This window comes from Engystomops pustulosus, chromosome 8 (genome assembly GCF_040894005.1).
Source record: "Engystomops pustulosus chromosome 8, aEngPut4.maternal, whole genome shotgun sequence".
In the NCBI taxonomy this organism is placed as follows: domain Eukaryota; kingdom Metazoa; phylum Chordata; class Amphibia; order Anura; family Leptodactylidae; genus Engystomops; species Engystomops pustulosus.
This window is the reverse complement of record NC_092418.1, coordinates 19,046,325-19,186,249: the sequence shown is the minus strand read 5'-3', so window position 1 is coordinate 19,186,249 and position 139,925 is coordinate 19,046,325. Positions and strand designations below refer to the sequence as shown.

Here is a 139,925-nt window from a genome sequence, read left to right as displayed (position 1 = left end):
AGTGTATACTATATCCCCCCGGTTCAGTATATACTAAATCCCCCTTAGTCCAGTATATACTATATCCCCCCAGTCCAGTATATTCTATAGCCCCCCTTAGTCCAGTATATACTATATCCCCCCAGTACAGTATATACTATATCCCCCATTACAGTATATACTATATCCTCCCGTCCAGTATATACTATATTCCCCCCAGTCCAGTATATACTATATCCCCAGTCCAGTATATACTGTATCCTCCCGTCCAGTATATACTATATCCTCCCGTCCAGTATATACTATATTCCCCCTTAGTCCAGTATATACTATATCCCCCCAGTCCAGTATATACTATATCCCCCAGTTCAGTATATACTATATCCTCCCGTCCAATATATACTATATCCTCCCGTCCAGTATATACTATATTCCCCCTTAGTCCAGTATATACTATATCCCCCCAGTCCAGTGTATACTATATCCTCCCGTCCAGTATACACTATATCCCCCCATCCAGTATATACTATATCCCCCATGTGCAGTATATACTATATCCACCCGTCCAGTATATACTATATCCTCCCGTCCAGTATATACTATATCCTCCCGTCCAGTATATACTATATCCCCCCGTCCAGTATATACTATATCCTCCCGTCCAGTATATACTATATCCTCCCGTCCAGTATATACTATATCCCCGTCCAGTATATACTATATCCTCCCGTCCAGTATATACTATATCCCCCCGTCCAGTATATACTATATCCTCCCGTCCAGTATATACTATATCCCCCGTCCAGTATATACTATATCCCCCCTGTCCAGTATATACTATATCCCCCGTCCAGTATATACTATATCCCCCCAGTCCAGTATATACTACATCCCCCCAGTCCAGTATATACTATATCCTTCCGTCCAGTATATACTATATCCTTCCGTCCAGTATATACTATATCCTTCCGTCCAGTATATACTATATCCTCCCGTCCAGTTTATTCTATATCCTCCCGTCCAGTTTATACTATATCCCCCCGTCCAGTATATACTATATCCCCCCAGTCCAGTATATACTATATCTGGTACCTGGTGATGCGTCTCCTTCTCCACGTTGACCCCGTTGACTTCCAGCACCCTGTCCCCCGCCTTGAGGCCGGCCACCTCTGCCGGGGAGCCGGGCTCTACCTTGCGGATGTACTGGCCGACCTTGTTCTTCTCGCCGTGCAGGTGGAAGCCGTAGCCCTGCTCGCCCTTCTGGATGTGGCAGAGCCGGGGCTGCAGGCGCTCCTGAGCCATGCTGATGAGGGAGATCCGGCACTGGATGCTCGGGCACTCACTGGGGCATAGTGACGAGGGAGAGCTGAGCTGCCGGTGCAGTGTGACGAGGGAGAGCTGAGCTGCCGGTGCAGTGTGACGAGGGAGAGCTGAGCTGCCGGTGCAGTGTGCGCTCCTCCTCCCGCTGTGCTCTGTGCAGCCTCTGGCTTGTGTTTCACTTGCAAACAAGGAAAAGCCACAAAGATGCTGCTCTGGCACCTCCCTCCGCCCCAACCTGGAAACTTCCAGACACCAGGGGGCACCATGCCAGCCATCATCGGGGCACGGACACCTACATCAGGGGGCACCATGCCAGCCATCATCGGGGCACACACACCTACATCAGGAGGCACCATGCCAGCCATCATCGGGGGCACACTCAGGGGGCACCATGCCAGCCATCAACGGGGGCACACACATCTACATCAGGGGGCACCATGCCAGCCATCATCGGGGCACACACACCTACATCAGGAGGCACCATGCCAGCCATCATCGGGGGCACACACACCTACATCAGGGGGCACCATGCCAGCCATCATCGGGGCACACACACCTACATCAGGGGGCACCATGCCAGCCATCATCGGGGCACGGACACCTACATCAGGGGGCACCATGCCAGCCATCATCGGGGCACACACACCTACATAAGGAGGCACCATGCCAGCCATCATCAGGGGCACACACACCTACATCAGGGGGCACCATGCCAGCCATCATCGGGGCACACACACCTACATCAGGGGGCACCATGCCAGCCATCATCGGGGGCATACACCTACATCAGGGGGCACCATGCCAGCCATCATCGGGGCACACACACCTACATCAGGGGGCACCATGCCAGCCATCATCGGGGCACACACACCTACATCAGGGGGCACCATGCCAGCCATCATCAGTGGCACACACACCTACATCAGGGGGCACCATGCCAGCCATCATCGGGGCACACACACCTACATCAGGGGGCACCATGCCAGCCATCATCGGGGCACACACACCTACATCAGGGGGCACCATGCCAGCCATCATCGGGGCACACACACCTACATCAGGGGGCACCATGCCAGCCATCATCGGGGCACACACACCTACTTCAGGGGGCACCATGCCAGCCATCATCGGGGGCATACACCTACATCAGGGGGCACCATGCCAGCCATCATCGGGGCACACACACCTACATCAGGGGGCACCATGCCAGCCATCATCGGGGCACACACATCTACATGAGGGGGCACCATGCCATCCATCATCAGTGGCACACACACCTACATCAGGGGGCACCATGCCAGCCATCATCGGGGCACACACACCTACTTCAGGGGGCACCATGCCAGCCATCATCGGGGGCATACACCTACATCAGGGGGCACCATGCCAGCCATCATCGGGGCACACACACCTACATCAGGGGGCACCATGCCAGCCATCATCGGGGCACACACACCTACATCAGGGGGCACCATGCCAGCCATCATCAGTGGCACACACACCTACATCAGGGGGCACCATGCCAGCCATCATCGGGGCACACACACCTACATCAGGGGGCACCATGCCAGCCATCATCGGGGCACACACACCTACATCAGGGGGCACCATGCCAGCCATCATCGGGGCACACACACCTACATCAGGGGGCACCATGCCAGCCATCATCGGGGCACACACACCTACTTCAGGGGGCACCATGCCAGCCATCATCGGGGGCATACACCTACATCAGGGGGCACCATGCCAGCCATCATCGGGGCACACACACCTACATCAGGGGGCACCATGCCAGCCATCATCGGGGCACACACATCTACATGAGGGGGCACCATGCCATCCATCATCAGTGGCACACACACCTACATCAGGGGGCACCATGCCAGCCATCATCGGGGCACACACACCTACTTCAGGGGGCACCATGCCAGCCATCATCGGGGGCATACACCTACATCAGGGGGCACCATGCCAGCCATCATCGGGGCACACACACCTACATCAGGGGGCACCATGCCAGCCATCATCGGGGCACACACATCTACATCAGGGGGCACCATGCCATCCATCATCAGTGGCACACACACCTACATCAGGGGGCACCATGCCAGCCATCATCAGTGGCACACACACCTACATCAGGGGGCACCATGCCAGCCATCATCGGGGGCATACACCTACATCAGGGGGCACCATGCCAGCCATCATCGGGGCACACACATCTACATCAGGGGGCACCATGCCATCCATCATCAGTGGCACACACACCTACATCAGGGGGCACCATGCCAGCCATCATCGGGGCACAGACACCTACATCAGGGGGCACCATGCCAGCCATCATCAGTGGCACACACACCTACATCAGGGGGCACCATGCTAGCCATCATTGGGGGCACACACACCTACATCAGGGGGCACCATGCCAGCCATCGAGGGCACACACACACCTACATCAGGGGGCACCATGCCAGCCATCATCAGGGGCACACACACCTACATCAGGGGGCACCATGCCAGCCATCATCGGGGGCATACACCTACATCAGGGGGCACCATGCCAGCCATCATCGGGGCACACACATCTACATCAGGGGGCACCATGCCAGCCATCATCAGTGGCACACACACCTACATCAGGGGGCACCATGCCAGCCATCATCGGGGGCACACACACCTACATCAGGGGGCACCATGCCAGCCATCATCGGGGCACACACTCCTACATCAGGGGGCACCATGCCAGCCATCATCAGGGGCACACACACCTACATCAGGGGGCACCATGCCAGCCATCATCGGGGCACACACTCCTACATCAGGGGGCACCATTCCAGCCATCATCGGGGGCATACACTTACATCAGGGGGCACCATGCCAGCCATCATCAGTGGCACACACACCTACATCAGGGGGCACCATGCCAGCCATCATCGGGGGCACACACACCTACATCAGGGGGCACCATGCCAGCCATCGAGGGCACACACCTACATCAGGGGGCACCATGCCAGCCATCATCAGGGGCACACACACCTACATCAGGGGGCACCATGCCAGCCATAAACGGGGGCACACACACCTACATTAGGTGGCACCATGCCAGCCATCATCGGGGCACAGACACCTACATCAGGGGCCACCATCCACCATGCCAGACATTATCAGGGGGCACGGACACCTACATCAGGGGACACCGTGCTAGCCATCATCGGGGCACAGACACCTACATCAAGGGGCACCATGCCAGCCATCAATGGGGGCACACAGATCTACATCAGGGGGCACCATGCCAGCCATCAACGGGGCACACACACCTATAGAAGGGGGCATCATGCCAGCCATCACACATACACTTACACTAGGGGACACCATGCCAGCCATCAACGGGGTCACACAAACGGTAGGGGGCATCATGCCAGCCATCAAGGGGGTCACACACATACACTTACACCAGGGGACACTGTAGCAGCCATCACCTGGGGGCACTCACACACCAGGGGGCACCATGTCAGCCATCATTGAGGGCACACACACCTACATCAGGGGGCACCATGCCAGCCATCAACGGGGGCACCCACACCTACATCAGGTGGCACCATGCCAGCCATCACCGGAGCACAGACACCTACATCAGGGGACACCATGCTAGCCATCATTGGGGCACAGACACCTACATCAGGGGGCACCATGCCAGCCATCAACGGGGGCACACAGACCTACATCAGGGGGCACCATGCCAGCCATCAACGGGGGCACACACATCTACATCAGGGGGCACCATGCAAGCCATCACACATACACTTACACCAGGGGACACCATGCCAGCCATCAACAGGGTCACACACACGGTAGGGGGCATCATGCCAGCCATCAAGGGGGACACACACATACACTTACACCAGGGGACACTGTAGCAGCCATCACCTGGGGGCACTCACACACACACCAGGGGACATCATTCCAGCCATCACCAGGGTGCACACACCTACACAAAGGGGCAGCATGCCAGCCAGCATTGCAGGCACACTCCATCACCAGGGAGCACACCTACATCAGGGGGCACCATGCCAGCCATCACCCGAGTTTATTATTTGCTATTTATTAACCCCTTAGAATTTTTTTTTGTTCAATAGGTTTTGTTTTTTAAAACTATCAAGATATAATAAAACCTATATAAATTTGGTTTCCCTGTGACCATACCGAACCAGGGAATTAGTTCAATGTGTCATTTGGAGCGCAGTGAAAGATTAAAAAAAACAAAGCCCACAAGAATGTGTTATATATATATATATACATTGGTATATATTGGTAGATGCTTTTTCTACTTTTATTAAGCTTAAGTGGGCAAATTTGAGGGCTAAATGAACGTATTCATAACAAAATTAGAAAATTACAAATAAAAACTTCATTTTGTTTTAATTTCTGTAAAATACATAAATGGTTAACAAGCTTGCTATGTGCTGTATTATTAGAATTGGGTGATTGTGAGGGTTTCTATTAATACGACTACAAAAACCCCTATAGAAATAATATGGTCCCTAAAATAATCAATTCTAAAATTTGAAAAAATGCTCCAATCTGTGAACTTTCTAGCATCGTAATAAAACATAAGGACACTTATAAAGTGATGCCAACACAAAGCTGAGGTATAGTAAATGTTATTTAGTAACTAATCTGGGTAGTAAGACTATCAGTTTGAAAACCAGAATATTTAGAATTTTGAAAATAGATATTTTTTTCTACATTTTTGGCAAATTCACCTTTATTAATAAATCAATTCAAAATATATCAGCCAAAATTTCCCACTAACTTGATGTACAACATGTCATGAAGAAACAATCTCAAAATCACCTGGTTAATTAAAGCTTTCTAAAGATATTTCCGGATAAAGTGACACATGGCAGTTTTGAAAAAATTGAGCTTGGTCATAATGGCACAAATGAACTAAGTCACTAAGGGGATAAGGGGTCTCCTGCAGATATGTCATTATTAAAGGGACCTCTGGGACATTCAATTAAGGGGGCCTCTGCAGACAAGTCATCAAGGGGGCCTCTGCAGACAAGTCATCAAGGGGGCCTCTGCAGACAAGTCATCAAGGGGGCTTCTGCAGGCAAGTCATCAAGGGGGCCTCTGCAGACAAGTCATCAAGGGGGCCTCTGCAGACAAGTCATCAAGGGGGCCTCTGCAGACAAGTCATCAAGGGGGCCTCTGCAGGCAAGTCATCAAGGGGGCCTCTGCAGACAAGTGATCAAGGGGGCCTCTGCAGACAAGTCATTAAAGGGGTTGTCCGAGTTTTTGAAAAAAAGCTAAAAGTGGCCGGGACAGGGCTGCTTAAATAAAATAAAGATGTACTTACCTCCCAGTGCCCTCCCGTATTCAGCGCTGCTGTCACTCCGGTCCGGGCGCCATGTAAACAAACGTGGCCGCCGGAGCAGCGCTGGACTCAGTTCCGGCCGGACCCGACAACCTTCCGGCCCCCATACACAATGCTGTGTATAGGGACGGATAGGCGTGCCCGGCCACGGCCGGCCGGAAGCTGAATCCAGCGCTGCTCCGGCGGCCATGTTTGTTTACATGGCGCCCGGACCGGAGTGACAGCAGCGCTGGATACGGGAGGGCACCGGGAGGTAAGTACATCTTTATTTTTTTTAAGCAGCCCTGTCCCGGCCACTTTTAGCTTTTTTTCAAAAGCTCGGACAACCCCTTTAAGGGGGGCCTCTGCAGACAAGTCATTAAGGGGACCTCTGCAGACAAGTCATTAAGGGGGCCACTGCTAATAGTTCATTAAGGGTGTTTTTGTGGATACTTTATTAGGGGGGCCTCTGTGGATTTTTCAATAAGGGGGCCACTGTGGGCAAAACTGGATTTACTCTCAATTCCAGTATTGTAGAAGCCGCAGGTCCACTAAGGGAATGTCCTAAGCTCTCTGCCTCAAACTGCTGAGTAAATACTGTAACAAGCTTCTGGTTGGATATTACAACAGACACTTTGAGATGAGGGGTAGAGTTGGTGAAAAGTTAAGGGGGCCTCTGCAGACAAGTCATTAAGGGGGCCTCTGCTAATAGTTCATTAAGGGTGCTTTTGTGGATACTTTATTAGGGTGGCCTCTGTGGATTTTTCAATAAGGGGGCCACTGTGGGCAAAACTGGATTTACTATCAATTCCATGATTGTAGAAGCAACAGGTCTGCCTCAAACTGCTGAGTAAATGCTGTAACAAGCTTCTGTTTGGATATTACAGCAGACACTTTGAGATGAGGGGTGGAGTTGGTGAAAAGTTAAATGCAGAGACAGGATTGTAGCCAATGGCATCAAGGGTTTATCCTCACACTGCTGTCTTCTTGGATCTCAAATTGTGCCCTCTAAGTAAAAGCTGCTGCAGGCTTCAGGTTGGATACTACAGCAGTCATTCAGAGCAGGGTAGGGATGTGAAGGGCCCCAGAAGCAACAAAAATGGAATATAAATCCATATTTCCCAGTTGTGATGCTACTAGAAAAAGATACACAAGGGTATAAGTAAATTTAGGGAGGGAAGGGGGTGTATAAATGGGAAATTACCCCAGTATACAGAATATGCACCAGGTGTGGGCAGAGTGGCAGGTGTCCGCTAATGAAGGAATGCAGAGTATTCCCCATGATGAAGGATGGCACATTGTATATACAAAGAACATCTGTGCAACTGAGGACATTTCTGTCCCCGCAGGCCTGTGAACTGACAGCGGGTGCAGTGAAGTGTCGCGTCAGCTCTGTACCCACCTGTAATAATATATAATCCTCCGCGCTGCACAGGCTTGTCCCACATGACAGCCTCCAGGCCAGAGGGATCCTGTGATCAGGATATCACCAGGGAGGAGAGGCACGAGGGAGGGATCTCACAAGTTCTTTAATTGGACTTTTAAGGAGTTTACAGCAATCTTCCCTGACTCAGCACTACGCTATAATAACTTCTGCCTCCATGGAAGACTACTGTGCTGCAACATGGACCGCAGAGATATTATACTTCACCGACATAGTCCACAGAGATATTATATATCACCAACATGGCCCACAGAGATATTATACATCACCAACATGGCCCACAGAGATATTATACATCACCAACATGGCCCACAGAGATATTATACATCACCAACATGGCCCACAGAGATATTATACATCACCAACATGGCCCACAGAGATATTATACATCACCAACATGGCCCACAGAGATATTATACATCACTAACATGGCCCACAGAGATATTATACATCACTAACATGGCCCACAGAGATATTATACATCACTAACATGGCCCACAGAGATATTATACATCATTAACATGGCCCACAGAGATATTATACATCACCAACATGGTCCACAGATATATTATACATCACCAACATGTCCAGCACAGATATTATATGACACCAACATGGCCCACAGAGATATTATACATCACTGACATGGTCCACAGAGATATTATACATCACCAACATGGCCCACAGAGATATTATACATCACTAACATGACCAGCACAGATATTATACATCACCAACATGGCCCACAGAGATATTATACATCACCAACATGGCCCACAGAGAGATTATACATCACCAACATGGTCCACAGAGATATTATACATCACCAACATGGTCCACAGAGATATTATACATCACCGACAGGGTCCACAGAGATATTATACATCACTGACATGGTCCACAGAGATATTATACATCACCTACATGGTCCACAGAGATATTATACATCACCAACATAGTCCACAGAGATATTATACATCACTGACATGGTCCACAGAGATATTATACATCACCGACATGGTCCACAGAGATATTATACATCACCTACATGGTCCACAGAGATATTATACATCACCAACATGGTCCACAGAGATATTATACATCACTGACATGGTCCACAGAGATATTATACATCACCGACATGGTCCACAGAGATATTATACATCACTGACATGGTCCACAGAGATATTATACATCACCAACATGGTCCACAGAGATATTATACATCACTGACATGGTCCACAGATATTATACATCACCGGCATGGTCCACAGAGATATTATACATCACCAACATGGTCCACAGAGATATTATACATCACCCAACATAGCCCACAGAGATATTATACAGTACATCAGCAACACGGCCCACAGAGATATTATGCATCAGCAACATGGTCCACGGAGATATTATACATCACCGACATGGTCCACAGAGATATTATACATCACCGACATGGTCCACAGAGATATTATACATCACTGACATGGTCCACAGAGATATTATACATCACCGACATGGTCCACAGAGATATTATACATCACCGACATGGTCCACAGAGATATTATACATCACCGACATGGTCCACAGAGATATTATACATCACTGACATGGTCCACAGAGATATTATACATCACCAACATGGCCCACAGAGATATTATACATCACCAACATGGTCCACAGATATTATACATCACCGACATGGTTCACAGAGATATTATACATCACCGACAGGGTCCACAGAGATATTATACATCACTGACATGGTCCACAGAGATATTATACATCACCTACATGGTCCACAGAGATATTATACATCACCGACATGGTCCACAGAGATATTATACATCACTGACATGGTCCACAGAGATATTATACATCACCGACATGGTCCACAGAGATATTATACATCACCGACATGGTCCACAGAGATATTATACATCACTGACATGGTCCACAGAGATATTATACATCACCAACATGGTCCACAGAGATATTATACATCACTGACATGGTCCACAGAGATATTATACATCACCGACATGGTCCACAGAGATATTATACATCACTGACATGGTCCACAGAGATATTATACATCACCAACATGGTCCACAGAGATATTATACATCACTGACATGGTCCACAGATATTATACATCACCGGCATGGTCCACAGAGATATTATACATCACCAACATGGTCCACAGAGATATTATACATCACCCAACATAGCCCACAGAGATATTATACAGTACATCAGCAACACGGCCCACAGAGATATTATGCATCAGCAACATGGTCCACGGAGATATTATACATCACCGACATGGTCCACAGAGATATTATACATCACCGACATGGTCCACAGAGATATTATACATCACTGACATGGTCCACAGAGATATTATACATCACCGACATGGTCCACAGAGATATTATACATCACCGACATGGTCCACAGAGATATTATACATCACCGACATGGTCCACAGAGATATTATACATCACTGACATGGTCCACAGAGATATTATACATCACCAACATGGCCCACAGAGATATTATACATCACCAACATGGTCCACAGATATTATACATCACCGACATGGTTCACAGAGATATTATACATCACTGACATGGTCCACAGATATTATACATCACCGGCATGGTCCACAGAGATATTATACATCACCAACATGGTCCACAGAGATATTATACATCACCCAACATAGCCCACAGAGATATTATACAGTACATCAGCAACACGGCCCACAGAGATATTATGCATCAGCAACATGGTCCACAGAGATATTATACATCACCGACATGGTCCACAGAGATATTATACATCACCAACATGACCAGCACAGATATTATACATCACCAACATGGCCCACAGAGATATTATATGTCACCAATATGACCCACAGAGATATTATATGTCACCAATATGGCCCACAGAGATATTATACATCACCAACATGGCCCATAGAGATATTCTACATCACCAACATGGTCCACAGAGATATTATACATCACCAACATGGTCCACAGAGATATTATACATCACCGACATGGTCCACAGAGATATTATACATCACTGACATGGCTCACAGAGATATTATACATCACCAACATGGTCCACAGAGATATTGTACATCACCAACATGGCCCATAGAGATATTATACATCACCAACATGGTCCACAGAGATATTATACATCACCAACATGGTCCAGAGAGATATTATACATCACCGACATGGTCCACAGAGATATTATACATCACCGACATGGTCCACAGAGATATTATACATCACCGACATGGTCCACAGAGATATTATACATCACCAACATGACCAGCACAGATATTATACATCACCAACATGGCCCACAGAGATATTATATGTCACCAACATGGCCCGCAGAGATATTATACATCACCGACATGGTCCACAGAGATATTATACATCACCGACATGGTCCACAGAGATATTATACATCACCGACATGGTCCACAGAGATATTATACATCACCAACATGACCAGCACAGATATTATACATCACCAACATGGCCCACAGAGATATTATATGTCACCAATATGGCCCACAGAGATATTATACATCACCAACATGGCCCACAGAAATATTATACATCACCAACATGGCCCGCAGAGATATTATATATCACTGACATGGCCCACAGAGATATTATACATTACCAACATGGTCCACAGATATATTATATATCACCAACATGGCCCGCAGAGATATTATATATCACTGACATGGCCCACAGAGATATTATACATCACCAACATGGTCCACAGAGATATTATACATCACCAACATGTCCAGCACAGATATTATACATCACCAACATGGCCCACAGAGATATTATATATCACTGACATGGCCCACAGACAGGGCCGGCTCCAGGTTTCAGTGGGCCTTTGGGCGACAGAGCCTCAGTGGGCCCCTTTGCAGTAAACTGGCGTAGCGGCATGGATTCATTGTATACAGCCTCCTCACCCCCATGGATTAATTATATACAGCCCAGGCCCCCCTCACCGCCCATAGTTTAATTAAATGCAGCCCCTCTCCCCCCATGGATTATATGCATCCCCTTCACCGCCCATTATATGCAGCCCCCTGCACGCACCCCCGATTCATTATATACAGCCCCTCCTCATCCCCCATTCATTATATACAGCCCCTCCTCATCTCCCCATTCATTATATACAGCCCCTCCTCATCTCCCCGTTCATTATATACAGCCCCTCCTCATCCCCCCCCATTCTTTCTATACAGCCCTCTCCTCATCCCCCCCATTCATTCTATACAGCCCCCTCCTCATCCCCCCCATTCATTCTATACAGCCCCCTCCTCATCCCCCCCATTCATTCTAAACAGCCCCCTCCTCATCCCCCCCATTCATTCTAAAAAGCCCCCTCCTCATCCCCCCCATTCATTCTATACAGCCCTCTCCTCATCCCCCCCCCATTCATTCTATACAGCCCTCTCCTCATCCCAACCATTCATTCTATACAGCCCCCTCCTCATCCCAACCATTCATTCTATACAGCCCCCTCCTCATCCCCCCATTCATTCTATACAGCCCCCTCCTCATCCCCCCCATTCATTCTATACAGCCCCCTCCTCATCCCCCCCATTCATTCAATACAGCCCCCTCCTCATCACCCCCATTCATTCTATACAGCCCTCTCCTCATCACCCCCATTCATTCTATACAGCCCTCTCCTCATCCCCCCCATTCATTCTATACAGCCCTCTCCTCATCCCCCCATTCATTCTATACAGCCCCCTCGTCATCCCCCCCATTCATTCTATACAGCCCCTCCTCATCCCCCCCATTCATTCTATACAGCCCCCTCCTCACCCCCCCCCCATTCATTCTATACAGCCCTCTCCTCATCACCCCCATTCATTCTATACAGCCCCCTCCTCATCCCCCCCCATTCATTCTATACAGCCCTCTCCTCATCACCCCCATTCATTCTATACAGCCCTCTCCTCATCCCCCCCCATTCATTCTATACAGCCCTCTCCTCATCCCTCCCATTCATTCTATACAGCCCCCTCGTCATCCCCCCCATTCATTCTATACAGCTGCCTCCTCACCCCTCATGCACTAGTAAATGTGACCGTTAAAAATAAAGAGAATACTACTCACCTCAGTCTTCTGGTCAGGTCCGGAGCTTCCCCTTCGCCGTCCTCCTCCTCCTGCCGGCGGCCTCAGCGCAGCATCCTGCAGCAGACAGAGCGCCACTTTATGGTGCTAGAACCCGGCACGGCACTACTGCTTCGGACGGGGGTTTTGCTGCACGGCAGGGTCTTGCGGTAAACGGAGCGCTGCTTTACGGTGCCAGCACCCGGCACGGCCCGGCTGCTGGGGGATGAGATCTGGCCACGAGTGGGCCCTCCCAGCAGCTGTGGGCCCCGGCACTTGCCCAGGTTTGCCGGGTGCTGGCGCCGGCCCTGCCCACAGAGATATTATATATCACCGACATGGTCCACAGAGATATTGTACATCACTGACATGGCCCACAGAGATATTATACATCACCGACATGTCCCACAGAGATATTATACATCACTGACATGGTCCACAGAGATATTGTACATCACTGACATGGCCCACAGAGATATTATACATCACCGACATGTCCCACAGAGATATTATATATCACCGACATGGTCCACAGAGATATTGTACATCACTGACATGGCCCACAGAGATATTATACATCACCAACATGGTCCACAGAGATATTATACATCACCAACATGGCCAGCACAGATATTATATGACACCAACATGGCCCGCAGAGATATTATACATCACTGACATGGCTCACAGAGATATTATACATCACTGACATGGCTCACAGAGATATTATACATCACTGACATGGCCCACAGAGATATTATACATCACCAACATGGCCAGCACAGAGATATTATATGTCACCAACATGGCCAGCACAGATATTACAGTATATGTCACCAACATGACCAGCACAGATATTATACATCACCAACATGGCCCACAGAGATATTATACATCACCAACATGGCCCACAGAGATATTATACATCACCAACATGGCCCACAGAGATATTATTCATCACCAGCATAGCCCACAGAGATATTATAGATCACCAACATGACCAGCACAGATATTATACATCACCAACATGGCCCACAGAGATATTATACATTACCAACATGGTCCACAGAGATATTATATATCACCAACATGGCCCGCAGAGATATTATATATCACTGACATGGCCCACAGAGATATTATACATCACCAACATGGTCCACAGAGATATTATACATCACCGACATGGTCAGCACAGATATTATACATCACCAACATGACCAGCACAGAGATATTATATGTCACCAACATGGCCAGCACAGATATTACAGTATATGTCACCAACATGACCAGCACAGATATTATACATCACCAACATGGCCCACAGAGATATTATACATCACCAACATGTCCAGCACAGATATTATACATCACCAACATGGCCCACAGAGATATTATACATCACCAACATGGCCCACAGAGATATTATACATCACCAACATGTCCAGCACAGATATTATACATCACCAACATGGCCCACAGAGATATTATACATCACCAACATGGCCCACAGAGATATTATATGTCACCAAAATGACCAGCACAGATATTATACGTCACCAATTTCCATTCCCACCCTCTGTTTTTACTTTCCATGGTGCTCTCCTTTTTCAGGAAAGACCAGGTGCAGGTGTGAACGTAGCCTAAGTGACGTGGGCACTTTTACATATTGGCCTTCACTGTTTTCCAGGACATGAGAGGCACATAATGTACCCATCTCCTATAAAATTAATAAAACAAGTGGTAGAGGTGGGAGCATGTTATCAGGTCCGGGAAGTCTCCCCATTGTTTAGGAGCCTACTCATGGAAAGTTGTCAGGTACAGGCATATAAACACATCTCTATCTATACGTCAGATGACTCAGATATATGTCTCTTTCATTATAGTAATTGATCGATGATTCACAGAGTTTTAATGTAAATTTCTTAATCGAAATGTATTTTTAGAGGAGTCTGATAAGTAGTACAGGGTGTAGAGTGACATGGAGCGGCTCCCTTCCCTGTCAGCAGTACAGCGCTAGTCTGCCATTAAGCTGAAAGCCGGAGCCTGTCTAGTTGCTTGGCACGCATTATTTTGGCTCCCCATGTAAACCAATAAGAAAGCAGCTTTCATTTTAAAACATTAGTTTAAAACATTAAAGCTGAGTTCTTATTGGTTGCTAAGGGTTAAGTTTTAGAGAAGAATCCTAGCAACAAGTCTGCCCTAGATAACTCTTTTCTTTAGGCCCAAGCCAAACATTTACTTCCATCAATAGTCCCTTTGAGTTACAAAGGAAATTGTGATTACTCAGGACTTTCTCCAGCGGATATCGGGATAGGAGTGACACATAATGGAGACATCTCTTATTTTCCCTTTAATCCGTGTTTATTTGACACTGAAAAATGACAAATTATATTTAGCCTCTTAAGACGTTGTTTGCTAACAAACTGAGGTCAGCGCGGCGAACAAAGGTCAGGTCTACCGTATGTTTACATACTGCCCCCACCACTTACCGTGCAGTATAAATAGACACACGTGTGCACTGCACTAATTATACAGAATTTACCCATAAACAACTATTAACAACAAACATAGTAAATCCTCAAGAAATAGAACACCTGTCCTCATATAAAGGGTATATTCACTTCATGTATAAATATATTTTCCATCAAAATGACATTACTTATCCTGCACTGATCCTGAGTTACATCCTGTATTATACCCCAGAGCTGCACTCACTATTCTGCTGCTGGTGCAGTCACTGTGTACATACATGACATTACTTATCCTGTACTGATCCTGAGTTACATCCTGTATCATACTCCAGAGCTGCACTCACTATTCTGCTGCTGGAGCAGTCACTGTGTACATACATGACATTACTTATCCTGTACTGATCCTGAGTTACATCCTGTATTATACCCCAGAGCTGCACTCACTATTCTGCTGCTGGTGCAGTCACTGTGTACATACATGACACTACTTATCCTGTACTGATCCTGAGTTACATCTTGTGTTATACTCCAGAGCTGCACTCACTATTCTGTTGTTGGTGCAGTCACTGTGTACATACATGACATTACTTATCCTGTACTGATCCTGAGTTACATCCTGTATTATACTCCAGAGCTGCACTCACTATTCTGTTGTTGGTGGTGCAGTCACTGTGGACATACATGACATTATTTTTTCTGTACTGATCATGAGTTACATCCCTTATTATACTCCAGAGCTGCACCCCCCGCTGTTGTGCCCCATTCTGCAATGCATCTTGGTCCTTAATTCCATAGTGTTTGCATATAATGCACAAATGCAGACTGTCTCTGTGTATATTTCGGCCCTTGCTGTGGATATTTGTGTGTTGATGTGTTCCTGGTACAATGGATTGGGTGCACTCGGAATGATCTGGAATGTCATACATTTCCTGTGCGGGCCTCACAGCATGGACTATTAAATGCTTATTAGTCATATGACTTCCCTCGGCAGATTATAGTCGGAGCGCTCTGCTTTCACATTCCCAATGATCCTTACATGGAGAGCGCAGTCACTTTATTACATAAAAAATTCTAAGTATTTTGCATTTGACCCTTGGAGGTCACAGTGACATTAGCCAGATGTGAAGCTCTGTAACCTGCAAATGATCTTATTCACGTGTCTGCCACATTTTTGCCAGAAGGGTGTTGCAATACTTAGGAGAGTTAGTTAGGGTGGCCTTTAACCCTTGCAGTGCCATGTTACCTTAATATAAGCGTGCAAGATTTAATACAGCGTCTCAAAATAGAAATACAGACATAATACCACCATATTGTGCTAATGAGCTCAGTAAACTGCAATGTTACCGAAATATTGTCATCTCCTTAAAGGGGCTTTCCATAGGTTTTATTAGTGACAATTAAGGTTTGTGTTATTTGGTGCCTCCTTGTAACCACCAAGCATGTTGAATGAACACCACATGTATACCAGCCATGAAGTGGCATAAGGAAGAAACATTTGCCTGGATCATGCACATTTGAAAATAAGCAGAAAAGAGTAATTTTTTTATCTAATATGTGTCAAGCTTAGAGGCTGCAGGGGCATGGTCACTTCAGATAGGATTCTATAGGTCCTGTAAATCTGGTGCCAAATTGAATAAGAACTTCATATTTAAGATGACATTAGGGCAGCACGATGGCTTAGTAGTTAGCATTACAGCCTTGCAGCGCTGGGGACCTCGGTTCAAGTCCCAGGGTAAACATCTGCAAAGAGTTTGTATGTTCTCTCCATGTCTGCTTTCCTCCCAGACTCCAAAACATACTGGTAGATTGTTTAGATTATGAGCCCCATAGGGACAGGGTCCGATTTGGCAAGCTCTGTGTGCATTATATAAATAAAGGAATTATTATCAGTCTTGTGACTGAAGGGCCATCTGAAGTGACTCTACCCTGACAGCCTCTAAACTTGACTCATCTGATTCTTTGTTGCTAATTGTGACATGACTTTGGAGGAGATTTTTTATGGGTAAACGGGTGAGATTTCACATAAAAATGGGAATTCTAGAAAGGACATTTCATAGGGGGACCAGTAGTTGAATGGGGTAACATTTAGCAACTGAATCCCCCACTATGTTTGACCTTTGAAAAATGCGTCAGACATTCACTGGTGACTGTGCTGCGTATTGCAGCTTTATCCCATTAAGTTTTGCTGATCTGAACATCCCCTTTAGAACACATCCTAAACAAACCAAGCATGAAGTTCTCAGGTCCTGCACCAATAGCCCATGGTAGCATTTATTTCTGGAGTGTCCCTTTAAATCATAGTTGCCAAATTAGAAGGTGTTGTCCAGGGGATTGAGGGTAGGACATGCCGCAGAATTTTCCTTTTTTTGCCCATAAAACACTGCTTTTTGGACACTGCACCCTCCTTTTCCAGGCCTGATACCAGGTGGTGTGCCCCTTAATGGTGTATTGTCCCAGCGCCATGCTCACTAAACATTGGTGTTGTGTGCCACTCTCTGAGTTTCCAGGAGGCTTCTGCCAACCTTTTGGAAGACTGAGAGGACTCTTTGTTTTTCGGGAGCCTCCCTGATGTTCCAGGAGAGGTGTCAGGTATGCTTTTTATATAGTGTACAAGGCTGTATGTAGCACATAGGGGGCGGTACTGAAGCTTTGGAAGTAAGCAATATACAGGATGTGGATACATACTTATACACTCTCCAAATTATAGAGCAGGTAGTCTATTGTTCTATGCTCTGCCCTAGCTTTACATTGTATTGGCATCCTGTGGATTGTATTGGCAACCCTTTTGCCACCTCCGGGTGGGCCTAACGGATCTTTGGGCCCCCCCAAGCAAAAATATAGGTTGGGTTATGGTAAACTGACCCCTGCTAAGTTGACCACGACAAGGTGCTATTGTGTTGGGGGCGGCACGGTGGCTGAGTGAGTAGCACATCTGCCTTGCAGCACTGGGGTCCTGGGTTCGAATCCCACCCAGGTCAACATCTGCAAAGAGTTTGTATGTTCTCTCCGTGTTTGCGTGGGTTTCCTCCGGGTACTCCGGTTTCCTCCCACACTTCAAAACATACTGTTAGGTTGTTTAGATTGTGAGCCCCATTGGGGACAGGGACCAATTTGACATGCTTGTGCAGCGCTGCGTAACCTGTGTGCGCTATATAAATAAAGAATTATTATTATTATTTATTACATCAGACCATGTTGCCCATGCTATACCTACAGCTGCATCCCTGTACAATGCTACAGCCATTGCATGCTGCATTCATACATGATATGTATGCCGCAGTAAGGGAAGTATCAGAAATATGAGCGACGCACAGTATTAAATCTTTGAAGAATGGCCCACAAATCACTTCATGTACACAAATGATCATTCAATCCTCTGCTGATCATATGAGATGGCTCCATCTCGTCTTATGTGATTGCTCCCAGCACAGATGTTTAACCTCTGCACCTCCAGCTGCATCGCCTCCTCCAGTGTTTATAGAAACCCCAAACATCTGGCTACGAAAAGGAAGACGTAAGCAATACCTGCTGCCAGCTCCTTAAAATATAGTAAATCAAGTGATGTGAATAGTAGTCTATGCAAGCAGTAGCCGTCTTCATATAAATAAACTGCGTCTAATATCACATAACACAGATGACATCAACATTTTCACTTAATAGCTGCGGAAATCCAAGTATTTGGAAGTGGGAAAAACTTTCCCTCCTCCATAGTCCTGAGTCGCTTCTTGGCTTCGGCTGAGATCTACTGCACATCGCCACCTGCTGCTGGACTATCATCACTGCAGCCAGACCAGACATTGCTAATATTAGCCTAGTATCTCATTCACAAGTGATAGATATTCTGCAGGGTTTCTCTCAGGTGTTAGAGTTATGTACTCTATCCACAGTCCTCCTTATTTATTTCCCACTTGTCCCATTTTTATGCATTTAATTGGTATTTTTTATCTAACATTTAGGATTTTAATGTGATAGCTTAAGATGAAGGTAGAGGGTCAGTGTTTTCTTAATGGGGTGTTTTTCCTTGTGACCCCTTGTGGTTAGCAGGACCAGGAGTCCCAGCAATAAGATGTTTAAGAATGATATTCATTCACCTTTATCACTCTATTGCACTCCATATATAAATGCCACATCCATCCCAGAAACATCCCCAGAATCCACCCATCTCTTACAATTGAAAATTGAAACTAAAATGCTAATTCTTACTCTGATTCACTCACGTCTAGACTACTGTAACTCTCTATGAATTGGTCTTCCACTTCCTAATCTCTCTCCTCTCCTATCTTCTACACCAAAAGCGACACAGATGCCTCCAGTTTGTGCCAGTCACTGCTCTGGTTGCCCGTCCCCCTCCGAATGAATTTTAAAAATTCACCCTCATCCATATAGCTCTGCATTATGCCGCTCCTCACTACCTCTCGTCTCTGATCACAGTATATTGATCAACCCGTGCTTTTCGATCTGCCAGTGATGTTAGATTAATCTTTACATTAATTTGAACCTCCCAGGCACAACTCCAGGACTTCTCCCAGGCTGCACCAATTCTTGGGAATGCCTCTCCCTGGACTATCAGACATACTCAACCTCCAAAGCTTCAAAGGTTCTGTAAGCTCTTGTGTCACCCCCTCATCCTCATAGACTGTAAGCTCTTGTGTCCCCCCTCATCCTCATAGACTGTAAGCTCTTGTGTCACCCCCTCATCCTCATAGACTGTAAGCTATTGTGTCACCCCCTCATCCTCATAGACTGTAAGCTCTTGATTCACCCCCTCATCCTCATAGACTGTAAGCTTTTGTGTCACCACCTTCATCCTCATAGACTGTAAGTTCTTGTGTCACCCCCTCATCCTCATAGACTGTAAACTCTTGTGTCACCCCCTTATCCTCATAGACTGTAAGCTCTTGTGTCACCCCTCATCCTCATAGACTGTAAGCTCTTGTGTCTCCCCCTCATCCTTATAGACTGTAAGCTCTTGTGTCACCCCCTTATCCTCATAGACTGTAAACTCTTGTGTCACCCACTCATCCTCATAGACTGTAAGCTCTTGTGTCACCCCCTCATCCTCATAGACTGTAAGCTCTTGTGTCACCCCTCATCCTCATAGACTGTAAGCTCTTGTGTCCCCCCTCATCCTCATAGACTGTAAGCTCTTGTGTCACCCCCTCATCCTCATAGACTGTAAGCTCGTGTCACCCCCTCATCCTCATAGACTGTAAGCTCTTGTGTAACCCCCTCATCCTCATAGACTGTAAGCTCTTGAGTCACCCCTCATCCTCATACACTGTAAGCTCTTGTGTCCCCCCTCATCCTCATAGACTGTAAGCTCTTGTGTCACCCCCTCATCCCCATAGACTGTAAGCTATTGTGTCACCCCCTCATCCTCATAGACTGTAAGCTCTTGATTCACCCCCTCATCCTCATAGACTGTAAGCTCTTGATTCACCCCCTCATCCTCATAGACTGTAAGCTCTTGTGTCACCACCTTCATCCTCATAGACTGTAAGCTCTTGTGTCCCCCCTCATCCTCATAGACTGTAAGCTCTTGTGTCACCCCCTCATCCCCATAGACTGTAAGCTCTTGATTCACCCCCTCATCCTCATAGACTGTAAGCTCTTGATTCACCCCCTCATCCTCATAGACTGTAAGCTCTTGTGTCACCACCTTCATCCTCATAGACTGTAAGCTCTTGTGTCACCCCCTCATCCTCATAGACTGTAAGCTCTTGTGTCACCCCTCATCCTTATAGACTGTAAGCTTTTGTGTCACCCCTCATCCTCATAGACTGTAAGCTCTTATGTCACCCCTCATCCTCATAGACTGTAAGCTCTTGTGTCACCCCCTCATCCTCATAGACTGTAAACTCTTGTGTCTCCCCCTCATCCTTATAGACTGTAAGCTCTTGTGTCACCCCCTCATCCTCATAGACTGTAAACTCTTGTGTCTCCCCCTCATCCTCATAGACTGTAAGCTCTTGTGTCACCCCCTCATCCTTATAGGCTGTAAGCTCTTGTGTCACCCCTCATCCTCATAGACTGTAAGCTCTTGTGTCCCCCCTCATCCTCATAGACTGTAAGCTCTTGTGTCACCCCCTCATCCTCATAGACTGTAAGCTCGTGTCACCCCCTCATCCTCATAGACTGTAAGCTCTTGTGTCACCCCTCATCCTCATAGACTGTAAGCTCTTGTGTCACCCCTCATCCTCATAGACTGTAAGCTCTTGTGTCCCCCCTCATCCTCATAGACTGTACGCTCTTGTGTCACCCCCTCATCATCATAGACTGTAAGCTCGTGTCACCCCCTCATCCTCATAGACTGTAAGCTCTTGTGTAACCCCCTCATCCTCATAGACTGTAAGCTCTTGAGTCACCCCTCATCCTCATACACTGTAAGCTCTTGTGTCCCCCCTCATCCTCATAGACTGTAAGCTCTTGTGTCACCCCCTCATCCTCATAGACTGTAAGCTATTGTGTCACCCCCTCATCCTCATAGACTGTAAGCTCTTGATTCACCCCCTCATCCTCATAGACTGTAAGCTCTTGTGTCACCACCTTCATCCTCATAGACTGTAAGCTCTTGTCACCCCTCATCCTCATAGACTGTAAGCTCTTGTGTGCCCCCTTATTCTTATAGACTGTAAGCTTTTGTGTCACCTCCTCATCCTCATAGACTGTAAGCTCTTGTGTCACCACCTTCATCCTCATAGACTGTAAGCTCTTGTCACCCCTCATCCTCATAGACTGTAAGCTCTTGTGTGCCCCCTTATTCTAATAGACTGTAAGCTTTTGTGTCACCCCCTCATCCTCATAGACTAAGCTCTTGTGTCACCCCCTCATCCTCATAGACTGTAAGCTCTTATGTCACCCCTCATCTTCATAGACTGTAAGCTCTTGTGTCACCCCCTCATCCTCATAGGCTGTAAGCTCTTGTGTCACCCACTCATCCTCATAGACTGTAAGCTCTTGTGTCACCCCCTCATCCTCATAGACTGTAAGCTCTTGTGTCACCCCTCATCCTCATAGACTGTAAGCTCTTGTGTCCCCCCTCATCCTCATAGACTGTAAGCTCTTGTGTCACCCCCTCATCCTCATAGACTGTAAGCTCGTGTCACCCCCTCATCCTCATAGACTGTAAGCTCTTGTGTCACCCCCTCATCCTCATAGACTGTAAGCTCTTGAGTCACCCCTCATCCTCATACACTGTAAGCTCTTGTGTCCCCCCTCATCCTCATAGACTGTAAGCTCTTGTGTCACCCCCTCATCCTCATAGACTGTAAGCTCTTGTGTCACCCCCTCATCCTCATAGACTGTAAGCTCTTGTGTCACCCCCTCATCCTCATAGACTGTAAACTCTTGTGTCTCCCCCTCATCCTCATAGACTGTAAGCTCTTGTGTCTCCCCCTCATCCTTATAGACTCTAAGCTCTTGTGTCCCCCCCTCATCCTCATAGACTGTAAGCTCTTGTGTCTCCCCCTCATCCTCATAGACTGTAAGCTCTTGTGTCACCCCCTCATCCTCATAGACTGTAAGCTCTTGTGCCCCCCCTCATCCTCATAGACTGTAAGCTCTTGTGTCACCCCTCATCCTCATAGACTGTAAGCTCTTGTGTCACCCCCTCATCCTCATAGACTGTAAGCTCTTGTGTCACTCCCTCACCCTCATAGACTGTAAGCTCTTGTGTCACCTCCTCATCCTCATAGACTGTAAGCTCTTGTGTCACCCCCTCATCCTCATAGACTGTAAGCTCTTGTGTCACCTCCTCATCCTCATAGACTGTAAGCTCTTGTGTCACCCCCTCATCCTCATAGACTGTAAGCTCTTGTGTCCCCTCTCATCCTGTTAGACTGTAAGCTCTTGTGTCACCTCCTCATCCTCATAGACTGTAAGCTCTTGTGTCACCCCCTCATCCTCATAGACTGTAAGCTCTTGTGTCACCCCCTCATCCTCATAGACTGTAAGCTCTTGTGTCACCCCCTCATCCTCATAGACTGTAAACTCTTGTGTCTCCCCCTCATCCTCATAGACTGTAAGCTCTTGTGTCTCCCCCTCATCCTTATAGACTCTAAGCTCTTGTGTCCCCCCCTCATCCTCATAGACTGTAAGCTCTTGTGTCTCCCCCTCATCCTCATAGACTGTAAGCTCTTGTGTCACCCCCTCATCCTCATAGACTGTAAGCTCTTGTGTCCCCTCTCATCCTGTTAGACTGTAAGCTCTTGTGTCCCCCCTCATCCTCATAGACTGTAAGCTCTTGTGTCACCCCCTCATCCTCATAGACTGTAAGCTCTTGTGTCACCCCCTCATCCTCATAGACTGTAAGCTCTTGTGTCACCCCCTCATCCTCATAGACTGTAAACTCTTGTGTCTCCCCCTCATCCTCATAGACTGTAAGCTCTTGTGTCTCCCCCTCATCCTTATAGACTCTAAGCTCTTGTGTCCCCCCCTCATCCTCATAGACTGTAAGCTCTTGTGTCTCCCCCTCATCCTCATAGACTGTAAGCTCTTGTGTCACCCCCTCATCCTCATAGACTGTAAGCTCTTGTGCCCCCCCTCATCCTCATAGACTGTAAGCTCTTGTGTCACCCCTCATCCTCATAGACTGTAAGCTCTTGTGTCACCCCCTCATCCTCATAGACTGTAAGCTCTTGTGTCACTCCCTCACCCTCATAGACTGTAAGCTCTTGTGTCACCCCTCATCCTCATAGACTGTAAGCTCTTGTGTCACCCCCTCATCCTCATAGACTGTAAGCTCTTGTGTCACCTCCTCATCCTCATAGACTGTAAGCTCTTGTGTCACCCCCTCATCCTCATAGACTGTAAGCTCTTGTGTCACCTCCTCATCCTCATAGACTGTAAGCTCTTGTGTCACCCCCTCATCCTCATAGACTGTAAGCTCTTGTGTCCCCTCTCATCCTGTTAGACTGTAAGCTCTTGTGAGCAGGGCGCCCTCGCTCCTATTGTTTCATATGTCCCCTATGATTTGTAAAGCGCCATAGAATATGATGGCGCTATATAGATAAAGATTATTATTATGATCATCTGTGAGGCTCCTCTTCCCCTCACTTCACTTCCCCTCACTTCAGTATGAAGTGGAAGTAGTCTTGATTTTGTGGCTGATCACTGGCCTAAATGATCAAGAGCAGTGATATATTAGCGCAGTATTTGCTTATGAGGCCAGTGTTAGCCGCAGTAGTCACTGAATCACTTCCATTCAAACCTGAACTGAAGACAGAGTAAACAGGGGCCAATACGGTGGAATTGGGCATCAGAGTAAGGGTGATGGCGCACGTATGCATTTTCAATCCGTTTTCAATGCGTTTTTAAGCAAAACAGGCCAAAAATGGATTGAAAACGCATACGTGTGACATCACCCTTAGGCTACATTCACACACATGTATGGGGGACGTATATACGGCCGATATACGTCCCCCATACACTTCTATGGGCTCGCGGCCCTGTACGGGAGCGGTACGGTGCAGCACACGTGCGGCACCGTACCGCTCCGTAGCCCGGGAAAAGATTGGACATGTCCTATCTTTTCCCGTGATACGGCGCCGTGCGCCATTACTTCCTATGGAGAGGGGCAGGGTGAGCAGCGCTCATTCCCTGCTCTTCTCCGCAGCGCCGATGTATCCTCGCCGTACTACGGTACGGCGGGCATACATCATGTGAATGTAGTCTTAGGCTGCGGTCACACATGCCGTTTTGAACCCTTCTTTGGCCCGTTTTTTAAACAGTCCATTAAAAAACGGGCCAAAAACGGATACAAAACGCCACGTGTGACCGCAGCCTTACCCTTATGTATTATTTAATTTTTCCCCCTTATCAGAAAGGGTCTCTGGTTAGCCCCCTGAAACTTCTCTAAGCTTCCATAGACATCAGATGACCGATTACATGAAAGATCGATGGCCATGGCAAACGCAGAGCCTGTCATTCCTGGTTATCTGGAAGCCGCCATCTGTCTATGCAGGAAAGATATTTCATCAAGTCATTAAATGCTCTAATTATGGAGCGACATTGCTGCCTGGGTGTTTTATACTTAATTACTTCGATACTGAAATAAATGAGTCTGGGTTTAATTCATGCCGGGGCCGATGGGTTGTGCTGCCTGATTACTCAACGGCCTCATCAAGGGAGTGTGCGCAGCTGGTTTATCCCTCTCTATAACTCACATTAATTCCATTAAATCAACGGGATCTGATCTGCAATAACCTTGTCTGACCACTATACAGAGCACGGCGCTGTCTACTTCCTGTTCCAGTCTGTGTTTATCGGCTGCTGAGAACAGATTATCTATGGTGGTGACCTGTGCTATGTATACGGTCTCAGTATTAGTAGTGGAATTAGTTAATTATCGCTATTTTCCTGCCTTTGGATGGGGGTGCACTAGCCCAATTTAGGAGGTGTTGCTTTAGCAGGACTGGCTGTGATCATCAGTGACGGACGGGATGACAGTGATCACAGCCCATTAGAGTCACTCCAATTCAAACGCAGCGTGTGAACACGGCCTAAGGGCGATGGCACACGTGGCGTTTTGAACGCGTTTTGAGATGTTCTTAAGCAGTCCGTCAGAAAACGTGTGCGTTTTTGACCAGTTTCAATTAAGATAATTGGTCAAACTTGTCAAAAAACGGATGCGGTTTTTGATGGACTGCTTAAAAACGGGCCAAAAAAAGTGTTCAAAACACCACGTGTGCCATCACCCTAAGTGAAGGGAACTGTCTGCAATTAATTGTAACTGATGAAGAGGTGGCGATCACTACGTGTCACTCAGTCTCTGACATATTATACAGCCAGGAAGAAGGAGTCAATATTCTAGACAGGACGACTCTGCTCTCGCACTAGGGGTCCGTACTGCGTTCACTCTTTCCTTTTTATATTCCTCCTCCCTGCACAGAAGACAATGGGGCACATTTACTTACCCGGCCCATTCGCGATCCAGCGGCGCGTTCTCTGCACAGGATTCGGGTCCGGCTGGGATTTAAGATGGTAGTTCCTCCGCCGTCCACCAGGTGGCGCTGCAGCGCCGAAAATAATCTTAACGCCCCGGAATGCACCATCCCATAGAAGGTGAAGGTGAGCGCTCCCCAAGCGACACATTTTCGGTTTTTAAATGCGGCGGTTTTTCCGAATACGTCGGGTTTTCGTTCGGCCACGCCCCCCCGATTTCTGTCGCGCGCATGCCGGCCCCGATGCGCCACAATCCGATCGCGTGCGCCAAAAACCCGGGGCAATTCATGTACAAGCGGCGCAAATCGGAAATATTCGGGTAACACGTCGGGAAAACGCGAATCGGGCCCTTAGTAAATGACCCCCAATAGGTTTCCTTAAAGACTGCCGATGCGGCACCACTCCTTCTTCCTGCTCTCCTTTCCTATAATACACGGGGACATCTGACGCTGAGCTCTAGCCTCTCACTGACCCACCCAAGGGAGAGTCATGTCACCCAGGGTACCCAGGCTAACCTATCTCTATTGTCTACAGATGGACATTATCAGGAAACTACAGACCCTGAGACACCAGCAGGGGGCAGCACTGGGGGACAAGAGTTTACTCCATAAATTTTCATTTACTAAACTTTACATTGTGACATGCAGAAACACAAGAGTGGCTGTATGGCTATAAACTACCCAGCTTCTGAGTACTACAACTCTCAGCATGTCATAGTAATGTATAATGGGAGCTCAACTAGCGATTATGTAATAATAGCTTATAAATGTGTGATTACAAAATCACATACAGATTCCAGGATGAAACGAGTGCAAGAGACCTTACAAGGTGATAGGGCGCCCCCTTCTTCTCTGGTTATATCTGATACTTCCACGCTTTATATCTCACAGACAGAGTGTGTATTGGGTGCTATGATTCTAATTGCAATCTTGTGCTGCCACCTGGTGCCCAAATTACATTACTGTCTAAAACTGTCCAAACTAATATTGTCTATTACCTACGAAGCAGACACTGACATTTACTCTGTAGTGGCCAGACTGCAGATCAGTTCCCATACACTTGCCATGACATTGTTCAACCACTATGCTGAGAACTATCTGCTTCCTGTCTCATTCATTTTGTGTAAGCTTAACACAGCTGATCTGCGGATATGCTGGGTGTTGCACCCAGGGCCGGTGCCAGCACTGGGCATACCTGGGCAGGTGCCAGTGCCCAGATCTGATGGGGGGCCCACATAAGGCTGTATATAAAGAATCCATAGGGGTGGGTGGGGGGGCTGTATAAAAAATAACCATGAGAGGGTTCTTTGGAAACTAGAGAATATTTTAGTTTAATTTTAATGCTGCCACGTGAGTTCACTGAAAAAGGGCCCACTGAGGCTCTGTCGCCCAAGGGCCTACTGAAACCTGGAGCCGACCTACAGACTTACATACATAGTAAGACACAATGGGGCAGATTTACTTACCCGGTCCATTCACGATCCAGCGGCGCGTTCTCTGCGGTGGATTCGGGTCTTCCGGCGATTCACTAAGGCAGTTCCTCCGACGTCCACCAGGTGTCGCTGCTGCGCTGAAGTCCGCCGACGTTCACGATCCATTGCTGGGTGAAGGTAAGCGCGTGTCCAGCGACACTTTTTTTTTTTTAAATGCGGCGTTTTTTCCGAATCCGTCGGGTTTTCGTTCGGCCACGCCCCCCCGATTTCCGTCGCGTGCATGCCGGCGCCGATGTGCCACAATCAGATCGCGTGCGCCAAAAACCTGGGGCAATACAGGGAAAATCGACCCAAAACGGAAAAATTTGGGTAACCCGTCGTAAAACCGCGATTTGGGCCCTTAGTAAATGACCCCCATTATTTGGATGAGTGTGCATCCAAAACGGATGGATCTAAAACAGAATAACAATATAACAACGGCATTTTATTAAATATATCAAAATACCACAACAAGTGCAAAAGGACAATCCTTGATACTGGTGTAGTAGTCATCCCCCATGACATACAGTGGGTAAGGAAAGCAATCAGACAGGTAAGATTAAAAAAAGTTTTTTTTTTGCTCATTAATGTGCACTCTGCCCCCATCTTTACAGAAAAAGATCTAAAATTCTGTCTGTTTCTAATTTATTAAACAAGAATAACTGAAATATCAGCAGGTTACTAGTGCGGCTGTGCAGGTAAGGAGTTCTCACGCATGCGACGGATTTGCAGACGTCACCAGCTGTCTGCAAAAAGCTGGCGGGACAGAGGGGTGAATATTGAGCACTGGGGGATGTGCATAATTAGTGAAACTATGAGGTGCTCGGATGACGTGAGCCAGAGCCCCTCAGGCTCATTTACATATATTTATAAAGTCCTTTTCTCCGGGATTCTGCAGTCCTGGAACTAGCCAAAAACAATTCCATTATTCCCTAAAGGTGATAAGCAGGCTCGTAAGGACAGTCTACCATCACTATTCTTGTGGTAGATGTCCTTTAGATTGTGCTATTAAATACTACTTTTCCTCCCAAAAAACAAGACCCCATACAGATATAGTGACAGACAAAGAAAAAAGTTATAGCTTGTAGAAGGCATTGATGAAAATACTGGCCTGGGCATAGACACATGGAAAACAGGTGCTACAGAGACTGGTGTAGCACTCATGGCCTGCCCTCCTATAGACAGTACATGTATCTATACACGTGGGGGCTGCTTAGGTCAACAGGTGACATGACCCTTGTGCCTGTTTTTACCAGTCTTATATGTTTTACATTATATGCAATGTCACTACTTACCTACATATTGCTTCTTTTTGTGCTTTACTTCTGCAATTGACTGTACAGGCATTCCCCTACTTAAGAACACCCGACTTACAGACAACCCCTAGTTACAAACGGACCTCTGGATGTTGGTAATTTCTTGTACTTTAGTCCTAGGCTACAAAAATCAGCTATAGCAGTTATCACAGGTGTCTGCAATGCAGCTGTATTGTTAATCCTGGTTCTTATGACAACCCAATGTTTTTAAAATCCAATTGTCACAGAGACCAAAAAAACTTTGACTGGGGTTACAATGATAAGGTATACAGTTCCGACTTACATACAAATTCAAGTTAAGAACAAACCTACAGACCCTATCTTGTATGTAACCTGGGGACTACCTGTATAATTAACTACCGTATATACTCTTCAGATCAAAATTAGAGAACACTTTCCTACCTGCACGTTACTGGTGTTATTTAACAATTTTTTTTCTTTTTTATTTTTCACTCCCCACCTCCAAAAATCTATAACTTTTATATTTTTTCCATGTAAAGAGCTGTGTGACGGCTTGTTTTCTGCATAACAAATGGCACTTCATAGTGATGGTATTTAATATTCCATGCCATGTACTGGGAAGCGGGAAAAAAATTCCAAATGCAGTGAAATTGGTGAAAAAGAATTTGCGCCATTTTCTTGTGGGATTGGATTTCACAGCTTTCACTGTGTGCCCCGAATTACAAGTCTCCTTTATTCTTTCGGTCGGTGCAATCACGGGGATACCAAATTTCTATAGGTTTTATAATGTTTTCATACATTTACAAAAATTAAAACCCGTACAACAAAAAAAATTCTTCATTTTTGTCATCTTTTGGCACCTTTTTGCAAGACGATGTGTTTTCAATGCTCCCATTTTAAGGATTGTTCTGCCTTTTGATCGTTTTTCATAAATTTTTTTTTTCTATTTTGCAAAATGACTAAAACGTGTCAATTTCGAATTTCGGTTACAGGGTTAAACACCGGGAACAACCGTAATTATATTTTTATAGATCTGACATTTTGGAACACAGAGATACCTAACATGTTAATGATTTTTACTGGTCAACTCTTTATTTATATTCATATCACCTCTAGGGAAAAGGGGGTGATTTAATTTTTATTTATTTTTTTTTATAATTTTTAAAACTTTTAAAATGTTTTTACTATTTTTCAGACCCCCTAGGGTACTTTAGCCGCAATCGGTGCTAGCAGTGATTGTGGGCGTTACCGGTGGGTGTTTGCTGCAATATGCAGCAAACGTTTACTGGCTTTGGAGAGGGCTCAGCCTGTGACCCCCTCTCTAAGCACCTGCAGCCGATTTTTGACGTACTACTACATCACACATTGCTAAGAGATTAATTCATCTGCTATATATATATATATATTTCTTCAACTGTATGTTATTAAAAAATGTATAATCTACCATTAATGCAACCAAAAGGTTGCTTTGAAACAAGATAGCTGTCATTGGATACGAACATCACACTTTTCCAGCAGTGGCCAGACATGCGCTATGGCGCCCGACCATCTGGATTTAGAAGTCTATACCCACAGGACAGTTGTTGGAGATGCAGTAACTCTTGGTTAATGCCATTTTGTTAATGACATGCAATGGAAGAAATGTTTGTATATGGCACATCAATTAAATGTTTATGCGCAGATGAAAATACCCCTTCAATTATTTGACAAACCCAATGTAACTGGCACCTTACTTTCTAGTTTTTTTTACTGACTTTGCAAAAATGCTGTGCCTGTCCAAAGTGACTGAAACCCTCCAATAGATGTTTGTCCAGATGAAGGCCAATACAGCCATTACAAGAGAAGTTAGTCTTTGTAAATCTATGATGTCTACAATATTGCATGTTTACAACATCACAAACTTATTCATGTCCACCAAAAATGCTGGTCATCCTCGAAAGACAAATGCAAGAGAGGACAGGATTATGCAGAGAATCTCCATGGGTAATTGTTTCAACGCTGCAGCTGGAATTGCTCGCCAGTCTAGCACTGAACAAGGTATGGATCTGTATCGTGATATATTGTCACAACATTTGAGAGCATTTGGACCAAAGAGCAACATGGATCACGGTGTCTAAGCACGTGCGAAGGGAATATGCAAAAGCAGGGTGCCGATGGTGTCTCATGGCAGGCCTGTGCCTGTGTTAAGTATCTATTGTTGGCTGCCTGAGTTCAGTATCTCAGAGGCCTGGCCCAATAGATGCCTGTTATTAAAAATATAATACATAACAAAAAAATTAAAAGAAATAAGGAAAAAGCTCATACAAATTGACATTTTGCTGCATTCATTTCTAAATGGGCTGCAGTACCTGACACTGCCCACTAGGTGTCTCCGTGTACCTGAATGCCACACTCCATGCTTGCTTCATGTTACCACAGCGTTTCCCTCTGATATTCCATCATGATTTGGAATGTGTGGAATATGGAGCCAAATTTTCAGTGTACAATATATTGTACCACAGCCCTGCTAGCCCTCTGAAAGAAGGACTTTATTCACCAGTATGTGTCCTGCTGCTTCCATCAATGGCCTCCCACTGACCATCTGCTGGGGATTTGTCACCTACATTGGGAGTGCCCCAGGGGGAAACCTTCATTGTCACACAGCCTCCCCCAGTTCTTGCTTCACCTTCATGTCACTGTATGCACCTATAGACTATAATGCTTGAGGAAGGGGGAGATTCCCCAAAATTATTGTGGTGCACTATTCAACAAGAGCATAAAGCTAAGACATGCTGACGATTCAGTGTGCCATATTCATACATAATACCAGCTATATGACCACTTAATATAACATTTTCCATAAGATTATCCATGTGCTACTTCACATCAAACCAGTCATGTACCCTTTTCACATTAGCCTAGCCATGTGCCTTCTCACATTATGCCAGTCAAATGCCCTCTCTGATTATACTAGTAATGTATGCCCTCTTATTTTACCAGCCATGTACCACCCTCGTCAGGATCAGAGGTAGTGGATCCTCAGCACCACCGCAAAGCAGGTTGGACTTGTAGCGCGTTGTACCACCGGGTCATTCCACAGGATCGACTTTGTCCGCAGTGGCGGCCAAGGCACAGTGCAGAATCGTAAGGCAAACTCGTGGTCAGGGACAGGCAGCGCGGGATCGGAGTCAGGAACGGAATCAAGGTCACAACGGGAAAGTAGGATAATCACAGAGTACTTGGAATACAGCTTTCTCTTAGGCATAGAAGCATAAAGATCCTGCAGGGGTCACAGGAAGAGGTTGCGGATTTATAGGTTGTTAGGTGGCCAGTGCCAATTAGAGGTGCGCTGGCTCTTTAAATTTCAGGTGGCCGGCGCAGGCATGACCTAGGAGGCGGGGATCTGTGCCCTGAAGCGAGGAGACCATCGCTGGAGCGCAGCTAGGTACGTGAGGATGCCGGCGAGAGGGGGCACACAGAGGCACATGGGTGCGCCTGCAACCCGAAACATGGGTCCCAGGAACACTCGTGACAACCCTCACATTGTACCAGTCATGTACCACCCTCACATTATACTAGCCATGTACCACCCTCACATTATACCAGCCATTTACCACCCTTATATTATACTAGCCATGTACCACCTTCATATTATACTAGCCATGTACCACTCTCATATTATACCAGCCATGTACCACCTTCATATTATACTAGTCATGTACCACCCTCACATTATACCAGCCATGTACCATCCTCACATTATACCAGCCATGTACCACCCTCACATTATACCAGCCATGTACCACCATCACATTATACTAGCCATGTACCACGCTCACATTATACTAGCCATGTACCACCCTCACATTATACCAGCCATGTACCATCCTCACATTATACTAGCCATGTACCACCCTCACATTATACCAGCCATGTACCACCATCACATTATACTAGCCATGTACCACCCTCACATTATACCAGCCATGTACCACCATCACATTATACTAGCCATGTACCACCATCACATTATACTAGCCATGTACCACCCTCACATTATACCAGCCATGTACCACCATCACATTATACCAGCCATGTACCACCATTATATAATACCAGCCATGTACCACCCTCACATTATACTAGCCATGTACCACCATCACATTATACTAGCCATGTACCACCCTCACATTATACCAGCCATGTACCACCATCACATTATACTAGCCATGTACCACCCTCACATTATACCAGCCATGTACCACCATTATATAATACCAGCCATGTACCACCCTCACATTATACCAGCCATGTACCACCCTCACATTATACCAGCCATGTACCATCCTCACATTATACTAGCCATGTACCACCCTCACATTATACCAGCCATGTAACACCCTCACATTATACTAGCCATGTACCACCCTCACATTATACCAGCCATGTACCATCCTCACATTATACTAGCCATGTACCACCCTCACATTATACCAGCCATGTACCACCATCACATTATACTAGCCATGTACCACCCTCACATTATACCAGCCATGTACCACCCTCACATTATACCAGCCATGTACCATCCTCACATTATACCAGCCATGTACCACCCTCACATTATACCAGCCATGTACCATCCTCACATTATACCAGCCATGTACCACCATCACATTATACTAGCCATGTACCACCCTCACATTATACCAGCCATGTACCACCATTATATAATACCAGCCATGTACCACCCTCACATTATACCAGCCATGTACCACCATTATATAATACCAGCCATGTACCACCCTCACATTATACCAGCCATGTACCACCATTATATAATACCAGCCATATACCACCCTCACATTATACCAGCCATGTACCACCCTCACATTATACCAGCCATGTACCATCCTCACATTATACCAGCTATGTACCACCATCACATTATACCAGCCATGTACCACCCTCATATTATACTAGCCATGTACCACCCTCACATTATACCAGCCATGTACCACCCTCACATTATACTAGCCATGTACCACCCTCATATTATACCAGCCATGTACCACCCTCACATTATACCAGCCATGTACCACCATCACATTATACTAGCCATGTACCACCCTCACATTATACCAGCCATGTACCACCCTCACATTATACCAGCCATGTACCACCCTCACATTATACCAGCCATGTACCACCCTCACATTATACTAGCCATGTACCACCCTCACATTATACCAGCCATGTACCACCCTCACATTATACCAGCCATGTACCATCCTCACATTATACTAGCCATGTACCAGCCTCACATTATACCAGCCATGTACCATCCTCACATTATACTAGCCATGTACCACGCTCACATTATACCAGCCATGTACCACCCTCACATTATACCAGCCATGTACCACCCTCACTTTATACTAGCCATGTACCACCATCACATTATACTAGCCATGTACCACCCTCACATTATACCAGCCATGTACCACCCTCACATTATACCAGCCATGTACCACCATCACATTATACTAGCCATGTACCACCCTCACATTATACCAGCCATGTACCACCCTCACATTATACCAGCCATGTACCACCCTCACATTATACTAGCCATGTACCATCCTCACATTATACCAGCCATGTACCACCCTCACATTATACTAGCCATGTACCACCATTATATAATACCAGCCATGTACCACCCTCACATTATACTAGCCATGTACCACCCTCACATTATACCAGCCATGTACCACCCTCACATTATACCAACCATGAACCACCCTAATATTACATATACCAGCCATGTGCCACCCTCACATTATACTAGCCATGTACCACCATTATATAATACCAGCCATGTACCACCCTCACATTATACTAGCCATGTACCACCATCACATTATACCAGCCATGTACCACCATTATCTTATACCAGATACATGCCCCCTCACATTATACCAACCATGAACCACCCTAATATTACATATACCAGCCATGTGCCACCCTCACATTATACTAGCCATGTACCACCCTCATATTATACCAGCCATGTACTACTATTATATTGTACCAGCCATGTACCACCATTATATTCTAACAGTCATGTACCACCATCACATTATACCAGCCATGTACCACCATTATATTCTAACAGTCATGAACCACCATCACATTATACCAACCATGAACCACCATCACATTATACCAGCCATGTACCACCATTATATTATATCAGATACATGCCCCCTCACATTATACCAACCACCCTAATATTACGTATACCAGCCATGTACCACTCTCACATTATTCTAGTCATGACTCATGTACCATTCTTATATTATACCAGTTACATGCCCCCTAACATTAAACCAACCATAAACCACCCATATATTATAAGAGCCATATTCCCCCTCACATTATACCAGCCATCATGCCTCTATATACTAGCCATCTTGCTAAACTAGGCTCGTGCCCCCTAAATCTATAATAGTGGCACTACAAGTCCCATGTCTGCACGAGAAGCGTATCATCCGACACTTCTATCCACCAGATAAACACTTCTGTACACGTGTCTTATTACAGAGGACAATTACCTTTATAAGAAGACACAGGCATTGAGCTGTCACTTCAGCCAGTCATCCACTATATTTAGTCTATTCATTAGATGAATTAATTCATTCTGGAGTATTTATAAGTGTGAAAGATAAAAAGATGTCCTCATGAATGTTATATCCGCTTCTAACAAAGTTGGAGAACAACATTTCTGTCATAGAACACAAAGTTTGGACTAGTGCGGACAAAATGGCCGTGTTCCTCAACCAATGTATCAGTGTTCAAAGGGACAAAACTGAGAAAAATACTTGCATGCTCGGCCAATCTGAGTTTGTATGTGTATTAGAGGAGTTCAAAAAACATAGTTGTATCTAAAAGTGTATGGTCAGCTTCACATAGTTTTCCTATTCTACTCATTGTTATCTGCTCTCCACATTGACCCTCTGTAATTACCTGATAGATGTGTATGTGAGAATGTGCAACCACCCTGAGGTAAATGGAATAACGCCTACTATATACATGAGATATGTATCAACCAACAGGTCCCTGACAGCTATCTAGTGTGTGTCCTCCCCACATTGCTGCTCTGCAGCTCACAATCATGAGAACATGGTGGACCAGTCCTACAAGATCAGTGGCTTTGGCCTCCCAGTTCTCATCTGATATGAACCCAGTAACTGTGTTCCACATATAGCGATGGGAGTACAATAATATTTAGCAGTGGTGTGTGAGTGGTGGCCTGTATGAGGGTACGCACCAATAATGAATGGTCATATGTACGCGTATGTCTTGTGATGACTCTAGGAAGTACCCAAGGACAAGCATGGACCAGTATACAGTATCATATATGGTAGAATATATATTGTCACCCATATATAACCCATAATGTCATACGACAGGGCACATCTCTTCCCATGGATAAGGAATTGGGGATCCAAGCTTTACCTCCTCGGAACATCAAGGAAAGAGGGCAGCGACTAAGGCCGGAGGTCCGGTATTCTCTTGGCCTGGTCCTTTGCAGTTATGCTCCCTATTAAACACCAGTATACTGAACCCCTATGCCAACATTTATTGTAATTATTGGAATCCTAGAATAACAGCTGTCAAACAATAAAAATCGTCAACCTATGACAGGTCATTAGAAATTCATCTTACTATTAACCAAATAAATGCCCCATCTCTTTTGACAAGTGTGCTGTGTCTTCTATGTTGCTGGATGTTGTCACTATAAATTGTGTTGAATAACTGGGAAGACTGGTAAAATCCCATTGTAGCGTGACCATAAAATCCCTCAGGTGCCTCCAGCTATAATAGGTTATAGAAACCTGTCTGATCATGGGCAGCCTTTCATCAGTGCCAGGGGCATCGCTACAGGCTGGTGAACTCTTAGGTGACCCATCTACAGTGATTTACTGTATTTGAACATCTAAGACATGATTATGATACATTGATGTTTTTTTTGGTTTACTGTTATTTGTAAATTTTAATTTAAATTTTTTTTTGGTATTTGTTATTGCAGGTTACTAGGGTTTTGAACCTGTGGTTATTGAATCCCATCAGGGTCATAACTACAAGGGTAGAGGCCATAGTACCTGCTATGAGACCAGCAGTGTCAGGGAAGCCCAGCATTTGCAGTATTGGTTATGAATATGCTGTATGTGTGTGGTGTGTTTATATTGTATGTGTGTGGTGGGTATACATTGTATGTATGGGTGTATATGCTGTATATGATATTGTATGTATGTGTGTATATGATATTGTATGTATGTGTGTATATGCTGTATGTCTGTGTATATGATGCATGGATGTATATGGTACTGTATGCATCCACAGGTTCAGTTTTTCAGATGCAGTTTTTGGAGCCAAAAGCAGGTGTGGATGATAATGACAAACCAAACGTGTGGTCGCACCCTCAGGGAAGCTGTTACCACTCTTTGATGAAATTTGGGCTATGATAAGTTCCCATAGAGCCCTTATGCCACAGGGGCACCGTTGTTTGATAAAATATATTTTGATTCCTGGTATCCAGGCAGGGAATTTAGCGAGTCAAACTGGGTGTGTCCTCTACAGGGGAGTCAAGGCACTCCTCCTGTTCTTCTCATTTTCCCAAACCTCTCCTCCTACGCCATCCAGCCGGCCAAATTCTCGCGCATGATCGTTAGCTTCTCATGCGCAGTGAGCATCGGAGCAGGTCCGCATCCTCCGCCCGCTCACTACTCATGCTTGTTTCTTGCTTAGCATGTGCAATGCTCACTACCGAGTTTGCGTATCACTCACCGGCGCCTCACAGTCTAGACTTAGCAACGCTAAGCAAGAAGCCGTGCATGCCCAGTGAGCAGGCAGAGGACAAGAGCCCTCTCCGACGCTCACTGTGCGAGACTGCACGTGCGAGAATTCTGCCGGCCAGATGGAGTAGGAGAGGAGGATTAGCAGTTCAACTCCTCTCTCGACTCACTAGCCCTCATAGCCCAAGTTTTGTCTAAAGGTACCTGGATATCAGAAGGCCCCAAATGGATGTAATTAGGTTCCAATCACGAACTGATCTATTGTTTGGCAAACATAAACTACCTTAAAGGGCTATCATAATTCCCACAATTTACTATGTCTCCTTTCCTATGGTCCTTTTTTTTTTCCAACTTATATTTTATTGTAACGAATAAAAACATTGAGTACATACAATATAATCGTTACATTCGCGTAAAAGGTTAATGCATTGTGGTACAAAGATAGTCGACACCAGCCACTACCATCAATTAGAGTTCAGGCATAGGAGTTTTGCATTTCTGGTGGATCCTCTGCGTTAAGAAGCATTTATAATATTAAATCTAAGAGTATGCGCTGCTGTACAGATATGTATCAATTAACCAAAAACAATCAAAAACTATCCACCCATGGGTCAGGAAAAGAAAAAAGCAATATACATATATAAAAAGTATCAGTAAAAAGGTTGCATATTTAAGAATGAAAGAGTATTACTATAGTGACAATGAAAGACTATCTCCGATGTCGTCCCAACTAGACCATACTTTCTTGAAGTGTTCTGTTCTGGAATGAATTGAATCTGCCATAGACTCCATCATTCTCATATGTCGAATACGGGAGTGTATGTGCTGTGATGGGGGAGCTGGGCGTTTCCAAAAAAGAGAAATCAAGGTTTTGGCTGCTGTAACTAAGTGAAGGAATAGCTTAGACTTAGCTTTTCCAAGGCCCTGTGGGGGGAGTCCTAAGAGAAATGTCATGGGGTCAACGACTATGCTAACCTCCAATACTGCTTCGAAAGTTTGACTAACCATTAACCAATATGGTTGTATGACTGTGCATTCCAGAATATGTGGTATAGGGAGGCTCCGGAAACTTTGCATCTCCAGCAGGTATCGGGGATGGCCGGATTTAATTTGTGCAGCAATGTTGGGGTATGATACCAATTCATTAAAATTTTGTATTGATTCTCCTTGTATATGGCTGATGTGGAGCCCTTAGGAACCTTATGCCATATCATCTTCCATATGGGCATTGGAATCGGTCGCCCAATCCAGCCTTCCCACTGATGTAGGTATGGTTAAGTGGTTCTGAATACGACTGTGTTAGTAATAAATTATAGTGGTCTGAGATGAGTCGCTTTGAGGCTGAGCCCCTCAAGCAAATGCGCTCAAAGTCAGTAAGAGTCGGAACCTGTGTGGACCCCAACACCCGCGAGCAATGTTGATATATTAAGGGGTATGTTGTAGTGACTGGCGCAAACCGGTCAGAGGCTGTAAGTAAGTCTGTCAAGGTGAGAAGGCTTTTCGTTGTGGGGTGAGCTAGGTCTTTCACTTGAAACACTTTCGTTTGTTTCCAGAATTCCACAAAATCAATAGTTAGGCTTTCAGGTAAATGTATACAGAAAGGGAGTCAGGGGGGATCTATGTGTAGCTGAATTAAATCTCATACGCAAATGCCATTGGTGCCAGTAGTGATGTGGTGGATACTTCCGCCGCTGGTGCCAATATGAGTACGCTTGGGTGTATTGGAGCTAGCCAGAGCTTTTCAATCTCCGTCCACTTATTATAAGCCGGCAAGGAAGTCCAAGAGACTATGGGGGTCATTTACTAAGGGCCTGATTCGCGTTTTCCCGACGTGTTACCCGAATATTTCCGTCGCCGATTTTCCCTGAATTAACCCGTGGCGCATCGGCCCTGGCATGCATGCAACGGAAATTGGGGGGTGTGGCCGAACGAGAACCCGATGGATTCAGAAAAACTGGGACTCGCGCTTACCTTCACCAGGTATAGGCTCGTGCATTCCGGCGGACCTCGGGGAACTTCAGCGCAGCAGCGACATCTGGTGGACGGCGGAGGAACTACCTTAGTGAATCGCTGGAAGACCCAAATCCACCACACAGATCGCGCCGCTGGATCGCGAATGAGCCGGGTAAGTAAATCTGCCCCTATGTGTCTTAAGTGAGCAGCATAATAGTAAAGAGCGATATCGGGTAGTCCCAGGCCACCTCTGGATTTAGGTGCTATTAATACTGATTTTGAAATCCTATGCCTCCTTGAATTCCACAGGAAGTCAAGAAACATTGACTGTATTTGCCGTAATGCCTTCACTGGGACCCTAATCGGGAGGGTCTCAAATAGATAGAGGAACCTGGGGAGGACCGACATTTTAATCGCGGCTATCTTCCCTAAAAAAACGATAAATGCATATTATGCCAACCTTGTAACTGCTTTCTCATGTCTTGAATTAATGAAGGGTAGCTTGCCCTATATAGATGTCTTACAAGTAAGTTGTATCCCCAGGTACTTCAAAGAAGTCTTATTCTATTTATAATGGAATCTGTCCTGTAAACGCTCTAGCAGAGTTGGATCGAGTCTAATGGGCAAGGCTTCTGATTTAGTATGGTTGATCTCGTATCCTGACAGACTACTATAAGTATTTATTGCCGTGTGGAGGTTAGGTAGGGAGATAAGAGGATCAGAGAGTGTAAGCAGCACGTCATCGGCAAACAAGGAAATTTTAAATTGCTTTCCACCCACCTCGATCTCTTTAATGTCCGAATTATTTCGTATCTGGGCTGCTAGGGGCTCTATACTCAGAATATAAAGTAAGGGCGAGAGGAAGCAGCCTTGGCGTCTATGGTCCTTTTCTGACAGACTCCTCTTCTATGGTCCTCTTCTGATGGTCTCCTCTTTTATGGTCCTCTTCTGATGGTCTCCTCTTCTATGGTCCTCTTCTGACGGCCTCCTCTTCTATGGTCCTCTACACTGATGGTCTCCTCTACTATGGTCATCGTCTGATGGTCTCCTCTTCTATGGTCCTCTTCTGATGGTCTCCTCTACTATGGTCATCGTCTGATGGTCTCCTCTTCTATGGTCCTCTTCTGATGGTCTCCTCTACTATGGTCATCATCTGATGGTCTCCTCTTCTATGGTCCTCTTCTGATGGTCTCCTCTTCTATGGTCCTTTTCTGACAGACTCCTCTTCTATGGTCCTCTTCTGATGGTCTCCTCTTTTATGGTCCTCTTCTGATGGCCTCCTCTTCTATGGTCCTCTTCTGATGGTCTCCTCTACTATGGTCCTCTACTGATGGTCTCCTCTACTATGGTCATCGTCTGATGGTCTCCTCTTCTATGGTCCTCTTCTGATGGTCTCCTCTACTATGGTCATCGTCTGATGGTCTACTCTTCTATGATCCTCTTCTGATGGTCTCCTCTACTATGGTCATCGTCTGATGGTCTCCTCTTCTATGGTCCTCTTCTGATGGTCTCCTCTTCTATGGTCCTCTTCTGATGGTCTCCTCTTCTATGGTCCTTTTCTGACAGACTCCTCTTCTATGGTCCTCTTCTGATGGTCTCCTCTTTTATGGTCCTCTTCTGATGGTCTCCTCTTCTATGGTCCTCTTCTGATGGCCTCCTCTTCTATGGTCCTCTTCTGATGGTCTCCTCTACTATAGTCATCGTCTGATGGTCTCCTCTTCTATGGTCCTCGTCTAATGGTCTCCTCTACTACGGTCATCGTCTGATGGTCTCCTCTTCTATGGTCCTCTTCTGATGGTCTCCTCTTTTATGGTCCTCTTCTGATGGTCTCCTCTTCTATGGTCCTCTTCTGATGGTCTCCTCTACTATGGTCATCGTCTGATGGTCTCCTCTTCTATGGTCCTCGTCTAATGGTCTCCTCTACTACGGTCATCGTCTGATGGTCTCCTCTTCTATGGTCCTCTTCTGATGGTCTCCTCTTCTATGGTCCTTTTCTGACAGACTCTTCTTCTATGGTCCTCTTCTGATGGTCTCCTCTTCTATGGTCCTCTTCTGATGGCCTCCTCTTCTATGGTCCTCTTCTGATGGTCTCCTCTACTATGGTCATCGTCTGATGGTCTCCTCTTCTATGGTCCTCGTCTAATGGTCTCCTCTACTACGGTCATCGTCTGATGGTCTCCTCTTCTATGGTCATATATCCTTACTGGATGGAAGAGTGTCAGTAATGTGTGTGTTTTGACATTCATATATTTGGGGATAACGCTCCACATGGTCTTCATGACCACATTGTGGTCAATAGAATCTCCTTGTAGTACAGCCTCAGCAGGCTTTTGGCATGTAACACTAAGCAACCATATCTCAGTAAAAGTAACAAATCAGTTTTCATGTTTTTAATGCTCATTAGCGGGGACCTGTCATCAGGTTTTGACACATCATCCCAATGACAGGTTTTTGTAGCACAGATGTTCTACTCTGGGCCTCCACATTTGGTTTTCTTCTGCAAGAACCTTTAGACCTGGGCTTACCAGAGGATATCCTGATTCTTTGTAGGGTCAGTCTAACCCTGTCCTCCAACTATTGAAGGATCTGTTTCCAACACCTTCTTCCAATAGTAGACCGGTATCTCGTGGTGGTGTATTTCCCCCTCACTATGGAGAACACATGCAAGCTCAACTCTAAGGAGACCAATCGTTTTTGGATTATTGAAATTAGCCTGATATAAGGATGCTCAACATTACTTTTGGGGCTTTCCAAGAAAATGACATGAGCTTTACACATTCCACCTTCACAATGAGAACTTCCTTGAAAGTCCTGCATAAAAATCCTGGGAAGCAGGTTATTCTGAATGAAAAGACACATTACAATGGACAAGTGATGAATGGATGGAGATTGCAATGTAGTTGGACAAACCCACCTGTAGATATGTCTATTTAAAAGATAAAGAGCATATAACAATTACCAAGGACAACAAAAGAAATGTGATTCCTCCATTGTCATTCAAGTTACTGTAGATACTGAGCATCAGTAGGAGGCATGAGCGCGCTCAGGGGGTATGAGAGGTATATAAGGGGTAGGATAAGGCCAAGAGATAATGTGGTTCTACATTAGTAGTGTAGTCGTCTCAGGAGCTTCCCAATCATCATCCACGCAATGAGATGTGTACTGCTGGCTTCTTTATTCTGCCTGTGCTTAGCCCTCCCCACCCCGGTAAGTACCTGAGGATAGGTATATTTGATGGGTATATCTTTATCTGTACTGGACCAATGTAGTTTAATCATGAAACTGAGACTTTTCTTGGTGGGTTCCACTAAATATAATGGAATTTAGCAACATTTTTATTGATGACGATGGATTGTCTCATGGTACTAACATTGTTTACAGGCTCATTATTTTACCTATTCTGTCTTTTGTGTTCCTGAGATAAGCAGCATTCAGTATACCTGGCTTTATTATTCCATGAAAATGACCTGGCGGATAATCTATAGGGACCCCCAGGGGATTGGAGAGGTATTTCTACCTACCCATTGTGGGATGAGGGGCATCGGACATGTCTATCAGCTGCTTATCCCTGTCATAGCAATAACATTTCTATTCGTAGCAATGTTATGTCTATAGTCTTCTTAAAGGGTTTGTATCACCAATGTCACTAGTCCCCTATCCAGTAGATACTGTAAGTGTCTAATCAATGGGGGCCCACAGGTGTGTATACTAAACCAGCACTCCAGCCATTGCTAAGCCACTCCAGAAGCAGCTGTCACATATCAGTCAGATTATACTGTATTATGTGTCAGCTCCTTTAAGGGTGCGTTCACACCGGGCGCTTTTTGGATGCGCTATTAAAGGCATCCCAGAAACGACAAACGCCTGGTAACACACAAAAATGCATGCGTTTCGCATGCATCTAAAATGCGCTTAAAAACACATAAAAAATGCATTGGATATAATCAACTAATAAATCGTTTTTTTTTTTGTTCATTAACAGAAATTGCTCCAAAGGAAGAATATAGTCGCAGAGGTTGTGCCAACTAAAGGTACAGAGATGATGGATTCCTTTAGTAATTTAGTTGACCCCGATCTTATAGATATCAGTGCTGCAGTGTAAAGCATGGGGCGTAGCAGAGTATCCACATTCATTGTCTATTATCTACACATCTACAGGTTTCCAGATCAGTTCAGGAGAAGAATCCAGAGGTGACGGTAAGTGATGTAATGAACCTATAAATTATTCTATACATGTCCAGACCTATAGCAGCGATGTCAGTATAACGGGTGATGTCATCAGGTAGCATATCTTAACACATTTCCGCTTATTGTGATTTAGTCCACAAATTATTATTTTTTATTTTTAGTCTAAATTATGACTTTTTTATTTTTATGTCCTTCCGTGGCTCTATTGCATAAAAAAAAAAACTTTTTAAAGGGTTTTTCTGGGATGAAGATATTGATGGCCTGTAATTAGGACGGGTCATCAATGGTCTGATCCTGGCCCTTTAAGCAGCTGCTGTATTACACCTGATAATGCGCAGGCCCCCACAGTACATGAAGCGTCAGATGTGATACAATGAGGGATCTGTCAGGTGATATCTTACATCTGGTGTATATTTAGTGATAATTGATTGCGGGATAATGATCGGATTATATAAAATGTTAATGAGACGCTTATAATTATCCACTCATACAATAGTGGATTGTTCTGCCTGTATTAACCCTTTCTGTGACTTATACAAGATTATTGCCGACTACTTGCCGACTCTTAATAATCAACTTTGTATATAATATCCAATTATAAATATAAATACCAAATAGTGGGAGCAGGGTGCCCTCACATACAAGGCCAGCAGGGTGCCCCCACAAATACAGCCAGGTAGGGTGCCCCCACAAATACTGCCAGTAGGGTGCCCTCACATACATGGCCAGCAGGGTGCCCTCGCGTACAAGGCCAGCAGGGTGCCCTGACAAATAGTGACAGCAAGGTGCCCTCACAAATACAGCCAGGTAGGGTGCCCCCAGAAATACATCCAGTGAGGTATAGGTAGGGAGCCCTCACATACAAGGCCATCAGGGTGCCCCCACAAATAGTGCCAGCAGAGTGCCCTCAGATACAAGGTCAACAGGGTGTTCCCACAAATACAGCCAGCAGGTTGCCTCCACACACAAGGCCTGCAGGGTGCCCCCGCACATAAGGCCAGCAGGGTGTCCTAACCCCCTCAAACACAGCTAGAAGGGTGTGCTCACAAAAGGTGCAAAAATATGATATTTTTTTCTGTTGCAGGCGATGGGAAACATCCGGTTTGGTTTGACAAAGTTCATGAAGTCAACAAGAGTAAGGCTATGTGTGTCACGTGACGTGTTATATTACAGATATGCCCCCGCCATCGTAATATTTATATGTTATTTCAGCCCCAGATAACTTCCTGTACAGGAGATGTGTAATAGAAGATATGGACATTGCCAATAGAAGAGCAAGACGTTCATCTTCATCATGTCCGCACGGTATCTGCTTGTGGCCTATTGCTGAGGATGGATATGTGTATGTCCCATACAACTTTTCCAGTGATTTCAGTAAGTAATAGTGTCATTATGGAGGTCATACCAGGCCGATAACTATCAAGGGTCCCTGCTGCTAATCTGAAGCCTATGTCCATATTGTATGTTCAGTGGAGAAGTTTATATTCAGGTTCCAAAATCTCTAACAATGATCCGCCCCTGCTTCTGACAAGATTTGTCTAGCCCCTCCCACGCTTAAGGAAGATCACACTTTTTCTATGTAAATTAGTATTAATATATAAATTAGAATTTACAGGCATGGTCATGAAGTTCAGGACACCCTTTATTGTCCTTTATTTTCACCACCCAGAACTTCCTAATTAATTAGTCATAATAAACAATGCCCTTCCTGGGCAAGGGAGGGTACACTGGACATCCGGATCACTCCATTGGTGCCCCAAAATACTAATTAATATGTGTTAAATGCTCGGTACTTAACCTAAAATGAAATGTGTGACCCATTGGCAGACATTTGTGTCTATTTCAAGGAAAAGTGTGATCTTTCTTAAGCCTAGGAGGAGCTTAACCTAAGCAGGGGAGGATCATTGTTAAAACAAATTCCAGGACCTGAAAGGACACACACATCAAATAGCTATCAATTTCCTCCTTAGTAATAATAATGATTTCTGAGGATTTGTGAATTCAGGCCTTAGATTTCATGATGCAGGCCACTTTACCTACAAGGAAGTATGATTATTTACCTTCAACCCAGGAGGTAACAGAATCCGTTTAACAAATAGTGTTGTCTTGCTTAGGTATGGGTTGGTCTTGGGCTAAGCAGGGGCGGATCCTCTGTATATCGCATCACTCGATATAACATCTTGTGCTAAGGCTGCCCAATATTATCTACAATCCGCCGTCACTCAACGTATTTTGTAATTACTCTCTTCCCCTCAGGTCCTTATGATAGAATCGTAATTACTGCCTCCATGTTAGAGATTGAGGAAGACACCTGCATACGCTTCAGAAAACGGACGTCAGAGACTGACTACATCAACTTTGTGTCTAATAGAGGGTAATTGAAGATATGAGTCGGTCATGCCAGTCATAGGTCGTACAGGTGGTATGTCCCGAGCCAATAACCCAATATACAGTGTTTACAATCTGTCGTAAACAAGACGAGTCACTTTTATCATTAATATGATGATGTATTTTTAGCTTCCTGACAATAAGGTCTTCCGGTAGAGACTTGCTGTTAGGCACTCTGGGTTGATGATCCTCTATCGGACAGATCTCTTTAAGCTATACACCTGTGATGAATATGAGAACAGGTTTCTAATTGCTTCGAAAACTGGAGGAGGACTCGCCCAATAAGAGAATATGACTTGTCGATGGGTTGGCAATTGGTGGTTAGGGTTGAGATTGTCATCAGGCCTTTAGACGCACGATGGATACCCGCGATGTAGTGAACCACCAATGTCCTGGAAACCATATCCATGACCTTGGGTGGTCCATGTAACACATCTGGTTGTCTTCTCACTTTGGTCTTGCAGATGTTCGGCGGCATTAGGTAAGAAAGGTGGTGCTCAGACCCTCTCCCTGGAGAGACCCAATTGTATTTGGTCAGGAGTTGCCATCCACGAGCTTTTGCATGCCCTGGGTCTTCACCATGAACATGTCAGAGACGACAGAGATAAATACGTAACAGTTTATTGGGATCGCATCGTGCCAGGTATGTTTCATGAGTTAAAGTCTTCAAAATCCCCACAGGGAGCTGCGGTGAATCTTCTCCAAATTTTCTTTCCATATTGTCATGTTTTCATCCTTTAAAGGCACATGGATGCAGTTGTAAACCGAGCGCACTGACATGATGCTGTTTGCCTCCCGAGACTGAATTCATTGTTCTTTCATGCTTCTAACTACTTACTTTTTGAGAAAAACATCTTGGACGGTGATGCAAATGAGCCTCAGGGGCTTCTGTGTTTTTTACAGAAGCCCATAATGGCTTTGTTATCAGAGCCGGCTGCCGTCGCTGGCTCTCTGGCGGGGGAGGGCCGGGGCGGGCAGAACACCGAATGGAGGCATGAATAATAAGCAGACGACTAGGAGGGGCTCATGTGATATAAACAGGAGCCCCTGAGACTCATTTGCATAATTTTAAAAAACGATTTTCTCAAACATTAAGCTATTAGAAGCAAATAGAAGATCGGAACTGGTCTTGTTTTAGGAGGGACTACATCCATGTGATAGATTTCTGTTAATAGACGCCGCTCCGCTATTTTGCATATTTCGGAAGGCACTAAATTCAAGGTACTCATCTAAATTGATTTTGCCTAAAATGATATGCATTGGAGCTAAGCTTTGGCATCAGAAAACAGCAGATCTGTGATTGTCAACCACCAATCAGATATGGATGATCCATAGCTGCTATTTCCTGCTGACATCTCCTTAACAATCCCATAATCTTGATTTCTCAAAATGCCATAACTATTAGTATAACAGGAGCAGGTTTCCTCTCTCTATCACTGATTACATAGAGAAGTAACTACAGGACTGTATTGTAACCTAACAATCTTACTCCAGGTGCTAAAAGAAACTTTTACAAGACTGACACCTACAACCAAGACCTTACTGTGTATGACTATCACTCCATCATGCACTATTCAAAGTAAGTATATACATTTAATACAGGATAATACACACAGTGATGTCACAATACAGAGATAATACACACAGTGATGTCATAGTACAGAGATAATACACACAGTGATGTCACAGTACAGGGATAATACACAGTGATGTCACATTACAGGGATAATACACACAGTGATGTCACAGTACAGCATAATACACACAGTGATGTCACAGTACAGGGGTAATACACACAGTGATGTCACAGTACAGGGATAATACACACAGTGATGTCACAGTACAGAGATAATACACACAGTGATGTCACAGTACAGGATAATACACACAGTGATGTCACAGTACAGGGATAATACACACAGTGATGTCACAGTACAGGGATATTACACACAGTGATGTCACAGTACAGGGATAATACGCACAGTGATGTCACATTACAGGGATAATACACACAGTGATGTCACAGTACAGGATAATACACACAGTGATGTCACAGTACAGGGATAATACACACAGTGATGTCACAGTACTGCGATAATACACACAGTGATGTCACAGTACAGGTATAATAAACAGTGATGTCACGGTATAGAGATAACACACACAGTGATGTCACAGTACAGGGATAATACACAGTGATGTCACATTACAGGGATAATACACACAGTGATGTCACAGTACAGGATAATACACACAGTGATGTCACAGTACAGGGATAATACACACAGTGATGTCACAGTACAGAGATAATACACACAGTGATGTCACAGTACAGGGATAATACACACAGTGATGTCACAGTACAGGGATAATACACACAGTGATGTCACAGTACAGGGATAATACACACAGTGATGTCACAGTACAGGGATAATACACACAGTAATGTCACAGTACATGGATAATACAGACAGTGATGTCACAGTACAGAGATAATACACACAGTGATGTCACATTACAGGGATAATACACACAGTGATGTCACAGTACAGCATAATACACACAGTGATGTCACAGTACAGGGGTAATACACACAGTGATGTCACAGTACAGGGATAATACACACAGTGATGTCACAGTACAGGGATAATACACACAGTGATGTCACAGTACAGGATAATACACACAGTGATGTCACAGTACAGGGATAATACACACAGTGATGTCACAGTACAGGGATATTACACACAGTGATGTCACAGTACAGGGATAATACGCACAGTGATGTCACATTACAGGGATAATACACACAGTGATGTCACAGTACAGGATAATACACACAGTGATGTCACAGTACAGGGATAATACACACAGTGATGTCACAGTACTGCGATAATACACACAGTGATGTCACAGTACAGGTATAATAAACAGTGATGTCACGGTATAGAGATAACACACACAGTGATGTCACAGTACAGGGATAATACACAGTGATGTCACATTACAGGGATAATACACACAGTGATGTCACAGTACAGGATAATACACACAGTGATGTCACAGTACAGGGATAATACACACAGTGATGTCACAGTACAGAGATAATACACACAGTGATGTCACAGTACAGGGATAATACACACAGTGATGTCACAGTACAGGGATAATACACACAGTGATGTCACAGTACAGGGATAATACACACAGTGATGTCACAGTACAGGGATAATACACACAGTAATGTCACAGTACATGGATAATACAGACAGTGATGTCACAGTACAGCATAATACACACAGTGATGTCACAGTACAGGGGTAATACACACAGTGATGTCACAGTACAGGGATAATACACACAGTGATGTCACAGTACAGGGATAATACACACAGTGATGTCACAGTACAGGGATAATACACACAGTGATGTCACAGTACAGGGATAATACACACAGTAATGTCACATTACAGGGATAATACACACAGTGATGTCACAGTACAGCATAATACACACAGTGATGTCACAGTACAGGGGTAATACACACAGTGATGTCACAGTACAGGGATAATACACACAGTGATGTCACAGTACAGGGATAATACACACAGTGATGTCACAGTACAGGATAATACACACAGTGATGTCACAGTACAGGGATAATACACACAGTGATGTCACAGTACAGGGATATTACACACAGTGATGTCACAGTACAGGGATAATACGCACAGTGATGTCACATTACAGGGATAATACACACAGTGATGTCACAGTACAGGATAATACACACAGTGATGTCACAGTACAGGGATAATACACACAGTGATGTCACAGTACTGCGATAATACACACAGTGATGTCACAGTACAGGTATAATAAACAGTGATGTCACGGTATAGAGATAACACACACAGTGATGTCACAGTACAGGGATAATACACAGTGATGTCACATTACAGGGATAATACACACAGTGATGTCACAGTACAGGATAATACACACAGTGATGTCACAGTACAGGGATAATACACACAGTGATGTCACAGTACAGAGATAATACACACAGTGATGTCACAGTACAGGGATAATACACACAGTGATGTCACAGTACAGGGATAATACACACAGTGATGTCACAGTACAGGGATAATACACACAGTGATGTCACAGTACAGGGATAATACACACAGTAATGTCACAGTACATGGATAATACAGACAGTGATGTCACAGTACAGAGATAATACACACAGTGATGTCATAGTACAGGGATAATGCACACAGTGAGATAATACCTGTACACAGGATATCCTGCTTACTTTCATTTACTCTTCTCTCTCAGCACGGCATTCTCCATCAATAATAAGCCAACCCTTGTTGCTTCGAGTAACTCTTCTATGTATTTTGGAGATCAGTTTGTTATGACTGATCTGGATAAGATAAAAGTCAACACCCTGTACAAGTGCAGTAAGTATTCAATCATCTCTGTCATCTAAAAGGGGTTTCTGCTCTATGCTCAGGCACCCAGGGGGAACAGAAGTTTTGGAGGAGTCATGGAGGACATGAACTTTGTATAGTCCTGTATACTAGGAGAGTAGTTATGCCTATGCTAGTTCCAGGGCAGTCGGCCATAGAATATGGGAGGAACTAGACCCCCAGTGATCTTATATTCATTACCTGGGCTAAGGAATACATCTTTAACCCTATTCTTCCTTGTGTAGACATCTTTCATCAAGACATCTCTCATATATTGTCTCTCATAGAGCCATGAAAGCAGAAATATAACCTACCCGCTGATCTTTATTTATAGAACCCAAGGCCCAAGCCAAGGTTTTAAAACCACCACGTTCCAGGGTCAAAACTGAACCAAACCCCATTACTCTCACCACTGCATCTAACACTACAACCCCTACCACATCTACCACCAAGCAAACCACCACAACCACCACCAAGCCAACCACCACCAAGCCAACCACCACAACTACTACCAGACAACCAACCACAACAACAACCACCAAGCGCACTACCACCAGACCACCAGCCACCATTGCAAATGAGAAGCCTGACGATGGTAAGTACATTGTTCCTTTTATTCTGTATTAATTTATATTGTTTTGGATTCATATCATCTCTCAATATGTCCGTTAGGATCCTGAAAAAGTGTCCAAATATCTTCTGTTATCTGACTCATCCCAAAAGAGGAGAGTGACCAACAGGTGTGGTGCCTTCATCACAAAAGGGGGTGTGTCACACTAGGGAAAGGGGTGTGTCATGCTGTATGTGGGTGGGTTTTCAGAAGAGGGTGTGTGTATCCCTAAAAAACTACAATTCATGTAGGCGTAGCCCCCTCCCACTTGTCATACGTATGTTGATAAGACATTGTTCCATTCTTACAGGTTGTGGAGGAAACCTGACAGCATCAACTGGAATTATCACCTCTCCTAATTTTCCTGGAAATTACCCCAATAATGTGTACTGTCGCTGGAATATCACCACCAATGCAAAGGTATTGACACCTATTGGACGCCCACCAAAAACCACCGTTCCTGAACATTTGCTATTATTTTCAGCTCTTTACTGTCAAGTGGGTGGGGCCATTTTGTCTACTTCCACCAAGCACCACCTTTCTGACAGTCTTATAAACATATCGGGATCTGAAACTACCGTAAACTTTGCTATTTAGGCTTTCACTTATAAGATGGGTGAAGACAATGAGACTCCGCCCATTTGACAGTAGAGTGATGAAAAGTTTTCTATTGATTACTCTGGAATGGTGAGGGATACAGGAATTCTTCTAGCTGTGCTGGAATCTGTAGAGCATTGGGGGAATCTGAGGTTGTGTTGACCCAGACCTTTCGTACAAAGGTGGTATCAGTGGTCATAATTTAACTTTTTGAGTGTTTTCCCTTTTTTGCAGTTTAGAATCACCTTCACGGACATGGACATTGAGGGCCCTAGTTATAACTGTGTGTTTGACCGACTTAGAATCTATAATGGACGGGATTACACTGATGACATCTGCGGGGAGAACCTCCCATCCCCCATCACTTCCTATCAAACCGCTATGCAGATCATCTTTATTACTGACTCACTTGCTACGAGGAAAGGATTTCGGCTAGTCTATCACCCAGGTTGGTCTTAGGTCTTCCAGCAGCAGGCTGCGCAGTTCTTAAAGGGGTTGAACAGGACCACACCTGTTCAAAAGGGGGATTGCTGATCACCAATAAAATATCAATAACAAATTCATAATATAGACCCTTAATATCAGAATAGTGGGATCCTCCTGATACACAGAGAATGAAAAAGAAAGCAGACAGCCCCATTCTCTATGTAGTGGTCAGAACAGGTTACTGCAATCAAGTCATTCAAATGGGAGCTAATCTACAGTGACTCAGTTCAGCCACTACACAGAGTACGGCGCCATCTGTTTCCTGTGTATCAGCTGCTGATCTGTGGGAGTCCTGATTGTGTCAATCTGATAAAATATATCTTATTATCCCATTAAATTCAATCATTATTGAGATGCAGTACCACATCAGAACCCCTTACTTTTGGAAGATTTGTCCCCTTGGTGGAGTTACCCTTGAAGTAGATTCACGCTATGAACTTCTCATATCTTTTCTTGCAGTGTAATATAGAAGATCACAGAAGAAGATCCTGACCCCATCCGGAGAGACTGGCTCTGACTGTAATTTTATAACTTGTTGCTAATCGTTTATTGTGACATTTTTGTATTTTTTTTCCTTCTTGTTTTGTTTTTTTTGTATATAACCTGTTATAAAGTCCCCGCAGTACTCCTATTCTATGTCTTTCCTTTGACCTCAGAGCCTAGATGTGACTGATGTGGCCATAAAACACAGTCAGCTATGTAAAACCCAAACACTTTATGGATTAGCCCCACCCTCTACACCTAAGCTCTGCCCATTATCACACCCTCTTTTGCCGTTTTGGCACTGTACACACCAGTAGCGCTCCTTTTTCACATAATGTACCCAAATCTCATGTAAAATTTCTGAGATGCTGAGTTTGAGAGACTTTCCCACTCTTCCTTATTGGAGAATACTGGAAGTTGGGATGTAAGAACATGCCTATAAAGATGGAGAGAAGCGTACTAAGGTGTCAGACTACATGTAGTGTATGGAGAGGGGAGGGGGGCAAAGTGAGTTACTGCAGCTAGATCTCCACCCAGCAGCTCAGAGAGAACTGAAAACCCCTCTACTAGAAGTTATAAAGGGGAAAACTTCTAAAAACTACAGAAGTAGTGTGACTCCTCATCTACACACACTGGACTAGTGATTTCTACAAAGTCTGTCGAAAGGTGAGAAGACAATCCAATATCAAACACCACCAACGATCAGCAAAAATAAGGTCACCAGTATCAAGACCTTAAAACAACCCCTTTAAGATGCTAATTTTCTGGCATAAAATTAGTCCTGGATGTGACCTCTGACAACCCCATCCAAAGTGGAGAGACCCTTTTCAAATTTCTCCAATTTTTGGATCTAGAAAAACTAAATAAACATGGCCATTATTTTTCTTTAATATTTTTTTTTAGAAATTCAGTCTATAAATTCTGCAGAACGAACAACATGACACCTTTATTGTCTAAATAGGGAACATTAGTGAAAAAGAAAAGAAGCCAGAAGCAGTACACAATCTCCGAACCGCCGGTGACGGGATTCACCAAGGATCGGTTTGGGAATGTTGATGTACATATGGATCGCTGGGTGTGGAATATGATGTGGACGTCCAGGAGAGGCGCTATAGATGGGGTAGCTTCAGAGAGTCATCCTTGGTGTAGTCTAGTACAGGCGACTGATGTGCAGTCCACGTGAAATTCATGTCGGTCTAGTTCATAAATTAGCGGCGGGGTCTTCTGCCTCGTGTAGGGGTCTGCGGGGCCGCGGCTGTGAGCGGGACAGGGGTCGTAGTCTGCCTCTGCACAGGACTTTATTGGAGACCAGTCTGAAGTCTTCACAGCTGACCCATTCAGACATCTCCGACTTATAATATAAAGACTGCAGAGAAAGAAGAGACAGAAGCAGTCAAAAACTCTGCTTGCTGGAAATCAATGTGAACTTTCCCATGTAATGTATAATGCAGCACATTCAGGACAGAAGGGTGGTGGCTTGTTAAGACTGGATGTCATAACACCAAACCCTGTGCTGGCAGGAGCTTGAGGTTTCTATGGGGTTTCAGCTTCAAAACAAGTGCATTGCCTAGCCACCACTAGAGGGAGCTCACTGTATAGAGATCATTACAATTCCCAATAGTATCTGTAAACATACATAAGCAGTGGACTCCCACTAGTGGTGCAAAAGTGAGCACTTTTAGTGGTGGCAGCAGTGAGGAGGTATAAGTAAACAGCCCCCTTGCGGTGGCAGCAGTGAGCTCTCCCTAGCGGAGGCAGCACTATTTTCCCCTAGTGGTTGCAGCACTGAGCTCCCCCTAGTGGTGGCAGCACTGAGCTCCCCCCTAGTGGTGGCAGCACTGAGCTCCCCCCTAGTGGTAGCAGCACTGAGCTCCCCCCTAGTGGTAGCAGCATTGAGCTCCCCCCTAGTGGTAGCAGCATTGAGCTCTCCTTAGAGGTGGCAGCAATAGGCGCAACCTAGTGGTGACAGCACTGAACTCCCCCTAGTGGTGGCAGCACTGAGCTTGCCCCTAGTGGTGGCAGCACTGAGCTTGCCCCTAGTGGTGGCAGCACTGAGCTTGCCCCTAGTGGTGGCAACACTGAGCTTGCCCCTAGTGGTGGCAGCACTGAGCTTGCCCCTAGTGGTGGCAGCACTGAGCTCCAACTAGTGGTGGCAGCACTGAGCTCCTTCTAGCAGTGGTAGCTGTGCACTCTGCCTAGTGGTGGCAGTAGTGAGCTCTCCCTAGCGGTGGCAACAATGAGCGCCCCATAGTGGTGGCACTAGGGAGCTCCCCCTAGTGGTGGCAGCAGTGAGCCCTGCCTAGTGGTGGCACCAGTGAGTTCCCCCTAGGAGTGGCAGCAGCAAACTCCTCCTAATGGTATCACAAGAAAATTCCCCCTAGTGGTGGCAGCACTGAGCTTCTGTATAGGTTACGTCCGTGAGCTCCCCCTAGTGGTGCCAGCAGGCAGACATATGTCTATCAGTTACTGTGTAAAGGAAAGCAGTGAATTTGGAGCTATGGCCTATGTTTAAATGGGCCGATCAACATATGGCTCCAGTAAGAAAATATTTGTAATAATAAATAATAATAATAATCCTTTAACGTATAATCTGTAGTTCCCAGCATGCTCTGCTCTACTGTAATACACTCAGGCGTCACTGGAGACTGGTGATATGATGATTGCGGTGTGTAGAGATAAATGGTTTCCTGTAATACGACCCACTAATCTTTCCATCATCTCCCTGACAATTCTCCAGCGATCACTGCACACATTACAGTACACAGAGCCCCCATCAATGACTAGAAGTCAGGTACATCCAGAGCTCCCTGGTGCATCATCTATTCCTCTGCAGCTGCGGAGAAGCATTTTGTTTGAGGATTATTAAGAGAAGTCTATTAATCCAGACTGAAGATGAATTATCTGTGTTTTTATTGAGCGAAGCGCTTTATAAAGCAGGGGTTTTATAACGAGATTTGTCGCTTTCAATTCTCACTGCGCCAATTTCTCTGCTCTTCCACCCAGGACTACAATTATAGATATACTTCCCCACTGCAATACTTTTATGGGTGCTCTTCCCGACTGTACCGCAATATTTCAAACTTTAATTTACTATAATACTAGTATAAGTGGTCCTCCTCATTGTACTACTATTCTGGGTACCACAATGATAGCAACTCTTCCTCACTATTCTGCTATTATTTCAGCTCTTCCTCACTATACCACAATCACAGGAACATTCCCTTATTGAATCACCACTATAAGAACTCTTACTCACTGCACCAACATTGCTGCTCCTATTTTGTACTGAACCACTCTACTGCCTTGTGCCATCATTATAGGTCCATATTCTTACTGCATTCACATCACTACTTTTCAGTATGGTATCTATTTTATAAGGACCTTTCACACTACATATTTATTATAGGTGCTCTTCTTCACTGTACCACTATTCTAAGTGCTTTGAATAACTCCCTGCTCTATCTCATTGGACCAGACTTGTAGGAGCTTGTTCTCATTGTATTACTATTAACAGAGTTTTTCTTCATTATGTCTCTGTTTTAAGTAGACTTTCTAAATGACTATAATCACGATTTTAAGTGCTCTTGCTTACTGTTCCAGCATAATTGCTCTTTTTTCAGAAAATCCTCCTCACTGCATTTTTATTACAGTGCACATTTCACTTTACCACCATCTTTGCTCTCCCTCACTTTGTCTATTAGAGGTAATCTCCATCAATGTGCTATTATTATAAGTGTACATGCCCACTGTACCCACATATGACTGCTCTTACTCACTGTATCTCCATCATATAATATTATTATAAGTACCCATTCTTACTTTACAAATATCACTGTTGTTCCTCCCCACTAATATAGCCATTGTCAACTATTAAAGTATTACTTCCTCACTGTACTTTTATACATACTCTTCCTCACTGAGTCAATTTAGTTGTTCTTCAATCTACAAATATCACTGGCCTACTGTGCAGAATGTAATACTTTCCTTACTTACACTAGTGCACTGACTTTTTATAACTATTCCTTTCCAGCTGTTACAACTTTTGCTCACTGAGTCCTCATCATCTTTTATTCTATTCCTTAATGTTACCAATATTAAGTTTTTTTCATGTTACGGATACTAATGTTCTTTTTATGTACAACCACTGACCTATCCTCAATGTTACTAATATTTCTTTATGAAATTATCTGCACTGTTACAGCTGCATCTAGTTTTAGGAAATATCTTTAAAACTGTCCCAGTAAGGGAGTGGCTTGGTGGCTAAAGAACATGGCTTTCATGCATACTTTTGAGTTAAATGTTGTCATAAAGCAAGCAAACTTATTGGGGGTGTAAACTTTTAGATCCCTATGATGTATATTTACATCTCCGTACAGGAATACCATTGCTCTTTTTCACTGCACCAATTTAGTTTTTGTTCTTACTCACTGTGCCAATCTCAGTCTTGCTCATCAAAATTGTACAAACATCTATATTATATATTTTGAAATTTCATTAACTTTCATTTTGCTCACTGTACAAATATCATCCATAATCTTGCTCACTGGGCCAATGTGACAATTTCTCTTCCTAAGAAGGGAGTGACTGTAATATTTTATGAAACAGCGCCACCCTTGTCTAAAGGTTAAGCCTGGTATTACAGCTCAGCTATATATTTAAGTGTACAATGCAATACCAGACACAATCCCCCTGTGTATCAATCTATTCATTACCATCTTCAAACAGTTTCTGGAAAACTGCCGGGCGAAACAATTTTGATTACATAACTATAGAGATACAGTATCCAGAAGCCTCAGAGTCACCCACATATAAAAAATGGAACAAATGTTACCTGCTTGTCTTTGGCAGTCAGTGTCCTCCATGGCTGGGGATGTGACCTGTTCTCCTCCTGCAGGTGAAGGAACATGGACAGGAGGTCTTCTCCACTGGATCCTCTCTCTTTGGAGTTCCTCATACGTCCATCCTGGATCCTTGCCTTCCTCTGCACTTCGTCTAGGCTTCTCACAATTTCTTCGGGCTCCTGAGTGATCCAAGTTTCTTCTGGGCTTCTCTTTCCGTCTCCTGGCTCCATGGTAGACCACATGCTTTCTTCAAGACTTCTTCTGCCCTCTTCCCCTGAGTACCTGGTCATCTGGCTCTGGTCCTCTTTACCTTTGTCTTCTCCTAGGTCATTGTCCTGCCAAGATCCTTGCTCCAGGCTCTTCCCGTCTTGAACTTCGTTAAGGCTTCTTTCTTCCTCAAGGCTCCTCAGCAGCTTCTCTTGGATTAGATTCTTTAGTAAGTTCTTCTCTCCTGGATCAAGGGACAACTGAAGCTGTTCCCCAGCCAAGGGTGTTTGTAATAACCCCACATCCCTTTCTGCTCCCTGCTGGATTACTGGCCAGGGGTCTTCTCTAGCATCTCTTCTCCATAAGTAAGGTGAGCGGCGAACACCTATGAGGAGTCCTGAGGCTCTGCCAACAGTGTGGTACCTGGGACTGGCAGAGTGCTTGTACCAGGATGCTCCTGGATGGGGGGCAGCTAGAAGTAGGGTCCCTAGAAAACAAAAGCTAATGGGGCTGATCAGCAAACCCATAGTCTTCCTAGAAGAGGTGAATAAGTGGGGTCACTTCTGAGTGTCCTCCTGGTCTGGTCAAGATGGTGAGAGATGAGGAGAAGTATAGTCAGATATTTCCTCAGGTTCTCTATTGGAGTACACCCCTGTATTCAGCCTGGAGTCTGGTATCAGATCTGTAACTAACTCCCCTGCTCCTCTATATAAAGAGACATATGAGGAGGGGGGAGTCTGCACATCATCACTGAGATAACACTCACACTTCCAGGGGGGTTGCCCTCTGTGCTAGGATAATACAGACTGCTCAATCATCCCCTGCTCTTACTATTATCCCCAATATAACTCATGTCACCCCAATTCATGTAACTAGTGGGGGGAGGGGGGGGGGGGTCTGATCTATACCAGAGTCTGTGTCATATAGGATTTCATGGTCACAGCTTCTTAAGGAAAACCTCTGTGTGACCGATGGAGTGCACATCTATGTCCAGATCTCTTGTTACTGAACCCGGGGAAAGGCGGGAAGATTTTTGCAAGAAATAATGATAAATATATTTAACAGCAAAATCGAAAAATTATAAGGAAATAGCACCAGGTTTTGGTGGAATTAAGTTATAAATGACTATAATGCTACATGTAATATATAGAAAAGTATTACTGTCTTTCCCCTTAATTGTCAGGGCGTCACTGTCCTGTACCCCCAAGTGTCATTGTGTCCCTGTCCTGTCCCCCCAAGTGTCAGCCGGTCCCTGTCCTGTCCCCCAAGTGTCAGCGGGTCCCTGTCCTGTCCCCCCAAGTGTCAGCGTGTCCCTGTCCTGTCCCCCAAGTGTCAGCGTCTCCCTGTCCTGTCCCCCCAAGTGTCAGCGTGTCCCTGTCCTGTCCCCCAAGTGTCAGAGTGTCCCTGTCCTGTCCCCCAAGTGTCAGCGTATCCCTGTCCTGTCCCCCAAGTGTCAGCGTGTCCCTGTCCTATACCCCAAGTGTCAGCGTGTCCCTGTCCTGTCCCCCAAGTGTCAGCGTATCCCTGTCATGGTCCCCAAGTGTCAGCCGGTCCCTGTCCTGTCCCCCAAGTGTCAGAGTGTCCCTGTCCTGTCCCCCAAGTGTCAGCGTATCCCTGTCCTGTCCCCCAAGTGTCAACGTGTCTCTGTCATGGTCCCCAAGTGTCAGCGTGTCCCTGTCCTGCCCCCCCAAGTGTCAGTATGTCCCTGTCCTGTCCCCCCGCCCCCCGAATGTCAGCGTGCCCCTGTCATGTTCCCCTAGTGTCAGCGTGTCCCTGTCCTGTCCCCCAAGTGTCAGCGTGTCCCTGTCTTGCACTACAAGTGTCAGTGTGTCCTGTACCCCAAGTGTCAGCGTGTCCCTGTGCTGTCCCCCAAGTGTCATTCTGTCCTTGTCCTGTACCCCCCAAGTGTCAATGTGTCACTGTCCTGTCCCCCCAAGTGTCAATGTGTCACTGTCTTGCACTACAAGTGCCAGTGTGTCCTGTCCCCCAAGTGTCATTGAGTCCCTGTCCTGTCCCCCAAGTGTCATTCTTTCCTTGTCCTGTACCCCCAGTGTGTCACTGTCCTGTCCCCCAAGTGTCAGCGTGTCACTGTCCTGTCCCCCAAGTGTCGGCGTGTCCCTGTCCTGTCCCCCAAGTGTCAGCGTGTCCCTGTCCTGTCCCCCAAGTGTCAGCGTGTCCCTGTCCGGTCCCCCAAGTGTCAGCGTGTCCCTGTCCTGTCCCCCCAAGTGTCAGCGTATCCCTGTCCTGTCCCCCAAGTGTCAGCGTGTCCCTGTCCGGTCCCCCAAGTGTCAGCGTGTCCCTGTCCTGTCCCCCCAAGTGTCAGCGTATCCCTGTCCTGTCCCCCAAGTGTCAGCGTGTCCCTGTTCTGTCCCCCCCCCCCCCCAAGTGTCAGCGTGTCCCTGTCTTGCACTACAAGTGTCAGTGTGTCCTGTACCCCAAGTGTCAGTGTGTCCCTGTGCTGTCCCCCAAGTGTCATTCTGTCCTTGTTCTGTACCCCAAGTGTCAATGTGTCACTGTCCTGTCCCCCCCAAGTGTCAATGTGTCACTGTCTTGCACTACAAGTGCCAATGTCTCCTGTCCCCCAAGTGTCATTCTTTCCTTGTCCTGTACCCCCAGTGTGTCACTGTCCTGTCCCCCAAGTGGCAGCGTGTCCCTGTCCTGTCCAATATTTCTATCACATGCCCTCGGTGATCACAGACCCCTGTATAGGATTTCGCTGGTGGTATTGCAGACTCCCATACGATGTAGCAGAGGGCACAGTGCGCAGCTGATTGTTCCGCTAGACAATAGCTCAGGATAATGAGACGTCTGATTTGTAATTCCTTCTATTGTGGTGTCGTTGGTTCACAATCTGAACAACAAGTAGAAAACCTCATTATCCAGGAAACAAATAGGTCTGCGCATCGCTCTCCAAATAAAAGAAATTATCCGCGAATGTTAAACTTTACAGCAAGATAAAAGACGGCAAATATCGGCAATAAAACCCGTGTAATTACTCATGGTAATGGAGCTGGATTGTGCGAAATGTCAGCGGCATAATACAGGATCATTTACCATCCACCTCACAAACATCTGAGAGAAAGAAAACTATTATTGTGCCGAGATGTACAGGCGCAGCAGGGTCAGCTGCCAAACTTCTGCAACTTTCTAATAAACTTTGTGGTCAATCGACTACCAATGACTTATCATTAGTACTATAAGATTCTCAGAATATCAGGGAAAGGTCCCAACTGTAAAGTAATGCGCTAACAGGAGACTAAATCCCTTTAAGTAAAAGATGTATCAGAATTCTGCGGTGATCACACATTTGCTCTTCTAGTTATAATGCATCAAACTGGAGAACCCTCTGACAACTACTATGGGCAGGATGCAACCCAATGGCATCTCACTGCTCTAATACCCAAAAATCAGTTCTAAACTACACCAGAACATTGTAATCTTGTGTAAAATTCCTCTGCAGCGCCATCTCTGGAGATATGAAGTATTACACTGCTTTCATGGGCTGTCTATACATTGCAAGGACATGTCAAGTCCTCTAGACCCCGAGACACTGATCACCCTGTGCGCTTTCCTTCTCACTTCTCTAAAACAGATGAAATTTATTGTAACTATACGTTAGACATTTACATTGATATGGATGGTCCTTTTAAGTTCTCCACATGGAGGGGGGGTCTGGCTTACAGCTATGTTTTATATTACAATAAATGTAATTAATCTTAGGCCTCCGCAGAGAACAATTTTAATGGTAAATGAAAGAAAATATGACAAAGATGTAATTTTTAATTAATAAAAGCTAATATAGAGGCGGCTGTAATATTGGTCATTTCATGAGTAATTGGATGAAATATGGAAATGATTAGAAATTTCTTCATTTTCCGGAATTGTTTTCTAGGTTGCCTATAAATCATCATTTGTTCTACTGGGGTAAAAAGATCAGATTTTTTGCTGCTTTTTATCAATAAACACCATGAGGTAGGGAGTTTATGGCATAAAATATACGTTAAAAGTCACAGGTATTGGAAAATAATTGAAACTCCTCTTCATACCCTTAGGGTGATGCCACACATGGCGTTTTTAGTCCGTTTTTAAATATGCGTTATCAGTCCGTTTAAAAACGCGTGCGTTTTATGAAAATGGAACGGTTTTTGACTGTTTTCCCCAATTATCTTAATAAATAAACAGGTTGTAAGCAGCCAAATGCATGGTAATCGGCCAAAAAACGGATGAGTTTTTAAACGGACAGAAAACGCATATTTAAAAACTAACCAAAAACGCCATGTGTGGCATCACCCTTAGGGCGCAATCACACCAACAGCTGAGGAGAGGTGATTTGCCCAATCACATTACTGTTTACATTTGTTAACACATATGTTAACAAAATTAATGTGTTCAAATGTTAAGGGTGCAGTCACACGTCGCGTCTAAAACAACGCAAGACACCTGGGGGCATAGTTATGTGGGCCTCTGCGCCACGTCAGTTTATTGTCCACAATCCGCGATTATTTTCCACAATCCGCCACTTTCACCCCCTAGTTCTGGTTGCGTTTGCATAAAAACGCATACGTGATTGTGCCGCAGCCAGCCCCTTTACCCTACTGTTGCATTTGTAAACTAGCGGTACATGTGACCGCACCCTAAAAAAGGTCCAAGAACGGTCCAAGAATGCACTGTGTCACTATTAGGCCGGCGCCACACGTAGCGCTTTGTCTGCGCTTGCAAACGCAAACAAAGTCGCGCCCACCGGGGTGGGCCTCGGCGTTTACTTGGCGTGACTTTGTCTGCGTTTGCAAGCGCAGACAAAGCGCTATGTGTGGCGCCAGCCTTAGCGTCTAAGAGCAGACCTGTTCTAATTGCACATGGCGACCAATCAGAGCTCAGCTTTCATTTCCCCACAGCTGTTCTGAAAATTAAAGCTGAGCTCTGATTGGTTTTCATGGGAAACTAGAACAGTTTTACCTCCGACACTTCTGATAAATCTCCCAAAATATGTGGGTGTGTCAAGGGAAGACATTTCAGGAGGGGGCAGGACTTCTGCAGCAGGCGGTTTTATTATAATGTGCGTCACCTGAGGTAAGTTACAGTTTACCTGATTTCAGTTTATGACAGAGACCCGCCTAATGTTATTCACTATTGTATAGACCTACATATAGTATCCAAATAATATCACATGCCAAATAATCATTCAGTGCACAAATAAATCTGTAATACTGTCTAAACACAGTGGTGGAGATTTATCATCAAGTTTCTGAGGTAAAACTTCTAGTTACCAATGGAAACCAATCAGAGCTCAGCTTACCTTTTATAAATAGCTGTGGGAAAATGAAAGCTGAGCTCTGATTGGTTGCCATGGGTAACTAGAACAGTTCTGCTCTAAGAGACATGATAAATCTCCATAAATATCTGAATAATACCGCCACATGTCTAGTGTCACCATATGCAGATTCCCCGGGATCGGTTTGTGTATATCAGGTTGAGACCCGTCATGTAGCCGAGTTATTCTTGTATCAGGTGTAGTGCTCGGGTACGTGGGTAAGTGTTTGTTCACATGATAGTACACAATTGGGGTGAGTCAGACAATGTCAGATTGAGCTTCCAAGAATTCCATATATTTTTGGAGCAGTGGGAACCCTTTAGGTGCCGGACACATAGGGAGTTTATACCTCCTTCCATATGTTACGGCTCTCCCCGCTCCATCTAGGGGTTAATGTGATTATTCAATGTTCTTACTATTATGGTGAAGGTGATATGATGGCGGCTCCTGGTAAAGTGCACTCTCACAGCGTGACTCCTGCCATCCGCTGCATCCCAGCGATACGCCCCCACCTGATGGAGCCATTTCACACCCCATAATACGACAAGAGATCTGCAGAGAGGAGACAAGATGTAATACACAGAACTTATTTGTACATAGTGTCCTATCATCATCAAGACCCTCAACAATCAGTGCAGAGTGTCTAAAAGGAGGGTCTCACACTCTGGAGGACCCGGCGTATCCATGTCCTATGTAGATTCTGTAGTAAGAATGTAGTTCTTCATTCCACCTGTGGAGGTGCTGTAGGGAAATAAGACACCTGCTCCCACATCTTACGACATACTAAGGACAAATGCTGCGATAAGATAATTATCACAAGTAACTTCTCAGAAAAAAGGGTTTGTCCTAAGGGTGAAGACACACATGGCCTTTTTGCGCCGTTTTACTAAGTGCGTTTTCAGATCGTTAAAAACGCATGCGTTAAAAAACGCATGCGTTTTTTGAAAACGCATCAGTTTTTGTCGTTTTTTCCGAAATTGCGCAATGAAAAACGGGCAAAAACGCATGCGTTTTTAAAAAACGGATGCGTTTTTTAACACACGCATTTTTAACGATCTGAAAACGCACTTAGTACAAACGGCCCAAAAACGCCATGTGTGTCTTCACCCTAAGTGACAAAAAACCCTTAGGGTGGTGACACACGTGGCGTTTTGTACCCGTTTTTAAGCAGTCCGTTAAAAAACGCATGCATTTTAAAAACACATGCAATTTTGAAAACGCATGTATTTTTGAAAATGCATTTTTTTTAAAACGCCTCCGTTTTTGACCATTTTTCCCAATTGTCTTAATTAAGATAATTGGAAAACGGACAAAAACGATTAAAAAAACGGATGTTTTTAAAAACCACATGCGTTTTTTAACGGACTGTTTAGAAATGGCCTAAAAATGGGTTCAAAACGTTAACGTGCGCCACCACTCTCAGGGTGCGGTCACATGTAGCACACCATTTACAATCGCATGCGTTTCAATGGAAACGTTAATAAGACCGAGCCGGGGCACGCCCTCCTGCACTAGGAAAAAAAGCAATTCTTATTTAAGTAGTTGGAATAAAAAGTATTTTTCCTCATCTAAGGTATTTATGACATATCAATGAAATATACAGGGATAATACACACAGTAATGTCACAGTACAGGGATAATGCACACAGTAATGTCACAGTACAGGGGATAATGCACACAGTGATGTCACAGTACAGGGGATAATACACACAGTAATGTCACAGTACAGGGGATAATGCACACAGTGATGTCACAGTACAGGGATAATACACACAGTAATGTCACAGTACAGGGATAATGCACACAGTAATGTCACAGTACAGGGATAATGCACACAGTAATGTCACAGTACAGGGATAATACACACAGTAATGTCACAGTACAGGGATAATGCACACAGTGATGTCACAGTACAGGGATAATACACACAGTGATGTCACAGTGCAGGGATACTACACACAGTGATGTCACAGTACAGGGGTAATACACACAGTGATGTCACAGTACAGGGATAATACACACAAAGTGATGTCACAGTACAGAGATAATACACACACAGTGATGTCACAGTACAGAGATAATACACACACACAGTGATGTCACAGTACAGGGATAATACACACAGTGATGTCACAGTACAGGGGATATTACACACAGTGATGTCACAGTACAGGGGATAATACACACAGTGATGTCACAGTACAGGGATAATGCACACAGTGATGTCACAGTACAAGGATCATACACAAAGTGATGTCACAGTACAGAGATAATACACACAGTAATGTCACAGTACAGGGATAATACACACAGTTATGTCACAGTACAGGGGATAATACACACAGTGATGTCACAGTACAGGATAATACACACAGTGATGTCACAGTACAGGGATAATACACACAGTGATGTCACAGTACAGGGGATAATACACAGAGATAATACACACACAGTGATGTCACAGTACAGAGATAATACACACACAGTGATGTCACAGTACAGAGATAATACACACATAGTGATGTCACAGTACAGAGGATAATACACACAGTGATGTCACAGTACAGGGGATAATACACACAATGATGTCACAGTACAGTGATAATACACACAGTGATGTCACAGTACAGAGATAATACACACAGTGATGTCACAGTACAGGATAATACACACAGTGATGTCACAGTACAGGGATAATACACACAGTGATGTCACAGTACAGGATAATACACACAGTGATGTCACAGTACAGAGATAATACACACAGTGGTGTCACAGTACAGGGGATAATACACACAGTGATGTCACAGTACAGTGATAATACACACAGCGATGTCACAGTACAGAGAAAATACACACAGTGATGTCACAGTACAGGGATAATACACACAGTGATGTCACAGTACAGGGATAATACACACAGTGATGTCACAGTACAGGGGATAATACACACAAAGATGTCACAGTACAGTGATAATACACACAGTGATGTCACAGTACAGGATAATACACACAGTGATGTCACAGTACAGGGGATAATACACACAGTGATGTCACAGTACAGGGATAATGCACACAGTGATGTCACAGTACAGAGATAATACACACACACAGTGATGTCACAGTACAGGGATAATACACACAGTGATGTCACAGTACAGGGGATAATACACACAGTAATGTCACAGTACAGGGATAATACACACAGCGATGTCACAGTACAGGGGATAACACACACAGTGATGTCACAGTACAGGGATAATACACACAGTGATGTCACAGTACAGGGATAATACACACACAGTGATGTCACAGTACAGAGATAATACACACAGTGATGTCACAGTACAGGGATAATACACACACAGTGATGTCACAGTACAGAGATAATACACACCGTGATGTCACAGTACAGGGATAATACACACACAGTGATGTCACAGTACAGAGATAATACACACACAGTGATGTCACAGTACAGAGATAATACACACACAGTGATGTCACAGTACAGGAATAATACACAGTGATGTCACAGTACAGGGGATAATACACAGAGATAATACACACAGTGATGTCACAGTACAGGGGATATTGCACACAGTGATGTCACAGTACAGGGATAATACACGCAGTAATGTCACAGTACAGGGATAATACACACAGTGATGTCACAGTACAGGGATAATACACACAGTGATGTCACAGTACTGGAATAATACACACAGTGATATCACAGTACAGGATAATACACACAGTGATGTCACAGTACAGTGATAATACACACAGCGATGTCACAGTACAGAGAAAATACACACACAGTGATGTCACAGTACAGGGATAATACACACAAATATGTCACAGTACAGTGATAATACACACAGGGATGTCACAGTACAGGGATAATACACACAGTGATGTCACAGTACAGGATAATACACACAGTGATGTCACAGTACAGGGGATAATACACACAGTGATGTCACAGTACAGGGGATAATACACACAGGGATGTCACAGTACAGGGATAATACACACAGTGATGTCACAGTACAGGATAATACACACAGTGATGTCACAGTACAGGGGATAATACACACAGTGATGTCACAGTACAGGGATAATGCACACAGTGATGTCACAGTACAGGGGATAATACACACAGTGATGTCACAGTACAGGGATAATGCACACAGTGATGTCACAGTACAGAGATAATACACACACACAGTGATGTCACAGTACAGGGATAATACACACAGTGATGTCACATTACAGAGATAATACACACATTGATGTCACAGTACAGGGATAATACACACAGCGATGTCACAGTACAGGGATAATACACACAGTGCTGTCACAGTACAGGGATAATACACACAGTGATGTCACAGTACAGGGATAATACACACAGGGATGTCACAGTACAGGGATAATACACACAGTGATGTCACAGTGCAGAGATAATACACACAGTGATGTCACAGTACAGAGATAATACACACAGTGATGTCACAGTACAGGGATAATACACACAGTGATGTCACAGTACAGGGATAATACACACACAGTGATGTCACAGTACAAAGATAATACACACAGTGATGTCACAGTACAGGGATAATACACACACAGTGATGTCACAGTACAGGGATAATACACACAGTGATGTCACAGTACTGGAATAATACACACAGTGATATCACAGTACAGGATAATACACACAGTGATGTCACAGTACAGAGATAATACACACAGTGGTGTCACAGTACAGGGATAATACACACAGCAATGTCACAGTACAGGGATAATACACACAGTGATGTCACAGTACAGGGGATAATACACACAGTGATGTCACAGTACAGAGAAAATACACACACAGTGATGTCACAGTACAGGGATAATACACACAAATATGTCACAGTACAGTGATAATACACACAGTGATGTCACAGTACAGGATAATACACACAGTGATGTCACAGTACAGGGGATAATACACACAGTGATGTCACAGTACAGGGATAATACATTCAAATATGGTCACAAATGACATAATACAAGTAGGGTGTATGACTGCAGACCAATGCCCTATCACTTGTTTAGTGCACATTGGGGCTCATTTACTAAGGTTCGCGCGCTGCACTTTTGACAGACTGTGCACAGTTTTTGTGGTAAATACAGGTATGTAAGTGTGTGCGCTGGAATTTTGGCGCACACAAATTAGGGGGCGTGCCGTAGGACGATCCGAATGATTCGGAATGAGCGCCGAATTTAACTTTCAAATTGTGTCGCAAGATCAAGCACTTAGATGCAGCACTAAAAACATGGTGAACTCTGTCGGACCTGAGCGGGGAAGCGACACATGCCGGATATCGGGCCCACGGTCTCAGTGAATCGCGGCAGATGTGCGTTATACACGGACAGCAGACTTTCTTTGAACTCCAGCGGCCGGGTAAGTAAATGTGCCACATTGAATTACTCACAGATCCTGCCCCCTGGTGGAAAGGTTTAGTTTTTAATTTCTTGCTACAGTAACAATAATCTCCTTGTTGCATATGTAGCAGATATAATGTGTCTCTCTTTTGAGAAAATGTGAGCAATTTCTCCCAAGTATTTACCCCTTCAAGTGCTCTTCACATGTAAGTGTGTTAGTCAGCGGCGGTGGCATCTGTGGGGATAATGCGGTGGTCTAAGGAGGACCCTCCAGATCCAGATAATAGACTGGAGAAGATGTGTGGAGTGGAGCCCTCCATATATACATGATGTAAGACGTACATGTCATGGATAAACATAGAATTGTATGTGATATAAATAACCTCATGTGTCTGGGGGAAGCCGTGAGACTACAACTCCCAGCATGCCCTGACACTGTAGCTGGGTAGTCACAACCTAATGTGAACGGGACATTGGGCAACTTGTTGTGAACATTCCCATGAGAGCCAAAAGTTCTCGCATCTGAGTTTTTGTTACAATTTATTAAGCGTATTCACTCAAATACATCATAATAATTATTTCACATAAATGAAAGTGTAAAAAGGAGGCAACTGTAACAAAACCTCAGCAGTGAGATGTAATAGGGTAAAAAAAAAAATATCTGAGTGCCAAATGACTCAACATATGATGGAAAAGGCATAAACAAGTATAGAAAATGTCTCCACATACATCGTCATTGAGCGAAAGGGCAGAATATTTGATCATAGGGTAAGAAGATCTATTGCACCATTTTGAGGTGTCACTAATGATTACGCGGGAGGTATCGTCAGACATGTTCATAACTCTCCGGCTCTGTAATACTTCCGTCCATGGCAGCGATAATCTGTTCTCTTTTATCGAGTGATGAGTCCCCACATCATAGAATCTATAGGACGGGTGCCTAGAGCTCAGCGTCAAGAGGCTGCAGCAAAGCCATGACATGAATAGAACAAAAGTGTTGAACCTGCACGATCCAAGGGGTCGCGAATCTAATGACACTTGTTGGGAATTTGACTACTGGCACCCCCAGCATTAACAAAAACTGGGACACATTCCCGACCTGCGCTCCATTAACTTATAGTTGACCTCCAGGAGAATAGAGAAGTGAATGGAGCTCAGGTGCGGTATGTGCAGCCGTTTGCCCATTATCCATGGGGAGTCCCAGCAGTTTCCCCCTCAGTATTCAGAGGCTTTCCCTATGGGCTCCTCAAAGGTGAAATGCAAAAAAAATATTAGCTTCTTTTATGCACTCTCCCCAACCTCCAGCAGCTTTAGGGTTAAGGTCGTCTCATCATCGCCACCTGTGGGCCGGACATGGAGTCTCTTCATTCCACCTGTGTCATCTCATCCGCTACTTCACATCAGTCTCTGTAGGGGAAGAGTGCGTCAGCCGTGTCTTCCTGAACATTCTCTTAACCCCTTCATGGCTGGTCAGGATAGGTTTAGGGTGGTGGCACATGTGGCGTTTTGAACCCGTTTTTAAGCAGTCCATTTAAAAATGCATTTTAAAAACATTTTTTGAAAACGCATTCGTTTTTGGCCGTTTTTAATTTAGATAACTGGGAAACAGAACAAAAACGGATACATTAAAAAAAAACGCATGCGTTTGTAGTCTGCGTTTTGAAACACATGTGATTACGTGCACAAACAGCAGGGAGAGCAAGATCTGTGCGCGTTTACAAATACAAAGAGACACAGCTGAAATTAACGCACATCAAGAATTGCGGTTTTAAAAATGCAAGCAAAAATTTGAAAAACATATGCGTAAAAAAAACACACACATTTTCAATGCTTTCAAAAACGCCACGTGTGACTACTACTACTACTACTACCCTGAAATATAAATCCATATTTTACAGTCCTGCTTCTACTAACACTGATTTTAAACATTGCTATATAATGGTCATTTGCAAATTCAGCATCAAATTACTATATAACGCATCCGTTTTTTTTTACGGACCGCTTATAAACAGCCCAAAAACGGGTTCAAAACTCCACGTGTGCAGCCGGCCTTATGGTAATTTTGTGCTTTGTCGCCCTCAGAAGAAGTTGCATAATCTTCTTTTATTGTGCGAAATACGACAAATTATCAAAAGTCAAATTCTATTTCTGACTGTGTCGGCTCCATTGTCCCTAAATCTGCCTTTCGGGGGCCATTAATCCCCCGACTGAGTGTTCGTGCGCCATTAGTTCTGCCGGACCTCAGCTCATTTCATGGTAATTGCACTTTGTGATGGGCGATGCGCTAATTCTGACATGAAATCCCATTTTACATAAGTCTTCGTTCTAAGTAGGGGGAAGGGCGATGTGGTGAAGTAATTACCTACAGCATCCTTCGTCACTCCTGATTAATTTGTCCTCTCCGGTGTATTTTCCTGCACGCCTCCGCTCCATGCTACATAATTGTGTAACTCAGAGGACAAAACACATCACTCACTCTATGTAAAGCGCCATTATCACCCCCCCCCCCCCCCCGCAATCTATATAGCACTGCTGAAAATGGCTGCAGCTATCCATGTCTTTTCGGCATTGACACAATTTACGGTTAAGACAAAGAGATCACCCTTAATTCTCACAATGACCCCCCACAGTTATAAAAAAAAGTAATAAAGGGGATACTCTGTTAAGGACCCTGATGTATTGGACACACTGTTATGCTGCATTTTACCTGCAGGGGCAGTGTAGGGAAACAGAACACTTGAGCCCCTTCTACACTGGCGTTTTTCACGCGCGAGTTCTGCGCGTGCATTTGATGCGCAGAACTCGCATTGCACTCTGTCCCATTGTATTCAATGGGTCTTTCTCCATTAGCGTTGTTTTTAACGCGCGTGCTTGCGTTCGTTTACACGCGCGTCAAAATCGCAGCATGCTCTATTTTTGTGGGTCACGCGCGTTTTTCACGCCCCATTCAAGTCTATGGAGATGCATCAAGAACGCATTGCACTCGCAATCATTGCAAGTGCAATGCGAGTGCAATGCGTTTTAAACGTAAGGGTTGCTAGGTGACCAGAATAACATTATTTCCCCTGCTCGCGATCGAGCATTTAATTAAAAAAACACAATGAAGAACAGTGAAGAATAGAATAAAAACATTGTACACAGTGAACACAGGATCATTTAAGATAAAAACACAGTGCAGAACACAGTGCAGAATAGATTACAGATGTTCGGCACATCTGCTTACTTGTCGGGAGATACGCGCGGAACGGCGCGAACAAAATAGCATGTGAAGAACACTATATATGTGTGTGAAGAAGACATTGCAGATGTTTAAATACATCTGCAATGTGTTCTTCACACATATATATTGTTCTTCACATGCTATTTTGTTCGCACCGTTCCGCGCGTATCTCCCGACAAGTAAGCAGATGTGCCGAACATCTGTAATCTATTCTGCACTGTGTTCTGCACTGTGTTTTTATCTTAAATGATCCTGTGGTCACTATGTTCACTGTGTTCACTGTGTACAATGATTTTATTCTATTCTTCACTGTTCTTCACATCTGCTAACTTGTCGGGAGATAATATACGCGCGGAACAGTGAAGAATAGATCGCAGATGTTTGCAATTTATCAGAAGACATTATTTTTCAATTAAATAACACATTTTAATCCCAAACCATGGTCCCTTTGAAAAATGCTCGAGTCTCCCATTGAATCGCGCGTGAAAAATGCGCCGAAAACGCGAAAAAACACTAACAACACGCGCGTGAAAAACGCAAAAACGCTAATTACTCCAAGTTAGGCCCCTTTCACACTTGCGTTTTTCACGCGCGTTTTCTGCGCGTGCTTTTGACGCGCAGAACTTGCATTGCACTCTGACCCATTGTAACCAATGGGTCTTTTCAGACTTGCATTATTTTTCACGCACACACGCGCATTTTTTTTAACGCGCGTTTAAATCTCGACATGCTCTACTTTTGCAAGTCACGCGCGTGAAAAACGCACCATACAAGTCTATGGAGACGCATCAAAAACGCATTGCACTCTGAGACACTTGCAAGTGCAATGCAAGTGCAATGCGTTTTTCACGCATCAATTGCCATAGAAAAGATAGAGCTCAGTCCTGAGTCCATTTCACGCGCATTTTCTGCGCGTGAAAAACGCATTGAAATTGCATTGAAAACGCGCGTGAAAAACTGAGACACTGAACAAACTCTGACTGAAAACTGATTGCACTCTGATGCAAAATGTGCGTTTTTCACTGACCAAACCCTGATCGCACCCGGATCAAACTCTGACATGAAATGCAACGCGAGTGTGGAAGGGGCCTAAAAATGGAACAAAAATGCAGCCAAAAACGTCAGTTTTTCACGCATTGCACCCTGACGTGAAACGCAACGCTAGTGTGGAAGAGGCCTTGCTACTATCTTTTCCTCTAGGTCACAATCGGAGTTTCCACTTTCCATATTGAAGACAGATGAGTAGTATGGGTTAAAAATATTGATACAACAAACACATCTATAGAAAAAGTCCGTATATAAACTGGACGTGGTCCATCCCCGGGCCCCCCTACAAATAATAATAATAATCTTTATTTATATGTAGAGCCATCAAATTCCATAGCACTTTACAGATTCTTGGGAACATATACAAATAAAACGACATTACAGAGTAACAGTCATGTGAACTAATACAGTTGGAACAGAAAGGAGACAGCGCCATTCTCTGTGTTGTGGTCAGAGCAGGTTACTGCAGATCATTCTTTTAATTGGTAGCTAAGCTGCAGTGACGTGGTCTAGCCACTAAACAGAGAACGGTGCTGTTTTCCTCCGTTTTCATTCTATGTGTATCAGATGCCGAGAACAGCATTGGATCATCAATTATATAATATCTATGACCTATTCTTAGGACATCCTTAGAATGGAAACCCCCTTTAAGGATTATTCCAGTTCCTGAACAGTGGCCCACGTTTACTAAGGCAGCGCGCCAGTTTGTTGTCTGACTTAACCCCTTATCACCAACACTAGTTTTCAGCTCAATGACCAGACTCGATTTTTCAAATCTGACATGTCTCACGATAATTGGTTATAACTTCGGAACACTTTAACATATCCGGGTGATTTTGAGAATGTTTTCTCGTGATACATTGTACTTCGTGTTAGTTATAAAATTTAAGTGATACGTTTTGCGATTCGTTCTGAAAAAAAGTGAAAATTTGGCAAAAGTTTGTAAAAATTCTTCATTTTCCAAGTTTGAAATGTTCTGCTTTCCAGATAGGAAGTAAAACTACCCAAAAAGCTTGATAAAAGCTTTATGCTTCCGGTCATTTTTCTAGGATGTTATGAGGTGCAGAACTTTAGGTGCGATTTTTCTCATTTGCATGAAAATTGCCAAAACTCACATTTGAGGGAAAACTCAGCTTCCAAGTGACTTTGTAAGGCCTAAATAATAGTAAAACCCCATAAATTACCCCACTATAGAAACTTCACCCCTCAACGTATGTAAAACAACTTCTATTAAGTCCATTAACCCTTTAAGTGTTTCACATGGGTTAAAACAATATGGACCTGCGATTTAGAAACTATGGAATTTTTTTGGAAAATACATTCATTTAGGCCAAACTGACAGTTTCAGAATAAATTAAATGATGAAACGCACTGCAACGTTTGATGCCCAATTCCTCCCGAGTGTACTGATACCCCATATGTGGTGGTAAACTTCTGTACGAGCGCACGGCCAAGTATAGAATGAATGGAGGCGCCATTCACAGCAGATTTGTATTGTCACATTGTACGACCTATACATTTTTATTTTTTTTGGTAATGCAAACATATGAGGCTTATTTTTTACGGAATGAGATACAATGTATAGATAATTCATTTAGGGGGGTCTATAGCTTATTCATGAGATTTTATTAACTATTTCAAGGGGGACACAAACAAAATCATCAATTTTTATTTTGGATTTTTAGCATTTTTTTTCCCCCCGCTCACCGTAACGTAAAAATAATATTTTATCTTTATTCTCTGGTTCACTACGCGCATGCTCAGTTACTTACAGCCGGGTCCTGCCAGGAAGGCAGGACCCGGCGAGAAGAGGAGCCGACAGCCTCGGGTCACTCGTCGGGACCCGGGGCAGCGGCAGGAGGGATCGGATCCCCCGGTAAGCACACCGGGGGGGTCCGATCCACGAAGGACACACTTGCACGCCGCGGTCATGCTTGACCGCGGCGTGTAAGGGGTTAAACACCCGGGATCGGAGTTTTTCCGATCCCGGGTGTTAGTGCCTGGTCTGGGTTGTGATATCACAGCCCGACACCGGCACTATACTGACCCGATGTCCCGAAATCTTCTTCTGACGCGGCGCCGTAGAAAGGCGTCGCGTCAGAAGAAGTACCCTTAATGACCGACGTAGATTCCCGATAGGGCGGTCATTAAGGGGTTAAAAAGCTCCACTATTCTTCATGCCACACAAATTTCTACACTGAGGGGGCGATCCAGTGCTCTGTCAGACCAGGTGCTAAATTTAATATGCAAAGTCAGACAGAAGTGTGTCGCACAGCCCATATTAAAGGTGCACCAAAAATAAAAGTGGCGCACTCCATCTTGCTACAGGGGAAGCAGATGCATGAAGAACGTGTCCCATAATTCCTGAATCTGGCGCCCCCTGCATACTACACAGGCAACTACACATAGTACACACTGCACTGTTGTTAGTAAATGTGCGCTATTGTGCAGTGCACTCTAGAAGCTTTCCAGACCTACCTTCCCTGTTTTCCAGCGATCTGTCATTTACAGACAAATTCAGTTTAAATCTTCATGCAAATGAGCCCCTCTGTGCACCCAGAGCAGGGCTATGTCTGCTGAGGCCCCTTACACACTTGCGTTTTTCACATGCGTGTTCTGCGCATGCTCTTAACGTGCAGAACTTGCATTGCACTCTGACCCATTGTAATCAACAGGCTTGCATTTTTTTTTTTAATCACGCACACGTTTTTTTTTAACGCGCGTTTAAATCTCAGCATGCTCTACTTTTGCAAGTTACGCGCGTCGAAAACGCACCATACAAGTCTATGGAGACACATCAAAAATGCACTCTGACACCCGTGAAAGTGCAATGCGTTTTTCACACATCAATTGCCATAGAAAAGATAGAGTTCAGTCCCGAGTCCTTTTTGAAAAAGCATTGAAAACGTGCATTAAAAACGGAGACACTGAACAAACTCTGATTGAAAACTGATTGAACTCGTGATCTGCAATGCAAGTGTGAAAGACGCCTTAAGGAGTATTTCTGTCTTTCTTTCCCTTATTCTTATTGGGATGTCAATCACTATGTAAGCGGATGTGCAGAGTGCTGCTGGGCAGTGTAGAAAATCTGTGCGTCTGTAAGAACAGCCCCGCCTCCAGTGCACCGAGAAGATCATTTGTGTAAATATAAATATAGAATTCCTGTAAAATGACAGATTAATGAAAAACACAAAAAGTATGCCTGGAAACCTTATATATTTTGGGAATTGGTGGACTTTTCAGCAAATGATTCCAGTTTTCCAGAGATAGCAATATTAGGTCATTGTTAACACTGTGGCGGTGGACGGGGGCGAGACGTTACCCTCTGCTGACCCCATAAGCCCTGATCATAGAGGACACTGGAGGGATCCAGCACATGTGTCACATTCACCCCGAATGACAAATAGACGTCGTCCCAGAACAATGAACAATAGGAAAATATCACAATGAACGGCTCAATAAAGGCAATTTGTCACAGTGTTACCCTGTTAGATTAGTTATTAAAATTAATTGGTGTTTGTGTTATGCTTCTGCGTATCTTATGGTTTGTGTAGTTAAATGGGTTGTTGGGGTTTGACAATTAAAGGGTTCCCCTGACAATATGCCGGTTACTGGATGTCCTGCTGCTAAAACGCTCTCTAATTAGAAGTGGGTAGCGGACCTAATGGGGGACATTTACTTACAGTGTCGGTGTCTGCACTGGCTTTGTTACTGACCTGCTCTCGGTAAGAAGACACACATTTAATATTGTGTAGCTGTGCAGAGACATTTCTGGCGCCGAGACTATTTTCTGTCCCTGGGACAAAATCTGTCCCGAGCACCAGAAATGTGTCCAACAGTCCCTGCTAGACCAGTTTTCTTTTGGTCTACTTTCCGTCAGTTTACAGCGCCCAAAAAGGGCTGCGACACATAGTAATTGTGTCTGAGTCTCCACTCCGCCAAAGCCACGCCCCTTTTCGGAGAACAGTCGGAGCAGACGGAAAAAGGCATTTTTTCTGTCCCCGACAGCTAATAAATAGGTCGGAGAGCAGAACATGTGGTGAGAGCGCCACAAAACTGGCGGAAACGCCATAGTAAATGTCCCCCAATGTGTCACCCCCCAGGATTAGCTTTGGAATACAGGCAGTCCCCGGGTTACATACAAGATAGGGTCTGTAGGTTTGTTCTTAAGTTGAATTTGTATGTAAGTCGGAACTGTATATTTTATCATTGTAATCCCAGCCAGAACTTTTTTGGTCTCTGTGACAATTGGATTTTAAAAATGTTGGGTTGTCATAAGAATCAGGATTAACACTAAAGCTTCATTACAGACACCTTATAGCTGATTATTGTAGCCTAGGGCTAAAGTACAATAAATTACCAATATCCAGAGGCCCGTTTGTAACTAGGGGTCGTATGTAAGTCGAGTGTTCTTAAGTAGGGGACCGCCTGTACATGTCCGCCTGTCCATGTCTGAGCGACCTGGTTTATACACCTTTACAGAGTACAGAATTCTAGACTTGGTGCAGGGAGACCCCAGGTCACTACCTCTTGAAGTAGTCCTGTGTAGGAGACAGAAAACCCACTAGAAAGAGTGGGATTCATTTAAAAGAGTAGTCAAGTACAGGCCAAGGTCAGGGAAGGGTTCAGAGGTGATAATCAGGCGGTAGTTCAAGGCAGGTTGAAGTCAGACATAAGCTGATGTCAAAATAGGAGATCAGAAGTTCAAGGACTGTTAGTGAATTCAGGCAACAAGCCATGTGAGAAACAGTCAGCATGAAGGAAAGAGCATTCTGGGAACCTTTAAGCTCAAGCAACTACCTGTGGGGGACATGGTATTGGGGACAGGTGCTGGCCCTTTAAATATTAACTGAGAAGAGTGAATCTTATAGGCAGGAAAGGGATGCGCATGTCCTCTGCAATAAAAGGGCACTTCCAGACTGCCCCAGCGAACCAATCGGAAGTCGTGAGACAGAAACTGGAAGCTGAAATAGGTTAAGAACTCTGCCCTAAATCCCCTTTAATATAAAGTTTCAGACTAGATGTTCAGCATTTGAGGATGCCTCAGCATCCCATATATTCATACACAATACCAGGCATTACAGCTTATACATTTCAAGAGGATGAGTTGTAGTACCAGACAAAGCCTCAAACTAAAGTGGCGCTATTTCAAGATGTTCACATCTAAAGCCATCCCAAATTTATTGGGCAGGGTAACGATGTCTTCAATCCGGACTATTAAACAAGTCCAATCTCATAGAAATTGTGACACCAGAAATTTTAATTGGATTGTAGAAGCCGATGAGGCAGGAACGGCAGTCACCACAAATTGACATTTTCCAGTTGGTGACTTCCGGAGCGCCTTCACTAAGCTCCATTACTCCAGCGCCATCATAAATTCAGAGTCTACGCAAATAATCCCCTGATTCCCCCCTCCCCCCTGACTCATTACATTCCCAGTAACAGATTCATTTTCCAGTTAGTCCCACTTTACACATGACAGGGATTGTCAGTCTTGAGGATGACGCCGCAGCAGAACAATTATCCTAGAAGAACGATGTGTCAGGGTTTAGCAGAACATCTCACGTTGGAGCGAGCGCGTCGATGGCGGCAGCCTCGCGGGGTTAATTTGTACGGATGGCATTAGAAACCAACAATAAAGTCTTACTGTTAGACACGGGTGATGATCCATGATCCGGAGGGATTCCTTCAATGGATAATTCTCCTGATTAATGCAGATGTCCAGGAATATATTTCACTTGACGGATCATCTCCATATGTCATCCATCTATAGATAAACATCATCTCTGTTATTGTATTATTGTAGGGTTTTTTTAAATTTAAATGCCCTTAACGCTGGTCACTGGACCGTAAATTGAGGGCAATGAAACTTCACCAAAGATGGGTAGGTCTTGGGTTTAGGCTCTGACTGCTCCCCTGCAGTTCAAGCAACAAAAAAAGAATTAAAATTTTGTGTTGTCTTAAAATGCCACTTTGACTTTGTAATGTTGTGTAGTGTAATATTGGCTAAGAAGTTATCCAAGCACATAAATCAGTCCGAATGGGAAGGGTCATTTCAGCCGCTCCTACATTGGGCTCCAAGGCACCTACAACCATGCTTTGTGGTATCATTTTAAAGACGAGAAGCTCAGCAGCAGGATCACATCATGGTGCTGTAGGACTAGAGATCCACACAGTTGAAGTGATAGTTGGGAATGCAAGCTGCAAATACATACTATAGCACAGATCCTGGTACATGTGAAAGCTAAGATTCTCATCTTTAAAATTATACCGGAAGCAAGGTTAGATCCTGAGATAGTGGCATCTAAAGTGACTCATTTTAGGCAAAAAGGGACTCTTCTTAGCTGATTTGCATATGGCTTATGGAAGTAAACAGGTTTTTAACATTAGAGGGAATGTAAAAATAGGATGTTTCATACCCGGCTTGAGAATGTCGGTAGTTAAGTATAAATGCTATTAATCTCTTATATAAGGCTTGTGATTAAAGTGGTTTTTCAGGATTAGAAAATACTTGGCTTTTTACTTCCACTGTCCACTGCTATGGTGTGGTATTGTAGCTCAGTCCCATCCACTATGAAATTTAGTGTGGCAGTGCCCAAACATATTCAATATGGGTAAAATAAGCTTATTTGCTATCAGCGGTAGGGAGATAAATGTGTGCAGGAGAACTACAAACCCCAGTATGACCCAACATATGCCTTACCCTATGGACAAAATGTGATCAGCCACCTACCGCTATACTACAGTATTCTATATGGACTATAGTAAGCTCCGATGTAGTCAGATTTTCAACTTCATCTCTGAAGGGACATGCTGCCACCTACTGTTCACAATCGAAAACTGCAAATCTTCAACTACCATTGGATCTTCTACGACCGATATATCAGATTGTCATAATCTTACACTGACATCTCCTTTCCATACAATAAATTCAGCCCACATAGTACAACTATAAACTGTATCTGCTATAGTGTCCCCTATAATAGAGGCAATCGAGTATAACGTGCATATAGCGTGTTTACCAAAGAGCCCCCTATGGCAGTGGTGGCGAATCTATGGCACGGGTGCCAGAGGTGGCACTCGGAGCCCTTTCTGTAGGCACCCAGCACAGAATTTACCAGATAGGACTCAAAGCTTCCTCCTGCAGTCCAATACAGCCCAGGACGCGCTACGCTCAAGCGCTATTTTAATGTGACACCTACTTGGCTGCCAGGAATACAGTAGGAGAGAGAAGGTGTGGACAGAGATGGGTTATCATTGGCGCTCCTGCTTTGGGTCCCCTTATTCTTCCTCTTCAGGAGACCCTGGAGGTAAGCTACAATCCAAATGTCTCCTGCTTTCTATTGTATTGGTGTCCTCAGGGCGCCAATATGATTGAAACTTGTGATACAGCAGGGATCAATAGCTTATTGTTTAAATTGTCATGTTAGCACTTTGCGACATAAAAGTGGGTTTTGGTTTTAGTTTGGGCACTCTGTATCTAAAAGGTTTGCCATCACTGCCCTATGGAAAGAAAATGCAGAACCCAGCAAATATACCGCCTACCTGCATATACACCGCCTGCCAGAGCACGCCTCCATGCACACCGCCGGCCAGAGCCCGCCTCCATACACACCGCCGGCCAGAGCCCGCCTCCATACACACCGCCGGCCAGAGCCCGCCTCCATACACACCGCCGGCCAGAGCCCGCCTCCATACACACCGCCGGCCAGAGCCCGCCTCCATACACACCGAAGGCCAGAGCCCACCTCCATACACACCGCCGGCCAGAGCCCGCCTCCATACACACCGCCGGCCAGAGCCCGCCTCCATACACACCGCCGGCCAGAGCCCGCCTCCATACACACCGCCGGCCAGAGCCCGCCTCCATACACACCGCCGGCCAGAGCCCGCCTCCATACACACCGAAGGCCAGAGCCCGCCTCCATACACACCGCCGGCCAGAGCCCGCCTCCATACACACCGCCGGCCAGAGCCCGCCTCCATACACACCACCTGCCTTCATACACACCACCTGCCAGAGCCCACCTCCATACACACCACCTGCCAGAGCCGGCCTCCATACACACCGCCGGCCAGAGCCCGCCTCCATACACACCGCCGGCCAGAGCCCGCCTCCATACACACCGCCGGCCAGAGCCCGCCTCCATACACACCGCCGGCCAGAGCCCGCCTCCATACACACCGCCGGCCAGAGCCCGCCTCCATACACACCGCCGGCCAGAGCCCGCCTCCATACACACCAAAGGCCAGAGCCCGCCTCCATACACACCGAAGGCCAGAGCCCGCCTCCATACACACCGAAGGCCAGAGCCCGCCTCCATAAACACCGCCGGCCAGAGCCCGCCTCCATACACACCACCTGCCTTCATACACACCACCTGCCAGAGCCCACCTCCATACACACCACCTGCCAGAGCCGGCCTCCATACACACCACCTGCCAGAGCCGACCTCCATACACACCGCCTGCCAGAGCCGGCCTCCATACACAGCGCCTGCCAGAGCCGGCCTCCATACACAGCGCCTGCCAGAGCCGGCCTCCATACACAGCGCCTGCCAGAGCCGGCCTCCATACACAGCGCCTGCCAGAGCCGGCCTCCATACACAGCGCCTGCCAGAGCCGGCCTCCATACACAGCGCCTGCCAGAGCCGGCCTCCATACACAGCGCCTGCCAGAGCCGGCCTCCATACACAGCGCCTGCCAGAGCCGGCCTCCATACACAGCGCCTGCCAGAGCCGGCCTCCATACACAGCGCCTGCCTCCATACACAGCGCCTGCCAGAGCTGGCCTCCATACACACCGCCTGCCTCCATACACAGCGCCTGCCAGAGCTGGCCTCCATACACAGCGCCTGCCAGAGCCGGCCTCCATACACAGCGCCTGCCTCCATACACAGCGCCTGCCAGAGCCGGCCTCCATACACAGCGCCTGCCAGAGCCGGCCTCCATACACAGCGCCTGCCAGAGCCGGCCTCCATACACAGCGCCTGCCAGAGCCGGCCTCCATACACAGCGCCTGCCAGAGCCGGCCTCCATACACAGCGCCTGCCAGAGCCGGCCTCCATACACAGCGCCTGCCAGAGCCGGCCTCCATACACACCGGCAGCCAGAGCCGGCCTCCATACACAGCGCCTGCCAGAGCCGGCCTCCATACACAGCGCCTGCCAGAGCCGGCCTCCATACACAGCGCCTGCCAGAGCCGGCCTCCATACACAGCGCCTGCCAGAGCCGGCCTCCATACACAGCGCCTGCCAGAGCCGGCCTCCATACACAGCGCCTGCCAGAGCCCGCCTCCATACACAGCGCCTGCCAGAGCCCGCCTCCATACACAGCGCCTGCCAGAGCCCGCCTCCATACACAGCGCCTGCCAGAGCCCGCCTCCATACACAGCGCCTGCCAGAGCCCGCCTCCATACACACTGCCGGCCTCCATACACACCGCCTGCCAGAGCCCGCCTCCATACACACTGCCGGCCTCCATACACACCGCCTGCCAGAGCCGGCCTCCATACACACCGCCTGCCAGAGCCGGCCTCCATACACACCGCCTGCCAGAGCCGGCCTCCATACACACCGCCTGCCAGAGCCGGCCTCCATACACACCGCCTGCCAGAGCCGGCCTCCATACACACCGGCAGCCAGAGCCGACCTCCATACACACCGGCAGCCAGAGCCGGCCTCCATACACACCGGCAGCCAGAGCCGGCCTCCATACACACCGGCAGCCAGAGCCGGCCTCCATACACACCGGCAGCCAGAGCCGACCTCCATACACACCGGCAGCCAAAGCCGGCCTCCATACACACCGGCAGCCAGAGCCGGCCTCCATACACACCGGCAGCCAGAGCCCGCCTCCATACACAGCGCCTGCCAGAGCCGGCCTCCATACACACTGCCTGCCTCCATACACACCACCTGCCAGAGCCGGCCTACATACACACTGCCTGCCTCCATACACACCACCTGCCAGAGCCGGCCTACATACACACTGCCTGCCTCCATACACACCACCTGCCACAGCCGGCCTCCATACACACTGCCTGCCAGAGCCGGCCTCCACACACACTGCCGGACAGATTCTGCATTTATACACAGCGCCTGCCAGAGCCCGCCTCCATACACACCGCCTGACAGAGCCTGCCTCCATACACTTCTTTCCGTGCATATTTCTCTTGTAATCCCCATTAGAACAATGGACTCCATAAGTGGCATTGCTACACGGTGTACATCCTGTGCCATGTATGCTTTCCTTGAACAGACGTTCGAGGGGGAATACTGCTGTGTGGGATGTGGGATCCAGATTCTGGATCTAAATGAGCAAGTTTCAAGGCTGCGGCCAATTGATAATATGGAACAAAGTTTGCTGCTCCTGGAGCACAAACTCTCTGGGGAAGATGGGTGTGGGGAGAGAAGTATGGAGGTGCAGAGGGAGGGGGCAGCTAGTTGGGTAACATGTAGAAGGCGGGGTAGAGGGAAGAGTTGTAGAGAGTCTAGTCCTGATCTGGTGCACCCCAATAAGTTTGCCAGGCTGGCGGATGAGGGGGATATCAGCTCTGGGGTAGCAATGCTGCAGAAAGACGTGGCCGCTAGCAACCAGGGGAATGTCTGCTCCAGTAAGAAGGGTAATGGGAGCACAGGCAAGGTCAGACAGGTGCTGGTAGTGGGAGATTCGATTATTAGGGGAACACACAGGGCAGTCTGTCACAAAGACCGTGCATACCGAACAGTGTGTTGTTTGCCGGGTGCTCGGGTTCGGCATGTTGCGGATCGGGTTGACGGATTACTGGGAGGGGCTGGTGAGGAACCAGCGGTCATGGTCCACATTGGCACTAATGACAAAGTAAGAGGCAGGTGGAAGGTCCTTAAAAATGATTTCAGAGATTTAGGCCATAAGCTCAGGGCAAGGACCAGAAAGGCAGCGGGAGATCAAGGAGGTAAATAAGTGGCTCAAAAGTTGGTGTAGGAAGGAGGGTTTTGGGTTCATGGAGAACTGGACTGACTTTTCTGTCGGCTACAGGCTCTACAGTAGGGATGGGCTGCACCTCAATGGGGAGGGGGCCGCTGTTTTAGGGGAAAAAATGGCTAGAAGGTTGGAGGAGTGTTTAAACTAGAGACCTGGGGGGAGGGCAACTACACTTGTGCAGGGCAAATAGACAGTGTACATAGAGAGCTGGGAAGAGTCATAGTCCATGGGGGAGGAAGGGGGGCTGGAATGAGATTGGGGAATAAGGACAAAAGGAATACAGACAGGGAAAACCATATAAAGTGTATGTACACAAATGCCAGAAGCCTCACAAACAAAATGGAGGAACTGGAACTCTTGATGTTGGAGCGGAAATATGATATAGTGGGTATCAGCGAGACATGGCTGGACAGTAGCTATGACTGGGCTGTTACTATAGATCAGTGATGGCGAACCTATGGCACTGGTGCCAGAGGTGGCACTCCGAGCCCTTTCTGTGGGCACTCAGCCATCAGCCCAGGACAGAGTTCACCAAACAGGACCAAATCCATTAAATTTTCCCACAGTATCAGGCAACTTATAAGATGTTGCTCTCAGCACTATTTTACAGCAACACTTCATTGACTGTTTAAAACTGCTTGAAAAGTGAGAAGGTGTTGACAGAACTACATTATCTTTGGAGGTCATCCTGCTGAACCCACTATTCTTCCTGTACCGAGAGACCCTGGAGAGCAGCTACAATGATAGTCTGAATTTGCCCTCCTTCTTTCAACTGTATTGGTGGCCTCAGGCGACCGATACAATTAAAGAAGTGGAAGAACAGGTAGCAGTAAGTTACTGCTTAAAATGACATGCTGGCACTTCACGGTAAATAAGTGGATTTTGGTTGTAGTTTGGGCACTCGGTCTCTAAAAGGTTTGCCATCACTGCTATAGATGGTTATAGTCTTTTTAGAAAGGATCGTATAAATAAAAAAGGTGGAGGGGTTTGTTTATATGTGAATTCTTGCCTCAAGCCCGTCTTGCGAGATGACATCAGTAAAGCAAATGTGGAGTCCCTATGGGTGGAGATAAGGGGAGGGAAAAAGAATAATAAAATATTACTAGGGGTTTGTTATAAGGCTCCAAATATAATGGAGGCAGCAGAGGAAATGCTGATAAGTGAAATGGATGCGGCTTCAAAGCATGGTGAAGTACTTATCATGGGGGACTTCAATTACCCAGATATTGACTGGGGGGCAGAAACCTGCAGGTCCTTCAAAGGTAGCAGGTTCTTGTCAACAACAAAAGACAATTACCTGTCGCAACTAGTCCTGGAGCCAACAAGAGGGGGGGCACTGCTGGACCTTATCCTTACCAACAGACCTGATAGGGTATCAAAACTACAGGTTGGAGGGAACCTGGGGAATAGTGATCATAATATCATTGATTTTGTATTACGCTTTACTACCAGCGTTAGTGAAGGGGCAACCAACACTCTAAACTTCAGGAGGGCAAATTTTCAGCAACTAAGGGAAGACCTTAAAGGCATAGACTGGCATAATGTTCTCAAAGACAAAAGCCCCCCCCAAAAATTGGACTTTTTCTCATATATTCTGAAAAAGTCCTGTGAGAAACACATACCTTATGGGAAAAAGCATAAAAGGAACAAGAAAAACCCTATGTGGCTAACTAGTCTTGTAAGGAAAGCAATAAGCGAGAAAGATAAAGCGTTTAAGGTGCTAAAACGTGAAGGTAGCGATGAGGCATTACAGGATTATAGAGAGAAAAATAAATCCTGTAAAAAGCAGATAAAGGCCGCAAAAATAGAGACTGAGAGAAATATTGCCAAGGAGAACAAAAATAATCCCAAATTATTTTTCAAGTATATAAATGATAAGAAACTAAAAACAGAGAGCGTGGGTCCCCTTAGAAATAACATGGGGGTCATGGTGGAAGGAGATGAGGAAAGGGCCAATCTACTGAATGTCGCCTTCTCAACTGTCTTTACCCAGGAAAATCCCCTGGTGGAAGACACAATGAGCAATAATGTAAATTCTCTCTGGAATGTCAACAGTTTAACCCAGGAAGAGGTACGGCGCCGCCTCGCAACCACTAAGATAGATAAATCACCTGGGCCAGATGGCATACACCCCCGGGTTCTGCATGAATTATGTACGATGATAGACAAACCGTTATTTTTAATATTTGAAGATTCACTGAGGACTGGTTATGTTCCACAGGACTGGCGCATAGCAAATGTGGTACCAATATACAAAAAAGGATCAAATAGCGATCCTGGAAACTACAGACCCGTGAGTCTAACTGCTGTGGTGGGGAAAATATTTGAGGGGTTTATTAGAGATGCTATCCTGGAGTATCTCACTGTGCACAACCTTATAACCCAGCGTCAGCATGGGTTTATGAGAGATCGGTCCTGTCAGACTAATCTGATTGGTTTCGACGAGGAGGTAAGTTCAAAACTGGATCTGAGGGACGCTGTGGATGTTGTATATCTGGACTTTTCAAAGGCATTTGACACCGTGCCACATAAAAGGTTGGTATATAAAATGAGACTGCTGGGAATAGGAGAAAATCTGTGTATTTGGATAAGTAATTGGCTTAGTGATAGAAAACAGAGGGTGGTCATTAATGGCACATTCTCAGATTGGGTTGATGTTACCAGTGGAGTGCCACAGGGGTCAGTATTGGGGCCACTTCTTTTTAATATTTTTATTAATGACCTTGTAGTGGGTTTACACAGTCAAGTTTCAATATTTTCAGATGATACTAAGCTGTGTAAAGTAATAAATACTGAGGTCGATAGTTTAGCATTACAGAGGGATTTGTGGAAGCTTGAGGGATGGGCAGAGAAATGGTTGATGAGGTTTAATGTAGATAAATGTAAAGTTATGCACTTGGGCCATGGAAACAAAAAGTATAATTATGTTCTAAACGGTCAATTACTTAGTAAAACTGAAGCTGAAAAGGACTTGGGGGTATTGGTGGATGGTAAACTTAATTTTAGTGCCCAGAGCCAGACGGCTGCTGCTAAAGCAAATAAAATAATGGGATGTATCAAGAGAGGAATAGATTCTCATGATAAAGACATAGTTTTGCCCTTATACAAATCCCTGGTCAGACCACACATGGAATATTGTGTACAGTTTTGGGCACCAGTGTATAAAAAGGATATAGTAGAGCTGGAACGGGTGCAGAGGAGAGCAACCAGGATTATTAGGGGAATGGGGGGATTAGAATACAATGACAGATTAAAAAATTTGGGAGACCTCATTACAATGTACAAATACCTGAACGGACAGTACAAGGATCTCTCCAAAGATCTTTTTATACCTCGGCCTTTGACCAGGACAAGGGGGCATCCTCTACGCCTAGAGGAGAGGCGATTTTACCATCAACATAGACAAAGGTTCTTTACTGTAAGAGCAGTGAGACTATGGAACTCTCTGCCGCAGGAGGTTGTTATGGCGGACTCTATATACATGTTCAAGAGAGGCATGGATGCCTTTCTGGAGAGAAAAAATATCACGGGTTACGGGGATAAAACATTTATTTAATTCTTAAAGGTTGGACTTGATGGACTTGCGTCTCCTTCCAGCCTTATATACTATGATACACAGCGCCCGCCTCCATACACACCACCTGCCTCCATACACACCAGCTGCCAGAGCCGGCCTCCATACACACCGCCTGCCACAGCCTGCCTCCATACACACCGCCTGCCTCCATACACACCGCCTGCCTCCATACACACCGCCTGCCAGAGCCGGCCTCCATATACACCACCTGCCTCCATACACGCCACCTGCCAGAGCCGGCCTCCATACACACCGCCTGCCAGAGCCGGCCTCCATACACACCGCCTGCCAGAGCCGGCCTCCATACACACCGCCTGCCAGAGCCGGCCTCCATACACACCGCCTGCCAGAGCCGGCCTCCATACACACCGCCTGCCTCCATATACACCGCCTGCCAGAGCCGGCCTCCATATACACCACCTGCCTCCATACACACTGCCTGCCAGAGCCGGCCTCCACACACACTGCCGGACAGATTCTGCATTTATACACACCGCTTGCCTCCATATACACGCATGGCCTACTTACTTATACACTGCCTGCCTCCATATACACTGCCTGCCTCCATACACGCATGGCCTACTTACTTATACACTGTCTGCCTCCATATACACTACCTGCCAGAGTCTGCATCTGTATACACACGGCCTACCTCCATATACACTGCCTGCAGTACTACTCTTACTGTATAGTGACCAGCAGACACTATGGCTGCACTTCCTATTCTCTTTATCCCCACATATCTACATTTCATTCCTTACTAATTGCTGACTGCCAAAATCCCCCTGTGCAATGCTGAGCCTCTACCACCAGGGGCCTCATCTAGCACGGCGACAAGCGGCCTGAGAACGGTCATAGAGTCGTATCCTCCGGGAAGTGAGTGAGCGCGCCCTGCTCTGGACGCTCTAGACAGCATTTTGCACGCTCTATGATCAACTTCCGGCGGAATGCGTCAGTTGCGTGACGTCTCCTTAGCCGGTAACGTGTGTGCGCTGCTGGGAGCGAGAGGTTGGCTCCCGGGATTTCTAACGTCAAGTGGGAGATCCCCAACGGCGGCTTCTCCTGCTCCGGGTATTTATCGCCTCAGCATAGATTGTGCTCTACGGCCTGTACAGCGGATTCTCCAAGTTGCCTAACCAAGTCCTGTCAGTGTGGCCTCTGCCCCAGACTAATGTGGCCTCACTAGTCCACCCCTGCCCCTCTGATCACCGGTGCAGGCCACCCTTGCCCCTCTGGTCACTAGTGCAGCCCAGCCTAGCCCCTCTGGTCACTAGTGCAGTCCACCCCTGCCCCTCTGATCACCAGTGCAGCCCGCCCCTGCCCCTCTGATCACCAGTGCAGCCCGCCCCTGCCCCTCTGATCACCAGTGCAGCCCGCCCCTGCCCCTCTGATCACCAGTGCAGCCCGCCCCTGCCCCTCTGATCACCAGTGCGGCCCGCCCCTGCCCCTCTGATCACTAGTGCGGCCCGCCCCTGCCCATCTGGTCGCTAGTGCAGTCCACCCCTTCCCCTCTGGTCGCTAGTGCAGTCCACCCCTTCCCCTCTGGTCACTAGTGCAGCCCACCCCTGCCCCTCTGATCACTAGTGCGGCCGCCCCTGCCCCTCTGATCGCTAGTGCGGCCCGCCCCTGCCCCTCTGATCGCTAGTGCGGCCCGCCCCTGCCCCTCTGATCGCTAGTGCGGCCCGCCCCTGCCCCTCTGGTCGCTAGTGCGGCCCGCCCCTGCCCCTCTGGTCGCTAGTGCGGCCCGCCCCTGCCCCTCTGGTCGCTAGTGCGGCCCACCCCTGCCCCTCTGGTCGCTAGTGCGGCCCACCCCTGCCCCTCTGGTCGCTAGTGCGGCCCACCCCTGCCCCTCTGGTCGCTAGTGCGGCCCACCCCTGCCCCTCTGGTCGCTAGTGCGGCCCACCCCTGATCAGCGGTGCAGCCCACCCCTTGTCCATTGATTGTCAGTCCAGCCCACACCCACTGACAATGGCATCAAAGCCTGGAAAGACCTTGGATCTGGAGGGGAATTGTGTCCTGTGCTGCCAGGAGCTGGATATCTTCGCTTTTGGAAAATGTGACCACCCCGTATGCTATCGCTGCTCCACCAAGATGAGGGTGCTGTGCGAGCAGAAGTATTGTGCTGTGTGCCGCGAGGAACTGGATAAGGTACGGACTGGCATCAAGGACAACACTGGTTCACAGTGTCCTGACATTGAACAGGAGTCTGTGAGGAGCTAGCAGGACTACCAGAGCTACATAAGAGACCTGGAAACAGCCAGTGCGTGTTTTTAATAGGAGCCTAGCTGAGGAAATAGTCAGAACCTGTCACAAAGTCGTATTATATTCTATTATAAGTAAAATGAGGAATATTTAACATCCTCCTCCTCAATCATGTGGGTTGACATCTCTCATCGCCAGTCTCTTTACATGACGTCCTATCGACAGTGAGCCCCCAATGCTTAATACTGACCTCAGCTCTGGGACAGGGTGCATTGCTCACATGCTGTCCTATAACTGGAGGGGATGAGAGAGGTTCTTCTATTATAAATATTTACAATTCTATATCATATCTGTCATTAGACTAAAAGAAAATCTGGGGCCACCCCTTTAATAATCTGGTATACAATGCTGTACAGGTAATCGCAGCTCCCTTTGATGCCTCATAGATATTGGTGTCCATCATGTGTTGGATCTAACCTTGATGGATCACGGCGCAGATGGGAACAGAGACTATTCTCTATGATCTCTATTCTTGTCAGTTAATTTTAATTTTTTTTTTTAATTCCTCCTACTTGTCCTTAACTGACGTTTCAGACTGTCAGAAGAGCACTAGAGTTGTCCCATGACCAAAGAGCAGAGATTAGGTTGTCAACACTGCAGGTGTCGTGGCAGCATGTAGCCACTGGCTACCCCACGTCAGGTGGACGGAGCCTGACGCTATATTGGCCGTGCTTCTAGAAGTATTTTTCATCTTTGTCACTAGAGCTGGCAACCGTTTTGCAGAGTCTCAACTATTTTCAGATTCCAGTGAAAGGGAGAGATGCCATGGTGTTGGCCTTAACTTCTCCTTGAACCCACCTGCTGGGATCAGTGTGTTATTTCTAAAAGGGAAAGGAGATAAGCGTCTTTTAAATCAGTGGCGCTTCTTATGTTGTCAGTGGGTTAGTATTCTGCCTCTCCAATAACTCACTAGGCTGCTGTCATCAACATGTGACAGTGAGGATGTGGCAAATAGAATCCTGAAGCCACCACATACATAGTAAATGAGTAATCTACAGCAGTGCATTCTGGGTATATACGGTATTCAAGGGAAGACTAATCCCTGTGATGACATGCAACCAGAAAGTTGTTGTTTGTCAGTGAAAGTTGTTACTGGGAAAGGAAGTTTTCTGTGCGTCACGAGTGCGGCCACAAAGTCCATGTGCTGTTTTTACTACCCAGCATCGGGCACTATCCGAGTAGATAAGAGAAGGTGCACTGGGCCTCACTGCCAGGCCCTCTAAGTTGTGGTCACGTCACAGACAGAACCTTCCAGAATTTGTAAACTCTTTAATGTCCATTGGCTCTAACAGGGTAGTATTACCCCTAGTAGGGTGCTGTATAGGACATGAAATTAAAGTAAATCTACCATCAAAATCAAGCATGATAAACCAGGGACACTTACTCTTAGATCCATCGTGACTGTGGTAATCTTATAATAGTTATCCATGGTTTCATTCCTTCCTTTCAACTTTTAAAATTATGGAAATGATCAAGAAGGGCTTTGGGGTTTGGTATCAGAGCTGCTCCATTCTGCTGCTTCACAGGCTGTTACACTGTGCAAGAGCACCTGAGAGAGGAGTGTAGCAACCGGTGAAACTGCAGCATGGAGGGGCTCTGGTAATGCCCCTCCCCCATAGCACTACGGACTCATTAGCATAATTATAAAAGTTGATTTTAGAAGGCCGGAGAGCATGGATAACATATATAAAAAGATTACCAAGTGTCCCTGGTTGATGGCAGATTTCCTCTTAGCTGCAGTCTGAGTTTCCTCATCAAACAGATTGTGTCACTGGTCTCATTGTTTGGATGATGTAAGTACTACAGGATGGCTGATGGCTTATTGGCTAACTAGGTCTGACCGTTTCCCTGGTCGGGGCAGTCCCCTGTCATTTCTCAGTCCCAGGTGTTTTATATCTTCAGTGTCTGTACCCAGATTAGATGTTTTGGGGCTGCATATTACAAGCATGAGGAAGGATGGATTGTTCACGTGCCATACTGCAGGCATTACTCAATAATGGGGGTCATAATGGCAAGTACCAGCTACTTGTAACATAAACCACCATGACTTCAGACTCTGTGAGTGTGATGGGTTCAATGAGAAAAGTTGCAATAATATTCAACATTTTTATTATGAAAGCGCTTCGGATTAGGGTTGTACTACAGGGACTATCCTGTAGGAGGCACTATACACTGCTGATCCCTCTGGCCTTGTCTTTACAGGTGGTGTTTGTTAAAAAAGTTACTCCCTTCGCAAGCATCAACACCTCCCAGATGCAATGTGAGAAGAAACACGACATCTACTTTAGTGACAGCAAACTCTTCTCTATGTTCAGGTATGTCCACCTTAAAGGGGTGATCCTAATTTTTAAAATTGGAGGCCATCAAAATTATGTGTGACGTAGTGATGCCTCCTCTAGGATGACTTGTGTCTAAGCTCTCGTGCATTTCTCAAACAGGAGGTTACTACAACATGAATGTCACCTGTGCCCAGAGATGAGACCCTTCCATGCCTTTGCTGATCTTGAACAGCACATGAGGAAATATCATGAGCTCTTCTGCTGCAAACTCTGTGTAAAGCACTTAAAGGTAGGAATATTTCAAGATGCCATCACTCCGAGTGCACCTCTAAAAGTGAGAATTCTGTGTTCTTTTAGATGGAATCTGATCAGATCGGATTAATCTCTTCCCCATCAGCGCCAACTGCAGACATGTATGTTACATTTGACTGCAGACATGGGAGCATACTCCATAATGTCTATACGAAATGCTGGGAATAGCAGAGCACAATAATTGTCTATTTCCAATGCCTTCATAGACATTTAAGGGGCAGCAGTATGATAGTTTTACATGCTTTTCCATGAGTTACAACGATTGTTGTCTCCTATCCTGTGGATAAGGGATAATAGTTAAATATCAAAGATAGACAAAGACATGCAAAGGGAGATGAAGTATAACCTGGTCAGTGACTAGAGGATCTCCATTTCCTCACATAAACACATCCATGAATTGTCTAGCAAAACAGACCATATCTAAGACAAGCAAAGGTTTTTTTTTTTTTAACTCAATATTACAAAATATTTACAGGCAAATTGCAATATCCTTTGTAGTTTCTTGCAATAAATAGTAGTGCTTGCAACACAATGTTATTCCAGAGAGTGTCACTATAACACATACATTTTGTTCACTTATACAGCGTAGTCCATAGTCGTATAGTGTATACACTCATGTAGTTGTTGACCTCGAGCATTCAATTAGTCCGTGTAGGTGTATGCCGGGCATGTCTGAGGAAGGGGGCGTTCCCCCTTGAAACATCACGTCATGTGGCTCATACCGTTTGTTTCAGCAGTCTTCTGAGTATGAGTCTTTGCCCGAGGTCAACAACTACGTGAGTGTCTACACTATACGACTATGGACTACGCTGTATAAGTGAACAAAATGTATGTGTAATAGTGACACTCTCTAGAATAACATTGGGTTGCAAGCACTACTATTTATTGCAAGAAACTACAAAGGATATTGGCAATTTGCCTGTAAATATTTTGTACCTACGAATATTGAAGTAAAAAGAAAAATTAGTTTTAAAGAAAAAAAACTTTGCTTGTCTTGGATATGGTCTGTTTTGTTGGACACAATTCATGGATAGGGGATTATAGTTAATCACATTCCTGTGACCCTGGCCTGATAGATTACTGATCACGTATTCTCTCTTCACATCTTTTAGAATTTTACTTATGAGAGGAAATGGTATTCGCGCAAGGACCTCGCTCGTCATCGCATCCAAGGCGACCCAGAGGACACCTCACACCGCGGTCATCCTCTCTGCAAGTTCTGTGATGAACGATATCTTGACAATGATGAGTTACTGAAACATTTGCGCAGGGACCACTATTTCTGCCACTTCTGTGACTCAGATGGTGCCCAGGAATACTATAGGTAGGTTAGCCAGACAGAAGTGCAGGCACGAATAGTCTGGAGACCTGCTACCATGTGACCTGCAGCGAACTGCAAGCTTTCCCAGCGCAAGTATAATATGTCACCCTATTAGTGTCTTATACTTACACTATTAAAGTTTGCTGTAAGTGGCCAACCTCTTTAATGGCCAGGTCTGTTCTTGGCTCCCAGTATTTTAGCAGCCATTACTTTTTTCATTTGTTGGCTGTATAGTGATGTGATAAACCTTCTCTCGTAGTGACTACACGTTCCTGAGGGAGCACTTCCGTGAGAGTCACTTTCTGTGTGAGGAGGGGAGATGTAGCACTGAGCAGTTTACGCATGCCTTTCGGACTGAAATTGACTACAAGGCACATAAGACCTCATGCCACAGCAAGAACCGCGCAGAGGCCCGTCAGAACCGCCAGATTGATCTTCAGTTCAGCTACGCACCCAGACATAACCGCAGGGCTGAGGGTAACCACAGTTTTTTTTCTTTGGTTAACTTGTACATCTGTCCTACTTGTATTTCGGAAAATGTAATAAACAGTGTAAGAATTGGGCGTCCTTTTTTGTTTCAGGTGTAGTAGGAGGAGAAGATTACGAAGAGGTGGATCGATTTAACAGGGGCCCGAGATCAACAAGGGGGTTAGGACGTGGAGGTCAGCAGAACCGTAGGGGGAGCTGGAGATATAAGAGGTGAGCAGACTGTTGAGATTTGCAAAGTTGCTTTTTCTCCTTACAATGAGGCAACTTGGTTGCAAAAGTCTACTTTCCTTTTAAAGAGTTGACAAGTCCTAATGATTGGTGGGGACGATAAAGGAAAGTGGGAGTAATGCTCAGCACTGTACCCATTTTAATTTTTTTTTTCACAGATCCATAGTAAGCATATGTTTATGTATCCCATAGACTCTGCTCTTTGAGTAACAATGGGGTATAGTGCCCCTTCATAGCGCTCAGTAGGGGTTGCAACAGTAGGACCCTCATCACTATTAAATCATACTTATGTAAAAATTGTGTTTCATTGCAGGGAAGAGGAGGATCGGGAAGTTGCTGCTGCAGTGAGAGCATCTGTAGCTGCCAGAAGACAAGAAGAAAATGGAAGGAAACAAACCCTTGAGAATGGTGATGGCATCAAAAGTAGAATGGAGGACACCAGGGTTCCTGAAGAGGGACGCAAACCAAAACCTACTCCTAAATCCTCCGGTGATGCCACAGGTGACTACTTTCTTTTAAATGTTAGGTCAGAGATTAGAACATTTTCTTTGGGACAGATGCGTTAATAATTTGCTTATCTTTTGTCAGGTCCAAATCCAAAAGAATCAAATATGATATCAAACATGTCCAACGGTGTATTGAATCCTGATGACTTTCCAGCATTCGGCTCTGCTGTGGCTGCACCCCTGAGGTATGACAATGCATCTTTTACTTTGTTGCCTCTGAATATTCTCTTCTGTATCTTGAATTTTCTCTTGTATTCCTCTTGTATCTGAAGTGTCTTTATTTTCCTGAAATGTTCAGTGCTCCAAAGCCAGCTTCTGTGAAACTGAAGGAAGAAGATTTCCCAAGTCTTTCTTCCACCTCGGGCTCCTCCTCGCTGTCGGGCTTTCCTGCTGGGATGGCTTACACTTCATCTGCCCGATCTGCTAATGCCTTTCATGAAGAGGATTTCCCAGCATTGGTGTCCAACATGAAGTTTGGAAAACCACTATCAGCCGTTACTTCTGCTTGGGCAACCTCCTCCTCTAAAAGTACCCCCAAAAAGTCATCTCCTAACGTTGCCGTTTCAAACAAAGTACCCAAGAAAGCCCTCCAACCAAGTATCCCAAAAGCTACCAACAAAGTGCAAAAACCTCCCTCCCTATCAGAGGATGAAGATGACAGTACAGGGATGACGGCACAGGAATTCCGCAATGCCCCTACCATGATGGATATCTCCAAGCTGCTGACAACATCAAACGGAAAAGGCAACAAGAAGAAGCGAGTGGGTGCAGAGAAGCCAAACAATCCAGCTGCTGGTCAGACTGTAGAAGACAGGACATCGAGTTCATCCCTCAAAGAGAACGCTACAGAGATCGAGCGCACTCCGACCCCGCCTGCCACTTCAATCCTCAGTGATAAGTCCAATACAGTGGGGAACAGTCTGAGTGAGAAGAAGGTGCCAGACAAAGGAAGTGGCTCTAAAGAGCCCCCGGGGCTTAAGACCCTGGTCAATCCAGGTCCAAAGTACCCAGGAACAGATGAAGACTTCCCAGCACTGGTGAACAGTAACCTCCTAAGGATGCCGCCGCCAGGTAACTGGTTGCATTCATAAATTTTTATCTCTGCTGATTCTGGATTTTTTTTTTTTTCTAATTGTTTCTTGCCTATGGAAAGTGTCAGACTTGGAACTTCTGTTTCTGTGTCCTTGGAGTTCCATAGGTCAGACTCCTGTTTGATCTGACAGTTATCTCCTATATTTCCTTTTATCTAGGCCTTCAATATTCAGTTAGTTTGACCTAAAGTTTAAACCTGGTTAAAGACTCTTATTGAGTTACTGATATTCTCCTTTGTAGGATTTTCTCCTGTAGTGACATCTGCGCCATTGCCACCTCCTCCTGGATTGTCCTCATCTGGCGGGAAACCTCCTCCAGGATTTGGCAGTGTTTCTTCAGTTCCCCCTACCGCACAACCACCATCAAAACCAGTGAAAGAGTGAGTAACCGTTATCTACACTAAACTTGGTGGAACTTATTCTAACATCCAAAGGAGTAAGAAAAAAACGTCACTCACCGATCGCAAGCAGAGAAGACTTTATTCAGGAAGGAATCAGGACAGGGGTGATGCACGCCACGGAAGGCGACGGGCCGTTTCGCGCTGGAAGCGCTTTCTCAAGCCTTTGGTCCGAGGCTTAAGAAAGCGCTTCCAGCACGAAACGGCCCGTCGCCTTCCATGGCGTGCATCACCCCTGACCTGATTCCTTCCTGAATAAAGTCTTCTCTGCTTGCGATCGGTGAGTGCCGTTTTTTTTTCCTTACTCCTTTGGATGTTGAAATAGTGTCTTCTGTGAAGCCTGGACGTGCTCCCCGCAGCAGTAATTCCCATTGCCGGTCCCAACGTGTGGCTGTGTCTGTCGGACGTGGACTGTGCCTGTGTTTAGGTGGTGCCAGTCATTCTATCTCTCATTGGCTATCGGAACTTATTCTAAACTTTCCTAAACCATCAATAGTTCCAGTGCAGTGACAATATTGATAAGTGCATAAAGGGTGATAACATGGCCTTTGGCGTTTTACTATTTTAGGGCCTCATTCTTAACTCGGACGTACCTCATACCTGAAAACTTCCAGCAGAGGAACATTCACCTGATCAACTCAATCAAGGATTACCTGCACAGTGACGAGTCCAAGTTCAATGAATTTAAGTCCCACTCTGGCAAGTTCCGACAGGTAACTACTGCTGACACATGTCATGGAATAGGGGCGTTATATCTGTGTTATTGTTGGGTTGCCCATCACTTTTATCTTTTTTATTTTTTTATTTTTAATCCCCCTCTTTTTGAATATCCAAAGATGAGGGGTCCATAGCCCTAATTTAGCGCTGTGTCCCCTTCTGGGTTTCTGCAGCAACTGGGACGTTGCTGTGCAATTTATCTATTAAAAACACAACAATAAATCAGCACTGTAAACTCTTAAATTGGTTTTTGGTGAGACTAGGTCCCTCTTTAGGCCCCCCTTAACAGATTGCTGGGGTTTCAATATCCAGCCTTTCCTTCACTAGAGATCAGAGGTTCTCAGTAGCCGATGGGGAACAGAACAGGTAGCAGACAGTGTTGTTCTCTTTGTAGTGGTAGGAACAGGGTACTGCAGACCAGTGGCATTAATAACCCCTTTTTCAGCACCTGTTGGGGGTCCCGAGGTTGGGATGCAACTGATCGTAAATTGATGCAATAGTGACGTGCCAAATTAGGATGGCAGTACACATATAATGTAAACGTATATATGGTGTCCACAAACGTTTCTTCATTTGGCAGTGTCTCATCTCCCCAGAATTTACGACTTATGGGTGTTTTACGCTAGTCACTTGTGCGAAAAATTTTCACAGGAGGGAACAGATGGCATACATTTTAGTTAAAATCTGCTGATTGTGAGTTTTCAGTATTTCATATATATTTTCTTTTTAGGGATTGATATCCGCATCTGAGTATTACCGAAGCTGCCGTCAACTTCTGGGGGAGAACTTCAGTCTGATCTTCAATGAGCTCCTGGTGCTTCTTCCAGACAATGCCAAACAGCAGGAGCTGCTCGCCGCCCACCAGGAACTGCGACTAGAGCAGAAACAGAGCTCCAACAAATCAAAGAAGAGCAAGAAAGCCGCCTGGAAAACAGACTCTGGCTCCCCCGAACTGGACTACTCCACCTGTCCCACCTGCGGCCAAGTGCTGGCCCCCCAGGACATTGTCTATCACAAGACATTGCACATTGAAGACAATGACTTCCCCTCGCTCCAGGCCATCAGCCGGATTATCAGTTAGGCTCCAGAGCATGTACCCCAGGTCTGGGTGTGCAGTGTAAAGGAAAGAAGAAAACAACAAATGCACCAAAAATACCAGAATTAGTAAAAGTGGAAATGTGGGCAAATCTGGGTGGCAGTATGACCGCCCGGCGATAATAAAGTAAATTATTATGATGCTCTGAGTGGCCGAATTTTGTGATGATGTCATGATGGTGCTGAGTGGGGATGGTGCAGAATTGGTGTTACCCCTTGAAGAGAATGAACCTCGATGCCAGGTGGGGCAGAACTTCTGCAAGTGTTCACTACTACCCCCAATATCACAAGGGGCAGCTCTCTTATTTTCCGCATCATTGCGGAGTCTACTACATGTCGCTAATGAACAGACGGCACCATGTTTTCTGTTCTCGTTTGTGTGGTTTTTGCTGCTTTTTGGGCCCATTTCTTCTTCATCAGGTTTTCATCAATTCACGACTGAAGAATCATCTGTGTAAACTATTTTGAAGGTCGCCCTCTGCTGTGTATTCTGGGAACTTGATTTATATTTGCTCAAATCTGTATTATCTGCAGTTGCTGCGGTTGAATGCAGTCTTTTGCTCCCTGTTATCAGCAGTTTCAGGCTCATTCAATGTTTATCGATTAGGATATTGGAGGGGAATCGCCTCTGTCCCCATCTCCAGATACGCTTAGTTCTCTCATATTCTGAGATCATCTTGTAACACTGCTGCACTCATATACTATGGCAACTGTTGGGTTTAATCTATATTCTGAAGCTGTTTTCCGCACCAGAGCCATTGCCCAACACAAGGGGGTTATTCACACAGCAATAAACTGTATTTATTGCATATTGTAATGTATTATTTGATCTGTCGCAAGGAAATGCAACAATCAATTTAGGAATTTTTGTTTTATTAGTGTGGGTCCATGTGCAAGTCAGATTTTGGGGAATGGGAATCACTTTTGGTCAAGCTTAGGACCAAACTGATCTGATCAGTGTCACAGCACTTTTAACCTCCCACCACTTATGCAGTAGCACAGTTTATGGCATGCTGCAAAAAACGCTCTAGGCCAGTGTTCACCTCTCAACATCCCCCGACAGAGCAGATATTTTTCTGGTAATTTAGTTTCAGTGCTATAATTCATCACATCCTGCAGGGGCAGTGTAACAAGTCATATATGCGGTTCCATATGTTTACCTCCTCTTTCCCAGCAGTAACTTGTCACAGGGTGAAATTGGGAGATCAAGGGACGCGGAGGTAATTTGTTAATGCATGTCTGCTATAAATAGACACTCCCATCACAGCATGCTCCATATATGCCTGTTCCCAATTTAATACTACACCCTGCGTTGGATTACCACAAATTAAAACCATTGCCTAGGATTAGAAAAACATGGCTACTTCTAGAAACGGCACCACTCCTGTCTACAGGTTGTGTCTGGCTGTGTACTTCAGCCCATGGAACTGATCTGCAATGCCAGACGCAGCCTGTGGACAGGAGTGGCGCTTTTTCTGGGCATAAAATAGCCTCATCTTTCTAATAATGGACACCCTTTTTAAAACAATGACAAACTTTAATAATAACGCACATACTAAGGATAAAAGAGAAAAAAAAAACTTGAAAATCTCAACACATGGTGAGCAGCAGGAAAAAATGTGCTAATAAAAATGTACTTGTATTTATTTCCCCTAGAATAAATATTTGTTGGGACGATCAGGAAGAAGATTGTATAGGTTGTATATTTAAAGGGATGTTAAGAAACTTGTCTCTTGTGCCATGTGTTTTTGTTTCCTTTGTGCGTGCAATGTTGTTAATAAAGTTGTCTTTGTTTTAACTTGTGGTAAAGGGTTTTTGTAGGGTGTCTGGTAATGGGGTCCTGTTTTACATACATTGCACTATAAATCCCATAGGATATGTTTGACGTGTTGTACTTTGTCTAAACTCCTGATTTGAGTATTGTAAACTGTTAAAAAAAAATTCAGATCTTTTTGTCAGGTTTTTTTTTTCATTTGGTTGTCACAGGGTTATTAAAATGTCCCCTGAACTGTAAAACTGGGCGGCTGGGCCTTATAAATCATAACCATCCCACAGCCACTCCCTGTTACCTAATGTCAACCAATCAAAACTGACCTTTTGTTTTTTTCAGAAGGGATTAATACATGAAAGCTAAGCTCTGATTGGTTGCCTAGGAGGATGATGGTGCTGGGAAATGAGGCCTGGTCATTGCTCATCAAGCCTGACTACTAGAAGATCGGTCCTGACTTTCTTAACCAATTATAGCTCTGATTTAATTTTACCACCGCAGTTTGGGGAATGAAAGCTAAGCTTTGATTGGCTTCCATTGAGAAGGTTAGTGTTGGGAAATGAGGCCTAGTCGGTGCTCATCAAGCCAGACTACTAGAAGATCGGCCCTGACCTGGTTGCCCAATTATAGCCGAGATTTCATTTTATGAGAGCAGCTTGGGGAATAAAAGCTAAGCACTGGTTGGTTGCTATGGGCAGCAAGGTCAGGTTTACTCGATCGAGTTTAGTTCTTTGCTTCTTGCTGGGCCATTGAACCTTTAAATGCCAATGCCATAGTCTGTACAGCGTCAAAATGACAAAACTTTATTGACTTTGACAATAATTTCAATTGCTGCTGAATTTAGAGATTTGTGGTCAATGGCCTTATTATGGGATGGGGAGCACCTCTAAAGCTGTCAGTTGTAACAACCCTCAAATTGCCAGCATATACATAACTTACCTTCTTTATGAATTTTGGCTTATATTTGTCTTGGTTTTTTTTCAGTATTAACCCTATAAGAGTTGCTGTTGTTGTCCTCTCTGTGCCATGTGACTAACGGGACCTATGAGCAAATAGTGGTAGTGAAAGGGTTAGCGCTGGGTAGTTGTAAGCCTCATGTTCAGCGTTGTGGCAGGATGAGCGGCGCTTCATCAGTATTGTGTGCACAGGACAGCCTGGGAGTGAATACTCTTTGCCTGTCCATTAAAAAAAAAAAAAGAAGTGATTGCCTCACTTTAATGGTTAGTCGAGGAAAAATTGCTATGAAGCTTACTAATCACTGAGTGCCACTTTGGTTTACATATTTTACGTAATCCTTTAAAGGAACACTCCATTCAAAGCTTATTCATTGGATCATACCTTGTGCTGAGCCTGAAGGGAGGAGCATGACGCTAGGTTGTAGGAATACAGTAAAAATGAGTCATTCTCTTCCCTTCCGGCCCTGTATCATGCATCATTCAGTGAATTACCATTGACTGGAGAGTTCTAAATCAGAACAAGACAGAAAAAGGTTGCCTAGTTGGCTAACTCACTTTTCAAGTCAAGAAAAATCCATAAATCGGTAAGAAACCCAGCAGAATGTACCAGTACCATAAGTAAAACATAACTTTTAATAATTACAGATAACAATAAGTTCACAGTGAACCACAATAGTATGCACATCAACCATCTAGTCAGCAAAAACACATCAGAAAGGGAGCTCGTTCAGACCTCCAATATGTCTTGTCTGACACAGTCCCCAGTAATGTCTATCCTATGACACGCGTAGCCATTTTCAGTGACACATGGCTGCTGGAGAAAATTGCTGTAGTGCCGTTTCCTAGGGCCGGTCAGGCCGTCGGTCGGTGATGTGGTCTGCAGCGAGCGGCTGCATCTCAGTCAGAGAGATCGCAGCTGCTGCTCCTGACCTCCTCTGCAGAGGCCGTGCAATGACTCCAGAGTGAAGCGGTCCAAGCTTGCAAAGACGAAACCTATGCTGTGACTCCGTGGAAACATCTACACAGGAGCTGAAGTGGCCTGAAGAGGAGTAACGGAGGTCCGTGGTGTCATTGGAGCCTGTGCCAGTTAGGTAAGTTAATTTATTGAGTTGAGCTCTGCTGGGCTGGGCTGTGATGTACACTGCTTTGGGGGGCACTTCTCAGGACACAAATGTTCTTAAAACTAGCTGTTGCTGGACTGCCACAGGTTCGCCATCACTGGAATAATTCCCCCTCCCCCTCACTTATCTTAGTTCATGGCACCCCACACAAGTTAAATAACAGCAAGACCAACAAAAGAAACCAACTGACCAATTAACAAAGAAGTCACTAAGCAGGTAAGTTACATAACTATACGTATTTGTTATTTAAACTCTAAATATCACAAAATAAGGTTTTTTTATTCTAAAGGTGACACACCACCCGAGTTATGGATGGTTTTTTGGCGAATTTTGACACACCAAGTTCAAAAGGTTGCCCATCGCTGCCTTAGTGCATTCCTGTATAACATATGACACGGTGCATCATCTCAAAACCACGGACCAACATTAATCCGGACAGTAAGGAATAATAGGGTGGATCTCACTAGTCTTTGGTGCGCCGTCTCCTGGTCGAGCGGTACTAGTCCGGAGGTACAGGACCTATTAAGCCCTACGATCACTTTGTATCCTGACCCCGCAATATTGCTCCCGCCCTGACAAGGACGGTCCCAGTACTGTCCCTTTCAGACCCTGTGAGTCCCTAATATGTAATCCCTATGCGTTTCGTACGTCGTGTGACGCACTCATCAGGGGAATAAAGTAATGTAGTGGACTATGCAGTCTTGATGCTAAGTATGGCTGCAAAAGCTCCACATCAAGGGGTTAAAATGAAAAAAAAAACGAACAGTGGCCCGTATAATACAAGTTATACTAGTATGGTGGCTAGATGTAGTGGCATGGCTCAGGGTCAGGATACAAAGCGATCGTAGGGCCTGTACCTCCGGACCAGTACCGCTCGACCAGGAGACAGCGCATCGAAGACTGGTGAGATCCAGCCTTTTATTCCTTACTGTCCGGATTAATGTTGGTCCGTGGTTTTGAGATGATGCACCGTGTCATATGCTATACAGGAATGCACTAAGACACGGTGAGGTATTACTGGAGACTGTGTCAGACAAGACTTATTGGAGGTCTGAACGAGCTCCCTTTCTGATGTGTTTTTGCTGACTAGATGGTTGATGTGCATACTATTGTGGTTCACTGTGAACTTATTTTATCAGTAATTATTAAAAGTTATGTTTTACTCAGTGGCGTACCGACCGCGGTCGCAGCGGTCGCCGTTGAGACCGGGCCCATCGGACGAGGGGGCCCGGGCGACCGTCTCAATGGCAACCGCGGTCGGTACGCCACTGGCAGTCGGGCAGGGGCCTCCGTCCGTCCGAACAGGAAGCTCCTGCCCGTCACTGAATAGTGCTCGATGCGGCCGTAAGCGGCCGCTCGAGCACTATAACTGGAGCAATGTGGCTGGAAGACAACCCGGCGCACATCGCTCCATGAACTGGGATGCGCGGCTGCGTGATGACGTCATCACGCGGCCGCGCACCCCTTCCTGCCCGCCCGCGGCAACAAGATAGAAGACGCGGGACCCGCTGCCAGAGGTGAGTATAGGTTTTTTTTTTTTTAAATGGGGCTTATTGTATAATTAATTAATTGTGTGTGGGGGGGGGGAATATAATAATTAATTGTGGGGGGGAAAATATGTAATAATTCATAGTGTGGGGGGGAGAGATTGTAATAATTAATTGTGTGTGGGGGTGGGCAGAATATGTAATAATTCATTGTGTTGGGGGGGGAATATGTAATAATTCATTGTGTTGGGGGGGGGAATATGTAATAATTCATTGGGGGGGGCAGAATATGTAATAATTCATTGTGTTGGGGGGGGGGGGAATATGTAATAATTCATTGGGGGGGGGGCAGAATATGTAATAATTCATTGTGGGGGGGCAGAATATGTAATAATTCATTATGGGGGAGAGTATATTTAATAATTCATTGTGGGGGCAGAATATGTAATAATTTATTGTGGGGGGATAGAATATGTAATAATTCATTATGGGGGAGAGTATATTTAATAATTCATTGTGGGGGGCAGAATATGTAATAATTCATTGTGGGGGGGGCAGAATATGTAATAATTCATTATGGGGGAGAGTATATTTAATAATTCATTGTGGGGGGCAGAATATGTAATAATTCATTGTGGGGAGAGAGAATATGTAATAATTCATTGTGGGGGGGCAGAATATGTAATTATTCATTGGGGGGGCAGAATATGTAATAATTGAGGGGGGGGAGAATATTTAATCATTCATTATGGGGGGAGAGTATATTTAATAACTCATTGTGGGGTGGGCAGAATATGTAATAATCACTGAAATATCGGTTAGCAGAAAGGGTTTTGAGGGTTTTTTTTAGGTATAGTTGGGGAGGGGGGCCCCATTAGGAATTTTGTCCCGGGGCCCAGTGGACTCTAGTTACGCCACCGGTTTTACTTATGGTACTGGTACATTCTGCTGGGTTTCTTCTTGACTGGAGAGTTCCTTTAAGAGATCTTAAGGGTGATCTGCTTACCCATCGTGGTGCCTAAACTTTTGTTTCTCTTTGTATGAGTCTGAATAATAAATATGTTATGTGGAAGTCATGTCCCAGTAGTTACATTGAAGAATGTTTTTAAAGGAAGTCCATCTTAAAGGGAACCTGTCACCAGGGACCTCATTTTCGCTAAAGACAGGTTACAGAAGCCCTTTACACCTGCAGTGCAAATCTGTCTTTCTGCTTTCTCAAAGCATTTGCATTACAATGTAATTGTGTGTTATAACTTACATTGCACCCTGACAGAGTCCTCGGTGTAGTCCAAGGGGTTGGGCTTTGGTTTGGATGCATTTTAAAAAAACATGTGACTTGTCTGTGTTGCTCACTTTTCTGCTCCTGTAACGCTCCTCTCTCCTGCTCCTTCACAGAGGTTACAGCCTGGTGAGCTGACATCAGTGGGGGATGGAGGAGCTGTGCAGGAGCACAAAGGTGGGGTCCAAGAGCTGAGCAGTCTGCAGCACAGACAACTCACATGTTGTTTTTTCAAATGCAGCCAAACCAAAGCCCAGCCCCTGGGACTACACAGGGGATTCTGTCAGGGTGCAACCAATTTGACATGCCTGTGCAGCACTGCGTAATCTGTGTGCGCTATATAAATAAAGAATTATTATTATTATTATTAAGTTACAACACACAATTATATTGTATTGCAAATGCTTAGAGAAGGCACAAAATATACTTGCACTGCATGGGCTTCTGCAACCTGTCTTTAGTGAAAATGAGGTCCCTGGTGACAGGTTCCCTTTAAAGGGGTTTTCCAGTTCTGCAGAAAACTACATCACGGGCAGTAGGTGTGGAACAAATTGAATACAATTTAACAAAATGTGTCAAAATCAGAGGAGTGACACCTATTGAAACGTGGAAGTACTGCTTAAAGGCAATGTCTACCTTTAAGGACATTATTTTTGGATTTAGTAAAAAACATTTTAGAATTTTTATTGCCATTAGGTGAATAATTCAAGCTATGACTCGTCTTCCATTGAATCTTCTCTCTTTATTTCATAATTTGTACAGAAAACAAGTTACATTTCCGACACAAGACGTTACTGAAAACGCACAATCACAGATTGTTCTTTCAGGAGATACGATATATACAGATAATTGTAAACATGTCACTTTAGTCCAGACACACACAGACCACACTGTATTACTGACACGTTTGTGAACTGCCTTGGTTTCCCGATTGACAGGCCCCTGGTACGTAACTGGCGATGCATATGCGACAACGCGAAAAGCGTGAGTATAACTGTGGCAAAAAGAGGAGTAATATGTACGGCATAAGGTTATTGGTTACTGGGTACCTTACTTACGCCCTTCATTAGGGTGTATCTGCAAATACCGAGAGCTAGTGACCCCACTGAGACTTGAAGTGTTCATAACTTTGTGCCTCGATACATTGATCAAAATATGTCATTTTATAGAAATGATCGCCCCTTTGTAATACCCTAAACTTCAACATTACCTAACCTGCTTTCCAGCGCTGCAAAAGACTGCTAAAGCATGCTTTGCAACTGCTGCAAAATCTGTAGACTGTGAGAGCATGCTTTCCAGCTGCTGTAAACCTCCTATGGACAATTTATCAGAGAATGCTTTCCAGCACAGTAAAACGTGATGTCAGTTACAGTTTAGCAAAAATAATCATAAAACATAATCTCAATACTATACAGATAGACTTTAGTGCATTAGAATATTGAATATAAGTAAGTGACCCCCCCCCCCTCCCCAATCAGTCTGGTCTATGCCTTGGCATCTGTACTGGAATGTACCATTGCTTCCTACAACAAGCATTGAATGTATTAAAAATGTGTCTCATGTGTAAACATTAGGAAAGTTCTTGGCAGTTCTAGATTACGAGGTAAGGTTCACAGGTCAGGCTCTATAGCTCCCCCAGTGGCAAGTGCAATATAATACGAAGAAGGGAACATGCTCCTTATTTTAGATATTATTAGTTCTCTCATAAAATTCTGTTAGTCTGCTGTCACCAATAGGGGGCGATCACCAGATACAGAATTTGTCTTTCTGCAGACACTGTCTCCCCCCTAGTGAAGACAGCAGATCAAGGCTAAATTTTGAACATACACATTAGGGTCCTCTAAAGCGTTGCGCCTCGTCTACAGGTGGAGATACGTAGCGGACATTTGTGCTTTTAAATGCAGACGAGCTTCTGATGTTTCTACATTGAGCAAGAAAAGGCGATACGGTGCACTGAACACACATCTGACAGGCACAGGAACTAACTTTCAACAGTTTCTCGTTTTCACTGAGGCTTTTAAAGAGGTTTTCTTTTATTTTTAAAAGGAAACAGCGCCACCCTTGTCTATAAGTTGTATCCGGTATTGCAGGTTATATTTACTGATCTGAATCCTGCAATACCAGACCCATGCCATGAGCAAGAGTAGTTCTGTAACCTTCTACAAACCATTTGAATGAATTCCCGCATTGTGACAACATCTAGTGTTCCCTCCAAGAACGCCCTCTTTCAATAATATATTGCTAGCTATAGTGTGCTACATAATGCTGCATAGGACTACAAAGGGTTAATTTTTGTTGTTGTATGTTTGAGCATGGTCATATGGGTACCCCCGTCCCCTTCCTGGTGCATTGTATTAAGAAGGCCACCACTGCTATGTAATTTAGTCTATAGTATACTCCAGAGCTGCATTCTCAATTCTGCTAATACCCATGGGAAAGAGTCAGCAAGTTTGTCATCAGAACATTTCCACCTAACACTTCATAGTGCAGGAGATTTTAGATAATGACAAAGTAATGCTGGGATATTTCTGCTCTGAAGGTTAGAGATTGTGAGCGCAGCTCTGCAGTATAATACTGCAGCTAGAGTTAACCATATACATTTATGGGTAATTCTGCCTGTATAACCTAATATTTTTTTACACTTAAAAAAAAAAAAGGTTTGCTTGCTGGGATTTTTTTTGGCACTCCAGCAGGTGGCGCTATTGTCTAGGGGGAGGCACAGTTGCAGTCACTTGTCATCCAATCACATTGCTCCTTTATCTGGGTTATTGTTTACAACTTCTACAATAAAACGCTGACTATGAGTAGATCTTGCAGCCTGTAGCGCCAGACACAATGTTGTGTACCGACCACTTATATCACTGGTCTCACACCTCCAGCAATCAGACTACTTGCTGGGTGACTTTAGCTTTGTTGGATAGGTTATGGAGAACTCTATGGTCAGCACAGCTCATTCTGTCCCGCTTCCAATGCGGCATTGATTTTTTACTTCATTTTTAGCTAATTTAATCCCAATTGTATTCATTATTATTTTGAATTTCAGCCCTGTATCACTTTCACTCTTGTCGCTTTCATTGTCCTCACTGTGAGTTCCGATTAGAAAACCCAAATATCTTTGTAAATAAGGAAGGGGCCGCTGTCCCTGACCCTTAGCTATTAGCAAGAAAGGACGTTCTTATAAAGACCATCGTCACTTTGGAGGACCCACCATATCCATTGACTTCAATGAGAAATCTATGAGAAATGTGTAATACTCGATTTCTCCTGTGAAGGCGCCGTGGGAAAATTGAGCATGTCCCAGCAGTTTTTTTAAACAGATTATGACTTATGACTGGAGCTCCCAGCAGTGAGAATGATCTATTTAGTGTTAAAGGGTATGCCATATTTTATAATGTTAGGAGCCATCCTTACCCCTGATACAGATGGAATGTTCCTCTCAGAAAACAAACATTTGTTCTGATTTAATACAAAAACCTGAGTGTATGAATAATGACAAAAACTACTAATATACTGCTCTTTTTGGCCCGTATATAGATCAGTTCAGGTTATATGAAATTTTCATATATTACTTAAAAGTAGTTAAAATATCTAGTGCCCTTGTGAAAAGTACCTGCTTGTGGTGAATCTATCTGATCTCCTACTTGACAGCAGAATCTGATAGAGCAGGAAATGCTGAATTCGGAGATATATTGTTTTCTATAGTTTGGGTTACTATAGTCTTGTAAAAGGCTATCTAAATGCTCGGAGCCTGTGAGTCCTGCTTCTTCCGCCCACACCCTGACAGAGCTGTCAATCAATACTGTGTGGGAGGAGTAAGCTTGACTCACAGGCTCAGAACTGTCAACATTTAGACAACTTTATACATGAAAATTGTAACTAAAACTATATAAAGCCATATATCTCCGAATTTGGTGTCTTCTCCTCTATCTAGTGTTGCCCTCAGAAATGAAAATAGACTTGATTACTTTAGCTTAGGCCTCTTGAGTTGGTTTTATCAAACTGCTATCCCCCCCTCTCACCCTTTGCTGTAGTCCAATAACAAGTGCAGGCCTACCTTAGAGGGAACACTTTGTTAATCAAAATAAAATTAGAAAAAAAAAAAACAGAAAAAAACTTTTTTTTTTAAAGTGATCACAAACAAGCATTCAATGTCACAGTACAGAGTGCACTGTACATCTAACTACAGGGATATTTCCGGTAATCACATCTAGAATGTACAGCAGGATACGATAGTCACTTGATGCTCTGCACTGTATCAGTACACCTGATAAATCTGCATCCACACAGCCGGGGTCACCCATCTCCATCAGTACGAGGGCGCTTGGTATCCCTTGGGGCTGATGTCTGCATTCTCGGTGAAGGGAGGACTTTGATAGGTCTCTGTACTTTCAATACCGCTGCCTGTGGGGTAGCCGGGGTATCCCGCGTTGGCTGGAGGGGCAAACTGGTCCGTGGCAAACAGGGACATATCAGTTCCTAGGCGGAATCTCTGGAAGGCTTTCAGAGACATAGCGGCCTGGGCGAGAGGGTTTGTTAAAGGGTTAAAAAAGCATAAAAAAAACTGTGTAAAACATAAGTCAATGGTGACAGATGGGTTAACAAGCTAAAGAGGTGATTATTATGACGGACAGTATAGGAAGCATCACATACATTAACATTGCTGTTTAAAGTCAAGGCAGCCATTTTGAAAAGGGGACATTTAAAGGGATACCCTAACTTTATGTATGCATTAGGAATTTTACAGAAGTCTTAGATTTCTAATCTGAAGTGTAGATGTAAATGATATATGTTTGGGATCCTGCAGGTAGGTGATCACCTTCAGGACCATCTTCACTTGTATAAATTATATCGTATAGTTACGCATGATAAGATAGAGGGCAGTTAAAGGGGATCCAGACACAAATATGGTTTAAGTTTTGTTTTGTAAGTTTTTAAATGTGGTCCATGGTAGAGGGAAGATAAGAGACTTTCCTGCTACAGTATTTAACTGGGGAAATATGGGAAGTATCACTTAGAAGAGTCTTCCCTTAACATTAGCGTGAGGCACATTGGGGCCTATCTATATCATGGACATCATAATGTATGCTAGGAACCCCCCTATTGCTGGACCCCCACTACATGGCAATCCATTGGTAAACCCTTTGGTACTCCTGAGAGACTATTGTATCCAAGATAGAAATGTAGTCTCCTGGGAATCAGTGGTTTCCCCAGATCACAGACTTCACCTCTATCTATGGACATCATTCTAATGTTATTCCCTTTTAAATGTTTCCTTGTGAGTTTGTTAGTCTGCGTTAAAGACATAAGCCACAGGAGATAGGGGAGCAGGGATACAAGGAGGGGGATCAGGGATTGGGCGCAATCCTCTGCTCCTCTTCACCAAACGCTAAATCCTTAAATTTTTCTGTGGCACATAGAGATAAGAAAGCCTGAAATGGGAAATACAGGATTAAACATATATGTGTCACTGCCCCTTTAAAAGCCAAAAACGGCATATAATCCAGAGTAATATAATGAAGAAAATACTGCCATATTATTGTATCACTATATCATAATATATTTACCGCTAGGCACTATATGGTGGAATTTATTACTGAATACTTACAGCACTTTATTGTGTTTTTTTAAATAAATTTATGGCTTGGACCTGTCTGATCTTATGTCACCTGGATATAGAACTGAGGACAGGACTGGTAGTCAGACACTCACCCAGGAGATAATGGAGAAGAAGGAGAAGGCAATGCCCGCCCTCGCAGCGTCGGCCGCTTGGTCTACATTGGGCGATTTTGGCGTCCTTTGCCATTGGTTGGCCAAGAAGCAGAAGCACACGAACCAGAGGAAGGACCACAGCCCTGGACCAAGGAGCGACACACAGGTAAATAAGTTATACATCAACATAAGCTTCAAGGAACTTTCCAGGCAAAGCTGACACAAGGGTTCACATGAAGAGACGTAAAAAGATGAGTTATACATACCATACATATTCAAGGAACCCTCCAGGCAAAGTTGTATTCTTTCATATACTGGGCTTAAGGAGTGGATAGTTACACATAAATTCAGATGACACTAGAGAGTGTTTCTTTAAAGGGGTTGTCCAGCAAATAATTATCATTGTTTGTGTAAGGAATATTTTTTTTCAATTTTCCAATATACTTTCTGTATCAATTCCTAATTGTTTTCTAGATCTCTGCTTGCTGTCCCGCTTCTATATTTACTCCAGTGGATAGAAATCTGTCTATTGTCTTGTGATGGACATACAGGTGCACAAGCTGGTAGTATCACACAGCTCGAACTACTCTCTGTGATAATAACATCTCCTGCACCTGTGTGTCCATCACCTGACTATGGACTGATTTCTATCCACTGGAAGTAAACATGGAAGCTTTCTATAGAATGACAGCAAGCAGAGATCTAGAAAACAGCAAGGAATTTATACAGAAAGTATATAGGAAAATTGTATAACTTTTCCTTACACAAACCATACCAATTATTTGCTGAAAGTGGACAACCCCTTTAAGTTGAGAACTGTGTAACTCAGACATCTGATCATGCGGGTTAAGAAATGTCACCAACCACAGGTTTCACTTCACTTTATGTATTATAACCACAGGTTTCTTGATCATTTGTAACAGTTTTTAAAAAGAGGAAGAATTCTAAGAGCGGGGGATACAGATTTTAAAGGGTTATGTCGTTATCTGTCTACCTTATGGCCATGGGCAGATTTGGAATTTTTGGGACCCCATGCAAAGTTAGTATGGGGCCCCCCAAATGCATAGCTCTGCCCTGAATGCCTATTTTGCCCTGCTGTATCATAGCTTTATATTGTATTAGTGCCCTGGGGAGTTTCACATATACCCCAGGCCCCCAAGTCATTTATTAGGCTGCTTTCTAGGTAAATCCATCCACACACTATATTGAGGGCCACATATGTGGGGATATATAACTATGACAAATATGAGGGCTCCGTAACATTATTTCCTCTAGGAAGCTCCCAATCTCTTCTATCATCCATGACACCACAGTAGGTTCAAAAGAGAGAAAATACTGGCCTTTATTGTCTCATGGGCCCCATCAGTACTAGACTAAGGTTCCTTGGGCTCACCCATAGAAAATAGATCCTAGTTTCACCCAAACTGGGTCATCTTCAGCTCTTGGGCCCAGCACATGATCCTCCAGGACTCTGACCCTAGGCCCCAGTAGTTTATATGAAACAGTCTCACTGCAGAATTTTCCTAATGCTTAGAAAAAGAGATTTTTCCATGCTGCCCACGGACTGCGTGGTCCAGGAGGCAATTAATAGCGTCAGCGCTGATGGTTTGGGCCTGTGTTAAGCTATTAGGAAAACAATACATAATTACAGCATATGGCGGGTAAACACTGAGCTGCGACGGACCAGGGACGCAGACACAGCGCCAATTTAGGGGCGCCACAGAAATTCTATTTTACGAGAAAAACCCGCACTAAATGTCTATGATTATACTGATGAGATATCTAATTATTCTGTCCCACACTACATGGTTATGGTTATGCTGGGGGAAGCGCTGGACCCGGTCCACATAGGAGAACGCTGCAGAAATTAATAAATGTGGGAATTAATATCAAGTTATTCATCATATTTCAAAGTTCTACGGGTAAACCTAAGTCAGAAGCAACCATAACATGGTACACTCAGCTCTGCTTCATTTCTTGCTATACAAGAGCGGGAGTTTGGAGTAGAACCCCCCCCTCCCCACTGAGTCATTTGATGACATCACAGATGATATAATGGTGCCACGGCCTGTATGACATAGTTTAGTTATGTGGCACATGTGGTTTGCTGTGGGTGTCATAGGGATTTGTGTCTGTTATACATATGGCTATTATTATTTTGGGGGCACTGTAGCATGTACTTTTGTGGGGGCACTGACCTGAGAAGCCAATATCCAGCATGACCGCCCTTTTCCTGTCCTTGACACTGCTAATTTGCGGGAAGTTAATATCCAGAATGATAAAGAACACGCAGGCGAAAAATGCAAGGATCCCCACGGAGATGGCGTAGTTACAAGCGTCCTCATTTCTGTTGTAGACACAGTGCAGCTCCGGGCTGTCAATGTTTATATAGCCTTCATTTATTATGGAGCCAAAGACCACAACGGAGAATACCTGAAATGGGTAACAAAGTCTGGTTAGTTACAGCTATCACACCTGTTTGACAAAGCTGGTTCTAGATCTGGACCACCCCCTATAACAGCAATCTGGCTGTGTAGTCTAGAGAGCCCCCTAAAACAGCAGCCGGCTGTGTAGTCTGTACCGCCCCCTATAACAGCAGTCTGGCTGTGTAGTCTGGACCTCCCCCTATAACAGCAGTCTGGCTGTGTAGTCTGGACCTCCCCCTATAACAGCAGTCTGGCTGTGTAGTCTGGACCTCCCCCTATAACAGCAATCTGGCTGTGTAGTCTAGAGAGCCCCCTAAAACAGCAGCCGGCTGTGTAGTCTGTACCGCCCCCTATAACAGCAGTCTGGCTGTGTAGTCTGGACCTCCCCCTATAACAGCAGTCTGGCTGTGTAGTCTGGACCTCCCCCTATAACAGCAGTCTGGCTGTGTAGTCTGGACCTCCCCCTATAACAGCAATCTGGCTGTGTAGTCTAGAGAGCCCCCTAAAACAGCAGCCGGCTGTGTAGTCTGTACCGCCCCCTATAACAGCAGTCTGGCTGTGTAGTCTGGACCTCCCCCTATAACAGCAGTCTGGCTGTGTAGTCTGGACCTCCCCCTATAACAGCAGTCTGGCTGTGTAGTCTGGACCTCCCCCTATAACAGCAATCTGGCTGTGTAGTCTAGAGAGCCCCCTAAAACAGCAGCCGGCTGTGTAGTCTGTACCGCCCCCTATAACAGCAGTCTGGCTGTGTAGTCTGGACCTCCCCCTATAACAGCAGTCTGGCTGTGTAGTCTGGACCTCCCCCATAACAGCAGTCTGGCTGTGTAGTCTGGACCTCCCCCTATAACAGCAGTCTGACTGTGTAGTCTGGACCTCTCCCTATAACAGCAATCTGGCTGTGTAGTCTAGAGAGCCCCCTAAAACAGCAGCCGGCTGTGTAGTCTGTACCGCCCCCTATAACAGCAGTCTGGCTGTGTAGTCTGGACCTCCCCCTATAACAGCAATCTGGCTGTGTAGTCTGGACCTCCCCCTATAACAGCAGTCTGGCTGTGTAGTCTGGACCTCCCCCTATAACAGCAATCTGGCTGTGTAGTCTAGAGAGCCCCCTAAAACAGCAGCCGGCTGTGTAGTCTGTACCGCCCCCTATAACAGCAGTCTGGCTGTGTAGTCTGGACCTCCCCCTATAACAGCAATCTGGCTGTGTAGTCTGGACCGCCCCCTATAACAGCATTCTGGCTGTGTAGTCTGGACCACCCCCTATAACAGCAGTCTGGCTGTGTAGTCTGTACCGCCCCCTATAACAGCAGCCTGGCTGTGTAATCTAGACCGCCCCTATGACAGCAGTCTGGCTGTGTACTCTAGACCGCCCCTATGACAGCAGTCTGGCTGTGTAGTCTAGACCGCCCCTATGACAGTAGTCTGGCTGTGTAGTCTAGACCGCCCCTATGACAGCAGTCTGGCTGTGTAGTCTGGACCGTCCCCTATAACAGCAGTCTGCTGTGTAGTCTGGACCGCCCCCTATAACAGCAGCCTGGCTGTGTAGTCTGGACTGCCCCATATAAACATGTAGTCTATAAATTCACCTTATAAATCTATTTCTAAATTGTATAATTACAATAAAGATATAATACTGTCTGTTTTATGGAAAGTATAGTTCCCCTTTTCATGCCGATAATGGTGTACTATATTGTTCTATGAGAACTCACAGGCTAAAGGGGAGTTTTCTTTTTATACAGACTTATGTACAATATAAAGTTAACCACTTCATGTGCGGCGCCATCTTTTGTCTTCAGCACTTGACATTCCCTATTTTACAGATGGCTGACTAAGTGTGAAAAGTGTCTTTAGTGCAATCTATATATATCTCACCAGCTTCTCACCTCGCAGCAGTCTTACTTTCTGTTAACGCCGAAAATATGCAACATTCTATGGTTGAGCTGGAAACTCACGCTCAACCACCTATGAATGTTTCTTATAGATTTACTTCAGTTTCTACTTAGGAAACGTCACCTTCCACGTCACCTTGTATTATCAGGTAATGTCATGCATGTCATAACTTTTCCACAAACAGAAAAGTTGAGCAGTAAAGTCATCTCAACTTTAAAGAAAAGTGTTAGGTATTGTTTCTGGAGAGATGTATAATCATACCTTTGTGTATGTTGTTAGCAGCAGGACTGTGATGTATGGATTTATATTCCTGGTGGTGTGTCCTCACACCGCTGTACTCTTAGATTTCTGTACTAAACTGCTTCACTGCAGCTTCTGCAGAAGAGAGGAGCTGTGCAGTAGAGATGAGCGAACATACTCGTCCGAGCTTGATGCTCGTTCGAGCATTAGCGTACTCGAAACTGCTCGTTGCTCGGACGAATACTTCGCCCGCTCGAGAAAATGGCAGCTCCCGCCGTTTTGCTTTTTGGCGGCCAGAAACAGAGCCAATCACAAGCCAGGAGACTCTGCACTCCACCCAGCATGACGTGGTACCCTTACACGTCGATAGCAGTGGTTGGCTGGCCAGATCAGGTGACCCTGGGATAGACTAGCCGCTGCCCGCGCTGCTCGGATCATTCTGTGTCTGGATGCCGCTAGGGAGAGAGCTGCTGCTGGTCAGGGACAGCGTTAGGGTGCTAGTAGATTACTGTTAGGCAGGAGTGATTCAACAAGAACCCAACAGCCCTTCTTAGGGCTACAATAACGTTATCCTTTTTTTTTTTTTGTTTGCTTGTGGCTGGGCTTGCTGGCACTAGTAGTGCAGCTAGTACCATATTGTGAGGAATTTGCAGGGGGACTTGCTACCGTTGTGTTTAGCTCTTAGTGACACACATATCCACCTCAAACACCAAAGTGGGAAAATTTATTAGGGGTTGGATTTCAATTAGGCACAGTCTACCATTTCCTTTTTATTTTCCTTTTATTTTTTCATAACTCAGCGTCATCTCATCAATGTGCTTTCATAATTGGCTAGAAAATAGCCAAAGGAGAATCCAAACGGCTTACTTACGCCTACAATAGCGTTATATATATTTTATTTCTGGTTGATCTGCTGGTGGCTGTCCTTGCTGCAGTGCATATACTAGCCAATTGTGAGGAATTTGGAGTGAGACTTGCGACCGCTGTGTTTAGCGCTTAGTGACGCACATATCCATCGCAAAGACCGAAGTGGGAAAATTTATTAGGGGTTGGATTTCAATTAGGCACAGTCTGCCATTTCCTTTTTATTTTCCTTTTATTTTTTCATAACTCAGCGTCATCTCATCAGTGTGCTTTCATACTTGGCTAGAAAATAGCCATAGCAATAGGATAGCATTGTTTGGTTTTAAAAACTAAAAAACACAAAAAAAAACTAAAAAACACAAAAAAACACAAAAAAAAGTTAAAAAAAAAATTAAAGTTATATAACTTTCATTTTCAAAATGTTTAACCCGAGGGCTAGGGGTAGAGGACGAGGACGAGGGCGGGGACGTGGGCGTCCATCTACTGCAGGGGTCAGAGGCCGTGGTCCTGGGTGGGGTGAGACACCACCTGCTTATGAGGGAGCAGGGGAACGCTGCAGAGCTACACTCCCTAGGTTCATCATGTCTGAAGTTACTGGGACTCGTGGTAGAGCACTGTTGAGGCCAGAACAGTGCGAACAGGTGATGTCGTGGATTGCCGACAATGCTTCGAGCAATTTGTCCACCAGTCAGTCTTCCACGCAGTCCACCCATGTCACCGAAATCGGCACTCCTCCAGCTCCTGCACCTCAGCCCCCCCCCCCCCAGTCTGCCCCCTCCCAGGAAAATTTGGCATTTGAACCGCCATACTCTGAGGAACTGTTTTCTGGACCCTTCCCACAGTCACAAACCACTTGTCCGGTTGCTGCTGAGCAATTTTCCGATGCCAGTTTTCCACCAGTCGCAGTCTGTGGGTGATGATGACCTTCTTGACGTAGTGGAAGAAGTGTGTAAAGAGGTGTCGGACGATGAGGAGACACGGTTGTCAGACAGTGGTGAAGTTGTTGTCAGGGCAGCAAGTCCGAGGGGGGAGCAGACTGAGGGATCGGAGGATGATGAGGTGACAGACCCAAGCTGGGTTGAGAGGCCGGGTGAACACAGTGCTTCTGAGACGGAGGAGAGTCCTATAGCAGAACAGGTTGGAAGAGGCAGTGGTGGGGCCAGACGGAGAGGCAGGGCCAGAGCAGGTGCATCAGCGCCAAATGTGTCACGTAGTGAAGCTCCCGTGGCGAGGGCTCCCGCGGCGAGGGCTAGATTTTCAGAAGTCAGGAGGTCCTTTAAGGAAACACCGGATGACCGACGGACTGTGGTGTGCAACCTTTGCCAAACCAGGATCAGCAGGGGTTCCACCACTACTAGCTTAACTACCACCAGTATACGCAGGCATATGAATGCTAAACACCCGAATCAGTGGCACCAAGCCCGTTCACCTCTGGCTGTGCACACCACTGCTCCTTCCCCTGTGTCAGCTGATAGTCAGCCCCCTGCCCAGGACCCTGGCACAAAAACCCCATCGTCGCCTCCACGATCCTCCACAGCATCCACCAGCGTTCAGCTCTCCATACCCCAGACGCTGGAGCGGAAAAGAAAATATAGTGCAACCCACCCGCACGCCCAAGCCCTTAATGTCCACATCTCCAGATTGCTTAGCCTGGAGATGCTGCCCTATAGGCTAGTAGAGACCGAGGCCTTTCGCAACCTCATGGCGGCGGCCGCCCCTCGGTATTCGGTCCCCAGCCGCCACTACTTTTCCCGATGTGCCGTCCCAGCCCTGCACCAGCACGTGTCAGACAACATCATCCATGCCCTGACCAACGCCGTTTCTGACAAGGTCCACCTGACCACGGACACGTGGACGAGTGCTGCCGGGCAGGGCCACTATATATCGCTGACGGCACATTGGGTTAACTTGGTGGAGGCTGGGACCGAGTCTGACCCTGGGGCTGGTCATATACTGCCAACGCCGAGGATTGCGGGGCCTACCTCGGTCCAGGTCTCAAAGGCCTACTATGCCTCCTCCTCCTCCCACCCCTCCTCCACCTCCTCCTCCGAACTACCATCCGTGGGCATGGCGCCATCAGTCGCTAGCTCTAGGCACAGCAGCAGTGCCGTCGCTAAGCGACAGCAGGCGGTGCTCAAACTGCTGAGCCTAGGCGATAAAAGGCACACCGCCCAAGAACTATTACAGGGCATCACGGCGCAGACTGATCTGTGGCTGGCACCGCTGAACCTGAAGCCAGGCATGGTTGTGTGTGACAACGGCCGTAACCTGGTGGCGGCTCTGCAACTCGGCAGACTGACACATGTGCCATGCCTGGCCCATGTGTTAAATCTGATAGTTCAGCGTTTCCTCAAGACATACCCCAATCTGTCAGATTTGCTCACGAAGGTGCGCCGCATCTGTGCGCATTTCAGGAAGTCCAGCACAGATGCTGCCACTCTCAGGGCAGCGCAGCGCCGCCTCCAACTGCCCGCTCACCGACTGTTGTGCGACGTGCCCACGAGGTGGAATTCAACATTAACCATGTTATCCAGAGTTTACCAGCAGCGCAGAGCGATTGTAGACTGCCAGATGTCAACTTCCACCAGAACTGGTAGTCAGGTCAGTCAGCTTCCTCAAGTCTACAATGAGGAGTGGACGTGGATGTCTGATATCTGTCAGGTGCTGAGTAACTTTGAGGAGTCAACACAGATGGTCAGTGGCGATACCGCCATCATCAGCCTCACCATCCCGCTGCTTGGCCTGTTGAAAAACTCTCTGATCAGCATGAAGTCGGAAGCTTTGCGCTCGTCACAAGAGACAGGGGAAGAAGATTCCCTTGTTGATAGCCAAAGCACCCTCAGGTCTGTTTCTCAGCGCATATCGGAGGAGGATGAGGAGGAAGAGGAGGAGAATGTTGGCGAGACACAAGAGGGGAGCATTGCTCAGACCTTCACTGTTCAGCGTGTATGGGCAGAAGAAGAGGAGTTGGAGGAGTTGGAGGAGGAGGAAATGGGCAGTCAGGCCAGTGAGGGGAGTGAATTCTTGCGCGTTGGGACTCTGGCGCATATGGCAGATTTCATGCTAGGCTGCCTATCCCGTGACCCTCGCGTTCAAAGAATTTATTCCAGCTCCGATTACTGGGTATTCACTCTCCTGGACCCACGGTACAAGCAAAATCTTTCCACTCTCATCCCTGGAGAGGAAAGGAGTGTGAGAATGCATGAATACCAGCAGGCCCTGGTGCACAAGCTGAAACAGTATTTCCCTTCTGACAGCGCTAGCGGCAGAGTGCGTAGTTCTGCGGGACAAGTAGCGAGGGAGAGTAGGCGAGCAGGCAGCTTGTCCAGCACTGGCAAGGGTACGCTTTACAAGGCTTTTGCCAGCTTTATGTCACCCCAGCAAGACACTGTCACCTGTCCCCAGTCTCGGCAGAGTAGGGCTGATCTTTACAGAAAGATGGTGAGGGAGTACGTAGCTGACCATACCATCGTCCTAAATGATCACACAGCTCCCTACAACTACTGGGTTTCAAAGCTGGACATGTGGCACGAACTGGCGCTGTACGCCTTGGAGGTTCTTGCCTGCCCTGCCGCTAGCGTCTTGTCCGAGCGGGTTTTCAGTGCAGCTGGTGGCATCATCACCGATAAGCGTACACGCCTGTCAACTGACAGCGCTGACAGGCTGACGCTTATTAAGATGAATAAAGCCTGGATTTCTCATAATTTCCAATCTCCACCAGGTGAAGGAAGCTCAACCTGAATAATTTATGCACTCCTCCTCCTCATTTTCCTCCTTCTCCTCCTCTTTGTACACTAAAGCAGAGGAAACTGGCTATTTTTTGACAGGGCCCACTGGCTCTAGCTATAGTACTTTATGCATTTAATTTTTCTGGAGGGCCACCTACCCGGTCCTCTGTTTTAAACAATTTTTGGGAGTGCCACATACAGGCACTCAATCTATTCCATTTTTCTGGAGGGCCACCTACCTGCTCCTCTGGTTTGAAAACTTTTTTGGACTGCCACATACAGGCACTCAATCTATTCCATTTTTCTGGAGGGCCACCTACCTGCTCCTCTGGTTTGAAAACTTTTTTGGACTGCCACATACAGGCACTCAATCTATTCCATTTTTCTGGAGGGCCACCTACCTGCTCCTCTGGTTTGAAAACTTTTTTGGACTGCCACATACAGGCACTCAATCTATTCCATTTTTCTGGAGGGCCACCTACCTGCTCCTCTGGTTTGAAAACTTTTTTGGACTGCCACATACAGGCACTATCCAAATTAAATTGTCTCCATAGCAGCCTCCACACGTTGTCTCCATTGCTACCTCCAAAAGTCGTCCATATAGCTGCCTCCATACATCGTCCCCTTATCAAACGAGGTGTGTCAGGCAGAAATTTGGGTTGTTTTCATGGATTCCACATCAAAGTTGTTAACTTTGTCGCCACCCTGCTGTGTTATCCACAAAATATACTGGCAAACTTTTATGATTAACCGATATTATTTCAGCGCTTCTTGCGCATCTGTTTACATTCCCCTCACCCGCCATATCCCAAACTTATAAGAACGCTACTACACTTGATCTTATACAAAAGGTTCTTAGAAGTGCTGTTTGGGGAGTAGCCTAGAGACAGGGGCTTGGATTGGCGAAAGCTCGCCTGGCTGCGGAGCGCCAGCTCCATCCCAAGATCCAACTAACATAGTTTTAACTGCAGCACCTTTAATCTACTACTAGTTCACTGCCTCCATAATAATAATAATAATAATAATCTTTATTTATATAGCGCCATCATATTCCGTAGCGCTTTACAAATCATAGGAAACAAATACAAATGTAATGTAACAGAGCACAACATTTGTATGGAACAGCAGGAGTGAGGTCCCTGCTCGCCAGAGCTTACGGTTTATGAAGATGATGGGGTAACACGAGGTAAAAGAATATTTAATGGTCAAGCCATTCTTCTTAGGGAATAGAACAAAATATAATAAGTGGAATTGCTGTCGCTTGAACCACTCAGCCGTCATCTTATATACCAGGTCCAGGGTGAATGGGACTGCAGAGAAGTCTGGTGCCTGTTGGTTGCTGGATAACAGATGGGAGGACGACACAGGACGGGTTAGTAGAAGAGTTAAAACTTCATGCAGTTAATGAGTGTTATAGGCTTGCCTAAAGAAATGGGTTTTAAGAGCACGTTTGAAACTTTGGAGGTTAGGTATTAGTCTGATAGTCCGGGGCAGAGCATTCCATAGAATTGGTGCAGCTCTAGAGAAGTCTTGGAGACGCGAGTGGGAGGTCCGCACTAGGGTAGAGGTTAATCTAAGATCACTGGCGGATCTAAGAGCACGGGTTGGGCGATAGACTGAGATAAGAGAGGAGAGGTAGGGGGGTGCAGCATTATACAGAGCTTTATGAATGAGGGTTATTATTTTAAACTGTATTCGAAAGGAGACTGGCAGCCAGTGCAGCGACTGGCATGAACTGTAAGCATACATGGTCCCCTTATCAAACGAGCTGTGTCAGGCAGAATTTTGGGTTGTTTTCATGGCTTCCACAACAAACTTGTTAACTTTGTCGCCACCCTGCTGTGTAATCCACAAAAAATACTGGCAAACTTTTATCATTTACCGATATTATTTCAGCGCTTCTTGCGCATCTGTTTACATTCCCCTCACCCGCCATATCCTAAACTTATAAGAACGCTACTACACTTGATCTTATACAAAAGGTTCTTAGAAGTGCTGTTTGGGGAGTAGCCTAGAGACAGGGGCTTGGATTGGCGAAAGCTCGCCTGGCAGCGGAGCGCCAGCTCCATGCCAAGATCCAACTAACATAGTTTTAACTGCAGCACCTTTAATCTACTACTAGTTCACTGCCTCCATACATGGTCCCCTTATCAAACGAGCTGTGTCAGGCAGAATTTTGGGTTGTTTTCATGGCTTCCATGTTAACTTTGTCGCCACCCTGCTGTGTAATCCACAAAATATACTGGCAAACTTTTATCATGTACCGATATTATTTGAGCGCTTCTTGCTCACCTCCTTTGGTTCCTCTCTGCCACCCACTGGTTTGAAGCCTGAGTCCATTTAGGGTATGTCGCCATGCCACTCTCTAGCCTGCTGCCGCTGCCTCTGCATGCCGTCCCCTATAGTGTCAGGGTCAATTATTGGATGTTTTAGATGCTATCTAGCTTCATTCTGTCACTCTGTCATGGCCATGCTGTTGCCCATAATTTTGGCATAATGGTGCGATTAGGCAGCCTCAGAGGCATCCATGCATGCTGCCCCTGCTGTTTCCTGTCCATTTCCGTGGTGTTTCCATCCTTTTCTGAGGTTCCCAGGTGTTTGGCCAAGCTTCCCTGTGCAGAGCCTTGGTCCCCTTGAAAAATGCTCGAGTCTCCCATTGACTTCAATGGGGTTCGTTATTCGAGACGAGCACTCGAGCATCGGGAAAAGTTCGTCTCGAATAACGAGTACCCGAGCATTTTAGTGCTCGCTCATCTCTACTGTGCAGCTTAAAGGGAACCTGTCACCAGGGACCTCATTTCCACTAAAGACAGGTTACAGAAGCCCATCACACCTGCATTGCAAAAATTCCTCTCTGCCTTTTATAATCATTTGCATTACAATATAATTGTGTGTTATAACTTACCTTGCACCCTGACAAAATCATGGGGTAGTCACAGGGGTTGGGCTTTGGTTTGGATGCATTTCAAAAAACAACATGTGACTTGTGTGTACTCCAGTCTCCTGAGATCTTAGCCCACATCCTTGTGCTCCTGTACAGCTCCTCCCTCCCTCATTGATGTCATCTCACCAGGCTGTGATCTCTGTGATGGAGCAGGAGGGAGGAGCTGTACAGGAGCACAAAGGTGGAGGCCAAGAGCTGAGGAGTGATTAACACAGACAAGTCACATGTTGTTTTTTTAAATGCATCTAAACCAAAGCCCAACCCCTGGAACTACACAGAGGATTCTGTCAGGGTGCAAGGTAAGTTATAACACGCAATTATATTGTAATGCAAATGCTTATAAAAGGCAGAATGACATATTTGCACTGCAGGTGTGATGGGCTTCTGCAACCTGTCTTTAGTGAAAATGAGGTCCCTGGTGACAGGTTCCCTTTAATTTAAAGAGCTAAGAGAACAGCATTGTAAGGACATGCCTCAGTACAATCCTGCAATATAAATCTATATATCACAGTCCTGCTGCTACTAACAACACAACAGTGTGTGTGTTGACACATCTCCCCAGGGACAATACATAATACTTGTTGCATTTTCATTATAGACTTATTCTCAATATATTTGGCTCCACTAAGATCAGCCCACATTTTCATCAACAAACCCGCCCCTGCTTAAACCAGAACAGCTTCTCATTGGACATTTTAGCCTGTCTTTGTAGTCATTGCTCAGGTCTCTGATGGTTGTATTTCTGGCAGTAAATATTGAGGAAGAAAAATAATGCTAGAAAAAAATTTCACTCTAGAGTGACACGGGAAGAATGTAACCGATCCCGAACTGCATCAGATTTTACACTCTGGTGACAATGAAAGAACATCCATGTCTCATCTATAGCATATGTAAGCTATGCATGCAGTCAGCTCCTCTGCACATTCCTGTTCCTCACCACACGGACATGTGACTTTCTTATATGAAAAAAGAAAGAGGCCATTAAAGGCGGTGGACTCTGACCTCCGGACCCCCATCATCACAAAACTACAACCCCCAATATCCCCGGGCAAAGCTGAGATAAAAAACCCCTCTAAATAAACTCTCTCACACAATCCAGCTCTTATAATGCATGTGTTTGTTACAATGTATAAGTAGGTTAAAAAACGTCTGTAATCTAAACACCAGCAACAGTACACAGTAACAAACCCTCAGCTCTGTAGACAGGGCACAAAAGTCTGTGATTTTGGTAACTGAATGATTTACAGAATCTCTGACTTTAGACTCTACATTGTTGACCTTTATACTAATATCTGCATGTATCAACCTGGTTCTTAAAGGAATATTCCATCTATCTGATTTTGTAATTTAGCTAACTGCATTAGTACTGCGGCAGGCTTTATATGCAGGTCATATTATATATTTTTTAAGTTAACTCCTGACATACTTTGTGCTGCTGTGATTTTTCTATGGGGAGATGCAGAGATGTGGGGCTTTAGAAAAGAATAACATCTACATCTACAGTGCCATGCAGAGTTATAACAACTCTCTGCTCCTGCTCTGTCTCTGTAAGTATGAAAGAAATGAACCAGGAAGACCAAGCTGAACAAAAATAAGGCAAATGAGTTATCCAATCCTATAAAAACAGGATACATGTGGCATTGCAGATCAGTTTTATTCACATATGGTAATTGGAAGTGACTTTCAATACCAGACACAACCTATGAACAGAGGAGGAGCTGTTTCTGAATCTAAGCAGCCAAAACCTTTAAAATGCTTAATTAGATCAGATGTCGCGGGGCTAATCATTGTCCAGCAGCAAACCGGTTACATAATGTACTAAACATGTTTTGAGTTTTAGTTTGCATATTTAATTTTACATTTTTGTTTTTGGCTTTTTGTAATTGAAAATGGCCTACAGCTCTATGTATGCAAAATAAATATTAGAATTCGGGAATTTCAGTTGAGTATCACACAACTGTAGCTCAGATTAGTATATTTAATTAAATACAAGAAAAAACATAGTCATAAAAACAACTAAATACAAGATGGCGGTGAATACCATATAAAACGTTAATACAATATACACAAGATCATTTTTTTACAAAAATTCTGCGCTGGAATAGTCCAAATACCTGGCCCCTCCCTATTATGGGCGTGACATATTGGGAGGAACTGGTTGGAAACAGGATAATCCTGAACCCATGACTCTCTAAAAGGGTCAAGACTTGTTGTTAAAGGGATATTCATGTACTGCTCCCCTTAAAGGGTGATACCATTCAGGAAAAAGGATGACCATTGGAGCAGGGCCTTCTAATTCACACAGAGAGCTTTTCATTATGTCTGGACCCACTAAATCTGATGGAGGAGGTTAGGCCAGGGATAATCCTCATGCCTTTATCCTGTAAAAGGGTCTCAGTTCCTAGAAAGGGATATTTTCCCTGGACCCCAACAAAAGAGGTGGAGTTTGTTTGTAAGGATAATCCTCATTCCTGAACACTTCAAGGGGTGTGCTACAAACCCCAGGATTGGATCCTCTACATGTGGTAGACCTTGTTGGGATAGGGATCATCCTGAATTTGGACTATCCTAAAAGAGGAGTCCTATCAATAGCTTTCTGATAACTTTTATATATTTACTGCTTTAGTTGGCTTAACCGACACCAAATCAGCCCATTTCTGATGGCAGATCAATGAGTCAACATAACTTTGACCCCCCCTTTTATGCAGTCAAACCTCCAAACTCCTGTATTCCACTGATAAGGGAAGTGAGCTATGATTTCATGTTTTGTATTATAAATAAAAATTCCCCGTTGTGCCCAATGTGTCCACTGGTTCCGTTATAAACTGCTAGGTCTTCATTTCAATCGACTTTACAAGACTGGACTTCCCAATAAAAATGTGGGGTTTTCCACCTTCAGGCGACTTTAATTAACAATGTCAACAATAACTTTCATGAATCATCTATTTACTTCAGTACTCCATCTGTTCCCACAAATTCCCCAAATATTAAGAAATCTGGTGAATACATACAGCTGTTTATTATTCTTTGTTTAGCTGACACATTAGAGAACTGTGAAATGTGTCTTGGGGGAGCCAAGGCACTCACCAAACTGTTACTTTATAATTACGGTTATTATTAATTGGGCAGGGGTGTAACTACAAAGGAGGTGGGGGAGTGCAAAGGTAACAGTCACACCCAGATCTGGGCCTAAGGGGTCCCGGGAATTTCTCTCCCATGCTAGTATTATTATTGGTACATGAGAAGTAATGGGTGGCCTAAATTTTACATTTTACTGGTTTTAACAGATGAAACGGCTTGTGAAATTGTACGTGAAAGTTGATGTGGTTATCCAGTTGTAGGTGTCGTAAGGTTAAGTGGGGAAGGAACTCAAAATTTCCCCACAAAATAGTATATAAATGATCATCAAGTTAGCTGGGGGCACAACTCATCAGTACTGATACCTTTTAGGCAAGTACCACACATTGCATTGCCATATCAATATGCACCATCAACTACAATCTACACTATTAGAACGGGTATTATTATGTGCCCCTGGCCTCCTCCGGTATGATTTGTGACACCACTTGGTATGTGCAGGAAGGTAGAAGCCTGGCATTGGCACCCACCGGCAGCGCCAGCCATTCCTAGTAACAGGGCAGCTACAAACATCTTATTCTTATTGCATCCATTCGTAGAATCAATGTTTATTCCTCTATTTTGCTGCTCCGTTATAGAGTATTCTGCATAGTGAATGGGTCTAGTTGCTTAGCAACCACATGACGGGGTGACCACTATTTTAGTATATGTAGATATGTGTCCAGAAGGCGTCACAGGAAATCAAATTATTACTAATTTGTGTCTTTATCCAGTGATCCCCTATTGTGGCTGGTATTTTAGAGATCCACTTCCTATTACTGCTGCCATTTTTGAGATGATAAAAGTCTAATAATGTCCACAGCTGAGTGTTAGGTACCTTATTTTTGTTATTACTTGGGATTCCTACCCCTTTGGATCTGTTTGAACCTAGCTGCAGTACCAATAACTGCCACACATACTGTACGTATGCGTCACAGTGACTACTCTGTGGGGGCTAACGAATAACACATTGATGGCTACGTGAAAGAGATGGATGCAAGAAAGGAGAATGTAGGACTTGGCATTTTTAGGGAGCCTAAGTGACTCTGTATCATAGCGATCACCCGTAGCTGCTAACAAAGGTTGCTGTAACCTCCGTAGAAGCAGTGGAGGGGGGTGACTGCATTATGATTGTACTTTGCTGAGGGACTTCTATTTCCCAAAGTGCCACCTACCCTACGGCAATTACTATGCGCACAGGGAGCCGCCAGACCCGGGAAGCCTTCCAAATGCTCATTTTATTATCTACTGTAATAGTTAATAGATATGTGAGAAACTTCCTTTAAATCCGCATCCAATACTCTAGAAATTATTTTTTTCTGGAATAAAATAGCAACATTTTATGGAATTTTACAAGACCCGGAGCAGGAGATTGACTTTAGCAGCACACGGTGGTAGGAGTATCAAGACTCAACATTGCAGATGTGGTGCACCATGTTCCTAAGTTCCTCCTGTACCACTGGGGAGTGCGGAAGTCTAGAGTGAATTTGCGCCTAAATTTGCTTTTTAACTTTTTAAAAACTTTTTAAAAATTTTTGTGCCTCATAAGTCTATTTACCATATCCAGATACACATGAAAAAATCTGGAGTAAAATGACTGAAGTTAAAAGTGAAGGGGGTGAGCAAAAACTGACTGAAAATATAACTTCACAGCGTTCAGTGATGGACCACAGACTTTGCTGCAGCACTAAGGATGCAAAATGGGGAGGATTTTCACCCAGATTTTCAAGGTCAGTCGTTGTGTCCCAAAGAAGATCCAGATAAAATAATCAGCAAAAAAAGGTGTGGATGAAAACATCTTCACCAAATCTTCATCAAATTGGCAAAAAAAAACCCTCCACTTAATTGGTATTGTATTACATAGCGGATCTATCTCATATCTATCTATCTATCTATCTATCTATCTATCTATCAATCTCATATCAATCTCATATCTATCTATCAATCTCATATCTATCTATCTATCTATCTATCTATCTATCTATCTATCTATCTCATATCTATCTATCAATCTCATATCTATCTATCTATCTATCTATCTATCTATCTATCTATCTATCTATCTCATATCTATTTATCTATCTCATATCTATCTTTCTCATATCTTTCTATCTCATATTTATCTATCTATCTCATATCTATCTATCTATGGATCCATCTTCTATCTATCTTCACCTGGGTAACAATCGTATCACCCAGCTTTCCCAGTAATGGATACACCCTCTGTTTATTTAAGGCCCTGATTCTATGGTCGGTGTAATTCCCAGTAGTGGGATTTGTCTCCTGCATCCATCATTCCGGCTGTAGTATGGAATCCTGATTCCCAGGCACCAATAGGAGGCCGGTGACATTCACTGATGTCATGGACACACAGGCAGCTGACTCCACTCCTGTTTCCAGGAAGACAGCGAGGTGTTGCCTGAAATAACGGCAGCGTCTTCATCTGCACATCCCACCTCCACATAGCAGCACCAGATGTGTCCTCAGTGCCTTTCTCTTTAAATATGACAGATGTCCTATATCATTGTCTGATAATAAATTATATGATAGTCGGAGATGTCTAGACCGTGTCACGACATTCAAATGACCTTGGATTTACATAACCGAAGGTCCTAACAAATCAATCAGCCAATATCCCATGGGCGATGTCAGGCCTAGATTACTCATGCTATATTTACTCGACTCCACACTGCATGCTAGGTAACATTACCCAGTATGTATTGTCATGTAAATAGCGTCGCCATATTCACAGTACAGTACAGATTTATTATATTTATTGTAAAGGACAAGTAGAGCAGTTCCCCCTAGCAACTTATTACATAACAGCTTTTATTTTACACAAGGCCTATGGAGAATGAGAGCTTGGATCTGATTGGATACTATCAGCAACTACTCAATTTTCCCTCTGAACTAGTTTTGATATACGGTATATTTTGATTAGAAATGTGATTCCCAATTTGGTCCAAGGTTGTGCTGACAGGTTTTAGTAAAAATGGCAGCAAACAAAACCCATTAGTAGTCACTTTTTGCATCAAAAAGAGCTGAAGTTGCAGGATACGGCCTCTAAGCCAAGCACAGAGCCTTTTTCTTTTGTGTCCATGCTTTGTGTTCTAACATCCTAAGTCTGCTCATTAGGGTTCAATATATATTGATAGATCATTGATAAATATTAATGAACAAACCCTTTAAGTGTTTTAGTTTTGGTAAAATCACACCATTATTGTAACTTGCATGTGATTTTGGTTTCAGGTTATATCAAGTTATCATCTATACTCCGTATAGCGGATGTACTGTTGATACACAAGGTAAGCCCATTTCTGTAATTTTGGGGTCCAGTAGCCACCAATAGGTGATCAGTATCCCTATCTTTTCTCCTATCCACAGTCTGATTGCTGAGTATCTCATTGGTCAGAGCACCAGTAATATAACATTATCATTGAATATGTGTGGTTGGAATATCCCTTTAAAAGAAATTGTGGATGTCACTATCAATTATTAGTGGTAACTCTTGAGCGAGGTGACTGTGTGACAGGGCAGTATGAGATTATAGGTGGAGCAAGGGATTTTTAAAGCTGTAGGGTACAACAAAAAAATAGAGCCAATAAAGGTGGAATTCCCCTTTTAAAAACCTTTATGGGTTATTATTGATGGAGATCAGGAAAGCACCGACATTAAACAGCGTGAAACTGGAAGGATCATGTGGCAAGCGGCTGGGTAAACGCTCATTAGTCAGGGTGTCAGCCAAAAACTCTGCTGCCACTTGTTTCCTCCTTTCTGTGCCAAACTCACCTTGTGTAATGTGTCGGGTCTGATAGCATTATCCTCCAAGGGTGTGGATATAAGAGGTTCTGAGGCGCTATAGTAGCCTCATACACCAATGGGGGGTTAGATGCATCAATATGGCAATATGGCAGATTAAAGGGGATCCAGCGGCTCCCTAATCAGTCCACAAGTAAAGCCACCAATGTGTAGAGTATTATAAGCTTTCCAGACATACCTTTCCTTATTTCCCAGCAATCCATTTGTATCTTTTATGCAAATTAGTTTCTAGATGCACCAGGGGTGTAGCCATGACTACTGGTGCACCCTGTAATCTTCTTTCTACAAAAAGGACATCATTGGGCATGAAAAGAAGAAAAAGGGGTCACCATTAGGTATGGCCCCGTTCCTGGTGCACTTAGAATCTACTTTGCAGAAAGCTGAAAAATACAGAAAAATGATAAACGGCAAGGTAACAGTAAGTCTAGGAAGCTCATAAAGTGTCCTACTCATTGCTGGTTTTAAATTTGGGATGATTTTGAAGCTCATACAGTATATTCCTTTTAAAACCTGTCCTTAAAGGGAACCTAACATGAATGCAAGCACCAGGCTGATAAGTACCTTGCACCCACTCCTCAGCAGTCATATCAATATGTCCAGAAGGATTTTACAGGGAATTCCTCTTGTCTGGTCCGTTCCGTCATCAGAACTCTGTGTCCTTACACATAATGGTGTAGCTCTCTCTGCCTAACTCACAGCGGGAAATCTCAGCACTATCATAGACACTAATTATCAGTTGAGTTACTGGCTGAATATGTACAGCTGCGGCTCTATACACTGTGAATATAAGATTTTAGTAAATTGCATCAGTCACCTTGCCCTTAACCAGTCCTGTTGTTTGTAAGAACCTTCCCTGCTCCCTCTGTGTATTATATTTGGCTTCTGAGCTCCTGTGTCGGCTCTTAGCAGCCTGTCCGATCTGTCTGCTTCCAGATTTACATGGTAACAAGGCAAAAGGAATTTGTCCTTTGCCCTATGATCTGGTTACTAAACTCATCTTATTAATGGAGTGATGTGTACAGATTATTCACAAGGTATGGGTTCGGGCTCCCATAACTGGTTGCATACTTGCATCCTCTTCCCCACCGAAAATAACTATCCTAAAACACCTTTCTTTCAAATGCTGTATTGTGATGTCCTTCTGTTATTCCTTCTGGAAATACTGGAATATCTTGAAGCTGAGCGTTCCATTCTTCTTATCTATAGAGCAAGTTCTTACACACCATGAGTTTCCCATGGAGAAGCCATCACTTTGACATGCAAATCCATCCAGATGTTATCAATTAAAGGGGATGTTCAATGCTGACAGTCAAATCTGTCCAGAAGTGATCAATTAAAGGGTATGTTTAACATTGACAGGCAAATCCGTCCAGAAGTTATCAATTAAAGGGGATATTCAACCAACGAAGCATTTATTGCCTTTATATAGTATTGGCTTGCTGATGGTCCAACAACAGGGCCCTTCAGTGATCAGGAAAACATGAGGAACAGAACTGCACAATGCAAGCTTCAGAGCACATGAATCTAATTATTCAGTATGCATGAAGCTCCTTGGCTCCCTCTAGTGGTGGCTAGGGAAATCAATATTTTAATGCAGAGGATATAAATCAGCACAGAATATCAGATCATATCACATAATAATAATAATATAATGAGCTACAACCTGCAATAAATGTATCTTATTCAGTATATTGACTTTTCCATGCATCTCCTCCAATCCCTCAATAATTCCAGCCCTGAAGCCCCCATTGATCAGACGGTCTGTCTCCACATCCACTACTGGACCTCCACACCATCACATTGTTGACTCCATGACGTAAAAGCAATTTACTAATCAATCAATGCGCTAATTGATAGTCGGATTCAGGAAATGCAGCAAGGGGTTAACCATCACCATCTATTTCTGGATCTACAGTAAAGTCGCCGTGAAATCGAAAGGAAAGAAATCCGTCTGGGCATGACCTGCAGGGGGTGGGGGCAGGGAGCTTATGTAATAGTCAGGGGACCTGTACACACCACCGAGCAGGGTATTCAATATTACTAACCATACACCCCGAGCCCCCCCATCCCCTCCTCCTCATCCCATATGATCAGGATGCCAGCTCTAGTGCTGATCCAATGAACAAATAGAGGAGGGGGGACTTCTAACCCTTAATATTATCTGCAAGGATCTGACTAATAAGTCTATAAGTTAAGCTATAACATCAGCAGGCCCCTACTATAAAAGGTAATACCATAAAAAATAACTTTCCTATAGGATGGATTATACTATAAGAATAAATGGTATAACATAAGCAGGCCCTTATCATTGAAGGTTTTACCATAAACAAAAGCATCACTCCAGGATGGTATAACATAAGTATGTACTATCATAGAAGGCTATACTATAGAATCACATAAACATGCCCTCAGAAGGAATAGTATAGTAGAAGCCTTCCCTGGTAACAGAAAAGCATGGTATAACATAACCTTCCCTCATAGGATGATATAACAAAAGCGTGGATGGTATAACATAAGCATATTTTTAAAACAGGTAATATATAATGATATCATATGAACATGTTCCAGTATCTGGTATATACTATAATCATGTCCTTAGTATGTATTATGTGCATGTTACGACTATGTAATGGTATAATATAAACGCACAATTATATATCATATATACATTTTCTCAGTCTATATTGATATGTGAGTATGTCCTATAATTATAAAATATATGATTGTCCTTGATATACAATGATATGCACATTTCTTTAGTATAAGCTTGGCTTAGTGTATAATGGTATAACATAGGCTTGTCTATGGTTTATGATAATATATAAGCATGGGTATATGCCGGTATAGTATAATTATGGCCTTTGTAAATCATGATATAATATAAGCAGATTTATAGGATGTAATGGTATAACATAAGCATTTCTATAGGATGTAATGGTATAAAAATGAGCAAATCTATAGGATGTAATGGTATTATATAAGCAGGTCTATAGGATGGTATAATATAAGCAGGTCTATAGGATGTAATGGTATAATATAAGCAGGTCTATAGGATGTAATGGTATAACATAAGCAGTTCTATAGGATGTAATGGTATAAAATGAGCAAATCTATAGGATGTAATGGTATAATATAAGCAGGTCTATAGGATGTAATGGTATAATATATGCAGGTCTATAGGATGTAATGGTGTAATATAAGCAGGTCTATAGGATGTAATGGTATAATATAAGCAGGTCTATAGGATGTAATGGTATAATATATGCAGGTCTATAGGATGTAATGGTGTAATATAAGCAGGTCTATAGGATGTAATGGTGTAATAAGCATGGCGATTATAACCACAGTAGCCATCATTCCTCCCATTCTCTTTGCTCAGTACACAGACTGCATCCTACATCCACAGCTCATAGCATAGCCCCACAGCTTAGCCCCACAGCATAGCCCCACAGCTTAGCCCCACAGCATAGCCCAGGTGAGGAGGGAGGCTCCCTACACACAAGGTGACTGGGGGTGACTCCTGCTGCCTTATTACAGCGCCCTCATCAGATATCTATTGGTTTGGTCCCTGTATTGGGATCCGGTAGACCATGTAATAGCTGTTTTGCATCGCAGACAGGAGTGTCTATTGTCTGTCTGTAATAAGTGGCCATCACAATGGCTCTCACTAGTCCATTCTGTATGACCCTTTATTAATCTCCCCATCTGAGATGCATATGATGAGTGCAGTCCCTGCTGACATTGAGTGGTCCTCACTTACCCAGGATGCTATCCTCAGGATGGTCTGGGGCTGTTTCAGGAATTCTATAGGGTCAAAGCCTCCTCCTGCTCTTCCAGCTCCAAATGAAGCTCCTTCCATGTCTGCAGTGTCAATGCTCTGCACCTGCTTGTTGTCCCCTTCAGGTTGTGTATGTCAGTCCTTCCTTCCTTCTCCCTCCCCTCCTCTCTCTCTCTCTCTGTCTCCCTTCCTCTGCTGTGCACCCAGTGTCTCCCTATGCTCTAGCAGTCTCTGGCTACGCTGCTGTGTGAGCATTACCCTCAGCCCTGGCACCTCCTCCCTCCTCCTCCTTCTCCTTCTGTATATTTCATTTTCCTCCTCCCTTCCTCATCTTCTTCTTCCTTATCATCCTCCACACAGTTCCTTTCTCTTCTCCTTATCTCCCCCTTCACACCATCATCCTCATCATCCCTCCTACTGCACTGCATCCTTCACACTGGCATTAATGGGTGAGGATGGCACAGCTTTAGCCCATAGCAATCTATGGAAGACATGGAGACAAAGCTTCCGTGGTGATTACATGAATCTTACAATACATATAGGGACTAGTGCAGAGATGTTGTAGTCGTAGTCAGTCTCATTTCTGTGCTAAAGGTTTTGGATCAAGAGGTAGTGCAGGTGTGTAGCCGCTTCACTATTCATATGAAGGATGTGGGACCCTATTTATGTGATTAATCACAACATGAGGGTGCCACAGGATAGGAATAATTACATAGTGGTGGCCACAGGACAGGAGGCCTTATACAGCAGGGGCCACAGGAAAGGAGGGATCATATAGTGGGGGCCACAGGAGAGGAGGGATCATATAGTGGGGGTCACAAGACAGGAGGCCTTATACAGCAGGGGCCACAGGAAAGGAGGGATCATATAGTGGGGGCCACAGGAAAGGAGGGATCATATAGTGGGGGCCACAAGACAGGAGGCATTATATAGCGGGGGCCACAGGATAGGAATAATTACATAGTGGGGGCCGGAGGACAGTCAGGAAGAATTATATAGTGGGGGCCACAGGACAGGAGGCATTATATAGCCAGGGCCACATGAAAGGAGGTATCATATAGTGGGGGCCACAAGACAGGAGGCATTATATAGCGGGGGCCACAGGACAGGAGGCATTATATTGCGGGGGCCACATTAAAGGAGGGATCATATAGTGGGGGCCACAAGACAGGAAGAATTATATAGTGGGGGCCACGGGACAGGAGGCATTATATAGCAGGGGCTAGGGGCAGGGCCGGCGCTATGGGTAGGCAAAGGTGGCAATTGCCCATGCCCCCCTGAAAGGGGAGAATCTCTTCTTTCAAATGAATCTTGAATTTTGTTTCTAGGTGCTCTGGATCCAGAGATATTCAGGTTTAAAGTGAGAATATCAGGTGGCATTTTTATATATAAAAATCACTCCCAACGGCAGTTCAACAGTTAATATCTCCATTTTCCTAAAACTTAGAAACACAATTTAGTTTCATATAAAAGAGGAGACTCTCTTCTTTCATAGGAAAAGGGAAGTAAGGTTCTATGTATCACAGAGATACAGCCCCCTGAAGTGTGACCCCCCCCCCCCTCCAGATTAGCCATCAGGCTGCAGGGAGCATTTGCTGGACACAGGAGCTGCTGCACCTCACAGATAATGGAAATATTCACTTTATATGTTACTACATTTTGAGAAGGGATAATATCAACTAATATTCATGTTTTTAACCCTTCTCTATGCAGAACTATCTAAGAACACACTTTCTCTCTTATTGCCTTTTATTTTGTGATAGTTTTTTGTTGTTGGGAAAATTGACTGATACAATGAACATTCAAACCCAGAACGTGTCCATAAAGTTATATGTAACACCAAAAACACACATATGTCCTGGAATAAAGTTATTATTTCACACCATCCTCCATTACTTACACCTATGTTATGACGTTTTCACTCTCATTCTTATGATCCGCAGAGGGTTCTGTTATTGTGCAGCTAATACAATGACGCACATCTAAAAGTGACTTTATTATCTCATTAGCTTGGTTTATGGATATATAGTTATTTATTTGGGTTACCATTGTGTAAGGAGCATACAATGATAGATTTGTGTGAATTTTCTAGCTGAAAAGAAGATATCTAGTTATTACAATTTTAGTGATATTATGTGGATTTATTTATGTGAACATATCACTATGGGACATTTGTGAACTCTACACATGTCCATCTATTACATTTAGCAGATGTGAAGGTAAATAGTTTCTGTTTGGAGCACATTTTTTGCCATCAAAGTCAAATTTTAAGTATTTTTTTGTAAAATGTTTCATTTCGAATCAAAGTTGCCTGAAGGCGCCTATGTCTATAAACTCTTTGATGCTATTTTGAAAATGGGGCATGTGTCTGCTTTCAGAAAATATCGGTCCCTCTTCCCAATGGGCCTCACAAGTCTAATCAGCCTACCAGTAATTTTTTGGAGTGTGGGAGGAAACCGGAGGACCCGGAGGAAACCCACGCAGACACAGAGAGAACATACAAACTCTTTGCAGATGTTGACAAGCGCTGCAAGGCTGTAGTGCTAACCACTGAGCCACTGTGCTGCCCATCAATCTCCCTATCATCCATCTATCTCCTATAAAATTCTCCAAAATTACAGTTTGTTTTACCATACTAAAGGGAGCCTCTTGCTGACTGTGACTGGTCATAAAATAGTTTTATTTTGGGGCCCCACTTTTAGTTTTGCCCAGGGCCCCACTTTGTCTAGAACCGGCCCTGGCTAGGGGACAGGAGGCATTATATAGTGGGGGCCACAAGACAGGAGTCATTATATAGTGGGGGCCACAGGACAAGAGGGATTATATAGCAGGGGCCACAGGACAGGAGGGATTATATAGCGGGGGCTTGGGGACAGGATGGATTATATAGTGGGGGCCACGGAACAAGAAGCATTAATATAATCAAAACAAGCAGGGGCGTGATTGAAACCACCCGTGATGTCATGTTTCAGAGTGAAATGTTCAAAGATGTACCTATAAATATTGATATATGTGATACTGATTCTGCAAAGTCAAATTGTTTTGAAATGGCAAGGTTAATTGTATATACAGTTTGTATTAATTGAAAATAAAATAAAAAGTTAAAAAAGAAGCATTATATAGCAGGGGTCACAGGACAGGAGGTAATATATTGTGGGGGTCACAGGACAGGAGGTAATATATTGTGGGGGTCACAGGACATGAGGCATTATATAGGAGCCACAGGACAGGAGGGATTATATAGTTGGGGCAGAGGACAGGAGGACGTGTTGGACTGGGGCTTTTTGAGCCCACCAGATAGTCTGAGGGCCCCCCTTTCTCACGGGAAGTAGGCCATACTAGCCTCCAAATTGGGCTTTCTTCTGCTTTTTTTATGGAATCCACTATTGGGTTAGAGCCTCTAACCACCAGAGGTTCCTCTGTTACTTTAGTGGGCCAGTCCGACACTGACAGGAGCCATTATATTGTGTTAGCAGAGGACAGGAGGCATTACTGTATATAGTGAGGGCACAGGACACTAGGGATTATATGATGGGGGCCACAGGAATGGGTACAAGTAGGAACTATGGAATAAGGCCAGATCTGTAAAGGGCCAGAAAACCCCCCGGTTCCAGCAACTAATTTACTATATCCAGTTTCATTTACACACATAGATCCGCACCCTGTTTTGCATAGAACAGCATTGATAAACTTTTACCAGGAGAGTGGGGAGGGGTGATATATAATCTCTACTGAAGAGGATTCTCCACTATACATCCATCTATGATGAATTGATATCACACTCCTGGACCCCTTTGTGTGGGGACAATGCGGGTCCATTAACCTCCTTCTGGAAATGAAGATATAAGACTGGAGTGTGCGGCCTCCAAGGGGAAAACCTTCATCACGTAGAAGTCCTTTACTATGGGATGTTTGTGTCCTTCCTGGGTGGTCACAGTGAGGTTTCACAGTTTGTCATACTCTGTCTCTCATATTCATTACTTTCTCTGCAGAAGCTTTAATTGGTAAGTACAAGTCATGTGATATCTAAGTCCCTCCCACGAGGGGAAAATCTCTGACATTGTTGGTCCACAAATGCTCCCACACCTCTTTATTAAACTATATGAAGGGTGTGACGGCCAGGTTCTATGGACCTTTCAGGTATACAGTATGGGGCATATCCACATATTGGGGCTCATTTACTAACCGGTCCAGTCGCGATCCCACGGTGCATTGTCCGATGTGGATTCGGGTTCTGCCGGGATTCACTAAGGTCGTGTGCCCGATATCCAGTAGGTGTCACTGCTGCGCCGAGGTCCGCCAGAGTTCACCTGCTTCTTCCCGGTGTATGTGAGTGCGTGTCAAGCGACACAAATTCTTTTTAAAATACCGCTGTTTTTCAGAATCCGTCGGTTTTTCGGCGGCCACGCCCCCGGTTTCCGTTGCATGCAAGCGTGCGCCAAAAACCCGGGCCAATTCAGGGAAAAACGGTGCAAAACGGTAATATTTGGGAAACCCGGCGATTCGGCCCCTTAGTAAATGAGCCCCATTGTCTTCATATATGAGATGATGAAGGAGTTAGAACAATGAGACCTGACAATTCTTAGTTAATACAGAAGGAGGTGAGGCTTTTCTTCAGGACACTCATCCCTTGGTGAACAGTAACGAGGAACATCCCTCTCTTTGGAGGACCAGTCTTGTCCTGCATCACATAGAAAACCTATTTAAGGAGCTGGAATTCTGACTCTGTTCATCTCAGTGGGGGAAACGCCTCATAAGTTGGAATCTCAAATGTCGCACCCCTCCAATCTGATGACTTTGAAAGGCTATCAATAATACTAACCTAGAAAACCCCATAAATTCTTATGGGAATATTGTAATACTGCAAACGGAACACTTACTATACATCAGATTGCACCTGATCATTGGATATTAACTAATTTACAAGTGACTTAATTTACAAGTCGGGCCTGTCCACAGCATAACCCCATAAAGGTAAAGACTTAGGATACCAGTCCCAAAATTGCACTAGGTCCCCCAAAGCATGAGACACTCTTTATCACCGCTCACCACTGGATAATGATGCTCGGGACCCATAACATATGGGGGCATTGCTTTTAAGTTGGCATCTCTAGATGAATGTAGACGTGTGGGCATCAGGCAGGGTCACATTAGGATAGAGCAGGGGGGTGTGGGATGTCTACAGCCAGTGAGACAGATACAGGAAGTAAGACTGGCAGCATCTGCTGTGTGTCACGGGGGCATTAGAGGCGTCTGATCTATTGCCTGATACCCACAAAAGATGTAACAGCATTACCCAGAAGCCCGGTTTATCTTCATCAAGCTGCAGTGACTCACCTCCTCAGGCCAGGAGAAGACTTCCTGGAGATCCTGAGTTTTATAACCAGCAGCTTCTCCCCTAGAGATCAATAAACGTGACGTGTTGCCGGTTATTAATGGCGCTTCTCTAAATGGCGCTGACACTTCCACATTATATGTTTATGTCCTGACATATAGAGAGCATTGTGAGGCGCGATAAATCTAATGGAGAGTCCCATAGAGGCGTCATACAGCAGACACTGCAATAAACAGCTAATTTACCTAACAAAATACAGAGTAAGATTGTCTGCATATGAACCAGGAGGAACAGGATGAACAGTGGTAGAACACATCAACAGATAACATTACAGAAGGAATCATTCTAAACATTGATTTACAGAAGCAGAGCAGGGAGGAGTATCAGAAGTCTGTCAGCCGGTCTAAAACTGCAGCAGTGAGAGTTGTGCCTGGAGAGATGTGTAGTCAGACGTTAGCGGCAGAACTTATATATTCATAGACATATATACATTTATGTTCCAGGATGGTACTGGTGAGGGTATTGCAAATAACCTCCCCAGTACCATCCTGGAACATAAATTTATATATCTATAATTTATTGGTCCCAAAGAGATGTTTAATCATACATTTGTGTATGTTGTTAGTAGCAGCAGGACTGTGAAATATGGATTTATATTCCAGGATTGCACTGGGGTGTGTCCTCACACTGC

At 44.9% G+C, this 139,925-nt stretch overlaps 5 protein-coding genes and 1 long non-coding RNA gene across 11 annotated transcripts in view; 3 read left to right on the top strand and 3 right to left on the bottom strand.

Annotated features, from left to right (window-relative positions):
• Positions 1-1,486, bottom strand: part of NHERF2 (NHERF family PDZ scaffold protein 2) — a 50,124-nt gene extending 48,638 nt beyond the window's left edge. The window contains exon 1 of the mRNA XM_072120008.1: positions 1,072-1,486. Coding sequence (XP_071976109.1) covers positions 1,072-1,281 — 210 coding nt within the window. The 5' untranslated portion in view covers positions 1,282-1,486. The remainder of the gene's footprint in view (positions 1-1,071) is intronic.
• A 41,477-nt stretch (positions 1,487-42,963) lies between these two features.
• LOC140076133 (astacin-like metalloendopeptidase) lies at positions 42,964-53,900 on the top strand. The gene is made up of 12 exons (XM_072122639.1): positions 42,964-43,110; positions 44,322-44,436; positions 45,512-45,562; positions 45,640-45,801; positions 46,684-46,801; positions 47,280-47,458; positions 48,310-48,394; positions 51,160-51,284; positions 51,628-51,888; positions 52,214-52,323; positions 52,735-52,948; positions 53,446-53,900. Exons 1-12 carry the CDS (start codon positions 42,964-42,966, stop codon positions 53,448-53,450), a joined length of 1,572 nt encoding a protein of 523 aa, XP_071978740.1. The 3' UTR covers positions 53,451-53,900.
• Positions 53,901-54,396: 496 nt separating this feature from the next.
• On the bottom strand, positions 54,397-88,998 carry NPW (neuropeptide W). 5 transcript variants are annotated; one of them, XR_011849283.1, is made up of 4 exons: positions 88,840-88,998; positions 79,185-79,304; positions 64,245-64,380; positions 54,708-54,835 (listed from the first exon to the last, which is right to left on the bottom strand). XR_011849283.1 is itself a non-coding variant. In XM_072119998.1 (2 exons), the coding sequence occupies exons 1-2, from the start codon at positions 59,042-59,044 to the stop codon at positions 54,671-54,673; spliced, it is 909 nt and encodes a 302-aa protein (XP_071976099.1). In that variant the 5' UTR covers positions 59,045-59,685; the 3' UTR covers positions 54,397-54,670. The 5 variants fall into 5 exon arrangements, 1 of the variants encoding a protein (XP_071976099.1); XR_011849285.1 differs by lacking the exon at positions 88,840-88,998 and adding an exon at positions 88,731-88,827; XR_011849284.1 differs by lacking the exon at positions 88,840-88,998 and adding an exon at positions 80,271-80,555.
• Positions 88,999-89,012: 14 nt separating this feature from the next.
• Positions 89,013-100,574, top strand: ZNF598 (zinc finger protein 598, E3 ubiquitin ligase). Its single transcript, XM_072119996.1, has 12 exons — positions 89,013-90,226; positions 92,543-92,655; positions 92,779-92,908; positions 94,044-94,255; positions 94,512-94,729; positions 94,834-94,951; positions 95,283-95,470; positions 95,558-95,660; positions 95,774-96,546; positions 96,808-96,946; positions 97,533-97,677; positions 98,412-100,574. Exons 1-12 carry the CDS (start codon positions 90,047-90,049, stop codon positions 98,760-98,762), a joined length of 2,670 nt encoding a protein of 889 aa, XP_071976097.1. The 5' UTR covers positions 89,013-90,046; the 3' UTR covers positions 98,763-100,574.
• Positions 100,575-106,109: 5,535 nt separating this feature from the next.
• SYNGR3 (synaptogyrin 3) lies at positions 106,110-134,146 on the bottom strand. 2 transcript variants are annotated; one of them, XM_072119994.1, is made up of 4 exons: positions 133,882-134,142; positions 113,295-113,529; positions 111,097-111,239; positions 106,110-109,903 (listed from the first exon to the last, which is right to left on the bottom strand). In XM_072119994.1, exons 1-4 carry the CDS (start codon positions 133,978-133,980, stop codon positions 109,694-109,696), a joined length of 687 nt encoding a protein of 228 aa, XP_071976095.1. In that variant the 5' UTR covers positions 133,981-134,142; the 3' UTR covers positions 106,110-109,693. The 2 variants fall into 2 exon arrangements, with proteins under 2 accessions (XP_071976095.1, XP_071976096.1); XM_072119995.1 differs by lacking the exon at positions 106,110-109,903 and adding an exon at positions 109,910-110,816 and having other exon boundaries at positions 133,882-134,146.
• LOC140074812 (uncharacterized) lies at positions 111,183-131,525 on the top strand. The gene is made up of 3 exons (XR_011849282.1): positions 111,183-111,262; positions 129,552-129,607; positions 131,328-131,525. It is a non-coding gene; the product is annotated as an uncharacterized lncRNA (long non-coding RNA).
• Positions 134,147-139,925: the final 5,779 nt, after the last annotated feature.

What these genes read in the sequence shown, in the direction of transcription:
- NPW (XM_072119998.1), bottom strand. Translation starts at nt 59,044, where the DNA reads ATGGGTTTGCTGATCAGCCCCATTAGCTTTTGTTTTCTAGGGACCCTA. An exon ending in TGACTGCCAAAGACAAGCAG is followed by an intron (nt 54,836 to 58,300) that starts GTAACATTTGTT and finishes CTTTCTCTGCAG; the next exon opens with TCTTTATATTATAAGTCGGA.
- ZNF598 (XM_072119996.1), top strand. Translation starts at nt 90,047, where the DNA reads ATGGCATCAAAGCCTGGAAAGACCTTGGATCTGGAGGGGAATTGTGTC. An exon ending in ACATAACCGCAGGGCTGAGG is followed by an intron (nt 94,730 to 94,833) that starts GTAACCACAGTT and finishes TTTTTGTTTCAG; the next exon opens with GTGTAGTAGGAGGAGAAGAT. An exon ending in ACTCTGGCAAGTTCCGACAG is followed by an intron (nt 97,678 to 98,411) that starts GTAACTACTGCT and finishes TTTTCTTTTTAG; the next exon opens with GGATTGATATCCGCATCTGA.
- SYNGR3 (XM_072119994.1), bottom strand. Translation starts at nt 133,980, where the DNA reads ATGGAAGGAGCTTCATTTGGAGCTGGAAGAGCAGGAGGAGGCTTTGAC. An exon ending in TCCTGAGGATAGCATCCTGG is followed by an intron (nt 113,530 to 133,881) that starts GTAAGTGAGGAC and finishes TACCCATTTCAG; the next exon opens with GTATTCTCCGTTGTGGTCTT. An exon ending in TCTTCTCCATTATCTCCTGG is followed by an intron (nt 109,904 to 111,096) that starts GTGAGTGTCTGA and finishes CCTCTCGCCCAG; the next exon opens with GCCGCTATGTCTCTGAAAGC.
- LOC140076133 (XM_072122639.1), top strand. Translation starts at nt 42,964, where the DNA reads ATGCTCAACATTACTTTTGGGGCTTTCCAAGAAAATGACATGAGCTTT. An exon ending in CAACTTTTCCAGTGATTTCA is followed by an intron (nt 45,802 to 46,683) that starts GTAAGTAATAGT and finishes TCTTCCCCTCAG; the next exon opens with GTCCTTATGATAGAATCGTA. An exon ending in AAATGAGAAGCCTGACGATG is followed by an intron (nt 51,889 to 52,213) that starts GTAAGTACATTG and finishes CCATTCTTACAG; the next exon opens with GTTGTGGAGGAAACCTGACA.